General features: G+C 42.2%; 1 protein-coding gene across 3 annotated transcripts; it reads right to left on the reverse strand.

The window, feature by feature from the left end:
- Positions 1-23,416: 23,416 nt before the first annotated feature.
- NOD1 (nucleotide binding oligomerization domain containing 1) lies at positions 23,417-117,396 on the reverse strand. Of its 3 annotated transcripts, none has more exons than XM_061197872.1 (12): positions 117,135-117,396; positions 73,170-73,475; positions 71,897-72,071; positions 67,714-69,538; positions 63,650-63,733; positions 62,288-62,371; positions 61,080-61,163; positions 44,014-44,097; positions 43,025-43,108; positions 40,536-40,619; positions 36,200-36,283; positions 23,417-25,475 (listed from the first exon to the last, which is right to left on the reverse strand). In XM_061197872.1, the coding sequence occupies exons 2-12, from the start codon at positions 73,368-73,370 to the stop codon at positions 25,403-25,405; spliced, it is 2,862 nt and encodes a 953-aa protein (XP_061053855.1). In that variant the 5' UTR covers positions 73,371-73,475; positions 117,135-117,396; the 3' UTR covers positions 23,417-25,402. The 3 variants fall into 3 exon arrangements, with proteins under 3 accessions (XP_061053855.1, XP_061053856.1, XP_061053857.1); XM_061197873.1 differs by lacking the exon at positions 23,417-25,475 and adding an exon at positions 35,718-35,734; XM_061197874.1 differs by lacking the exons at positions 23,417-25,475; positions 36,200-36,283; positions 40,536-40,619; positions 43,025-43,108; positions 44,014-44,097 and adding an exon at positions 44,204-44,250.
- Between the last annotated feature and the right edge of the window lie 4,500 nt (positions 117,397-121,896).

A 121,896-nucleotide genomic window follows, 5' to 3' on the forward strand; every position in this document is an offset into this window, starting at 1 on the left:
GATCCTCTATCTCCAAAGGCAGATTGAGTGGAAACCTCAAAGCCCAATGAGGGGGAGTAGGACCTAAGTTGAAGGTCAGTTTGGAGAAGTTGTAGGGGGCTACATGGTTACAGATTTATTTAGGCACTTAATTTGTAGCTAAGGAGAATAAGGCCCTTCGTAAACCTCACCTGAGTGTGCCTAGGAGCTTTTAACTCCTCAGATTTGAAATACAGTACTTTAATACTGTAACCAAACTCTATATCTTTTCAACCACATACACTATTCTTTTCCATGTACCCTAAGCCCCAGTTAAACAAAATCATTTGCTATATCTTCAAAAGACCAAGGGAATGGATGTCTAGATTATTTTTCCCTCACATCTTTGCTTATGAACATTCTACCATTCTATAAGACCTTTCAAAATGTCCTTTCTTAGAGAAAGCTGCTTCTGATTGTGCTAACCTATTGTGAACCACACCCCATAATTAATAATTTGTAAATACTTCACACTTAGCCTAATGCCTTTCATTAGTTATTTATTTTCTTGTCTGATTCCATCTAATAGCTTTTAAGCCAGAGGATGAACTAGTTTTAAATCATGTGCACAAATTCTTTGGTGTTTCCCCAATCAAGAGGTAAAATATCAACTTCATTTCTCTTGAGTATGGACTGGCCCTCCTAATTTCTAACGAATGCAGCGGAAGTGATACTGTATGACTTCTGAGGCTTGGTTAGAAAAGGCAGTGCTTCTGTCTGGCTCTCTCAGGAAGTTTTCCCATGGGGCCAAGTTTTCATGCTCTGGGAAAGCCCAGGCCATATCAGCTGCCAGATATTTGAGTGAGGAAGTCTTCTAGATGACTCCAACCCCAGCTGCTATCAGATTACAACCATGCGAGAGACCCTGGGTAAGAACTACCTAGCTGAGTCCGTTCAACCCCCAGAATTGTGAGAGATGATGATACATGATATTTTTGTTTTATGCTACTAAATTTGGGGTGGTTTGTTACACAGCAGTCACTAGAACAGAGAACTCTGCTAGAAACACTGGAGAACATCCACTGGGATGGTCCTTCACCATCTTCATGTTTGGCTACTTCTCAAGCAGTGCCCATGGCATGTGTTTTTTCTAAATCTTCTGTTGACCAGGGCTCTTAGAAAAGCTTCTCTTTGTCTCTGCATCCTGATGCTCTTGGAATCCTTGCAGTTAAGAGAAATGTACAGACAACTTTCCAAAAATGGGCAAGCAAAGTTAAATCAATAAAGATACTACTAAGTTCAAGCAAGAAGGAAAGTAGTACAAGTTAAAGCAGTTGTTCAGGACAGTTAACCTTATTCTCTTTAAGCCCTTCCTGAATGTCAGTGGCTCATTCTAGATATTTGTTAGCCACATACATGCTGCTTAGTTAATATTCATTTTTGCTTATTGTCCTAGGAGCTGAAATGGGCTGTGTATAATTGTTTGGAGCTTAAGGTAAAGCAAAGAAAAAGGTTATTTTAGTTGATGGTTCTAATAATTAATCCTTTAGATATTTTAAAATAAAAAATTTTCAGCAAAATACTGGATATTTGTTGTAGAAATTTTCAAAAATACGAGTAAAGCACAAAGGAGAAAACATGTTTTTCCTTTCCCCATTTCCCTTAATTTTTTCCCCCCCTTAATTTGTTGGTATATATCATTCTAGACTCTTGTTCTATGCCTATATGTTCATGGGATGCCATTAAGTAATATCAGATCATGTTACTTCTCTGCTGAAAATCCTCCATGGATCCCATCTTACTCAAAGCCACAGCTGAAGTCTTTACCATGACCTAAAAGACCCTATAACATATGGAGTGTGTGCATGCATACACAGATGCATACATTCCAGTGGCTCGCTCTCTCCAAGTCGTTTCCCCCACTCTTCCTCCTGTTCCCTTGTGGCCATACTGATCATTTAATGTTCCTAAAATACAGCAGGCAAGCCCCTGCACCAGATCCTTTGCACTTGCTCTTCTCTCTGCCTGTGACCTTCCTTCAGGTCTCTACAAGCATCCTCTTCCACTTTTTTTGTTGCTTTGGTTCAGCTGTTGCCTTATCAGAGAGACTTTCCTTAACCATACAGTACAAAACAGGAATACCTTACCAGCCCATTGAGCTCCCCTCACCCTCACATCTCCTGTTTTCCTTACCCTGCCTTACTCTTTTTCTATATCACATATTTGACGAATTTGGCCCATGAGCCTTAGTTTGCTGACTCGTGTTCTAGAAGATTTAGGTGTTATATTTAGTCTGTGATCCATTTCCTTTTTTTTTTTTTTTTTTTTTTTTTTTTTACTGTGGTACAAAGTATGGGTTGAGGGACTTTTTTTTTTTTTTTTTTGCATATGAACAATTATTCTAGCACCACTTGTTTAAAAGACTGTTCTTTGATTATATTGTGTCAAAAATCAATTATCTGTACATGTGTGGGTTTGTTTCTGGATTCTCTGTTCTGCCTCTGTTTCTGCCCTTCCCCTGTACTACACTGTCTTGATTACTGTAGCTTTGTGCTTTGTAGTAAGTCTTGAAACAAGGTAGTGTGAGTCTTCCAACTTTATTCTTTTTTTTCCACCAAATATTTTAGTTTTTCTAGTTCCTCCCTCCCTCCTTCCCCTCCTCTCTCCGTTCCTTACTTCCCTTTTATTACATTGGCTAGGATCTCCAGTGTGATGTGAATGAAAATGCTAAAAGCTGAGAACCTTGCTTGTTCTGGAACTTAAAGGGAAAGCGTTCAGTCTTACTACTAAGTTTATGTTAGCTGTAGGTGTTTTGTAGATGCCATTTATAAAATTGAGGAAGTTGCCTTTTGTTCCTATTTCCTAAGACAATTTATCATGAATGGATATTGAATTTTGTCAAGTGCTTTTTCTCTCATCTATTGAGATGATTATAAGGTTTTTCTTCTTTGATCTGCTAATATGATGAATTTCACTGACTTTTGAATGTTGAACCAACCTTTTATATATTTCTCAATTCAATTTGGTAATATTAATTAGGGATCATTTAATGTTCCTTTTTTTTTTTTTTGGATCTGTGGCCAGGAAGGATGTTGGTCTATAGTTTTCTTTTCTTGCAGTATCTTTGCAGGGTAATGGAGGTCTCATTAAAAGACGTTGGGACATGTTCCTTCCTCTTTTATTATCTGAAAGAGTTTGTATAGAATGCTGTAAAATTTCCTTGGTGCTCTGCTTTAGCTGTATCCCACAAACTGTGATATGTTGGTTGAAAACAAGGTTGGTTGAAAACAAGGATGGGGGTTCGACTTTATTGGTAGTATAAATAACATTTATCACATTAGACTTGAGCCAACTGCTTGTCCCTTGAGGCAGACAGATTCCCTGAGTGAAGACAAAGAATTCTTCCAAATCAGGCTGAAGAGTCTCTGAAGAAAACAGACTGACCATTGCCACCAGGATAGCGCCAGTATCTGCTCCCGCTCCTAATGAGCTTATAATGTTTGTACAGTAATGATTTCAGCAGAAGTATTTTGTTGACTTGAGGTTAGGTTCCAATTTTTATAAGACTGAAGCATTGGGGTTAATAAATGTGAGGAAAATTCAAATATCATAAAAGACCTGCCATCCTATGCATATAAAGTAACAGCTGTCACTTTAAATTTTTGTCAATGAGGTCAGGTTGGGGATGAAAATAATCTAGCAGTCAATCAGATGTAGAGCAGTAACTGGACTGAGAAGAACACACGAGGGGTTTTGCCTTTTCTTATACCGCAGAGACAGTGGGAGAATGAAAATACAGCAGTGAGAATTGTGAAAGCATTCTGTGAAAACATAAGGTGATGGCTAGGGGGCACCAAAGTACGGTAACAAATAAGATAAGCAGTAAAGAAGAAAATCTGAGATATCAGGAAATTAATCTTATTCTGCCATGTTGTGTGGAGGCTGTCTACTTTGTCATCATCTCTCTTTGATCTGAGGACCTTGGGTTGGCAGTCTTCATCTGAAGATCATCTGCTCCTAGAGGATTGTTAAGACTCAAGCTCAAGATCTCCTGGAAAGGTCTATTTCATCAAGATTCAAAGGTATTGATAATTTTTCTCTGATATTAAAACACTTTTTAAATTTTCTCTTATGATTTGTAAGTTTTTGTTCTTTTAGCCCTAGTTTTGAAAATTAAAGAGAGCTCTCAAAATACTTTTAAGTTAGTTAAAGTTCAAATTACCAAACAAATTCAGTTATTTCTACTTTTCTTTTATAATGTGAAGAAGCAAATCACAAGTTACCTTGTAACCATTACAGGATACCCAAAAAACACTGAGTTGTAAAAGACACATTGGAAGTTTTAGTATTCTCAAATTGGGAAAGGCAAAAATAAAGAAGATGGACAAGGAGACAAGATAGAAACATAGTAAGAGGTATCTAACTGCAGTTTTTACAAGTTGACAATGTAAGAACAGCAGCAATAAGTGACGATTATAAGAAACTTTAACACAAAGTTCCTTCTTTTTGAAAAAATTATTTAAGAGTATGCCAAAAACATAGATTTCACAATATTTTTATCTTTAAGAAGAAACTACTATCTGGGCACAAAATAAGTTGGGTCATTTTACAGAAAGAAAACCCTAATTTTAATTTGATTCTTGTGTTATATCACCCAAGTAATGATTCACAGTGAAGGCTCTGTCTGCCTTTCATTAATGCAACTTTCTAAAGCCTTCCTAAATATTTGTTAAGACATATGTAAACATGTAATTTAAAGTTTTAGTTCTGCTTTAAAACAGGATTACCTATTATATTGAATTTACCATCTTAGTAAAATGAACAGTTTCAATAATAAATGGTTAAACCATATTCATTATCTGATGTGTATGAGATCTATTATTTTGTTACTATAATATAGTCTCAACCATTTTATTAGTTACTGCCTTAACCAAAATAACTCATTTTATTTCCTCCAAACACAGAACTAGAATACATAAAACCAAAAAGTGTTTAAATTTTTTTCTCCATGCATGGCTGCACATTTTGTATCTTTTATAGATTTTAAGATTTTGCAAAAATAAATATTTTCCAAGGCATCTGCACTTACTCTTTAGTCATTCTATAATTTTAAAAATAGGAAACAAGCATAAATTAAAACCATGTTACGTGACCAGCATTTTGTATCTTTTTCTTAGAAATTGTCAAGGTATCCAAAGATTGTTTATTAATTTAGCTCAATTTAATATTAACCTAAGTTATTAACAAAGTTAACTGTGGATTGGGAAACTGCAATTTAAGTGTACACATTAAGCCTTTATGGTTTGTAGCATAATAAGAATTACACATGACTAAATCAACTTGACCTAAAATGCAAGCGATTTAGAAAAGTTCAAATCATAAAAACGTTAAATCCAAGTCTTGTACAAACCAGTACGTTGCACCAAGATGATTTGTATGTGATGGTACATCAGTGAGAAGACCGAGAGCTGTTTTTAAAATAAAGTCATTCCAATTTGTCCAAAGGGATATGATCAGGAATATTACGTGAACTCTTTTCTAGTATAACTCTTTTTATTTCTGATATACGATGAACCTCCATCCATAAACCCAAAATTTATATTATGTGAAAAGTTTTAACTTTCCAGCTTTTTGAATCTGATAGCCTAGCATCTAATGCCATTACTCAAACTAACAATTAACTTTTTCTCCTGTATTAGTTTTAGCAAGAAAAAATTGAAAAGGCAGTATGTGTAAAGCTTGAGACTTTAAAAAATTTTACTCGAATTTTATCTGGACTAGATGAATATGTGAGTAACAACAGATAACTTTTTGATTAATTTTTAAAAAATAATTCCTAGGGAAAAGAGGTGGGGGAGGAGGGAGCCAGCTATAGGCAGATGAGATGGGAAAAGTTAACCTACTACCTGGTAATTATATAATTCTGAAAAGTATAATTTTATATTTATAGAAAGAGTTGTAGGATTTATAGTACAACCTGTGTCCATTTGAAAGGTTTGTTTCTATCCTTCCGTCAGAGATAATCATCTTTTTGGGCTAAGGGAATCATTGGAATTTGGATGCTACAGTTTCCCTTGGGTCTCCTTTATGATTGCCTAGAGGCTTCTAGTTCTTCCTCTTTTTGGCTAGAATGGGAGAATTTTCCAGTGGTTTACAGTGTCAAGTTTTTGCATGTCCTGGACGCATTGGTGGAAAGAAGTGCTTGAATGAGGTCAAGAAAGTTTGGAGTATATGGGCCAGGACAGGACTTGGGAAGTCCTTAATGATGGCACAATGATCTGAATATAACCAGGATTAGAAGTTGACATATTAGGGACTTCTTCATACAGAGGTTGCAATTTTAAGGGACTTTGAATTATTATGGATCATTCCAAAGATGGAAAAGGAGAAAAGAGAAAGGCAAGATAACAAACTGGAAAGTGCAGAACAGGGTTTAGGTGAATCCACAAGTGAGGCAGATTTTTAAGTTTTTACATTTTATTGGTCTAGGGAAAGAGTCTTTTAGGGAAATTTAAAAATCTGGACTGCATTTAGAAGCCTCTCCTGCCAATTTTTAGCTGTATTTTAAAGTAACTTTATACTCACAAAGAATTGCAAAAAATAGGACTGAGAATTCCTGTGTATCTTCACCCAGAATTCCCCAGATGGCCCAGTGGTAAGACCTTATATAACCATAGTTCCTTATCAAAAACAAGAAGTTGACAGTGGTACAGTGCTTTTAACTAACTACAGATTTATTCAAATTTTACCAAGTTTTACACGCTTTTTTTTTTAATTCATAGTTCTATGACATTTTATCACATATATAGATTCCTATACCTACCACAACAATCAGGATACACAACTTTCCCATCGCCACAAATAAATTCTCTCATGCTAACGTTTTTATAATCATACCTTCTCCATAGCTGTAACCACTGGCAACCACTGATTTGTTCTTTCTCACTATAATTTTGTCATTTCAAAATGGAAATTTATAATTTCTATAAATGGAATCATACAGTGTATAACCTTTTGAAATTGGCTTTTTTTACTCAGGATAATAGCCTTGAGATCCTTTCAATGTATTGCAGGTATCAATAGTTCCTTCCTTTTTATTGATGAGTAGTAGTCCTTTTTATTGATGAGTAGTATTCCATTGTATGGATGTACCACAGTTGATCCATTCACTTTTTGTAGGACATTTTGATTGTTTCCAGAGTTCAACTATTATGTATAAAGCTGCTATAAAATTCATGTACAGATTTTTGTGTGGACAGATTTTTGTGTTTTCATTTCTCTAGGATAAATACCCCGGAGTATGATTGCTGATTCTTATGGTAAGTCTATGTTTAACTTAATAAGAAACTGCGAAACTTTTTTCCAAAGTAGATGTATCATTTCATATTCCCACCAGCAATGTATGAGAGATCCAGTTGCTCTGTATCCTCACCAGCAGTTGGTATTGTGGATTTTTTCATGCCATTCTAGTAGGTTTCTAACTGAATTTTTTGTTTTCTACTCTTGTATTTAGAGAATTCCTTATATATTCTGAAAATAGGTCTCACGTGAGAACTGTGAATTGCAAATGTATCTCCTAGTTCATATCTTGTATTTTCATCCTCTTAACAGGGTCTTTTCTCATAGCAAAAGGATTTGGTATTGATAAAATTCAATTTGTTGGTATTTTTCTTTTATGATCATGATTTTGGTGTTATGGCTAAGAACTCTCCTTAACCCTTAAGATTCTTTCCTATGTTGTCTTTTAAAAGATTCATGATTTCACTTTTCACATTTATATCTATGATCCATCTTGAGTTAATTTTTGTGTCAGATGTGAGGTTTATGTTGAAGCCCAGAAATGTACAGTTATTCTAACACCATTTATTGAAAAGCCATTTTTTTCTCCTTTGACTTGCTTTTTCCCTTTTGTCAAAATCTGTACTTGATGGGTTATTTCTGGCGCTCTTTTCTGTCCTGTCCCTCTACCAATACTACATTGTCTTTTTTATATATATATAAATTTTAAAAATATTTATTTATTTAGTTGCACCGGGTCTTAGTTGCAGCACGTGGGCTCCTTAGTTGTGGCATGCAAACTCTTAGTTGCGGCATGCATGTGGGATCTAGTTCCCTGGCCAGGGATTGAACCCGGGCCCCCTGCATTGGGAGCGTGGAGTCTTAACCACTGCGCCACCAGGGAAGTCCCCGTCTTTCTGAAATTTTTTGTTTTGTTTTGTTTGTTTTGTTTTTATATTTCCATATAAATTTAGAAAGCTTCTCTATGTCTACAAAAAATCCTTTTGAGATTTTGATAAAAATTGCATTAAGCCTGTAGATCAATTGGGGAAGACTTGACATCTTTAATGTGTTAAGTCATTTTTCAATCCATAAACACAGTAGATTTCTCTCTTTATTTAGGTCTTTAAAAATATATTCATCAGACTCTTGTAATTTTCTTCATACTAATCCTGTGCATCTTTTGTTGGATTTAGACTGTAGCATTTCTGGTTTTTTTTGTGGAGCAATTATAAGTGGTTTTGTGTTTTTAATTTCATTTTTGATATGTTTGTTGCTAGTGTATAGAAATTCAATTGATTTTTGTATGTGAATCTTGTATCTTGCAAACCTGTAAAACTCAATTTTAAGTGCTTTCCTCTCTTCTGTTTCCTGGAAGAAATGGTGTAAAATTGCTGTTATTTATTCTTCCAGTGTTTGATACAATTAAGCAATGAAACCATCTGGCCCAGAGATTTCTTTATCAAAAGGTTTTATACTGTGGATTGAATTTCTTTAGTATTTACAAAACTATTCAGGTTATCTATTTCATTTGCGGTGAGTTTGGAGAGTTGTAGCTTTTGAGGAATTTGTTGATTTTATCCAAGTTGTCGAATTTATGGGCATGGAGTTGTTTTCCCTTATTATCTTTTTAATGTCTTCTGAGTCTGTAGTGATATTTCTTCTTTCATTCATGATGTTGGTAATTTGTCTCATCTCTTTCTTGTAGATAGAAAAATACTGTTTTATCTATTGGGTCAGTTTCTTTTAAATCATATGTATAGACTACTTACATTTAATGTAATTTTGGTATGTTACGATTTAAGTCTGCTAGTTTGTATTCTCTTTGTTCTTTCTGTTTTTCATTGATCTTTCCTACCTTCTTATGAGTTACTTGAACATTTTTTTAGTATTCCATTTAAATTTATTTACAGTGTTAATAAGTGTATCTCTATATAATTTTTAGGTGGTTATTGTACATTTGCATAAATAACTTATATGTAGCAGTCTACCAGTATCTGCATTATGCCACTTCAAATGGAATGTAGAAACAGACCATTGGATAGTTGGGATTTTGTTTCCTTTTTGTGCTAAAGTGCCTGTCAGATGAACAACATTGCTCATGTCAGATTTCTCTGAAGTGACCATTGCAATACCTAATTGTCCTTGATGAAATTATGCAACTTGGAAAGACGTGTACATGATTTAACAATGTAACAGGTATCATGAAGGAAAAGGTATTTGGCCTGAATGCAAACTTAGACTAAAAAGTTCTCATGAGGATTATTGCATTGATTATGTGCTTGTGTAACTGCATGTCTCCAGAATCTGGTCAAGGACCAGATTGCCAACTGAGGGCTGGTTTTAAAAAAAGAAAAAGAAAAAAGCAGATCTAGGAAGACACAACTATAGAAAGTAAGTCTTAAAATATCTTGAAAGGTGACTGTTGTGCGTTGAATTGTCTGCCAAAAACTTATGTTGAAGTCTAAACCCCAAGGTACCTGTGAATGTGAGATTATTTGGAAATAGGGTGAAGTTAAGACGGTCATACTGGGTTAGGATGGGCCCGAAATCCAATGGCTGGTGTCTTTGTAAGGAAAGGGAGATTTGGAGACACATGAAGAGGGAAGTAGGCCATGTAATGACAGAGGCAGAGATTGGAGGGCTGCAGCTATAAGCTAAGGAAGACCAAAGATTGCAGCAACCACCAGAAGCTAGGAAGGATTCAAGTAATACAGTGACCCAAGGCAGAATTTTTTCTAAGGATGCAGGGCTGATGAGATGAAATGTTCTGAACTTAGCAGCCATCAGAACCAGCCTCACTGACAAATTATCTGGTCTGTGTCCCTCACTATAGGCTTTTCTCTTATAGAGGAGTAATTGTCAAGAAAGTGGGGACACAGTTTTTGAAGCACTAGCCTGCTGTGTTCCCCCCTTTGCCTGGCAAAGAATAAAGCCACCCTTTCTTTATCCTCCAAAAAAAAAAAAAGAAAGTGGACAACTTGGCAGATAATAGGAATGCTGAGTTAAATGCTTAGCAGCCAAATTTTACCAAGGAGCAGTACAAGATGATCAGAATTCAAAAGTCCCAAGAACCAAATATAAGGCTAACATTGAAGGGCTCAACAAATTATTTGGAGCTCACATTCAGCTGCAGTTGTCTTGGCAAGGACGGCCTTGAGACTGTGGAGATTCAAGGAGTTTGAGATTTCCACACTATTTCTAAGTCAAGCATGGTTTGTGTCAGGGAAGGGTCTAAGCCAGATCTCAGGAAGCTCCACTGTTCTCAAAGCTCACCAGCCAGAGACCACCATGAACAGAACTGAGGTCAAAGTGAGGTTTCTTTAGCTAGGTGAGGACCTGAGGGGCATCCTTGTAAGAGGTTTTCGACTTGTGATTCAAAGAAGGGTTAACAAAAGTGGAGGCTGGTAGTGATTTGGGTGCTGTCAGGAGCTTGGGGCTATTCAGTGATTGTGTACCTTGGTAATTTTATCTAGGAGGCAGTACATTTAAAGCAGAGTTAGAGTTACTCTTGGCCAAAAAAAAAAAAGTCATGTCAGAAGCAGGAGGTATATAATTACTTTTGTGGCTGCACAGTGTCTTTGTCTGTCTCTTGTTTGAGACATGCTCACTGAGTGGTTGTGCCCTGTCTCAGTCCACTGTGTTCACAGAGCTGCCTTTTCTGATCGTTGTTGACATATTGTGACCATTGTTTATATTTAGATGGGACTGTGCAGCCTTTCTATTAGTAGCCAAGGCTCTTTTTCCTTTTCTAGGGGCCTGGCCTGGAGACAACATTTATCACTTCTGCCTACATTCCGTTGGTTAGGACACAGTCATGTGGCTACACCTAGGAGGCTGGGAAGTAGATTTTAGCTATGTGCCAGAAGGAAGTGTGACTTAAGTTTAGTAATTACATAACACTCTCTTTTTGTAGTTGTTGTTCTTTTAAAACAATATTTTCTCTCTTTATCCCCATTCCCACTCCCATAAGACATACACCTTATTATTTAGTATGTGTCCTTCAGATCTACCTTCTATATATTTAGATTCTATAGATTTTTATGAATCTTTGAAAGATGCACAGGATTGCTTTGAGTGCGTTCTTAAAATGTAAATAAATGTTCATTGTATATCATTCAATGATTATTATTGAAAATTAATGATTATTAATTTTTTACTGTGTGTTTTTGAGATCTATGCTACTACATTAAAAATCTAATTCATATCTCCTGATTGCTTCAAAATATAGCATTTTATTCATATTCATTTGACATTTTACTTATCGTTTCACCAAGTACAAAAAGTCAAAAGCTTTGCTAACTTAATCTGTCATATTTATTCTTCCAGTTATAAAGCACCCCTTGGTGGCTTAAGATAATGGCAGTCATTTTATTCACAGATCTGCACTTTGGACTAGGATTGTCAGAGACAGCTCGTCTCTGCTCCGTGCAGCATCAGCTAGTGCTGGCAGTTTCTCAGCTGGCTGGGGCTGGAGTCAACTGAATACTCAGTCACATCCGGTGGTTGATGTTGGCTGTTTGCTGGGGCTGTTTGCCGGAGCACCTACACACAGCATGTCCATGTAGCTGCTTGGCTTCCTCACAGTGTGGTGGCTTGGTTCCAAGGGCAGTTGTCCCAAGAGAGCAAGGCAGAAGTGCATGAGTTTCTTGTGACCTTGTCTCAAAGTCACATAGAGTCACTTCCACTGTATGTTCTTGGTCGAGGAGGACACAGAGGTCTTCCTAGGTTCACAGGGAGAAGACGTAGACCCCACCACCCAATAGAAGAAACGTCAATGTTACACAGTCAAAAAAAAAAAAAGGCACGTGGAATGGGATATATTGTAGTATCCATCTTTGGGAAAGACAATCTGCCACATTTGTGAAAATTAGGAATCTGATTTGGATATAAAACATGATTTTGAGACTAATTAGCAAAGATTTTAACTGTAAAAATACAACTGTTTAATAGTCCAAATACACTCTTCCCTTTTGGACCAGGTACTAGATTGTGGCCAACAAACTCTTGCTCCCTGTATCCCTAGACTTTTTCTCTAAAGTTATCAATATCTTTCCCCCTGGTCCTTATTTTTTATGTGATCAATTTAACAGATGAGATCAGCCACTTCCTAGAACATGATTACAAAACCTATGCACACCTTGGGTGTCATAAAGAGAAAGTGATTTTTTTTTTCCTTCAGAAAATACATATTATGAGAAAGAAATAGTAACTAGTTCTCAGGCTCTTTCTCCTTTTGTTTTGTGCTGCTGACCAGAGGATCTTTTATGTACTGGATATTCTGATTTGATTCGATGCCCTCAATACACAATGTGACTATTCTGAAAGCTTATTGTTTCCATCACTAGACAGTAGATCCATAATTTTTGTGGTTCTCATGCTTTTTTCTCCAACCTGTTCTCTCCTGAGACTCCATTAAACATGACGGTGCTTGAGGAAAGCACTGCCAACATAGCTCTCTGCCTTTCTTACGGTGATAGGATGTGAGGAGAATGGGGAAGTGTTCTAGCAATCAGTAGGTCTAGGAGAGGTTGTAGTTGAGTTCACCTAGGCCTATCAAGTCTTGATTTCTATACATCATTTTAGCCATATCCCTCAAAATCCAGAAAGACTGTAGCCAGATAGATGATAATGCATAGCATAGCAGTGTTTCCCTTTTAGATAAAGTTTTCACCAAAGCAGAAAATCACAGGTAAAACAGTAAGGTGGGCCAGTCAAGTCCATCCCTCTTTCGTCTTGAATCTCTAGGCTAAGATGAGATCGGTCTTGGGCTTTTGTTTTCCCTCATTTGTTTGTTTAGTGGAAATTTTCAAATGTATACAAAGGTAATGAGAACAGAATAGTGAACTCCCATGTACCCATCCCCTAACTTCAGCAATTATCAGCTCAAGGCCAATCCTGCAGTGTGTGTTCTCCACGTTCCTTCCCCAAATGTATTTTAAATGCATTATTTTAAAGCAAAACCTTGATACAGTTTCATCTGTAAGTACTCAATATGTATGTGTAAAAGATAGAGACTCTTTATAACCACAATAACATTATCACACATTTAAAAATAAGCACTTCCGGAGGCTGTTGAAACACGCAAAAGGTGTATTTGTAATTGAAGGCATGAAGCAAAGTTACATAACATGAAAAAGGAAGTTTTAATCTCCAAAGTCCTGGAAGAGGTTCCAGTTCAGCAGGTCTGTCTGATGTTGAGAGCTACACCCTGTCTTTCTGTCCTTCTAATAAATCCCCTCCTTTTGTGATAAGACTGATTTGTTAGACTTTCATGATTTACACATGGAACTGTCACGACAATCCTCCTGCTATGTAGGTACCTTAATGTTACTCTTTATTTCTCTCCATACTCTTTGATTTCTCACACTACTCAATTTAGTTATAATAATAATGCCATCAGCTCCCATTTATTGAATGCCTATCACATGCCAGACACTCTACCAAGTACTTGACATTTAAACCTCACAACAACCCACTGAGGACGGTAATTTCCCTATTTTGTAGAGGAAGAAATAAAAATTTACATGGATTAGGTCATTTGCTCAGGTTACACAGTTAATAAGTATGGAACCAAAATCCTACCCAGGTCTTCCTAATCCTCAGTCTGTTTTCCCACTCTGCCATGCTGTACCTGACAGGCATGATTTTTATTTCCTAAAAAGCCAGTACAGTTCTGTAGCATCAAGCTGTGAGTTGTTCATCAAACCGTTTCCTCCTATTGCTAGGCACATGACTAGACTCCTTCACTGCAGTTAGGCTTGGCCACATGGTTGAGTTCTACCTATGAAAGGTGAACAGAAGAGTTATGCCCTATTTCTTGGCCAGGCCCAATAAAACTTCCCATTTGCTGTCCTCTATGCTCTGCTTCTGCTATTTAGTTTATGGTGCCTAAAGTGACCTTGGAAACCACATGTTGACGATGGCAAAAGCCGACAGCCTGGGTCCCTGACAGAGGCCCCCTGCCACCAATCTCAAACCTCCTTGAACTATTTATATGAGCAGGAGATAAACTTCTGTTGTATTTAAGCCATTATGTATTTAGGGGTCTATTTATTACAGTAGTTAGCCTTCCTTAATTTTTACGTACTATTTCAATTATGCTTTCCTGGGTAACAAACCACCTCAAAATTTTAGTGGCTTAAAACCACAGTCTTAACTCACGATTCTGTGAATCAGAAACTTAGGCTCTTGCCTATACTTGTTCGTGCAGCTACAATCAGCAGGTGGGCCAGCTGGGGACTGACTGGTCTAGCATTGCCGGACTCACACGCCTGGAGATAAAAGTGGCTGCTGGCTGGAGCACGTGTCTCCAGCAGGTTTGCCTGGGGTTATTCACGTGGTAGTGGAAGTGTTCTCTGCAGCAAGAGTGGGCAAGCCCCCATCTGCAAGTACTTTTCAGGCTTCTGCTTGCGTGTGTTTGCCAGTGTACCATTATCCAATGCAAGTCACAGAGGTAGAGGGAAATGTAATTTATTAGGGAGCATTTACTGCAGCACTCTCCCATATATACTAACAGTACTAATGCACAAATTAGGCAAATCGTTCACATATGTACAACACCTCAGTCACATATTTGATAATAGAGTGCAGCTTTTTTTTTTTTTTTTTAATCTATTTATTTTTGGCTGTGTTGGGTCTTCGTTACTGTGCGCGGGCTTTCTCTAGTTGCGACGAGTGGGGGCTACTCTTCGTTGCGGTGCACGGGCTTCTCATTGCTGTGGCTTCTCGTTGCGGAGCACGGGCTCTAGGCATGCGGGCTTCAGTAGTTGTGGCACGTGGGCTCAGTAGTTGTGGCTTGTGGGCTCTAGAGCTCAGGCTCAGTAGTTGTGGCGCACGGGCTTAGTTGCTCCGCGGCATGTGAGATCTTCCCGGGCCAGGGCTCGAACCCGTGTCCCCTGCATTGGCAGGCGGATTCTTAACCACTGTGCCACCAGGGGAGCCCTAGAGTGCAGCTTTAAGGCTGTTTTCATAACCCCTGAATCAAGTTGTAATATCGGGGTTGGTTTTAATAAAAATTATATAGATTTTGTTTTAAAATTACATTTCAGGTTTATATATAAAAAGTGAAATATTTACCAATACATGATAAATTCATAGCATTGGCACTATAACAGTGATGCTGTAGCTTATGGCCTAAATTTACCTGAGGTTTAATGAATCCAATTTATCAAGATTTGTAGCCAAATCCATACTTTAAAACAATCTTTAAAGGGCTAAACTTAGATTCACCCTTATTTAGAGTAACTTGTAAGAAAATGATTAAGTTCTAAGTTCAGTACTTCTTCACTTTCCTTAACTTTTCCTTTATTAGGCCACACTGAACCACCTGTAAGGGCAGAATGCTTTTCTCCACTGCTCAGGGCAAAGTACTCTGCAGTGCCTTACCTCCACAATGCTATTGATATGGTGGTTAAAGGCCTGAGTTCTGGAGCCAGAATGCCCAGGTTCACATCCTGTCATTTCTGCTTGTTGTGTGACCCTGGGCAATTTAACTACTCGGTGCCTCAGTTTCTTCACCTATAAAATGGGAATAATTACCACAACCTAACTCATAGGGCTGTTACGAGGATTAAATGAGATAAAGTATCTAAAAAAATCCCTTAGTTCAGAGCCTAATAACCCAGGTTATAAGAGGTCATACTGATTTTCTTTTCTTTTTAAATTTCAGCTTTCTTGAGGTATAATTGACAATTTTATTTTTAATTACTCTTCAGACCTATATATGAGAATGAAATATTTACAAATACATTATAAATTTAGGTTTGTAGGAGATTGCCTATTTTCTTAGGAGATGCATGCTAAAATATTGAGATAAAGTCTCATTTGAAAGTTGTATAGCAACTTTCAAATGCTATACAAAAAGAAAAAATATGTGGAAAATATAGAACGATAAATATGCCATGTTAATACTTGTTAATATATGTAGGATATGAATGTTCATTGTATTATGTCAAGTTTTCTGTAGGTTTGAAATCTTTCGTAATAAAACTTGGAGGGAGGATGGAAATACTTTCCCCAGTTCTCTTAGTGGCTCATTTTTCTTTTCATTTCTTCTTTCTCCCTCTCTGTTATCTCCCCCAAATTGTCTCTCACATCTCTCCCACGCGGGGCCCCTTGTCTCTCCTCATCTACAGGTTATCTCTTTATTATGTACTTGTTAATAGCTGCAGCTTAGCATAAGTGGTTAAAGATACAAACTCTGGAGCCAGACTGTCTCTGTTGGAATATCTGCCATCTCACTTATTGTGTGACCTTGGGCAAGTTACTTTAAACTCTCTGTAGCTCAGTTTCCTCCTACGGTTATGGTTGTGGTTATGGTAAGGAGTAAAGAAACAATGAGTTATCTGTAAACGATTAGAAGAGGGTCTGGTATATTGTCAGCCTCTGTAGGAATTTGCCATAATGATAATAATAATCTCTTGGTGTCCCTCACGTCTTTCCTTCTGTTCAGTGGTGATAGGCCCTGGAGCCTTCCTCCTGAGGAGAGGGAGTTGGGAGAAGACTGCAAATGCTTCTTACTTAATACCTTTTTATTTTTCCCTGAACACAAAAGGAATTGAAGTGGGCAAAAATCCTCCTGAAAAAGGTTTCCACATTTAGAATAAATATGTTCTACTCTGTTTTTGCTTTCTGATTTCCCCCTGAAGAGATAATTATTTAACAGTAAAATCTTGCATTAACCCTGGATGTTGGTAGTGGCATCAACACCTTACCCCTAACCTCACAGGCCCATCTAGTCTGCACTGTCTTCTCCTTTCTTACTCTTGAAATGGCACAGCCCTTCTTCCTGTACGAAGGTCAGTCTCTCACCTGTGCTGGAGATCCCAGCCTCCTCACCTTCTGAGGAACCTTGCATTCTCATTTACTCCTTCTCTCTTCTGTACTCACCTCTCCCTCCCAATTACGTCTTTTCCATGAACATTTAACTCCTTCTCTTCTTAAGTTGGACGAGGGAACCCTCCCTAGATTCCATATCCCCGTTGAGCTACTGTCTTATCTTTTCTGCGTCACATGATATTTCTTGAAAGAGATTCTCATTTTCCAGTTACTTCTCAGCCCACTCCAGTGGCTTCCCTGCTGTCAGTTTAACAAAACAGCTGTTACTAAGGTGACCCATAAACTGTATGTCACTAAATCCTCGGGCATTTTTCAGGACTAACCTTATTACCTTGACTTACAAAAACATTCACCAGTGTTGACTGTAATCTCCTTATTGAAACCTCTTTATTCACCATTGGCTATTTGTTGTCCTGCGAATAATAAAGTACTGTGTCTCTGACCCAGGAGATGCTAGATCTCATGCTAGCATCCATGAAACAGTGTCTGACTTATTAAATAACTTGTGAGTGGGCTAAAATACAATCCCAGACATGACACTAACCATCGTATTCCTAGCAGCCCCACAGTGCCTGGCATGAAGTAGGTGTTGAGTATTTATTTGTGAGATGGCTGGATGGACGGATGGACTTTCTCAGCTCTGCCAAGACATTGCAGGGATAAGACCTTTCAGAAGAGCCAACCAGGTTCTGGAATTGTTCTGGGATTGTGAGGTAGACAGCTGAGAGAACGTGAACATTAATTTGATCTGAGGTTTCTCTGGGTTTATGTGTCTAATTGGAGAGTATTTTGATCAGCCAGCTTCTCTTCTGAAATGTAAACCATCTGACAGAAGTAATCCTGTTAGTTCCATTTTATTCTGAATTAGTTGAGTTGGTGTAATGTTCTAATATATAGCTGAGTGTAGCGGTGGTGCGTGGGGAGGGCTGATGTGGGAGGTCGGCAGCCTGCGGTGGGCAGAGGCCTGGGTTCTCTTTCGAAGGGGGAATTCTGGATATTCCTGGGTTTCTTAGAGAAGGGTGTGCAGGTGGGGCAACCAGGAAGTGAGAGAGAGAAGTGGGGTAACAGCAAAGGCACACTTGGTAAGCCTCAAGATCTGCCCAAAGCCTGCTGGCGGTCGCTGTGGACACACCATAGGAATTCATCTCTGAAGCTGCTGGTGCCAGAGTGCTTCAGACTATAACTGTCCCTGTAAGGATGGACTGTTCCCCTTTTACAAACAGCATTTTTTAAAGTAACCTAAGCAAAGTTTTACATAGAATAAAATTGTTTTCAGGACAGATAAAAGAGTGAAAAGAATGCATGAGAATATTAAATGTACAACTATTAAGATTTCTTGAATTAGCTGAATAATTGTAATAATAGAAAGGCAAACAGCCTTCAGGGTGACAGAGGGGTTCTCTTGGAGTTGACAAGGGTGACAAGAATTATCTAGGGTTTGACTCTCAACAGGAGGGATATCACCCCAAGGGGCTAAAAATTGGTTCTTGGGGGACAAAAAAGAGCTTAGTGATTCAATGGCCTGCATGGCCAGGGTACCTAAACAGAAATACAGTATATTTGTGGTATTAGAATTTCATGGTGGGAAAAGGCATTAGGTAAAAATGTCTTAAAAGTCTCCTTACAGGGCGATAACAAAAAAAGTTGAGAAACACTGGACCTGTTGATTCAAATGGAAGGATTTTGTTGACCACCAGTGGGTCCCCCTGGGAAGACGAATTGGAAATGTGTGTTGACTCAGCAGAAGGAACAAGATCTCACATGTTGTCTAGTGAGTATCCACTGGGAGATCTAAAAGCAGCGGTGGGCAGCTGGGCCATCCCCCAGAGCTGCTCAGTAGGTGATGAGCTTCTAGCTCCATACAGATTCAGTGCCCGGGATGCCAGGCTGATGGCCCCAGACACACGCAGCCAGTTCCTGGACACGGCAATACGAGGGTATGAATTGGGTGGGAGTTCAGATTCCAGTAGTTAAACCACCCACCTTCCACCCTCCCGATTTGTTTTGTTGTGTTCTGTTCTTAGCTACCTCCCTCCCTACTGTTCTCTCCTGCTAGCTCTCAAGACTCCCATTATTCATTTCTGCTGCAGGCAGGGGGATCAGTAGCAATGTTGAATGAAAAGAATGCTAGAAACAGAGAACCACATGCTGACATCAAAGAAAGAAATGACCTTCAGCCATGTGATTTTAGTGTGGAAAGCCAGATAATACACTCTAACATCTGTGAAATCAGATTAAAATGCAAATAGACTTTTAGCTTTCCTAATCCCTGCTTCTGAATAGGACCTGGACATACAGGTCCTTAACAAAATAAAAATGAAGACAACCTCAGGTATAGGAAATGGTTAGTTCTTACCCCACAGGTATTTGGCCTTGGAAATGGCTTCTGGTCTCTCAGCTTGCTTATAAGTCTAGACTTTGCTATCAGTTCGAAAATGGCAGTGTTGTTTCAGAGGGGCTCTTAAGTGTGGGAAGGATGGCCTAGCACAGTCTCCCCTTTTGCCCTATCCCTGATGCTCATTAAGGTCGTGCTAGAAGGGAGAGGTCTGATTAGATAACCAACGTTGCTACTTCTGGAGCTCTACTACATGTCAGGCACTGTTTTAAGTGCTTTACATATATTAATTACTTCTCATAACCAAACAACCCTGCAAAGGGAGCACTACTATTACAGATGGGAAGCTCAGGCACAGAAAAGCTAAGTCACTTGTCCAAGGTCACACAACTTCTGGTAGCACTGGAATTTGAACCCAGATCCTCAATATCCACAGAACTTGCTGTAACTCTGCTGTTTATATGCCTTGGGGCCAACTCTCCCTAACTCAACACTGTCTTTGAAGTCATGGATGAATGGGCTTACAACGAAGTTGCTCTTAACACCATGTACTTTGGATTTTTATGTAAGTGTAACATTGGGTCAGTCATCAGGCCCCCTGCACAGTTGAATCCTTTAGGCCACTTACATAATGGACTAATTGCTGGATACGTGCTGCCCTCTTGTGATGAAAATAATCCCAATATGACCTTCTCGAGCTCTCCAGAATGCACCTACTTCCTTTAGTCCAGTCCCATGGTTGGGGGGTAGAAGATGTGTGGGCTCTGAAAAGTCAGACTCTGTGTCACCTGACATTCTCCAGGGTGTTCCTAGCCTTGTGACTCTCAGTCAGTGAGGCTTGTAAACGTGACTCCAGAGTCCTGTAACTTTTAGCACCATTAATATAGGAGAAAAGACCAGGCTTCCCAAAGGGACACTAAAGAGACCCCACCTGTGTCCTTGGGGGAAGAGTTCATTTTGTTCAACTTGCCCTAGTGGATTGGGATCAGGTTTAAGAGGCTTGGCAGAAAAAAGGTCAGTTGGAGAATGAACTGAAGGTCACAAACTATCAGAACAGAGGGAAAATAAAGCCAGCAGAAGGCCTGTGTTCTGGTTCTTGCCGTAGTGATAATACAGCGTGTGGCCTTGGGCAAGTCGCTTTTGCTCTCTGACGCCGGTGTCTGCACTGGCAGAGTAAGAAGGTTGAACTAAGTGAGCTCAAAATCTTAGATATTACCAGGTCCAACCTTCTGCATTTGCCAAAATCCCTTTCCTAAAGGGTGTTGCTCCACCACCACCCCCCCATTTTTATAGGCATCCTCATTAGTAAAACAAGACACATATCCATACTCACTAGTTCTCAGTTTCCTCACTCGGGACATAATCCCTACTGGACAGGGTTGTTGGGAAGAACCAGTTTCCATTTGACCCAGTGCTAATGGGTTCAGTCAGACTGGGTTTGTTTAGGCAAAGACACACGCACTCATACAAATGTTTAAAATCAAGGAAGACTGATTTTGAAGATACACCTACCCAGTTATAAGTGACTATCTTCACAGTGCCACTTGAAAACATGCTGATTTATGGGTTACTCATTGTTCCCTGCAGCTGTAGTTACTACCAGTGCCTGTCTGTGGCTGTAACACATCTATGTGTGTGGGCAGTACCCGGGTACCGTCTAGGGTGAAGGGTCCAGGGCAGAGAGTCTCATTCCTATTCAAAGAAGACATTACATTGTTCTGTAACTTCCACCTGCTTCCAAACCATTTATTAGACTCCTATACTTGATGGGTTCACGTAGATTGAAAAAAAAAATAAAAATTCATGGCAAGAATCTTTGACTTGCTAATCCCGCTCCAAAGAAATAATCCTAAAGAACTTTTTACTTCTATAGAAATGCCTGTAAGAATCACCACGACCACCACAGCCAGTCTGGAAACCTGAATGTCTATCTAACACTTGTGACATAATTGAGCAAATTATCAAACCAATTGAATACAAATGATAATTATAAAGATTAACAATGTGGGAAAATGATTGAAAGAAATTTTAAATGTACACTATGATTGTAACTATGTAAAAAGATGTCAAAATAGTCGACCTTAAAAAAGAAATTCTGACATGGATGAACTTTGAGGACATCATGCTAAGTGAAATAAGCCAGTCATAAGAAGACAAACACGGTATGGCTTCACTTATGTGAGGGACCTAGGATAGTCAAAATCATAGAGAAAGTAGAAGGGTGGTTTGCCAGGGGCTGGAGGGATGGGGAAATGGGGAAGTATTGTTTAATGAGTATAGAATTTTGGTTTTACAAGAAGAGTAATTCTGGAGATGGGCGTTGATGATGGTTACACAACATATGGATGTGTTTATACCACTGAAATGTACACTTAAAAATGATTAACATGGTAAATTGTATATTATGTGTATTTTACCACAACAAAAAAGTCTCTGAGTAGGCAAAATATGGAAAAATAGCATGCAAAAATAAGTAGCTGTGTTAGCATTGTGTTATTATAAGCATTATTTGAATTTTTTCCTTTAATATTGTGATACTGCTTTTGTAACACAAATGTGACAGAAAAAGTCAAGGAAAAAAATTCGAGTTATTTCGATATTTGTTATTTGCCCAAAAAAGCACCTAAGTAGTCTTGGGGAAAATCAGAAACTTATTTAACATCCTTGAACTTATTTTATAATTTACTATTGTTTAAAATCTTTTTTTTTTTTTTTTTTTTTCATTACAGATCATCGGGGGCCTGTAATCTTTTCAGTGCTTAGTGCTTCTAAAAGTTTTAAGCTGGTCTTGGGTGCAGTTAATTCAGTTTTAAGTGAGAATCACGCTGGGATGACCCCTGGGCCCTGCAGCTCTGCTGCCAGCCCATCTGTGTGGTCACATGAGCTTTGTCCTCCTTACCAGCTAATTCCACTTTCATTAAAATTCCTCTCTATGGACCTGGGATAATGGTCATGGTTCTGCCTTTCAGCTCCAGAGCAAGGATTTTTTTTTTTCCTGTAAGTGAGCAATTAGTTACTGGAAATAGATGTGTGTAACACCTGGAAGTGGACGAAAACAACAATGAGCCAAATGCTCCTTCCCAGTTGGGCAGCTGAAAGGGACACCTGGCAAAGGCTGGAGGGCCTGGCTTTGTGCAGTGGTGCCGGCTCCCACTCTGCTCTTACTGTGCAGTGAAGACCTGGATGTGCCTCCCTCTGTTCAGTGAGTGACACTTAAATGGTAGGGCTCTTTGGTAAGAATGATGACAACTAACAGCTATGCTTTTCACTGACGGAGCCAGGATATTGCAGGAAGCTCGGTGTTGAATATTTTTAGACTTGACTTGGAGAACTTCCAGTCCCATATTTGACCTTGTTGGGAAGTTCCCTAAGCCTAAGAGTGTAAAGAGGACACCTGGGGGTGCCATTGTGAGCAGAAATGAGAAACGTTGGTTTTATAATATTGTATATCGAGCACTGACCCTTCACTGGGCATTGTGCTGCTTTCCATGCTTCAGCTCATTTAATCCTCACAACAACCCCGGGAGTCAGTACTCTGGGATTCCCATTTTTCAAGGAGGAAATTGAGATTCTGACAGTCTTAAGATGTGGCCCAAAGCCCCACAGTGATTTGACATGGCTTATTTTATAAGATCCAAATCAGCAAGGACAAGCCATAAACGTAGTTCTGAAATACAGGAGCTATAGTTTCTCTCCCTAAATCAACTCACAGTTCCTGTGGAAAGAAACAGTCATATCCTAAGTTTGTGGAATTCCTTTTTTCCCCAAATTTTCTGTTATCTTTTTCTTAATTAGGAAAAGTCTCCACTTCTCTGCACAGAAGCTCACCTGTGGGTAATGGAGAACTTTAGTGAATTAGGAGCCAGATTTTAGTTTTATAAGAAAAATAGAAAATCTGTCATTCACCATCTAAAAGACTAAAGTATTTCCAAGTTAGAATTTAAGCCAACAACACACAAATTCAATTTCCCTTAGAGGCGCAGTTTTAATTTTGATAGTCTCTAAAAGCAGTCATATTTGGTAGTTTCTTGATACATTTTAGACTCTCAAAAGTTTAGTTTTAGCAGTTTAATCAAGTAGGAATTTGTCAGCTGAGAAGTGTGGTTCTCTCACTCATCAAGCCTGAAGTCTGTTTGAAGCACCCTTGACCAGTGCTCATTCCTTTGTGCTTTCTGGGCACATCTGCTGCCCAGAATCTCTGGTAGAGTTGCTGCCTCAGGGGCTATTAGGCAAATACCCAAATCTGGGGGTGCGGGCAGAGTGGGTAGGAACCGCCAAAGCAGTGCCTTAGGGGAATGGCCCCCATGTGGCTGAGTGACTGTACAGGATTCTCCCCCTAACTTTCAGGACCAACTTCCTGAATTGTACCCTTCCTAACAGGGGCAGCTGTATAAAGTCAGGCTGGACTTCTGAGAACTCCAAGGTACTGTTGGAGGGCCCCCTCACCCCTGCCCCTCTCATGCTTGGCCCCTGTCAGCTCGGTGCCTCTTGCCACAGTGGGTCCAGGCCCACCTCTGTCCTCCCCTCGGCAGTGAACAGCCGAGGAAGGTAGTGGACGTCAAACCCGGCCTGCCAGGGCCCATCATGGCACCGTGCTGAGGGATGTGAGGTTCGGCCGTGCCAGCGTACCCTGGCCCCAGCCATTGGGGACTCAAGTTATTCCCTCTGAGAAACCACCTGTGTGGATCGGGTGGTCAAATGGAGAGGCCTCAGATGCTTCCTCTGCTTTTTTCGGTCCCTTGGTGGGTGGAGAGGCCTGCGAAGGATCACACTGAGGATGCCTCTTGCCTTCCCTCGTCAGGCTCTCCTCACAGCACGTCACCCCAGGGCCCCACCCCATGCAGTAAGTGCCTCTGAAGGGGTCACAGTGTGCTTGCCAGGCCGAGTCCCTTTTTAAAATCCCAGACTCAGGCAGTTAGAAAAAATGAGTGTTTTCAGTATTTTACTAACAAATGAATTGGCAAAAGAACAAGTTCTCTGGTGATACCTCCCCCTTTCCCCCATTTAGCATCCACCAGGTGCCCGCCACGGTGGCAGGGGTCTGACGTGCTCGCTGGGTTCTCAGCGGCTTGCCTTGCCTCCAACTCAGTCACTCGCACAACTGCTCGGGGGCAGGAAGAGACTTCCCTTCCTCAAAAGGGCAAGAGAGAGAGAGAGAAGCTCCTGTTTGGATGCCAGGGCCACATGGGCAAGCCAGGCCTTATTCCTTTTGGAGGACGGCGCTGATTCTTCTTCCTGGGACAGAGCACCTCTGCCCACAGCATCAGTCTTCCGAAGGTCAGCCCCGACCCACGAAAGCCCTGAGTGGAGCCTCAGCATTACGAAGGCATCGTCCTGTCCCTCAGACTGGCTAAGAGGAGGGCATCCTGCGATCTTTGTCAGCAGACGGTGAGACTCCAGGACTAAGACGTAAGCCCGTGGCGGGTCCTTCCTTTGGCACTAAGTCCCTACAGAACCTTGGATGAGTCAAATCCCCACACTGTACCCCCCTCACTATCGACAGCTGTGAAGTGGGAATAATATCAACACATGGGGAAGTACTGAGGAGGAAGAGAACATTGCAGGTAAAACACTTTTGTTCGTTGAGCACCTTTTCCCCAAGAAACATGGCACCAACTTTGCACCATGTCCCCAACTCTTCATTGAATGCGGCAGTGACCGACTCACTCTCCCTGGTCTTTGGGCAGGCATTTCTATGAGCTCAAAGTCTCATTCCTCTAATTTCAGATTAAAATAATCATGGCTATGCATTAACATCTCTTCAGAGTATGTTCACAGTCACTAAAACGCCTCATACTTGTCCTGCAGAATTGTAACAGCTACTCAGGGACTCTGCCAATCAGAGTGCCTGCACAGAGCTCGTTTTGCACCACGAAGGCAGGAATCCTGGAAGTTCCACCTCGGCAGACACTGGATGTTTCAGACATCCAAGACAGGCAACTGCACAGAGTCACCCCCAGGGCCAAGACCCACCCACAGGAAAACATCCCCTCAGAAACAGACAATCCGCTTCTCGCCTTCAAAGACTTTGGCCTCCTCTGGCTTTATCAAGTTTCCATTTAAGCTGTTGGAGAAAAACAAAGAACACAAGTAAGTGAGAGACTACTGTATGCTCCTTCCCATTATGTGTTCCTAACACACTCTTGTGCTTCACACAACCCTGAAATTAAGGAACAGAATCTGTCCAACACTTGTTTTTTCTTTTTTCTTTTTTAAAATTGAAGTATAGTTGATTTATAGTATTGTGTTAATTTCAGGTGTATAGCATGGTGATTATTTCTGCAGATAATATTCTGTTCTAGGTTATTACAAGATAACAGGTATAATTCCCTGTGCTATACAGGATATTCTTCTTGTTTGTCTATTTTATTTTATTTTTTTTAGAGAGGGACTCTTTTTTTTAACAGATTATTTTTAAAATTTATTTATTTATTTATTTTTGGCTGTGTTGGGTCTTCGTTTCTGTGCGAGGGCTTTCTCTAGTTGTGGCAAGCGGGGGCCACTCTTCATCGCGGTGCGCGGGCCTCTCACTGTCGCGGCCTCTCCTGTTGCGGAGCACAGGCTCCAGACGCGCAGGCTCAGTAATCGTGGCTCACGGGCCCAGTTGCTCTGCGGCATGTGGGATCTTCCCAGACCAGGGCTCGAACCCGTGTCCCCTGCATTGGCAGGCAGATTCTCAACCACTGCGCCACCAGGGAAGCCCTGTCTATTTTATATATAGTAATTTGTATCTGTTAATCCCATACCCCTGATTTGTCCCTCTCCCCTTTGGTAACTACAAGTTTATTTTCTATATCTGTGAGTCTGTTTCTGTTTTGCATATACAAGCATTTGTATTATTTTTAGATTCCACATATAACTGATATATAGTATTTGTCTTTCTTCCTCTGACTTATTTCACTTAGCATAATTTTCTCTAGATCCATCCACGTTGCTGTAAATTGCAGTATTTCATTTTTTTATGGCTGAGTAATATTCCATTGTGTGTGTGTGTGTGTGTGTATCACATATTAATCCAATCATCTGTTGATGGGCACTTGGGTTGCTTCCGTGTCTTGGCTATTGTAAATAGTGCTGCTTTGAACACTGAGGTGCATGTATCTTTTCAAATTGGTGTTGTAGTTTTTTGTGGATATATACCCAGGAGTGGAATTGCTAGATCATATGGTAGTTCTATTGTTAGTTTTTTAAGGAACCTCCATACTGTTTTCCATAGTGGCTGCACCAATTTACATTCCCACCAACAGTGTACAAGGGTTCCCTTTTTTCTACATCCTCTACAGCATTATTTGTAGACTTTTTGATGATAGCTATTCTGACAGGTGTGAAGTGATACCTCATTGTGGTTTTGATTTGCATTTTCTAATAATTAGCAATGTTGAGCACCTTTTCATGTGCCTGTTGGCCATCTGTAAGTTTTCTCTGGAAAAATGTCTATTCAGATCTTCTACCCATTTTTTAATTGGGCTTTTTTTTTTTTTTGATGTTAAATTGTATGAGCTGTTTGTATATTCTGGACATAAACCCCTTGTTGATTGCATCATTTGCAAATATTTTCTCCCATTATGTAGGTTGTCTTTTCCTTTTTTCGATGGTTTCCTTTATGGTGTAAAGGCTTTTAAGTTTAATTAGGTCCCATTTGTTTATTTTTGTTTTTATTCCTTTTGCCTTAGGAGACTGACCCAAGAAAAAATATTGCTATGATTGATGTTAAAGAGTGTTCCCCCTATGTTCTCTTCTAGGAACTTTATGGTTTCCAGTCTTACATTTAGGTCTCTAAACCATTTTGAGTTTATTTTTGTATATGATGTGAGGGAATGTTCTCATCTCACTGTTTTACATGTAGCTGACCAGTTTTATCAGCATCCCTTGTTGAAGAGATTGTCTTTTCTCCACTGTACTGTATATTACCTCCTTTGTTGTAGATTAATTTACCATAGGTGCATGGGTTTATTTCTGGGCTCTGTATTCTGTTCCACTGATCTATGTGTCTGTTTTTGTGCTGATACCATGCTGTTTTGATTACTGTGGCTTTGTAGTATAGTCTGAAGTCCAGGAGGGTTATACCTCCAAATTTGTTCTTTTTTCTCAGGATTGCTTTGGCAATTCAGGGTCTATTGTGGTTCCATATAAATTTTAGGATTATTTGTTCTAGTTCTGTGAAAAATATCATGGGTATTTTTACAGGGATTGCGTTAAATCTGTAGATTGCTTTGGGCAGTATGGCCATTTTAATAATATTTATTCTTCCAATCCAAGAGCATGGGATATCTTTCCATTTGTTTGAATCACCTTCAATTTCCATCATCAGTGTTCTATAGAGTATAGGTCTTTCACCTCCTTGGTTAAGTTTATTCCTAGGTATTTTATTTTTCTGACATGATTTTAAATGGGATTTCTAAAACTTTCTCTTTCTAATATTTCATCATCAGTGTTACAGAAACACAACCAATTTCTATATATTAATCTTGTATACTTCCACCTTGCTGAATTCATTTATTAGTTGTAATAGTTTTTGTGGGGAGACTTTAGGGTTTTCTATATAGTATCATGTCATCTGCAAATAGTGACAATTTTACCTCTTCCCTTTCAATTTGGATACCTTTTATTTCTTGTCTGACTGATGTGGCTAGGACTTCCAATGCTATTTTAAATCAAAGTGGTAAGAGTGGACATCTTTGTCTTATTCCTGAATTTAGCATAAAGGCTTTCAGCTTTTCACCATTGAGTATTATACTGGCTGTGGGTTTGTCATAAATGACCTTTATGATGTTGAAATATGTTCCCTCTATACCCACCCACTTTGATGAGAGTTTTTATCATGAATGGATGTTGAATCTCGTCAAGTGCTTTTCCTGTGTCTATTGAGATGATCATGTGGGTTTTTTTTGTCTTTCCTTTCGTTAATGTGGTGTATCACTGATTGATTGGCGTATGTTGACCCATCCTTGTGTCCTGGAATAAATTCAGTTTATCATGGTGTATGATCCTTTTTATGTATTGTTGGATTTAGTCTGCTAATATTTTGTTGAGGATTTTTGCATTTATATCAAAAATATTGGCCTGTAGTTTTCTTTTTTGTAGTGTCGTTGTCTGGTTTTGATATCAGGGTAATAGTGACCTCCTAGAATGAATTTGGGAGTGTTCCCTCCTCTTCAATTTTTTGAAATAGTTTAAGAAGGATAGGTGTAAGTTCTTTATATGTTTGCTAGAATTCCTCTGTGAAGCTGTCTGGTCCTGGACTTTTGTTTGCTGAGAGTTTTGTTGGTTTGGTTTGTTTTTGTTTTTATTAGATTCAATTTCACTTTACTTCTAGTGATCAGTCTGTTAAAATTGCCTGTTTCTCCTTGGCTCAGTCTTGGTAGGCTATATGTTTCTAGAAATTTGTCCATTTCTTCTACATTGTCCAATTTGTTAGCATACAAATGTTCATAGTATTCTCTTAGGATTTTCTGTATCTCTGTGGTATCAGTTGTTATTTCTCCTTTCATTTCTTATTTTGTTTATTTGGGTCCTCTTTTCTTCTTGGTGAGCCTGGCTAAATGTTTACCAATTTTGTTTCTCTTTTCAAAAAACCAGCTCTTGGTTTCATTGATCTTTTCTACTTTTTAATCTCTATTTTATTTCCTCTCCAATCTTTATTATTTCCTTCCTTCTGCTGACTTTGGGCTTTGTTCTTCTTTTTCTAATTCCCTTAGGTGGTATGTTAGGTTGTTTGAGATTTTTCTTATTCTCTGAGGAAGGTCTGTATCACTATGAACTTTCCTCTTAGAACTGCTTTTGCTGCATCCCAGAGATTCTGGAAAATTGTGTTTTCATTTTCAATTTGTCTTGAGGTATTTTCTGATTTCCTCTTTGAGTTCATCATTGACCCATTGGTTTTTTTAGTAGCATATTGTTTAGTCTCCACGTGTTTGTTGTTCTCCCATTTTTCTTTCTGTAGTTGATTTCTAGTTTCATACTATTGTGGTCAGGAAAAATGCTTGATATAATTACTATCCTCTTAAGTTTGCTGAGGCTTGCTTTGTGACCTAGTATGTGATCTATCCTAGAGACTGTTCCATAGGCACTTTAAAAGAATGTGTATTCTGCTTTTTTTTGGCTGTAGTGTCCTGTAGATATCAATTAAGTCCAACTGGTCTAGTGTGTCATTTAGGACCTCTACTGCCTTATTGATTTTCTATCTGCATGATCTGTCCATTGTTGTAAGTAGGGTGTTAAAGTACCCCACTATTATTGTATTATTGTCAGTTTCTCCCTTTATGTCTGTTAGTATTTGCTTTATGTATTTAGGTGCTCCTGTATTGGGTGTATATGTTAATGAATATAATATCCTCTCCTTGTATTGATTCCTTTATCATTATATAATGCCTGTCTTTGTTTTAGCCTTTGTTTTAGTCTATTTTGTCTAATATGAGTATTGCTCCCCCTGCTATCTTGTTTCCATGTGCATGAAGTCTTTTTCCATCCCCTCACTTTCACTCTGAACGTGACTTTTGCCCTGAAGTGAGTCTCTGGTAGGCAGCATATTGAAGGGTCTTGCTTTTTTATCCAATAAGCCACCCCTTATCTTTTGATGGGAGCATTTAGTCCGCTGACATTTAAGGTAATTATTGATCAGTATGTACTTATTGTCATTTTATTCCTTGTTTTCCAGTTGTTTTTGTAGTTCTTCTTTGTCCATTTCTTCTTCTTTTTGTCTCTCTCATTGTGGTTTGATGCATTTCTTTATAGTATACTTGAGTTCCTTTCTGTTTGGTTTTTGTGTATCTGTTGTAGGCTTTTGATTTGTGATTACCATGGAGTTCATATATGCTGACCCATAATTATATCTACTTGCTTTAAATTGATAATCATTTAAGTTTAAACACATTGTAAAAGATCTACATTTTTTACTCCTGATGTCATATTTTGTATCTCCCTGCTTATCCCTTTACTGTAGTTATAGTCACTTTTACAATTTTTTTGTTTTTTATTATGATGGTTTTATTAACAAGTATATAATATACTGCATACTGTACATATGAGGACTATACAGTACAAATTTATGTTCACAGTTTGACATGACAAAATGTCATTATTGAATTCCATCTTTTTTTTAATCCACATACTGGTTTAAGTGATCTTCAATCCTCAATATATATTTGTCTTTCCTATTGTTATTTTCCCCTTCCTATAGATTCTTCTCTTCCATTTAGAGAAGACTCTTCAACATTTCTTTCAGGGTAGGTTTAGTACTGCTGAATTCTTTCAGTTTTTTGCTTGTCTGAGAAAGTCTTCTCTCCTTATATAATCTTCTCTCCTTGATAATCTTGCTGGGTTGAGTATCATAGGTTGTAGGTTTTTCCCTTTCAGGACTTTGAATATATCATGCCACTCCTTCTAGCCTGCAAGGTTTCTGCAGAGAAATCAGCTGATAGCCTTATGGGGGGGTTCCCTTGTATATGACCCTGTTTTACACTTGCTGCCTTTAGAATTCTAACTTTTGCCATTTTAATTATGATATGTCTTGGTGTGGGTCTGTTTGGGTTCATCTTGTTTGGGACCCTCTGTGCTTCCTGTACCTGGATATTTGTTTCCTTCTTTAGGTTTGGGAAGTTTTCAGCCATAATTTCTTCAAATACATTTTTGATTCCCTTCTCTCTTCTCCTTCTGGAACCCCTATAATGCAGATGTTGGCACATTTTATATTATCCCATAGATCTCATATGTTGCTTTCATTTTTTTTTCATTTTCTTTGTCTGCTGTACTGATTCGATAATTTCCATTTTTTTTAATCTTCCAGATCATTTATGTGTTCTTCTGTGTTATTTAGTCTGCTATTCATTGCTTTTAGGGTGCTTTGTATCTCAAATGGAATTATTTTTGATTGGGTCTTCTTTTTATAGTTTTTGTTAAAATGATATGTGCTTAGATCAACTCTTTCTTCATTCAGTTAGCATTTTTATTACCAACTTTTTGAACTCATTGTCTGTTACCTCTGTTTCATTACTTTTTCAGGGGGGTTCTCTTGCTCTTTCAATTGGGAATAGTTCCTCTGCTTTTTCATTTTACTTAACTTTCTCTGTCTCAATGAATTTAGGTGAAACAGTTACCTATTGTGGTCTTGAAGGGGTGTTTTTATGTGGGAGTGTCCCTATGTAGACTGTGTGTGCCCAGTGTTTTTGGTGTGAGGACGGGTTTTGATGTGGATGCCAGTCATGTCTTCTTCAGGATATGCTGGCCACTATCACCTTGATGGGGGTGTGGCTAGAATTGAAAGAGCTAGAGCCTGCACAGGGTGTGATGCAGGACTTCCTCTCTGCTCAGTGGCCATCACACAGGGCAGGGGGCTGCTCCTAAGCTGCTGCAGTGAATGCCCTGAGGGTCAGGCTCAAGCTGGCTCTGTTCCCTTTAAGTGTATGATTTTCCTTCTCCCTGCACTGGGGCTTGTGCACTTACAGAGGTCCAATGGCACCGCCTGTGTAGGCAGCTGCAGCTCTGCTCAGATGCAGCCCAAGGTCATGTCTTTTCCCCATTTTGGTCATTCCAGATGTAGTGCAAGGTTGTGGTGTGGAGTGGGTGGGGCTGGAGCATTTGCTCAGCTAGCACTGGGGGTCATGGCATTATGGCTGTGGGAGTTGAAGCAGCTATGCTGCCATCAGACGTCTGGGCTGCTTCTGTAGTGCTGTTTTAGTAAGCGCTAACAGTGGCTGCTGCTGCCTTACCTGGACCACCCCCCAGGTTCCTGGGCCACATCTGCATCCCTAGATCAAGTCTTCTCCCAGGACCTGGCTGCCCTAGATGTAGTGCCAAGCTGTGGTGTGGAATGCGCGGGGCTGGGGTATTTGCTCAGCTCGGACTGGAGAGTATGGTGACACCACTATGCTAGGGCAGACCTCGCTTTGCCCTGTCTGGTGGTAAGCAAGCACCCATGCACTCCTCACAACTGGAGTCTAGGCTTCTCCAGCCTGTCTGTCTGTCCTAGCAGTTCTCCAAGCAGCCAATGGGGCTTGTCTCCTCTGTGTAGGACCCCCAGGACTGGGACACCCAGTCTGTGGCTCAACCCGCTCACTCCCCAGGGCAAGTATCCACCTGTCTGGTCTTCCTTTCCCTCTTAGTCCCCTCCCATGGGCTCTGTCCTGACCTGATGCTTTTTTTCCCCATCCTATGTGATTACACGGGAATCTTTCTTGCAGCCTTGGTTGTTATAGGAGTTCTCCTGCCAGTTTCGTTAGTTTTCCACAAGACTTGTTCCACATGTAGATGTATTTTTGATGTGTTTGTGGGGGAGGTAAGCTCCACGTCCTCTTACTCTGCCATTTTGATGACTTCTTTGATATTCACATATTAATCCTTTCCAGCTACCATCACTCTATGGACTGGGTCTCACTAAGGTCACCAATAGCCTCTATAAACCTGAATTTAAATGACAGTTTTTAGACCTTGTCTTTCCTGACCCTCACAGGCATTTGGCTGTCCTGCCTTCTCCCTCCTCCTTGAAACACCACCTTCCCTTGGTTTGATATTATGCTCTGTGGTTTCTTTCCTCATCTGGCCACTCCATCTCTGTCTGTCTCCTTTTTTATATCCTCCTCCGTGTGACCTCCAAATAATGGAGTTCCTCCAGGCTTGGGACCTGGCCCTCTTCCCCAGAAGAACCTCATCTATCGCTGGCCTCATTCATATGTCAGTGAGCTGGGCCAGACCTCTCCACTGTGGAGCCACTTACCTACTTGACACCTTCATCTGGACACCTCCCAGGTACCTCAAAGTGGGCACATCTCCCCAGGGTTCCCTAGCTCCATGAATGGTACAACTCTACATCCAGTTGTGCAAGTTAGTAACCTGGGGGTCAACCTTCATCCTCATCTTCTATCACAGAGTTCTGTTGTATTCCCTAAATACCCCTAGAATGGGCTCCCTGGAACCTCTCCATATGTTCAGCACCACCGTCCTGATCTGAGCACCCATCATCTCTTCTCTGGCTCACTGCAGTGTCCTACTGACTGTCCCTTTACATGGCCTCTGGCCTCCTCCAATCCGCTTTCCTAGAGGAGCCAGAGTGGTCTTTTTACAATGCACATCTGATCACATCCCTCTTTGCTTCAAACTGTTCAATGACTTTTCATTGCTTTTAGGATAAAGACCAAAATACTTAACATGACCCACAGATATTTTATGGTCTAGTCTCCACCTATCTCCTCTGCCTCCTGTTGCTCCCTCTTCCACACTGTCTGAACCACAGGCCCATCTGCTTCTTGCTGTTCTTCAAGGGCACCATGGTTTTTCCTGCCTTAGAGCCTTCACACGTGCTATTTCCCCACCTGGAACACTTTCAGCTGATGAACTCCTATTCATCCTTCATGGCTCAGTTTAAATGCCACTTCCTTAGCGAGACCTTCCCTGAAACCTCATCTGTATTAGGTTCCCTTCTTAGCTTTCCCCTTTCTAGCACTCATTATGATTGTGATTAAATAATTACTTGAATGATTTTTTTTCTTAACTGTGTCTTCCTCACTAGAGGGTACACCCATGAGGGCAGGTCCATTTTGTTCACCACTGGACTCTTGGTACCAGCATAGTGCCTGGCACACAAGCACTTTGTTGTTCAACAAATGAAGATGCAGTGCTTTCCCTGGGGACTCAGCAGTGACCATGACACAGGCCCTACCCTCAAGGAGCTACAGTCTAGAGGAGACAGCCTCACAGGAAGCAATTACAATGGAGTGTGGTAAATGCTATAATTTACAATACCAGGTCATTGAACACTGCTAACTTCTGTCTTTGAAGACAGAACTCACTGGACCTCAAGTTCTTTTCGGACAGGGACAAGGCAGAAATAAATGTCAGTACAGATAATGAGTCCAAAGAGATGGTCCAAGGTCATCTGTGGCCCCAGGCAGAGCTGCTCCCTCATCTCCACTCCCCTGCTGGCTCAACCCCTGGACAGGGCCAACACAGCCAGTACCCTCACAGAGCCCAGTCCCAGGGAGTCAGACACCTGGGATGAGCCAGGGACTGAAGTGAAGATACTCCTGGGCCAGCACCTGAGCCCTCCTCCTTGTCCTCCTTCCGAGTCCTCCCTGACACCGTTGCCTCTTTCAGGCTCTGCATAGCATGCCTTGAAGATCGACACCTGGTCCTACACAAATAGTTCCTTGTGTAGGAACAGCGGTTGTTTGTTGGTAGGTGACAAAGGCCCATTTCAAGCTTGACGGAATTAAAGCAGCTGCATATCCTTCAATCATCCTAACCAGCCCCTGAGAAGGGTGGAAGCCAGCTGTAGTCCACAGACTGTCCTGCAGCCTGGCCTCCCCTCCTCTCCGCCTCTGCCTGCTGTCCTCAAACAACAGAGTCAGCAGGAAACGGGCTGGTTCTAGGAAAGGATCACAGGCTGAGGGTGGTTGGAGATTAACGCAAACTAAAATCCCATTGGCTCTCCAGTGCCTTGAGGGCTGAGGAGTGGGCTTCGGCCTCGGCGCACATGCCACAGCCTCTCCATCGGTCTGCTTGGAGCTGGGCTCTCTGCTCTAGGACAGTGTTTTCAAATGTTTTTCTGACTGTGACCTCAAATGAGAACATTTTACATTGTGAACCAGCATCTATGTATACGTACACACCCACATCTGAAATGAGTATTTCATACTAGGCACAGAGGATTCTGGTATTCTGGCTCCGTTTCATTTTTTAAATAATGCTGGTTGCAACCCACCAAACCAATTTTATGATCCACTAACAAATTCTAAAGCGAAATTTAAAAAACGCTCTTCTGGGAGCCAAGGTCAGGGAGGTAGCTGTACCTTGATCTATTGTTTCTGGCTGTGATCTTCTCCCCAGTCATGAAGAAAGGACTCTAGTTAATGAGCAACTACCCCCTGAGCTGAGGGTTTGGCTCACGGTGAGGCTGCTCCGTGGATGTCAGGGCCCCCAGTGCTAGCATGAACTCCTGTGGTCTCTGTCCTCACGGGGCCCCGGCTTTGTGCCATGGTTCCCATGCAGGTCTGAGCCTCACACTCTGCTGGGCTGTCTCAGGCCAGGCCTGGGGTAGATAGCAAATTCCAGAGCACTTGGGGGTGTGGATTCAGGGACACGGGGCCCTCTGTTCTCAGCTCGGTTACATCAGTACTCTGAGGCAGTCAGGGACCTTTCTGTCCAGTTAACTGCTGTTTCCCTAGCACTTAACCCAGTGGTGTAACCATTGTCACTAATGTGACACATAGCCTCCCCCACCCCCGAATATGCTACAGGCCCAGTCCTACCTCGGGGCTGTGTGTCCCGTAGGAGGCACAAGAAATGAAATGGGGCTCAACATTGCAGCAAAGCAGACCACATGCCTTCCTTCTGCTAGCATAACAGAAACAGGAAGTTGAAAAAGAGTACAATCAGCTCAAATACAGCCTGGAAGCCCAGAGAAGGAAAAGAACATGCTTCAAACTCCAGGCCAGCACGGCCATCTCTCAGGCTCATGAGTCCCAGAGTGATTAACTTTCAGTGGGAATCCCTTTCCCAGTCTGTCTGCCCCCGTGCAACCCAGGACAGTAGGCAGGACAGGGGGGCTGGGGAGGAGAGCCCTGACTATGGAGTCGTAGTCTGGGCTGAATTCCAGCTTCTCCTCTTAGGTGTGACCTTGGTCTGGGCCTCAGTTTCTACATCTGTGAAATGGAGACAATACTACCTACATTACAGATTGTTGCAAAGATGGGAAATAAATGGACATTGCCCTGCATTGTGCATGGCACATAGTAAATGGTGCTGAGTAAATAATCGTTGTTGCTATCGTTACAACAAGTGGTAGATCGGTCTTACCAAATCTCCGTTATGCCAGTGTTCTTCTGTAGTGCATCTGCCAACTGGGCAATCCCCTTGGCTGTAATCTGGTTCTGGATAAGCCTGAAAGAAGAATATATCTTTTGTATCAAGTGATATTGGATTAAATCTGCCCACTTCATTAGGGAGTTGGAAGGATATGATGGGATAAGAGACAGGGTCAGGGGAAGAACTGAGTCCCCTTAACTTTCAATCTTGCTGAGATTGTGTCGATCAGATCCATGAGAATAAAGAACATGCTTTAAAATGTTTAATTTTTCTGATGGGCAGAAGACCTAAATAGACATTTCTCCAAAGAAGACATACAGATGGCCAATAGGCACATGAAAAGATGCTCATCATCGCTAATAATTAGAGAAATGCAAGTCAAAACTACAATGAGGTATCACCTCACACCAGTCAGAATGGCCATCATCAAAACGTCTACAAACAATAAATGCTGGAGAGGGTGTGGAGAAAAGGAAACCCTCCTACACTGTCGGTGGGAATGTAAATTGGTACAGCCACTATGGAGAACAGTATGGAGATTCCTTAAAAAACTAAAAACAGAGCTACCATATGATCCAGCAATCCCACTCCTGGGCATATATCCAGAGAAAACCATAATTCAAAAGGATACGTGCACCCCAATATTCACAGCAGCACTATTTACAATAGCCAAGACATGGAAGCAACCTAAATGTCCATCAACAGATGAATGGATAAAGAAGATGTGGTGTATATATATACAATGGATTATTAGCCATAAAAAAGAATGAAATCATGCCATTTGCAGCAACATGGATGGACCTAGACATTATCATACTAAGCAAATTAAGTCATTGAGAGACAAATACCATATGATATCACTTATATGTGAAATCTGAAATACGACACAAATGAACATATCTACGAAACAAAAACAGACTCACAAATAAAACAGACTTGTGGTTGCCAAGGGGGAGGGAAGGTTTGGGAGTTCGGGATTAGCAGATGCAAATTATTATATATAGGATAGACAACAAGGTCCTACTGTATAGCACAGGGGACTGTATTCAAAATCCTGTGATAAAACATAATGGAAAAGAATATGAAAAAGAATATATATATGTATAACTGAGTTACTTTCCTGTACAGCAGAAATTAAATACAACACTGTAAATCAACTATACTTCAGTAAAATGTTTTTAAATGTTTAACTTTTCTGTGTATTTTTATAGTGAGCATAATATATCTGTATATTCATATGTAGGTAATTTAATACATGAACATATATGTATGCATGTGTGCTTGATATTTTTCACTGCAGGGGTGCCCAATCAAAAATGTTTGGAGACTACCAGTCTGAACAACAAATTCTAAGGAACACATCTGGGAAACAGGCAGTCTGATGTCTCCTTCCAGATGGCTAGAGAAAGGCAAGGCAGTTTTTAAAGTTAAGTATTTTTTAAAGAGCTGGCCATTCTCTTCTTTGGGGGAAACAAAGGCTTCCAAGATGGTACCATGTCCTCTCCAACATCTGAGAGGGAGGGAGGAAGAACAGTTCTGCTGCTATTCATGGGTCCCAGTGGAAAAGCATCAACAATGGGACCTCTAAGAGTATACCCCATTATGTTGGGTAGCATTGATTCTAATGAAACAAAGATTTCAGATACAGCTGGGAAGCCTGGGCAATTCCCAAATTGCTCCCCTGGGAAGCCATGCTTCTAACCCACCCAGGAAAGAGCAGCATAAGTCAGTGATGTGTCTATGCTTCATCACAGGTTCACTCCTCACCCCCCAGCTATTTGTAGCATAAGGCTACTACTGAACTTGACCTTTAGAAATTCTGGGCACTGATCCAAGAAGGTAGCTGTGTACCAGGAAGATAATGACCTATATATTACTGTGACTAATGAGATTATAGAAATTAAGCCAGTCCCTTAAGGAGGCAGTATAGCATGTGGTTAAAAGCTCTCCTCATATACATACACCCACTCCCCACTTCTCAGCTGCAGATCCTTGAAAAAATAAACTTAAGCTTTCTATTCCTCGGCTGCCTGATCTATAAAATGGGAATAACTATAAGAGAACCCCGCTACCCTGGGTGTGTGAGGTTTCAATAGGAGGATGTGTATGAAGTAGTTCTTATCATTTCTACCATGGCGCCCAGGGGAAGGGAGCTCTTGTCACCATTCCTGCCCAAGCACACAGGACTCGGTGGCTGTGCTGCAGCCAGGACCCAGTGATCCCCGCCACATCTCTCAAAGACTGGGGCCCCTGGGCTGAGTGGCAGAGGTGAGACCTTCTGGTAAGCACAACCACAGTGTGACTTGGACATTTTTGCAAAAGGAGCAAAAATAGAACCTGGAAGTGGGCATTGAGTTCTGCATTCAGTTAAATTCTGCTATTTCCTAATCACCCCTTCCACAGTTGCGACCACTGGCACCACCTACACCTTGCTTGGGGGAGGGTGAGCTGCCTGAAGCCTAGACCAGGCAAGAGGCTGGGTAGGAGGAGAAGTAAAAAGCCTGGCAGTGCTCAGGCACATATGCCCACTGGCTACCTTCACTGCAGCCAGTGTAGTCTGTGCTGGCACAAAGAGCTAAGACTCACTCTCTAGCCCTGTTCTAGCTCTGTTCTCGTGGAGGGGCTGGCCTGACACCTAGGGAAGGGCATAAAAGAAAGTCTACAGGTCAGAAAGAAAAGGAATAAAACAAAACAAAACAAAAAAAAACAGATGTAAAAGTAGCACACTCTGGGTTTTTTTGGGTTTTTTTGTTTTTACAGAAATTGACATGGTGATCTAAAATTCACATGGAAATGCAAGGGACCCAGAATAGTCAAAACAATATTGAGAAAGAAGAACAAAGTTGGAAGACTCACATTTCCTGGTTTCAAAACTTATTACGAAGTTACAATAATCAGGACAGTGTGGTCCTGGCATGATGGTAAACATATGGCTCGATGAACTAGAATAGAAGGTCCAGAAATAAACTCACACATTTATGGTCAACTGATTTTTGACAAAAGTGTCAGGGCCATTCAAAATGGAAAGAAACTTTTCAACACGTGGTGCTAGGACAACTGGATATCTACATGCAATAAAATGAAGCTGGACCCCTAACACCTCATACCATACACAGTAATGAACTCCAAATGGATCAAAGACCTGAATGTAAGAGCAAAACTATAACACTTCAAGGAAATCTTTGTGACCTTGGATTAGCCAATGATTTCTTAGTAAGATACCTAAAGCACAAGCAACTAAACAAAAAATAGATAAATTGGACTTTATCAAAATTAAATACTTTGGTGCTTCAAAGGTCACTCTCAAGAAAGTGAAAAACCTCACAGAAAGAGGAAATATTTGCAAATCGTGTATATAGTAAATGTCTAGCACCCAGAATATATAAAGAACTCTAACAACACAGCAATAAAAAGGCATATAACCCAATTTACAAACGGACAAAGGATGTGGAGACAGTTCTCTAAAGATATACACAAATGACCAATATGCACATGAAAAGACACCCAACACCGTTAGCAGTCAGGGAAATGCAAATCAAAACCATGATGAGATACCACTTCACACCCAGCAGGATGGCATTACCCAAAAAGACGATAGCAAGTGCTGGTGAGGATGTGGAGAAATGGAGACCTTCATACATGACTGGTGGAAATGTAAATAGCACAACCACTTTGAAAGACAGTTTGGCATTTAACACAGAGTGACCATATGACCCAGCAATTCTATTCCTAAGTATACACCCAAGAGAAATGAAAACATATGTTCACAAACAAGTGCGCGAATGTCCACAGTAGCATTATTCATAATAGTCATAAAGTATAAACAACCCAAATGTCCACCAACTGAAGAATGGACAAACAAAACATGGACTGTCCATACAATGGAATATCATTCAGCCATAAAAAGCAATGGAGTACTGATATATGCTACAATGTAGATGAACCTTGAAAACTTACGCTAGTGAAAGAACATAGAAACAAAAGGTCATATATTGTATGACTGCATTTCTATGAAATGCCCAGAATAGGCAAATCCATAGAGACTGGAAGTAGATTAGCAGGTGCCAGGGATTAAGGGAGGAGAAGGATGGGGAGTGATCACATAACGCGTACAGGTTTCTGGCGAGTAGGGGAGGTATGTAGTTTTGTAAAATGTTCTAGAATTAGATAGTGGTGATGGTTGCACAACCTTATAAATATGCTAAAAACCACTGAACTGTACAGTTCAAAAGCGTGACTTTATGATATGTGAATCTCAAAAAATATTTCAAAAGATATATCTCAAAAATATTTTTTTTAAAAAGCACAGTGTTGAAATCTGAATTACCATAAATGTTTCAACGTCTGGTTGACTTTCAACATCTCTGCCAAGCTCTCTGCCACTTCGTCATCAAGTTCATTTTTGGTGAGCCTGGAAAAGAAAGGAAGTGTCGACTCAGGGCAGCCCTACCTGGCACCCACTCTCCACTGAGTTCACAGAAGCGGGATCCCAGCCCAGGCGTCTCCAGCTTATGCTGCGAATCACTTGCTGAGAACCCAGCAAACAGCCAGGCTCCAAGCCAGCCTCTGAGCCCCGCAGACAATAAACGGAGGTTCATTTCTAGTGCAAACCCTTCACCCAAGCTCCTACTTCTTAGCTCGGCTGCTGCGGAGGGAGCCCATACTCCCTCCCCATCCTTGCTGAGCCCTCAGATCTCTCAGAAGACGGGCCCACAGAAAGCGAGGGGCCAATGCCTGCTTCTTGGGTCTCCTCCAGCCGTTAAGATCCCTTGAACAACACGGACAGTGTGTTACTAAACTCAGTCAGATGAAGACCTAGAAAAGCCTGCCGACTGCGCATTAAAATGTGTTCATCACTTTGCTCCGAGGCCAGTTATGAAGGACCCGAGTTCTGTGACTGAAAGTTCAGGAAGTCTCTCAGTTGTTCGTAAAAGCAGGAAGTGGTCTGGATAAAGCACAGAGGGCTAGAAGCTCCTGGTTGTAAAGAGGATTAAACCCTGCTGTGCCAGTGGATGAAAGAATAAATGAGAAAGGAATATAAAGAACATTTAAAAAATCATTCCTTGAAGGGCAATTTGGTAGTGTCTATCCACATTTTAAAAGTGTTTCACTTAGGGCCAACAATTCAACGTCTAGAAATCCACCTTATGGTGTGCAAAGACATTACACACAGGTTTTATACATGCAGTATTGGTTGCAGTCTTTTCAGTCATAATGTAAGATGTGAACAAATTTCAGTATCAGTAGAGGCAGCCAGCAAAATACATTGTGAGTGTACATTCAAGGGACACTGTGCAACCTTTAGAGAGAATGAGGTAGGATGAAGAAAGAGGCAGAAGAGCATGGGGCTCAAGATGCTCTGAGCCAGACATGCCGGCTGGGAAAGGCTTACTAGCAGGGCGACCACAGCACGTGGTTGAACTTCTCTGGGCCTGAGTTTTCTCACCAGCAAATGTGAACAGTAATGGTACAGCCCTCATAACACAGTTGTGAGAATGAGTTAATACATGGAAAAGGCTGAGAACAATGTGTGATGTATGGTGAGTCCTCAAGAGATGCTGGGGATTGACATTATTATTATCCACCTAGACCTGTGGTTCTCAACTGGGGTGACTTCCCCTCCAGGGGACACTTGCCAATGTCTGGAGACAATTTCGATTGTCACAATTAGGGGTCACTACTGCTATCTAATGGGTAGAGGCCAGGGATTCTGCTAAACATCTTACAATGCACAGGACAGCCTCTCAACAAAAAAGAATTATTTGGACCAAAATGTCAACAGTGTTGAGATTGAGAAACCCTGACATAAAAGGACATGTCAAATATGTACAATATATGGTTGAGATATTTTTTATTTTTTAGTCACTTGCTAAATGCTATTCAGTTTCATAAGAAAAGTGATATTTATTTGAATATACATTCAAATGCTAGAAATAAAAGATTATATTTAGAAAGCATGAGGGAGGAGGTTCTTTCACTTCCTACTTTCCCGACTTCAGTGTCTTATATTTTTTTCAAAAAAGCATGTATTACTTTTCAAAATCTTTTAAAAGATTTTTTGAGGGGAAAAGGAAAATGCACTTACTGGCCAGCAGGTCTAGTATCCGAATTCTCATAATGATGACATTTTCATTAACTAATTTAGCCAATATCTCATGAAGAGGATACAGAGACATGTAATATAACTTCCTTTCCCGGAAGCAATTTATGATACAGGCAAGTAAATAAATAAAAATACAGTAAATGACCAAAAAAAGGACCAACCAAAAGAAAGAAAAAAAGCATCACTTTCAGAAGGTAACATACAGTTAACTAGTGGCCCTGGAGTGCAGAGAGGGAGCAAGGGCTGTGGGCTTCCCGTGACAGGTGAGCTGGAGCATGAAGGCCAAGTCCTGATGTGACTACCTGGGGACGGAGGAGGCTACACAGGGGGTAGGCAGTTTAAGAGGAAGAAGGGAGAAAGTTTTGAGACAAGTGCATGAAAGTTGGACTCCTCAAGGCATATCTGAGGGTGTTCAGAGGATATCCTGACAGAATAGCTAGCCTTCTGGTTTTCCTGAGGCCTAGGGTGGCCAAAGAAGGCTAAGGTCTCAAACTCATGTTCCTGGGACCCATTCCACCCATTCTGTACTTGTTTGTGCTTCTGGGAATGGCTATTTTCTTCTCTAGGAGGAAATGAAATTATAAACCTTCCTTTGAGGAAAGGCCTACAGCCTTTACAATGGAGAGGCAGTCTTTCAGTTAAGATTCCAGGCTGTGCACAGTCTTTGGAAAAATCCCTGAGACCCAACCGTTCAAAATGACTCTGGTTATTACCAGAATATTCTCAGAGATGCATTCTGCTGCAGGGCGCACGCGAGGCTCCTTCCTCCTTCTGTAGAAATGCCATTGAATGCAAGACTAGGAAGGAAAAACATTTGGGGTAGGTTATTAAAAACACGTCTACATTTGGCTTTGGTTTCAGCAACTAAAACAGCTGGCAAGACTCCACCTGGAGGTGGTTCCTGCCTGGGCTGACTTGAAGCAGGAAGCGTAAGTGCCGGCCTCGCCAGCAGCCACTCAGGCTTTGCTACTCCAGAGCCCAGGACGAGGACAATCACGAGACTGCTCGAGGAGAGGCCAGACAGGAAACGGGACATGGCAAGACCTGGTCACACGGGCTGAGGAGGCCTGGCGAGCTCTGCTTCAGCGGCTGACACCTTACAGGCGCCTGTCAGTGAGGCCTGGAGAAGTTTCCTCTGTTCTTGTAAGGAAGGAACTCTGCTACTGCCCCCACTGTATTAAACCCTTTGTCAGTGACAGGAAGGACATGGGCAACCAGGAGACCCCCGAGTCTCAGAGATTTGGCCAGAGGCCTAAAGGAGGGCCAGGGAGGACCAAGTCTGTTTACAGAGGTGAAGGGTCACTTCTTGTCCCAGCACCATCCTGAGAAATGAGGAAGGGGCAGGAATCTGTGGCCCACTGTCTCTTTCAGTTTTGTCTGGACTGAAGAATTCCTCCCCAACCCCCAAGGGGCGCGGGAAGACTGCAGAGGGGCTGGCAATGTCTAGTCTTGATCTGACTGGTGTGTGCACATGTCACATCACGGAGCTGAAAACTTGAGCATAACATACTGAACAGTATGCCTCTTCTATGTCGATAAAAACGTTCTTAAACAGAAAAAGAAAAACCACACACACAAATACCTTCCCTGTTAGGAATGCCAGCCACCCTCTTTCCCTTGGCTCCTCCTCTGGTAAAACAAGAGGAACACGGAGTGACCAGGTTGGCCCTGAAGACAGCAGGTCTCAGAAGGCAGCAGTTACCTCAAGTTAGTCAAGCTGGGGTGGTTCCTCAGAGCCTCTGCGAAGGCCCTTGCTCCTTCATCACCGAGTTGATTGCCCCACATCCTGAGGGCAGAGGCAAGACAGTGAAAGTTACCTCATGCTCATCCCTTATTTTCTGCTCATGGCCATGGCGTGTATACTCAGCAGGCAGAGGTTTCTGCTCCATCCCTGGAGCTGTGGCCTGGAGATGAATCCCTCTACCAGCCCCTTAGTGAGCTGCTCAGGAGGAAAAAAAGCAGTAGAAGGCTTGCGAACAGAAGTCAAATCAGACAGCTGCACAATTAGAAACCAAGTCTCACCCCTGAGCTTTTGGAGAGCTGTCAGTCAGAGCCTGAGCTCACAACTATCCCTGAAATGTCACCTGAAGGATATACAGCTTGGCGGCAGCTTGAAAGGAAGGCCTGTAGCGGTGCCAGACTCCCAATATCCATTTGACCCTGTGCAGGGGTGCCGGACATTCTTGAAGACATAGTCGGTCTTGCATGAAGCAAAGATCAGAAAGCACACTGAGAAAACTTATCAGCAATTTCCCTGGTATGTAAAGAGGAGGTGACCAAACCATGCTGTTGAGATTGTTGCAGTTTTGCTGGGGAGGTGCAATGACAAGCCGTATTCTCTCCCCCACAGTAGAAAGCCTTAGAGCATCTGGCTAAATCACGGGTCTGCATGGTAAGACGTTGGGCTCCCATCCTGGCCCTGCCCCCCACCACCTGTGCGTGCTTGGGTAATGCGTAGTCTCTGAGGTCTTAGATCTGTAAAGCAGGAATAAGAAGAGCATTTCCTCATAGAGTTGTTGTGAGGATTAAGTGAGTTAATATATGCGAAGCACTCCAAACAGTGCTGAGCCTGTAATAAGAGTCAGCTATTCCTAAAAGGCTGAGGGTCACTGTCTACAGAAAGCAAGTCTGCCAGGCCCACCACAGAACTGGGGCTGCCTCAGCTACACGCTCTCACCAGGCAAGCGGCCTGCTGACGTCCCTGCCGGTATGGCTTCTAAAACCCCAGAATGAGAGTTTTCAGCATTTTGCATAAAAAGTGTGTGTACTAGATACAACTGCATGGTATCAAACTTTTAATAAAGTGGAAAACTACTCATGACATGAGATTAAGTGAAAAAAGGTAGAATAAAATTCTGTACAGATAGTTTGACGTCTACCATATTTAAAAAAATAGTATAGAGAGAACATACACTGCATGAGAGAGAGCAAGAAAGCTTAGCTGACCTCAAGTGTTGACAATAATTATTTCTGAGAAGATGATCTCCATTATACTGTTCATATTTTCCATAGTTTACAAATAAAATTATCTATGTTTCTTTTAGAATCAGAGAAAAAATTATAACTATATGAAAAGCTGTAGTCTCCTGAATCAAAACCATAATGAAATATCACCTCACACGCATATGGATGGTTACTATCAAAACACCAGAAAATAACAAGTTGTTGGTAAGGATGTGGAGAAATTGGAACCCCTGTGCACTGTTAGTAGGAATGTAAAATGGTATAGCTGCTGTAGAAAACAATATGGTGGTTCCTCAAAAAATTAAAAGTAGAATTACCATGTGATCCAGCAACTCCACTTCTGGGTATATACCCAAAAGGATTTAAAGCAGGGTCTCAAAGAGATATATGTACACCCATGTACACAGCAGCATTATTCACAAGAGCTAAAAGGTGGAAACAATCCAAGTGTCCATTGACAGATGAATGGATAAACAACTGTGGTATATATATAGAATGTTCTATTACACTGCCTTAAAAAGGAAGGAAAGTCTGACACATGCTACAACATGGATAAACCTTGAGGACATCATGCTGAGTAAAATAAGCCAGTCACAAAAGAAGACAAATACTGTATGACTCCACTTACATGACTCCCTACAGTAGTCAAATTCACAGGAACGGAGGGTACTATAGAAAGGTGGTTGCCAGGGCTGAGGGGAGGGGAGAATGAGTTTCTGTTTTGCAAGATAAAGAGAGTTCTGGAGATGGATACTGGTGATGGTTGCACAACTATATGAATGTGGCTGCACAACTACATGAATGTACTTAATGCCACTGAACTGTACACTTAAAAAGTTAAGATGGTAACTTTTATGTTATGTGTATTTTCAATAAAAAATTGAATTAAAAAAGCCTTCAGAGACAAGGTGGCAGAGTAGAAGGATGTGAGCTCACCTATTTTTACAAAAACACCAAAATTACAACTAAATGATGAACAACCAATGACAAAAAAATACTGGAACCTACCAAACAAAACGTCCTACATCCAAAGACAAAGAAGAACCCACAATGAGACAGTTTGAGGGGTGCAATCGTGATAAAATCAAATCCCATACCCACCAAGTGGGCAACCCACAAACTGGAAAACTATAACAGAAGTTCTCCCACAGGAGTGAAAGTTCTGAGCTTCACGTCAGGCTCCCCAGCCTGGGGGTCTGGCAATGGGAGGAGGAAGAGCCCCAGAGAATCTGCCTTTGAAGGCCAGCGGGATTTGATCACAGGAATTCCACAGGACTGGGGGAAACAGAAACTCCACTCTTGGAGGGCGCACACAAGGTCTTGTGCACACCAGGACCCAGGGAAAAAAGCAGTGACCTCACCTAAGAGCCTAGGCCAGACCTATCTGCTGGTGTTGGAGGGTTTCCTGTGAAGACGGGGCGGCTGTAGCTCACTGTGGGGACAAAGACACTGGTGGCGGTAGTTCTCGGGAGTACTCATTGGTGTGAGCCCTCCTGGAGGCTGCCATATTTTCACCAAGACCTGGCCCCACCCAATAGCTTGTAAGCTCCAGTACTGGGTCACCTCAGGCCAACCAAGTGGGAACACAGCCCCACCCATCAGCAGACAGGCTGCTTAAAGTCTTCCTGACCACACAACTGCCCGCTAAACACACCACCTGACACACCACTGCACATCAGAGGGACAAGACCCAGCTCCATCCACCAGTGGGCAGGAACCAGTCCCTCCCACCAGGAAGCCTGCACAAGCCTCTTAGACCAGCCTCATCCACCAGGGGGCAGACAGCAGAAGCAACAAGAACTACAACCCTGCAGACTGTGGAATGGAAACTGCGATCACAGAAAGTTAGACAAAATGAGACAGCAGAGGAATATTTCGCAGATGAAGGAAAAAGATAAAACCTCAGAAGAACAACTAAGTGAAGTGGAGATAGGCAATCTACCCAGGAAAGAATTCAGAGTAATGATAAGAAAGATGATCCAAGATCTCGGAAAAAGAATGGAGGCACAGATTGAGAAGATACAAGAAATGTTTCACAAAGACCTAGAAGAACTAAAGAACAAACAAACAGACAAAAAATAAAATAAATGAAATAAAAAATACAGTAGGGGAGAGAGAGAAGATGGTGGAAGAGTAAGACGCGGAGATCACCTTCCTCCGCACAGATACATCAGAAATACATCTACACGTGGAACTGCTCCTATAGAACACCCACTGAACGCTGGCAGAAGACCTCAGACCTCCCAAAAGGCAAGAAACTCCCCACGTACCTGGGTAGGGCAAAAGAAAAAACAGAGACAAAAGAATAGGGACAGGACCTGCACCAGTGGGAGGGAGCTGTGAAGGAGGAAAGGTTTCCACACACTACGAAGCCCTTCGCGGGGGGGAGACTGCGGGTGGTGGAGGGGGGAAGCTTCGGAGCCACGGAGGAGAGTGCAGCGACAGGTGCGGAGGGCAAAGCGGAGAGATTCCCGCACAGAGAATCAGTGCCGACCAGCACTCACCAGCACGAGAGGCTTGTCTGCTCACCCACCAGGGCAGGCGGGGGCTGGGAGCGGAGGCTCGGGCTTCAGTCGGATCCCAGGGAGACGACTGGGGTTGGCGGCGTGAACACAGCCTGAAGGGGTTAGTGCACCACAGCTAGCCGGGAGGGACTCCGGGAAAAGGTCTGGAGCTGCTGAAGAGGCAAGAGACTTTTTCTTGCCTCTTTGTTTCCTGGTGCACGAGGAGAGGGGATTAAGAGCGCTGCTTAAAGGAGCTCCGGAGACAAGCCACGGCTGTCAGCGCGGACCCCAGAGATGGGCATGAGACGCTAAGGCTGCTGCTGCCGCCACCAAGAAGCCTGTGTGCGAGCACAGGTCACTATCCACACCTCCCCTCCTGGGAACCTGTGCAGCCCGCCATTGCCAGGGGCCCGGGATCCAGGGACAACTTCCCCAGGAGAACGCACGGAGCGCCTCGGGCTGCTTCAACGTGACACCGGCCTCTGCTGCTGCAGGCTCGCCCCGCATCCGTACCCCTCCCTCCCCCTGGCCTGAGTGAGCCAGAGCCCCCAAATCAGCTGCTCCTTTAACCCCATCCTGTCTGAGCGAAGGACAGATGCCCTCAGGCGACCTACACGCAGAAGCGGGGCCAAATCCAAAGCTGAACCCCGGGAGCTGTGCGGACAGAGAAGAGAAAGGGAAATCTCTCCCAGTAGCCTCAGAAGCAGCGGATTAAAGCTCCACGATCAACTTGATGTACCCTGCATCTGTGGAATACCTGAATAGAATAGACAATGAATCATCCCAAATTGAGGAGGTGGACTTTGGGAGCAAGATATATTATTTTTTCCCCTTTTCCTCTTTTTGTGAGTGTGTATGTGTATGCTTCTGGGTGAGATTTTGTCTGTATAGCTTTGCTTTCACATTTGTCCTAGGGTTTTGTCCGTCCGTTTTTTGTTTTGTTTTGTTTTTACTTTAAAAATATTTTTTTCTTAATAAGTATTCTTTCTTTTTTATTTTAATAACTTTATTTTATCTTACTTTATTTTATTTTATTTTATTTTATCCTCTTTCTTTCTTTCTTTCTTTCTTTCTATATTTTCTCCCTTTTATTCTGAGCCGTGTGGATGAAAGGCTCTTGGGGCTCCAGCCAGGCATCAGGGCTGTGCCTCTGAGGTGGGAGAGCCAACTTCAGGACACTGGTCCACAAGAGACCTCCCAGCTCCACGTAATACCAAACGGCAAAAAACTCCCAGAGATCTCCATCTCAACACCAAGACCCAGCTTCACTCAACGACCAGCAAGCTACAGTGCTGGACACCCTATGCCAAACAACTACCAAGACAGGAACACAGCCCCATCCATTAGCAGAGAGGCTGCCTAAAATCATAATAAGGCCACAGACACCCCAAAACACACCACCAGACCTGGACCTGCCCACCAGAAAGACAACATCCAGCCTCATCCACCAGAACACAGGCACTAGTCCCCTCCACCAGGAAGCCTACACAACCCACTGAACCAACCTTAGCCACTGGAGACAGACACCAATAACAACAGGTACTACGAACCTGCAGCCTGCGAAAAGGAGACCCCAAACACAGTAAGATAAGCAAAATGAGAAGACAGAAAAACACACAGCAGATGAAGGAGCAAGGTAAAAACACACCAGACCTAACGAATGAAGAAGAAATAGGCAGTCTACCTGAAAAAGAATTCAGAACAATGATAGTAAAGATGATCCAAAATCTTGGAAATAGAATAGACAAAATGCAAGAAACAGTTAACAAGGACCTAGAAGAACTAAAGAGGAACCAAGCAATGATGAAAAACACAATAAATGAAATTAAAAATACTCTAGAAGGGATCAATAGCAGAATAACTGAGGCAGAAGAACGGATAAGTGACCTGGAAGATAAAATAGTGGAAATAACTACTGCAGAGCAGAATAAAGAAAAAAGAATGAAAAGAACTGAGGACAGTCTCAGAGACCTCTGGGACAACATTAAACGCACCAACATTCGAATTATAGGGGTCCCAGAAGAAGAAGAGAAAAAGAAAGGGACTGAGAAAATATTTGAAGAGATTATAGTTGAAAACTTCCCTAATATGGGAAAGGAAATAGTTAATCAAGTCCTGGAAGCACAGAGAGTCCCATACAGGATAAATCCAAGGAGAAACACGCCAAGACACATATTAATCAAACTATCAAAAATTAAATATAAAGAAAACATATTAAAAGCAGCAAGGGAAAAACAACAAATAACACACAAGGGCATCCCCATAAGGTTAACAGCTGATCTTTCAGCAGAAACTCTGCAAGCCAGAAGGGAGTGGCAGGACATATTTAAAGTGATGAAGGAGAAAAATCTACAACCAAGGTTACTCTACCCAGCAAGGATCTCATTCAGATTTGATGGAGACATTAAAACCTTTACAGACAAGCAAAAGCTGAGAGAGTTCAGCACCACCAAACCAGCTTTACAACAAATGCTAAAGGAACTTCTCTAGGCAAGAAACACAAGAGAAGGAAAACACATACAATAACAAACCCAAAACATTCAAGAAAATGGGAATAGGAACATACATGTCGATAATTACCTTAAATGGAATGGATTAAATGCTCCCACCAAAAGACACAGACTGGCTGAATGGATACAAAAACAAGACCCATATATATGCTGTCTACAAGAGACCCACTTCAGACCTAGGGACACATACAGACTGAAAGTGAGGGGATGGAAAAAGATACTCCCTGCAAATGGAAATCAAAAGAAAGCTGGAGTAGCAATTCTCATATCAGACAAAATAGACTTTAAAATAAAGACTATTACCAGAGACAAAGAAGGACACTACATAATGATCAAGGGATTGATCCAAGAAGAAGATATAACAATTGTAAATACTTATGCACCCAACATAGGAGCACCTCAATACATAAGGCAAATACTAACAGCTATAAAAGGGGAAATCGACAGTAACACAATCATAGTAGGGGACTTTCACACCCCACTTTCACCAATGGACGGATCATCCAAAATGAAAATAAATAAGGAAACACAAGCTTTAAATGATACATTAAACAAGATGGACTTGATTGATATTTATAGGACATTCCACCCCAAAACAACAGAATACACATTTTTCTCAAGTGCTCATGGAACATTCTCCAGGATAGATCATATCTTGGGTCACAAATCAAGCCTTGGTAAATTTAAGAAAATTGAAATCGTATCAAGTATCTTTTCCAACCACAACGCTATGAGACTAGATATCAATTACAGGAAAAGATCTCTAAAAAATACAAACACGTGGAGGCTAAACAATACACTACTTAATAACAAAGTGATCACTGAAGAAATCAAAGGGGAAATCAAAAAATATCTAGAAACAAATGACAATGGAGACACGACGACCCAAAACCTATGGGATGCAGCAAAAGCAGTTCTAAGAGGGAAGTTTATAGCCATAAAATCCTACCTTAAGAAACAGGAAACATCTCAAATAAACAACCTAACCTTGCACCTAAAGCAATTAGAGAAAGAAGAACAAAAAACCCCCAAAGTTAGCAGAAGGAAAGAAATCATAAAGATCAGATCAGAAATAAATGAAAAAGAAATGAAGGAAACGATAGCAAAGATCAATAAAACTAAAAGCTGGTTCTTTGAGAAGATAAACAAAATTGATAAACCATTAGCCAGACTCATCAAGAAAAAAAGGGAGAAGACTCAAATCAATAGAATGAGAAATGAAAAAGGAGAAGTAACAACTGACACTGCAGAAATACAAAGGATCATGAGAGATTACTACAAGCAACTCTACGCCAATAAAATGGACAACCTGGAAGAAATGGACAAATTCTTAGAAAAACACAACCTTCCGAGACTGAACCAGGAAGAAATAGAAAATATGAACAGACCAATCACAAGCACTGAAACTGAAACTGTGATTAAAAATCTTCCAACAAACAAAAGCCCAGGACCAGATGGCTTCACAGGAGAATTCTATCAAACATTTAGAGAAGAGCTAACACCTATCCTTCTCAAACTCTTCCAAAATATTGCAGAGGGAGGAACACTCCCCAACTCATTCTACGAGGCCACCATCACCCTGATACCAAAATCACACAAAGATGTCACAAAGAAAGAAAACTACAGGCCAATATCACTGATGAACATAGATGCAAAAATCCTCAACAAAATACTAGCAAACAGAATCCAACAGCACATTAAAAGGATCATACACCATGATCAAGTGGGGTTTATTCCAGGAATGCAAGGATTCCTCAATATATGCAAATCAATCAACGTGATACACTATATTAACAAATTGAAGGAGAAAAACCATATGATCATCTCAATAGATGCAGAGAAAGCTTTCGACAAAATTCAACACCCATTTATGATAAAAGCCCTGCAGAAAGTAGGCATAGAGGGAACTTTCCTCAACATAATAAAGGCCATATATGACAAACCCAAGCCAACATCGTCCTCAATGGTGAAAAACTGACACCATTTCCACTAAGATCAGGAACAAGACAACGTTGCCCACTGTCACCACTATTATTCAACATAGTTTTGGAAGTTTTAGCCACAGCAATCAGAGAAGAAAAAGAAATAAAAGGAATCCAAATCGGAAAAGAAGAAGTAAAGCTGTCACTGTTTGCAGATGACATGATACTATACATAGAGAATCCTGAAGATGCTACCAGAAAACTACTAGAGCTAATCAATGAATTTGGTAAAGGTGCAGGATACAAAATTAATGCACAGAAATCTCTTGCATTCCTATACATTAATGATGAAAAATCTGAAAGTGAAATTAAGAAAACACTCCCATTTACCATTGCAACAAAAAGAATAAAATATCTAGGAATAAACCTACCTAAGGAGACAAAAGACCTGTACGCAGAAAATTATAAGACACTGATGAAAGAAATTAAAGATGACACAAATAGATGGAGAGATATACCATGTTCTTGGATTGGAAGAATCAACATTGTGAAAATGACTCTACTACCCAAAGCAATCTACAGATTCAATGCAATCCCTATCAAACTACCACTGGCATTTTTCACAGAACTAGAACAAAAAATTTCACAATTTGTATGGAAACACAAAAGACCCCGAATAGCCAAAGCAATCTTGTGAACGAAAAATGGAGCTGGAGGAATCAGGCTCCCTGACTTCAGACTATACTACAAAGCTACAGTAATCAAGACAGTATGGTACTGGCACAAAAACAGAAATATAGATCAATGGAACAGAATAGAAAGCCCAGAGATAAACCCACGCACCTATGGTCACCTTATCTTTGATAAAGGAGGCAAGCATATACAGTGGAGAAAAGACAGCCTCTTCAATAAGTGGTGCTGGGAAAACTAGACAGCTACATGTAAAAGTATGAAATTAGAACACTCCCTAACACCATACACAAAAATAAACTCAAAATGGATTAAAGACCTAAATGTAAGGCCAGACACTATCAAACTCTTAGAGGAAAACATAGGCAGAACACTCTATGACATAAATCACAGCAAGATCCTTTTTGACCCAGCTCCTAGAGAAATGGAAATAAAAACAAAAATAAACAAATGGGACCTAATGAAACTTAAAAGCTTTTGCACAGCAAAGGAAACCATAAACAAGACCAAAAGACAACCCTCAGAATGGGAGAAAATATTTGCAAATGAAGCAACTGACAAAGGATTAATCTCCAAAATTTACAAGCAGCTCATGCAGCTCAATGACAAGAAAACAAACAACCCAATCCAAAAATGGGCAGAAGACCTAAATAGACATTTCTCCAAAGAAGATATACAGATTGCCAACAAACATATGAAAGAATGCTCAACATCATTAATCATTAGAGAAATGCAAATCAAAACTACAATGAGGTATCATCTCACACCGGTCAGAATGGCCATCATCAAAAAATCTAGAAACAATAAATGCTGGAGAGGGTGTGGAGAAAAGGGAACACTCTTGCACTGTTGGTGGGAATGTAAATTGATACAGCCACTATGGAGAACAGTATGGAGGTTCCTTAAAAAACTAAAAATAGAACTACCATATGACCCAGCAATCCCACTACTGGGCATATACCCTGAGAAAACCATAATTCAGAAAGAGTCATGTACCAAAATATTCATTGCAGCTCTGTTTACAATAGCCAGGACATGGAAGCAACCTAGGTGTCCATCATCGGATGAATGGATAAAGAAGATGTGGCACATATATACAATGGAATATTACTCAGCCATAAAAAGAAATGAAATGGAGGTGTTTGTAATGAGGTGGATGGAGTTAGAGTCTGTCATACAGAGTGAAGTAAGTCAGAAAGAGAAAAACAAATACAGTATGCTAACACATATATATGGAATCTAAGGGAAAAAAAAAAAAAAAAAAGAGGTCATGAAGAACCTAGTGGCAAGATGGGAATAAAGACACAGACCTACTAGAGAATGGACTTGAGGATATGGGGAGGGGGAGGGGTGAGATGTGACAGGGTGAGAGAGTGTCATGGACATATATACACTACCAAATGTAAAATAGATAACTAGTGGGAAGCAGCCGCATAGCACAGGGAGATCAGCTCGGTGCTTTGTGACCACCTAGAGGGGTGGGATAGGGAGGGTGGGAGGGAGGGAGATGCAAGAGGGAAGAGATATGGCAACATGTGTATATGTGTAACTGATTCACTTTGTTGTAAAGCAGAAGCTAGCACACCATTGTAAAGCAATTATACTTCAATAAAGATGTTTAAAAAAAAAAAAAAAAAAAAAAAAACTACAATGAGATATCATCTCACACCGGTCAGAATGGCCATCATCAAAATATCTAGAAACAATAAATACTGGAGAGGGTGTGGAGAAAAGGGAACCCTCCTGCACTGTTGGTGGGAATGTAAATTGATACAGCCACTATGGAGAACAGTATGGACGTTCCTTAAAAAACTAAAAATAGAATTACCATACGACCCAGCAATGCCACTACTGGGCATATACCCTGAGAAAACCATAATTCAAAAAGAGTCATGTACCAAAATGTTCACTGCAGCTCTATTTACAATAGCCAGGACATGGAAGCAACCTAAGTGTCCATCATTGGATGAATGGATAAAGAAGATGTGGCACATATATACAATGGAATATTACTCAGCCATAAGAAGAAACGAAATTGAGTTATTTGTAGTGAGGTGGATGGAGTTAGAGTCTGTCACACAGAGTGAAGTAAGTCAGAAAGAGAAAAACAAATACAGTATGCTAACACAGATATATGGAATCTAAGGAAAAAAAAAAAAAAAGGTCATGAAGAACCTAGTGGCAAGACGGGAATAAAGACACAGACCTACTAGAGAATGGACTTGAGGATATGGGGAGGGGGAAGGGTAAGCTGTGACAAAGTGAGACAGTGGCATGGACATATATACACTACCAAACGTAAAACAGATAGCTAGTGGGAAGCAACCGCATAGCACAGGGAGATCAGCTCGGTGCTTTGTGACCACCTAGAGGGGTGGGATGGGGGGGTGGGAGGGAGGGTGATGCAAGAGGGAAGAGATATGGGAACATATGTATATGTATAACTGATTCACTTCGCTATAAAGCAGAAACTAACACACCATTGTAAAGCAATTATACTCCAATAAAGATGTTAAAAAAAAAATACAGTAGAAGGAATCAATAGTGGGAAAAGTGAGGCAGAAGAACAGATAAGTGAGCTGGAAGCCAGAATGGTGGAAATCACTGCCACAGAACAGAATAAAGAAAAAAGAATGAAAAGAAATGAAAACAGTCTTAAAAGACCTCTGGGACGACAGTAAATGCACCAACATTCGCATTATAGGGCTCCCAGAAGGAGAAGAGAGAGAGAGAAAGGACCTGAGAAAATATGTGAAGAGATAATAGCTGAAAACGTCCCTAATGTGGGAAAGGAAACAGTCACCCAAGTCCAGGAGGCACAGAGAGTCCCAGACAGGATAAACCCAAGGAGGAACACACCAAGACACATAGTAATCAAATTGACAAAAATTAAAGAAAAAGAAAAAATATTAAAAGCAACAAGGGAAAAATGACAACATACAAGGGAACTCCCATAAGGGTATCAGCTGATTTCTCAGCAGAAACTCTGCAGGCCAGAAGGGAGTGGCATGATATATTTAAAGTGATGAAAGGGAAGAACCTACAACAAAGATTACTCTACCTGGCAAGGATCTCATTCAGATTAGACAGAGAAATCAAAAGCTTTACAGACAAGTAAAAGCTAAGAGAATTCAGCACCACCAGACCAGCTTTGCAACAAATGCGAAAGGAACTCCTCCAGGTGGGAAAGAAGCCAGCAACTTAAAATAACCTTGTACATATATAGACTGCCATATCAAAACCTCATAGGAGGTAGAAATAGAGACACAGATGTAGAGAACAAACGTATGGACACCAAGGCGGAAAGCGGTGGGGGTGGGGGGGTGGTGCTGGTGTGATGAATTGGGCAATTGGGATTGACATGTATACACTGATGTGTATAAAATTGATGACTAATAAGAACCTGCTAAAAAAAAAAAAAAAAAAGAACCTGCTGTATAAAAAAATAAATAAAATTTAAAAATTAAACAAAAACAAAAACAAAAAAACCTCATGGGAACAGCAAACCCAAAAACTACAATAGATACACACACAAAAAGAAAAAGCAACCCAAACACAACTCTAAAGATGGTCATCAAACCACAAGAGAAGAGAACAAAAGAGGAAGGGAAGAAAAAAGACCTACAAAGACAAACCCAAAATGATTAAGAAAATGGCAATAGGAACATACATATTGATAATTACCTTGAATGTAAATGGATTAAATGCTCCAACCAAAAGACACAGACTGGCTGAATGGATACAAAAACAAGACCCATATATATGCTGTCTACAACAGGCCCACTTCAGACCTAGGGACACACACAGACTGAAACTGAGGGGGTGGAAGAAGGTATTCTATGCAAATGCAAATCAAAAGAAAGCTGGAGTAGCAATACTCATATCAGACAAAATAGACTTTAAAATAAAGACTATTACAAGAGACAAAGAAGGACACTACATAATTATCACAGGATCAATCCAAGAAGATATAACAACTGTAAATATATATGCATCCAACATAGGAGCACCTCAATACAAAAGGCAAATACTAACAGCCATAAAGGGAGAAATCAACAGTAACACAGTAATGGTGGAGGACTTTAACACCCCACCACTTTCATCAATGGACAGATCATCCAGACAGAAAATAGGTAAAGAAACACAGGCCTTAAATGACACATTAGACTGATTGGACTTAATTGATATGTATAGAGCATTCCATCCAAAAGCAGCAGAATACACATTCTTCAAGTGCAAATGGAACATTCTCTAGGACTGACCACATGCTGGGCCACAAAGCGAGCCTTGGTAAATTTAAGAAAAGTGAAATCATATCAAGCATCTTTTCCGACCACAATGCTATGAGATTAGAAATCAACTACAAGAAAAAAACTGTAAAAAACACAAACACATGGAGGTTAAACAATATGCTACTAAACAACCAATGGATCACTGAAGAAATCAAAGAGGAAATCAAAAAATACCTAGAGACAAATGAAAATGAAAAGCACAACAATCCAAAACCTATGGAATGCAGCAAAAGCAGTTATAAGAGGGAAGTTTATAGCTATACAATCTTACCTCAGGAAACAAGAAAAATCTCAAATAAACAACCTAACCTTACACCTAAAGCACTAGAGACAGAAGAACAAACAAAACCTAAAGTTAGTAGCAGAAAAGAAATCATAAATATCGGCACAGAAACAAATGAAATAGAAACAAAACAGTAGCAAAGATCAATGAAACTAAAAGCTGGTTCTTTGAAAAGATAAACAAAATTGATAAACCTTTAAGCCAGACTCATCAAGAAAAAAGGGCGAGGACTCAAATCAATGAAATTAGGAATGAAAAAGGAGAAGTTACAACAAACACCACAGAAATACAAAGGATCATAAGAGACTACTACAAGCAACTATATGCAAATAAAATGGAAAACCTGGAAGAAATGGACAAATTCTTAGAAAAAGGTACAATCTCCCAAGACCAAACCAGGAAGAAATAGAAAATATGAACAGACCAATCGCAAGCACTGAAATTGAACTGTGATATTTAAAACTCCCAACAAACAAAAGGCCAGGACCTGGTGGCTTCACAGGAGAATTCTACCAAACATTTAGAGAAGAGCTAACACCTATCCTTCTCAAACTCTTCCAAAAAATTGCAGAGGGAGGAAAACTCCCAAACTCATTCTATGAGACCACCATCACCCTGATACCAAAACCAGACAAAATTACCACAAAAAAAAGAAAATTACAGTCCAATATCACTGACGAACATAGATGCAAAAATCCTCAACAAAATACTAGCAATACATTAAAAGGATCATACACCATGATCAAGTGGGATTTATCCCAGGGATGCAAGGCTTTTTCAATATCCGCAAATCAATCAGTGTGATACACCACATCAACAAACTGAAGAATAAAAACCATATGATCATCTCAATAGATGCAGGAACAGCTTTTGACAAAATTCAACACCAATTTATGATAAAAACTCTCCAGACAGTGGGCATAGAGGGAACATACCTCAACATAATAAAGGCCATATATGACAAACCTAGAGCTAACATCATGGTCAACAGTGAAAAGCTGAAAGCATTTCCTCTAAGATCAGGAACAAGACAAGGATGTCCACTCTCACCACTTTTATTCAACATAGTTTTGGAAGTCCTAGCTATGGCAATCAGAGAAGAAAAAAATAGATAAAAGGAATCCAAATTGGAAAAGAAGAAGTTAAACTATCACTGTTTGCAGATGATATGATACTATACATAGAAAATCCTAAGGACACTACCAGAAAACTACTAGAGCTCATCAATGAATTTGGTAAAGTTTCAGGCTACAAAATTAATACACAGGAATCTGTTGTATTTCTGTACACTAACAATGAAAGATCAGAAAGAGAAATTCAAGAAACAATCCCATTTGCCGTCACATCAAAAAGAATAAAATACCAAGGAATAAACCTACCTATGAAGACAAAAGACCTGTACTCTGAAAACTATAAGATGCTGATGAAAGAAATCGAAGATGACACAAACAGATGGAAAGATATACCATGTTCTTGGATTGGAAGAATCAATAATGTCAAAACGACTTGGGTAGCCAAGTCAATCTAGAGATTCAGTGCAATCCTTATCAAATTACCAATGTCATTTTTCACAGAACTAGAACAAAAAATCTTAAAATTTGTATGGAAACACAAAAGACCCTGAATAGCCAAAGCAATCTTAAGAAAAACGGAGCTGGGGGAATTAGGCTCCCTGACTTCAGACTATACTACAAAGCTACAGCCATCAAAACAGTATGGTACTGGCACAAAAACAGAAATATAGATCAATGGAACAGGATAGAAAGCCCAGAAATAAACCCATGCACCTATGGTCAATTAATCTACGACAAAGGAGGCATGACTATACAATGGGGGAAAGACAGTCTCTTCAATAAATGGTGCTGGGAAAACTGTACAGCTACATATTAAAGAATGAAATTAGAACATTCTTTAAACACCATACACAAAAATAAACTCAAAATGGATTAAAGGCCTAAATGTAAGACCTGGTGCTATAAAACTCTTAGAGGAAAACATAGGAAGAACACTCTTTGACATAAATCACATTAATATTTTTTTTCTACCCATCTCCTAGAGTAATGGAAATAAAAACAAAAATAAACAAATGGAACCTAATTAAACTCAAAAGCTTTTGCACAGCAAAGGAAACTATAAACAAAAAGACAACCCACAGAATGGGAGAAAATATTTACAAACGATGCAACCGACAAGAGATTAATCTCCAAAATCTACAAACAGCTCATGCAGCTCAATATCAAAAAAATAGACAACTCAATCAAAAAAGGGGAGAAGACCTAAACAGACATTTCTCCAAAGAAGACAGACACATGACCAAGAGGCACATGAAAAGATGCCCAACATCACTAATTATTAGAGAAATGCAAATCAAAACTGCAATGAGATATCACCTCACACCAGTCAGAATGGCCATCATCAAAATGTCTACAAACAATAAATGATTAAGAAGGTGTGGAGAAAAGGGAACCCTCCTACACTGTTGGTGGGAATGTAAACTGGTACAGCCGCTATGGAGAACAGTATGGAGGTTCCTTAAAAAATTAAAAATAGAGCTACCATATGATCCAGCAACCCCACTCCTGGGCATATATCCAGAGAAAACCATAATTCGAAAGGATACACGCACCCCAATGTTCACTGCAGCACTATTTACAATAGCCAAGACATGGAAGCAACCTAAATGTCCAAAGACAGAAGAATGGATAAAGAAGATGTGGTACATATATACAATGGAATATTACTCAGCCGTTAAAAAGGATGAAATAATGCCATTTGCAGCAACATGGATGGACCTGGAGATTATCATACTAAGTGAAGTAAATCAGAGAAAGAGAAATATCATATGATATCACATGCGGAATCTAAAAAAAACCTATACAAATGAACTTATTTACAAAATAGAAACAGACTCACAGACTTAGAAAACAAACTTACGGTTACCAAAGGAGAAAGGTGGGGGGCAGGGGAGGGATAAATTGGGAGTGTGGGATTGACAAATACTACTATGTGTAAATAGATAACTAATAAGGACCTACTGTATAGCCCAAGGAAGTCTGCTAATAAGGACCTACTGTATAGCACAAGGAAGTCTGCTCAATATGCTGTAATAATCTAAATGGGAAAAGAATTTGAAAAAGAATAGATACATGTATAACTGAATCACTTTGCTCTACACCTGAAAGTAACACGTTATTAATCAACTATACTTCAATATAAAATAAAAATTTTTAAAAAGCCTCCAGAGACTATATAATATTCTTAAAATGAAGCACACCTGCCTGAGGAAATTTACCACATAGGGCTAAAACTCCATTTGCTAGCTCCCTCCATTTGCTGGCGGTGATAAATGCCTTTTGCATGAATTAAATAAAGTCCATGCGATTGAAGTGGCAGTCCATCCTGGGACTTCCCACAACATTTCCCACGCAGGAGCCAGTGGGGCCCAGCCACCAGGGCATCTGTGATGGAGGCTCTCTGCAGCCTCTGCCCCACAGCTTGCGCCAGCAGTCCTTTGGCTAGATGGATGTACGAAAAGACCAGCAGGCGCTCCTGTACACAGAGCAGGCTGTATACGCACACCAGTGTGCATCTGTCTCTACTCACCCAACTTCAAAGATGGATTTGCTGTTCTTCACAGCCAGGGCGAGACACTTTCCTCCTTCGCTTGTTATTTTGTTTTTTCCCAGTCTGCAGAGAGAGTCATGCACACGTCAGCTCCAGCTGTGAGGGGACCCCAGCATCAGCCACCCTCATCCTTGGCACAGAGCCCCTCTGGCCCCTCCTAGGTGGGGTGGTCTTTCTCCTGGGACCCACAGCAGCCATCCCTGGGCGTCCTCTAAGGGGGGGGACCCGAAGCCCTGAGGACAGCCAGTCGGGATTCCTCTCCACGAGGTGGTCACAGTCTCTGCAGAGACTCAGGGACCCAAGTTCCCCCAGAGATTCTTTAAATGACCTCCGAGCATCACTCATTTCCATCAGCAGACCAGAAGGTTCCCACTTCAACTGCAAATGGTCAAGGGGTAGGTTACCATCACCAGGGCAGCATCACCAGGCTCCTCCAAGGCTGGTGCTCTGACACCTTTGGCAGGACATTCCTGTGACACAGCTAGGGATCAGGCTCTCATCTGCAATGTTATGGCCTGAAGGTTTGTCTCCCCCCCACCCCTACTGGAATCCATATGTTGAAATCCTAACCCCTAAGTGATGGTGCTAGGAGGTGGAACCTTTGGGAAGTGATAAAGTCACTCATCACAGCCCTCACAAATGGGATTAGTGACTTATGAGTGAGGTCCAAGAAAGCTCCCTTTCCCCTTTTTCCACCACCACATGAGGACACAGTGAGAAGGCACCATCTAAGAACAAGGAATTGGGCCCTCACCAGGCACCTAATCTGCTGGCGCCTTGATCCTAGATTCCCCAGCCTCCAGAACTGTCAGAAATAAATCTCTGGTGTTTACAAGCAACCTCGTTTATGGTATTTTGTTACAGAAGCCAGAATGGACCAAGACAATGAGGAGCTTCCTCAGGGGAAAACGATCTCCAGAAAGGGTGACAGTTGTGGCCTTTCTTCCTGTTAGGAGTTAATGAAATCAGAATGCCACACTCTCCCCCCACCCACGGTACGGGGCCCTTCCAAACACCGAGCCTCACCCACAGCTCACCCTGTACACACAGGTGTCCTGATTTGACCTGATTTGGCCCTGGGGCAGGCAGAAGGCAGCTCTAGGGTGGCATTTATTCTTTGCTTGAACAATGAAGGGTGACCAAGAGAAGCTACTGAAGAACCCGCTCGCTGTGCCCACTCCACTTACTTCAGGTGCGTGAGGCCTGGGCACTCATCCAGGATTCTGGCGACGTACCTGGCTCCGACATCGGTGATTTGGTTGTTGTATAAGCTTTGAGAGAAAGCATGGCCGTGAGAATTTAGGACCCCCTTTTTTAAAGTGAGTGGGTGCTGTCTGCTGATTTACAGTCTAGGTCAAAAGGAGAAAGGAAGGGCACGTGGAGGCCTGAGTTTGGGGCTGTGGGGTCTCAGGCTGGGTTCAAGGCCAATTCTGCCGCTTTCCCCAGCTTTATGACCTGGGGCAAGGTACCGAGCTTCTCTGTGCCTCAGTTTCTCCATGTGTAATACAGGGATAAGAATTACGGCTCCCTCACAGGGTTGTTATGAGGATTGTATGACACCATTCCAAGCCCTTGCATGTAAGTGCTCGATAAATGGCAGTTGAGGGGTATTTTCAGATTAAGATCACGATTGGCATCTTGAGGGGTAAAAGTTTCTAAGCATTAGAACCACCTCAGTGTCTACCTTTTTGTCATTTTACCACTTGACACCAATTCAACAATAAGGCAGAAAGGAGTTGAAAGTGGTAAGCAGACAGGTTTCCAGTGTTCCACAGTCATGCAGAACTCCAGAGCCAAAAGGCTACCTGGGATTCAGGGCTTCAGTGTCCTCATGTGACAGCTGAGAAAACTGAGGCCCAAGGAAGCTGACGGGCTGGCTCCAGCTCAGGGAGTCAACAGCAGCCGTGGGGCTGGCTGGGCTGGCCCACAATCTCTCCTGTCAAACTCCAAAACCCCAAAGGCTCTGAAAACCCAAACTTCTTCGTAACTATTTTGGCAACCGATGTGGAGCTGTTCATGGTCTTTATCCCAACTGGTTTGAATGTTTATAACTTTTGCTGCAGAAATGTTAAAGTATCTGAAAATGGGGTATTGCCCTAGATCCCACTGGTCATGTCACTGCTAGGTAGCATGTGCACTAATTTCTGATACGTGTCTTGCCCCAAGGGTTCTGGATGACAGATCATGGACCCGCCATAGTGAAATCTACCACATAAACAGTATTCTCACGTCAATAAAACATATCCCCAGGAATTCTGTCATTACATCTCTCAATCACCACCTGTAAAACTATTTGACTATATTAGGATCCCAATTATACAAGGGGGATGAGAAGGCTGAGGCTCAGCGAGATTTCCTGACTTGCTCAAAGAGTGGGCTGCTAGCCGAGCCAAAAGCAGGGCCCAGGACTCCTGGCTCCCAGTTCAGTGCTCTTCCTGGTACCCTGGGGCCATCAGTCTCAACCATCCAGTGAGCCATAGGAATGGCAACTTCCTGCTGCTCTGTATTCTTACTATATAGCTGTCGCAGTGTTCTTGAGAAATACATACCCTAAAAATGTCAGAATTTTGTATTTGGTCAGCTCTTCACATAGCACCTTCACCCCACTGTCGGTGATCTGGTTCACACTGAGTCTGAAAAAAACAGCAAAGAAAGTTAAAAATCGGAGTGGCTGCTCACTGTGAAAGAGCATTAATTCCACAAGGATCCAGAAGTCTATAGGTCCTGGAGTCTTCCCAGCTATAGATGTCCCCCCGAGAGAATGGCCATGGCAGCCGGTCACACGGCCCCTACAGAGCCTGGTCTTCACGGGGCTGAGAGACCCATGAGAACCGCCCATTGGCAAGGCTACAGCACAGCCCTGATTCAACACAAGGGCAACAAGGGACACCTGAAGGACACGTGTGGACAGCCACCTCTGATATCCTGCATTTGCCAGTGGCCTATGTGTCAATGTGGCTCTCACTGCACAGCGGGGGGCCATGGGATTTGGAAATGTGTAGAGCTGCATTTGGTGGTCATAAGGCTGGGGAGTGGACGCTCCACCATCTTGCAAGTGCGGCCAGAAATGTTAGGGGTCCTGCAAAAGGCAGGACAGTCCCCACAAGAACTGTCCCACCCAAAATGCCAGGAGCCTTTCCATCTGGAAATGCACGTGTGAAACCTGACTTGCCACCTGGAAAGGTCAATCGAGGGAGACAGCTCCTGAGGTGTGGTTCTGTGCAGGAAGTTCAATGGCAAGGGAGAAACAGCTGGATGAGGCAGGTCTTGGCAGCCACACTCTCCCACTCCTCTTTAATGCACATGCTGCTTCAGCAGGCCAGGCTTCAAGAGGGAGCAGGAAAAGAGGGCCTGAGGATGATGGATCTCTCCTGGACAAGGCCCAGCGTGTACTGGGATTGCTCTTCGAAAGCCCTATACTAGCAGGATATTTTGATTTGGCTAAAATGCAAAACAATTTTTTTTTACTGCCAAGTACTCTCTATAAACAAACTACCCTGATCTTCTCAATTCTCCACCCCTTTATTTAGGTGAGTCTGAGGGACAGAGTAAGGCTCAGAGATGGAGGAGCGTGAGGGATGAGGCGAGGGTCAGGGGTGGGTGAAGGAACAGACCAGAGCTCAGCAATTTTTTTCTGTAAAGGGTCAGATAACAAATTTTTAAGCTCTGCAGGCCATCTGGTCTCTGTTGCAACCACTTAGCTCTGCAGAGTGAAGCAGCCAATATATAAATAAATGTGACTGTATTCCAATAAAACTTTATCTATAAACACAAGCCATGGGCCAAACTGGGCCACTTATTACACACTGTCCTCTGTGATAAGTAAAAGGCTGAAGAGGTAAAAGCTTGATCTTTAGGCCAATCAAAATGATCACGTCAGACACTCTGAACCCCTCCACTCATGGTACCCACCCTTGGTGCTGGGGCACAGTGTGTACATACACTGCATGACTATCCCAGGGTGGCAGAGCCAACTAGTCACTCCCAATATCTATGCTTACTTAGAAACAGAATCCCTCATTTTTTAGCTGGGCACATGTGCTTAGGTTCTGCCCAGTGAGATCTAAGCAGAAGTCTCATTAGCAATAGCTGAGAAGTCTTCTTAAAAGAATGGGGTGTGTCCTAAACTATAACTCAAAAGGATATATGTGCCCCTATGTTCACAGCAGCACTGGTCACCATAGTCAAGATATGGAAACAACATAAATGTCCATCAACAGATGAACAGATAAAGATGTGGTACATATAAACAATGGAATACTACTCAGCCATAAAAAAATGAAATAATGCCATTTGCAGCAACATGGATGAACCTACAGATTATCGTACTAAGTGAAGTAAGTCAGAAAGAGAAAGACAAATATCCTATGATATCACTTCCATGCAGAATCTAAAAAAAACATACAAATGAACTTATTTACAAAAGAGAAACAGACTCACAGACTTCAAAAACGAACTTACAGTTACCAAAGGGGAAAGGTGCGGGGGAGGGATGAATTGGGAGTTTGGGACTGACATATACACACTACCATATTTAAAACAGATAACCAACAAGGACCTACTGTATAGCACAAGGAACTCTGCTCAATATGCTGTAATAACCTAAATGGGAAAAGAATTTGAAAAAAATAGACACATGTATATGTATAACTGAATCACTTTGCTGTACACCTGAAACTAACAACATTGTTAACTATACTCCAATATAAACAAAAAATGTGGTACATATATACAATGGAATACTACTCAGCCATAGGAAAGAATGAAATAATGCCATTTGCAGCAATGTGGATGGACCTAGAGATTATCATACTAAGTGAAGTAAGAAAGAGAAACTCAAATACCATGTAACATCACTTATACGTGGAATCTAAAATATGACAGAAACGAACTTATCTATGAAACAGAAACAGACTCACAGACATAGAGAACAGACTTGTGGCTGCCAAGGGTGGGGAAGGTAGGGATGGACTGGGAGTTTGGGATTAGCAGATGCAAACTATTATATATAGAATGGATAAACAACAAGGTCCTACTGTATAGCACAGGGAACTATATTCAATATCCTGTGATAAACCATAATGGAAAAGAATATGAAAAAGAATATATATGTATGTATAACTGAATCACTTTGCTGCACAGCAGAAATTAACACAACACTGTAAATCAACTGTACCGCAATAAAATTAATTTAAAAAAAAAGAATGGGGTGTGTCCTTTGCCCTTCCTTCTTCCTGGTGACTAGAATGTCAACTGAATGGCTGGACCATGAGCAGCCATTTTAGGCCAAGATATAGTAGTCAGGTACTGAGGACAGCAGAGCAGTAAGCAGAAGGGAGCCTGGGCTCTTGATGGTCATTGAGACCTTACAGCAGCCTGGAACTGCCCTCCTTTAGATTTTTGCATGAGACACAAATAAGTCTGTAACTTATCTAAGCCACCAGTATTGTGAGTTTTCTCTAACAGCCAAAACTAATCCTCACTGATGCCCTCAGGGAGCTCAAAATGCTTCCTTAGGGTTGCCCATTTCTTCCTGCCTTCTCTTTTGCTGGTTTGGAGGCAAACCTGGGGACCACCATACTGGTGCAGAGCTTCCATCTTATGAAATGGTCACAGGGAGGCACTGAGTGTGAGGTTGCCTGAGGCTACAAACCGAGAGTCGCTGGCTGAGAGCTCAGAGAATAGATTCTAGGCTTTCCAATGCCCAAGGCCAGGGCAGGTTTGGGCTCCCTACATCCCACCCATCCCCCCACAACGTATGCTCTGGCGCTTGTGTAACAGGTACCTGGAATCAGTTCCAAATCCCTTCTGCTCTTCAGAAATGCATGAGCCAAGTAGTGGAGAATTGAACCCCCCCCCCCCCGTAGAGATTTACAAGGTGTATTTAATACAGAAAATGCTAATAGAAGAAGGGAGACTGGCTTTTCTTTCCTCTAAACCATCAAACAGGAAACTAATCAAGAGTCAGCATTCTTTACTGAGATCCCCTGGCAGCTCAGGGCTGCCCACTTTTTTCGTGGAAGTTAACTAACGCTAATAAGCACAAAGTCTGCTTTTTCTGCCATCATAAAGCTTTCACGTGCCAGAAACATTTCACGGTCTATCTCTGAGCCTCACATGAATCTCAAAAGGTTCTTTAGATTCTGGCTCCACCATGGCCCACCTGTGTGACCTTGAGCCACTTAACTTCTCTGTGCCTCTGCTTCCTCGTTTGCCAAAATGGAGATGGTAACAGTACCTACCTGATAGCGTTGTTAAAAGGATTAAACCAGGTAATGGTTTTAATGCACTTCACCCATTCTCAATAAATGCTGATTGTTATTAGTGTAATTGTTAGGATATGAGAATCTCCTTTTTCCAGATGAGGACGCTGAAGCTCAAAGAGGTCAAGCAACTTGCTCAACGACACCCAGCTGGGGCCCATCCAGGTCCACCTGACTTCGAAGCTTTGCTCGTTACCCTCTGCCACCCTGAGACAGAGAAGCTCCGGATGTTCCCAGACACCCCGGTCATGAGTTCCAGGATAATCCAGGAGATCCTGCTCCACAGTGCTAGTCCTGGCGTCCCCTGAGCCCTGGCCCCGCCGGCTGCTCCCGGAACCTGGAGGTCTCACCTGATGACGGTGAGGCGGCTGAAGCAGGGCTGCAGTTCCCGCACACCATAGTCGTTGACATTGTTGTTGTCCAGGTCGAGCGCAAGCCGCTTGGGGAAGTGGTGCAGGACGAAGGAGAGGGCGCTGCAGTCGGCCGAACAGGCGTTGCAAAAGGTCAGCTTGAGGTAGTTGGCGCAGATGCCCCTGGCCGCCAGCTGCCCCACCTTCTCGCTCTGCGTCTCGTAGATGCAGCGCAGCATCCAGAGGAAGGTGGGCATGGCCTGCACCTGGCTGAAGCCTCCAGACTGAACTCGGGGCAGGTTCTTCAGGTGGGAGCGCAGGCTGGCGAACAGGTAAGCCCACAGGGCCCTGCGCTTTCTCCGCAGGGCGGCGGCAGGCACCAGGTGCCGCAGGAGTTTCTGTTTGCCTTTGGACAACAGCCCGCACAGGAAGAGGTTGGTGAAATGAAAGTGATCCTTGTTCTTAAAGGGGTCTTCCCCGGCCAGGCCGCGGCCCCCAAGGCACTGGATGGGTAGGAAGCGGGGATAGCAGGACGCAGCTGCTGCCTCCCCGTGAGGAGCCCACTCCTGGAAGAACCGGAGCAGCTCCCGAGTGCCCACCTTGTCATCCACCACCAGAAAAAAGGCAGCAAAGAAGGCCTGGAGGGTGAGGTGGAAAAACTCGTAGGACTGCTGGTCCCCTCCGAGGCCCAGCTCCGGCACGGCCCGCAAGAAACCCAGCTTTAGGTCCCCCTCCTGCACCTCGGACGCCTGCACCTCCTCCTGGCTGAAGACGAAGAAGCTCTTCTCCATGCCCCAGTGAGCCACCTGGCCCAGCGAGCGCAGGGTGCCCCGGCCGGCGCGGAAGGTCTCCGTCTGGCTCCGCGTGTTCCGCTGCACCAGGCTGGTGGGCTGCGTCCTGTTCAGGTGGACCTCGGTGACCAGCAGGAAGACGTCGGTCAGCGTCACCGTGCGGTCGGGCAGCTGCGGGGAGCCGTCGAAGGCGTCGTAGAAGTGCTGGAAGCACCGGAAGATGATCCAGCAGAAGAGGGGCACGGCGCACAGGCTGAAGAGGTTGGCGTTGGCTTCCAGCTGATCCAGCAGGCGCTGGCGCACGGCGCGCTCAGGGAACATCCTCCCAGCGTAGGCGCGCAGGTGGCTGGGGGAGAAGCCGCGCAGGAACACCTTCTTCCAGAGGAGATGCCGCGGGATCTCGACGCCCGTGCGGGCCGTGAGCAGCTTGCGCGCCCCCTTGAGCAGCTTCCCGCTGAGCAGGTTGGCCAGCAGGACCAGGGGGTGGGCGGGCTCCCAGGGGGAGGAGGTGTCGGGCTCGCGGCTCAGGTCGAAGTCCGAGTGGAGCTCGTCCAGGCCGTCGAAGGTGAAGAGGGCCGTGTGCGGGAAGCGCAGCAGGAAGGCGAACACCTCCTCGGGGTCCTGCTCCGGGTAGCAGTAGTGCTTGAAGAGCAGGTCCCGCAGGCACAGCGAGGCGCTCTCCTTGAAGCAGCTGAAGGTGCGGCAGCGGAAGTGGAAGAAGAACCTGAGCTCAGCGTCCAGCTGGCCCGCGGCCCAGAGGCTCTGCAGCCGCTGCAGCAGCATGGACTTGCCCACGCCCGCGTCACCGAAGACGAAGATGGTCTCGCCGTGCTCATTGAGGACGCCCGTGGAGGGGTCCAGGAGGCAGGCCAGGCTGCCCAGGCTGCCCAGGCTCTCGTTGGCGAAGTCGACCAGCTCCACGATGGTGTCCGTGTACATCTCCTCCAGCAGCAGCTCCTCCTTCTGGGCGTAGCACAGGATGAACTTGGAGTCACGGCCCAGTTGCTGTCGCAGCTTCTGGCTGTATCTGCTCACTGCAGGGAGAGTGGTGCCAGGTGAGAGGTGGAAGCAGATGGGGAGAGAGAGAAAGGGTGGAAAGGGCACCAAACAGGGAGGTCTCGGGCGGAGGAGCAAGCACACAGGAAACAAGCCCGCAGCCTGGACGCTCAAGCTAAGTGCGAGGACTACTCAGATACAAAGAGCCAGCGCTCCAGAATCTGCGGGCCCTTGGGCCTCCACCCCTCTGTCTGACCTCAGATTTGGCCAGCCAGTGGACAAAGAATTCAACTGGGATCAGTGTCAGAGACAGGCTCCCTACTCCTCTGCGCAAGCTGTCAACTGAACTCCAGCTAAAAACTGAAGCCCCCCTCAAATCTGACGGCCAGGCCGCATGGCCCTGCTGCCCCAGCCCAACCCCAGGGTCCTGCTCAAACAGCACAAGCCACTCTCCACTGACACTTGTATCGTTGAGGAAGAAATTGTCCTAACCTTTCTTGTACTTATGACACTGCTCGTAAAACAACAAGTAGTCTCATAAAACCTAATGCCGAGACTTCTTGCGATAAGATACAACAGTTGACGTTAATACGGACTACAAAGGGGCTGTGCCTCACCATAACTGAGTAAGTAAACTAAAGTGAAAACCAGCCTTCTTAACACTACACAGGGCACAGCGGCCCTGGTTCCAAAGCTGAGGCCTGGGGATCACTGATGCTCAGCACGTGCCCCAGGGGGAGCGCTGGGCTGGCCCACAGGGGAAGTACATGGGTTAATATGCTGACATGGGGTAACATGCTGACCTAAGTGCCATGCTCTCAGCAGAAACGAGCTACAAAATGAGCTTACTCCAGACAAAAAAAGGGTGTTCCAAAATTCCTTTAAATAGTTTTTGGGTCTTAATGATAATTCAATTAACAAAAATCGGACACACTTGCACATTTCCAGATTCATCTACAACCCTTTCCCATCAACTTAGTCCCACTTGGTTGTCTGCTTAAAATTTGTGAAGTGAGTTCAATTTTTTACCGTTTTAGTAAGGCAAAATTTACAGACTATAAATTCACCTATTTTACGACAGGTATTGTTGTCAATGATTTTTAGTAAATTTACAGAGTTAACGCAAACATCACTAAAATCCAGGGGTACAATCTCCATTATAAGTGCATCATAAGTGCATTTGCAGACAATCTCTGCCCCACCCCTGGCCCTAGGAAACTGCTGATCTGCTTTCTGTTTCTATAAATTTGTCTTTTCTGGACATTCATATGAATGGATTCATACAATATGTAGTCTTTCACATCTGGCTTCTTGTAGAGTGAATTATACTTTCAAAGCCGTTACAGTAGCTGGGTAAAGCAGCCAATGGAGAAGCCTTCTGCAAGAACTCTTCATCACAGGAATATTTTCCTTTTTTCTTGGGGAAGGTAACAAAGTGAGGTGGGCAGGAGCAGTAACAGTAAGAAGCTAGCAGTGGCCGGCTGGTAACTGCAGAAGCAAGAGCTTGTCCGTGACACTCTGTCTCTTGGTCTGGTTTCCCCTAAATACACACCTGACACTCTGGGACATTGTCCTTTGTTTCTGTTTTCAAGGTCAAACTGGATTCTTTAAAACTCAGAGTTTGGAAGTTCAGTGCTGGTATGTCGCCAACAACTGTCTGGAAGTGGAGAGACCACAGGCACGGAAAGATGATTCCCTGGTCCCCAGACCAGACTGTGGTCCCAATTTTGTGCTCTCTCAGCACCTTGAACTGCTGTTGTCCTTATCACCATTTGCAATTACACATTTGTGTCATTATTTACTGCCAGTTTCCTGCATTAACCTCTGAGGGCAGGAACCATAGCTGGGTCTGCTCCCTATTGCACCCCCGGCATCCAGCACACCCAGCCCTGGCACATGCTGAGTACATCATAAATACCTGTTGAACTAATCATTTAACTAAAGGGGGCCCATGGTGCTTTGGAAATGAGGACTGGCAGTCAGGGGTGATCGAAGAATTCTTTGCCTGGAATCAAATTTGGAAAGATCTTCAAGAAGGAAAAAAATGCAAACTTGAATTTGTACAACCACTAAAATGTCTAGATATGTCAGAAAAGGAAGTCAGAAAGAGGTCAGAACAGAGGTCATTCCTACACTTCCATGGCTCCCTACATAAATCAGATCAGCTATCTGTGGTCAGTTCAATCACAGTTCCCTGGGCTGCACCAGGGTGACAGGGACCAGCTCTCCTTTCTAAAAGGAACACAGCAGCCGAGCCTGCTGCCTGAGGTGGAAGGCAGGGCTGGTCGAGGCGGACCCCCGCCTTTATCCCCTGTTGGACCCACACAGATAGCATTTCCAAGCCCCGGGGGCCTTGCTTGCTTGGTGGCTGCGGTCTCCCCGGGGCTGACTCATACCTGGATCGGTGTTGACAACAGCTTTGCTCTGAATGAGCTGGGAAGGGGAGAAGCTGATCTCCGACAGCCAAGGCCTGAGGTCCACGTAAGCGTCTGTGAGTCGCTGTAGCACACAGAGGAAGAACTCGGACACCTCCTCGCCCTTGCTCTGCACCAGGTCCAGAATTTTGCGGACCTAGTGCGGCACAAGCAGTAAGGTGTGAGCCGGCACTAGGGGTGTCTGCCCCCTGGAGAGGCTCCCATGCAGGGCTCTGAGCTCTTACTACAGCCTCGAGCTTGACCGTCCACCCAGCTGGTATGAGATGCTACACGCTGATAGCCCAGGATCTGTAAAAAATGGACCGCCTGAGCAAGAAACAAACTGCACAGCTCTAGGAAACCAGAGGCTTCCAGGAGCCTAAAAATAAAAAGGTCAGACTCACAACTAGAGCCGAGCCCCCCCCCCCCCCCGGAATTTCCCTTTCCCTCCTTTTCTCCTTTTCCCTCTTAAGCTAACACTATTGCTCTCTGGGAATGAGTGCTGAGGGGGAGAAAGTCACCCGTTAGGCATAATGAGATGGGCGCTGGGCCACACAGTGAGGGGACAGCAGACCCCCGTGTAAGATGTACCTTACAAAAGCTTTTTGTCTTATTAAAAATTCAGGGGAAAAAACCACAGCAGTGTTCTACTGTGCTTTTCCCAGAAACCCTTCTGGTCTTTTCTGAGCCCAACAGGATCATGTTACAAACGAGTTCTGTCACTCCTCTCCCCAAGAAGGAGGTTTTCGTCTCGCCATTCTATTTTTCAGAAGATGACACAAAGCTAAAGTGAAACTAAGGGCTGTGAAAACTTCCCACAGTGGAGTGTGGGAGATTCTCTACCGCGGACCCAGGCTGGGATGCAGCCATTCCTCAACCAGAGGAATTCTCAGAGCCGTTCCCAGCAGTGAGCAGCTCTCCAGAGTTTAAGGGCACAGAATGGGCAGCACTGCTAGTGTTTCATGCTCGTTTTCTTTTTAAAGAATTCACTCATTTAAAGTGAACTGGAAAACAAGTTGTTTGAGAACCAATATGCACAGCAAGGAGAATGGAGAGGTCAGAAGAGTTTGCTGTGCTTCAGGAACACAGAAGTGAAATACGTAACTGTGGAATAAGCTAACTCAAGCATTTCTGTGCGGTAGATAACCCCGACAGGAGATTCCACCCAATGCACTGAACTCCCAAAGCTCTTCACCCAGGTCAGTGGGGAGAAGCCCCTTCCGGCCACCAAGGCTGGCATCCCTGTCACCGGCACCTTGTCGGGCTGCGTGGGGCAGGCACACACGATCTCCACGTCTTCGGTGGAGAAGTAGTCATTCTGCAACAAGTTGTCCAGCAGACACTGAGTGTTGCGGACGTGAGTGACCAGATGCTCCCGGTTGACTTTCAACAATTTGATGTAGGACTGAGACTCTGACGGGATTATTTCCATCTCACTGCGGCCCTGCTTTTCCATGGTTAAAGGAGCAAGTGGTTGCTTTTCCCAAATTCATTTTTGGCTGCATGTGCCTTCCTGGCAGAAGGGCAATCAGGATCCAAGGCCAGCCTCTCAGTGCAAACCCTGAAGAGACAAAGGAAGTCACCAACAAAAACAAAGCCATGGGAAAGATCCCTCCCCCTTTCTTCGGTCCTGGAATTTCTCTATTTAGAACAGGAAGGAGTCATGCTTAAGATATTGATCTGAGACGTAATAAAGTAAAAATCATAATTTAATTGCTCCTGCGTGTGGGTTACACCATTAGGATAGATGACCAGAGGTAGACAACACTATTGTTTAGCAAAACTTCTTAATTATTATTATTTTTTTTTTTTAGTGTGCCTCAGTCCTAGATTGGGATAGGGGTGCAAAGGTATGTTTTCCAAATTAGGTAACTGGAACTGGAAGTTTCCACGTGCCCTGTGAGGGGACAGCACCCAGAATTGGGGGCAGAGGAACTATGAGGTTGGTGGGAGAGAGGGTCTGAGCACAAAACGGCCTGAGGAGAGAGCGAGCCGGCATGAAGTCTCCTGTGGTAGCCAGAGCCCAGGAACCCGGGAACAGTGATGTGTCAGTCATTACTGCCTGCGCTGGGTTGTGCTGTAGCCCTCCCCACACCCCCGCCCCAGCTCTCCTTATATCTCCAGCCAAGTTGGCTACATACAAGCACCTTAGGGAATGAAGGAGCAGCAATGGCCATTATGGAGTGAAGCAGGACAGAAGGAAGGTGAGAGGGAGAGGTGACAATTCCAAGGAATGGATGACCAGCAGACAACATCTCCCTGGAAATCCTTGAAAACCTCATGCATGTGCTGAACTTCCAGTCTCGGTAGGGACAGGGGCCCAAGCTCTTTTATTTGGGTATTAAAAAAATATCTTGAGTTTATCTGCACTACCCCAGAATTGCACTGATTTCTTTCTTTTAGAGTAAGATCTCTCAGCCACTTAATTCTCCAGTCATCCTGTGGATATAAATGGATCACATGCTTGGAAGTAGAAAGGCCTTGAACTGGCCACTTAGTCCTTTGTCTAAAATGCACACACTCTAGAGAGAGAGTTTTAAATGTTTTTTGTAGAACTCAAAAAAAAAAAATTCATAGACCTCTAAACATGTATGTTTCATGAGCCCACATATGTTAACATTCAGGTCTAGTGGTTCTCACATTTTTTCCACCCAGTCACGTACTAGTCTCCTGCTCTTTGACACACTTGCATTTTTTCTTCTTTTACCTATCAAGTTGCCAAATGCAAGCCTTATAGAGATTCTCAGTGGGACCCCACACAGTAACCTTTCTTTCATAACCTGACTGACTGAGCAAAAGACAGTACATTCTAACATTCTAAACAACAGAAAGGGACTTCCCTGGTGGCGCAGTGGTTAAGAATCTGCCTGCCAACGCAGGGGACATGGGTTCGAGCCCTGGTCCGGGAAGATCCCACATGCCGCGGAGCAACTAAGCCCGTACACCACAACTACTGAGCCTGCGCTCTAGGGCCCGCGAGCCACAACTACTGAGCCCATGCACCACAACTACTAAAGCCTGCGTGTTCCAGGGTCCATGTGCTGCAACTACTGAGCCTGTGTGCCACAACTACTGAAGCCCGAACGCCTAGAACCCGTGCTCCACAAGAGAAACCACCGTAACGAGAAGCCTGCGCGCCACAACGAAGAGTAGCCCCCGCTCGCCACAACTAGAGAAAAGCCTGCGTGCAGCAACGAAGACCCAACGCAGCCAAAAATAAATAAATAAATAAAAATAAACAACAGAAAGGCAAGAGATTTTTACCAAATGGAATTTAAAGGGATGAGTGATTAGCTACTACTGCACTAAAAGTATGCTGATTGATTTGACTCTAATTCAGCTTTTTCTGTTGTCATCAATTCTATGACCCACTTAAGGATCCATAGCTTTAGAAAATTAGTTCCCTTAAGGGATACCAGTTGATAATGTTAAATGTATATTTAAATTACTGGTTAATAATACCTTTTTAAGTTTCTGTCATGTGTTCTTTGAAGAAAGTGAGAATATTTTAAAACAACATTCTCTCCTTAAATCTTCAATTTCCAATTTCTTTCTGGAATCTGCAAAGTCAAAAAGAAAAAAAAGAGAGAAAGGTTTCTTTGAAAACACTCTTGGGGCTTCCCTGGTGGCGCAGTGGTTAAGAATCCGCCTGCCAATGCAGGGGACACGGGTTCGAGCCCTGGTCCGGGAAGATCCCACATGCCGCGGAGCAACTAAGCCTGTACGCCACAACTACTGAGCCTGCGAGCCACAACTACTGAAGCCTGCGTGCTTAGAGCCCATGCTCCACAACAAGAGAAGCCAACGCGATGAGAAGCCCGCGCACCGCAACAAAGAGTAGCCCCCGCTCGCCGCAACTAGAGAAAGCCTGCACGCAGCAACAAAGACCCAACGCAGCCAAAAATAAACAAATAAATACGTTTATATTAAAAAAAAACCACTTGTGCTGAACGGTGAACAAATAAATGAATGAATGAATGAATGAACTTGGAGAAAGAATAATTTTTAAATCTGGAACTGTAGGATCTCAGAGTACTCTCTTTACCTTCTTCCTTTGGGACAGTGTTTTCCAAATCTCAGTCATTCAGGCACCATAGTCACTTTTTTTGGCCATAATTGAGTCCCATAAGCAAAGTTACTTGCTTAACTTTTTGCTTTAAATTGACTTGACTTTACAACTCAGACTAATTTTAAAGGAAAATTTATATTACCATTGTAAACAAAAAAATCATTTGCAATAAATAGAAAGTAATACAAAAATAATTCACTAGAAATAAAACCATGCTATTGTATTCCAGCTCAACAGTGTTGCCTAGAAAGGTTCTTGGTCTGAGGCCTGTTTTCTCTTAGAAGCATTTGAGAGGTATTAAAGACACAGTAGCACAAGACTGAGACTTTCTCTTTGAGATCATGGTAAATCTGAGAGAGCTGGAAAGGGAATTGCCTTCCCCCTTGGTGATTCAGGGTTTTTTCATCCTATGGCTCCATTCTTACCAAGGCTTGGAATGGGTGTTAGACAATGGCCTTCACTCCTCCGCTCCCAATCCTCATCCATCCTCACTGTGGGTCCCATTTCACTCCTGGCTTCTGCCTCTTCCAAGCCTGTGATTCCCACAAAACCAGTGACGTGTCTTCCCAGCCCTTCCCCGTAGTATCACCCACAGACGTCACTACCTCTTACCATCAAAGGCAGAAACTTAAGGAAAATCCCCTGATTTATGGCCACCTAAGCAAAGCAATGAATTACATGTCAGCCAGCTGGCAAGGAGGCTGTTGTTTTGTAACGTCCAGAGCTCTGGTTTGAGATTTAATCAGATTTCCAGAGTTTGCTCAATTCAGCAGGAACTTAACAAGGCATGGATGATGGGAAAGGAAACAAAGAAAGCTGATCCTGCCCTGGTAAACAGAGTCCAAGGGTAGACCAAATCAACATCATGGAACACTGCAGAGAAATTCAGTTCATGGGCATCTGGTTACCAGAAATACTGATGCCAGAAATGACTCTGAATTGGCTTTTCAGATTAGTTTCTCAGAAAGTCAGTGAGATGGGGGTTAAAGAAGTAATAATTCTGATAATTCTATGAACTCAGGGAGAAAATAAGTATAGGACCTAGTGGTTTAGAATGAAGGGAAATTCCTTTCAGTGATTAGATTCAATTTTGCATGCTTGAAAATATCAGAAAATACGATACAAAAATGCTATTGATCGCATGGTGAGACAGGAACTTTCATAACAGGAATGTAAACTGATGGAAACCTTCCAGAAAGCCATTTGATGTACGAATCAAGAGGCTGTGAAAAGTTTCAATTTAGTAACTTCTCATTCTAGAACTCTGCCTTCTGAAAAGGTTCAGAGGTTCGGACAATTTTGTGGGTTTTTTTTTTTTAAACAAGGGGCTTCCACTGCCAGCTCTGATAAGGTAGCTTGTTGTTCCCACAGAGGGCAACTACAGGTGGGTGGATCAGCAGATCGGGGTGCATTCATACAGTAGAGTGCTATTCAAAAGCAAATATGAGGGACTTCCTGGTGGCACAGTGGTTAAGAATCCACCTGCCAATGCAGGGGACATAGGTTCGAGCCCTGATCCGGGAAGATCCCACATATCGCAGAGCAACTAAGGCCATGCGCCACAACTACTGAGCCTGCGCTCTAGAGCCTGCGAGCCACAATTACTGAGCCCACGTGCCACAACTACTGAAGCCCGCGTGCCTAGAGCCCATGCTCCGCAACAAGAGAAGCCACCACAATGAGAAGCCCGCTCACTGCAAGGAAGAGTAGCCCCCGCTCGCCGCAACTAGAGAAAGCCCGCACGCAGCAACGAAGACCCAACGCAGCCAAAAATAATTTAAAATAAATTAAAAAATAAATATGAATGAAATACTAATATGACATGAATGAGTATCAAAGATGTTATGCTGAGAGAAACAAGACTCAAAAAAGCATGTAGTATATGATTCCATTCATATGATTCTAGAAATCTGATCTAGATCAGAGCAGTGGTTTCCTGGGTAGGGGGATAGGAGTAAAGGAGAAATTGACTGCATAGAGGAATAAGAGAAATTGCTGGGGTGATAGAATGTTCTTTATCTTGCAGTGTCATATATATATATATATATATGTATATATATTATACATATATATGTATATATATTATACATACATATATGTCACATGTGAATATATGTATCACTATGCATAAATGTGTATATATGCATATCACATGTGTATGTGTGGTATATGCATATATAACATGTGTATGTATGTAATTATGCATACATACACATACACATATATATACATATGATTTGTCAAAAGTCATCAACTTGTACACATAAAATCTCTGAATGTTACTGTATGGAAAAAAAAAAACTTCACTGAAGTATTATGTAAAGGCAGAATACATTTCCAGGTAAACAAAAACTGAGAGACATTGTGGCCAGCATAGCTGCACTAAAATAAGTACTGAAGAGTTTTTTAGGTAGAAGAAAAATGATCCCAAACTAAAACAAAATGAGAGCAACAGAAAGTTTTAATATGTGGGTAAATATAAATGTATATTGACTGAACGAAACATTATTATCTTGTGGGGTCTAAAATATATGTAGAATTAACATTTAAACAAGGGAGACTGTGCAAGATGACAGACTAGAAAGACCCTGAGCTCACCTCCTCCTATGGTACACCAAAATCACAACTATTTGCAGAACAACCATTGATGAAAACGACTGGAACCTGCCAGAAAATTTCTTATACAACTAAAGATATAAAGAAGGAAGCACAGAGAGGCAGGTAGGAGGGGCAGAGCTGCCATATAGTCAAGTCCCATATCCCTGGCTGGGCAATCCACAAACAGGAGAATAATTATGATCACACAGGTTCTCCCAAGGGAGTGAGAGGTCCGAGCCGCGTGTCAGGCTCCCAGCCCAGGGGTCCTGCACCAGGAAGATGAGCCCCCAGAACATCTGGCTTTGAAGTTCAGTGGGGCTTACTTCTGAGAGTCCCAGAGGGCTGGGGGAAATAGAGACTTCACTCTGAAAGGACAGATACAAAATCTCACATCCTCTGGAACCCAGGGCAGAAGCAGTAATTTGACCGGAGGCTGGGTCAAACCTACCTGCTACTCCTAGCGAGTCTCCTGGAGAGGCAGGAGGCAACTGCAGCTCACCCTGGGGACACAGACACTGGCAAAAGCCATTCTGGGGAGCTCTTTCTACCATGTGGACACTGGTGCTGGCAAAGCACCATTTTGGAATCCTCCCTCTAGCTTATTAGCCCCAGGCCCCAGCCCCACTTGGGGCACCAGTGCTGGGACACCTCAGGCCAAGCAACTAACAGGGCATGGACACATCCCTACCCACCAACAGAGAGGCTGCTTTAAGACCCTTTGATCCACAGCTGCCTCTGGACACAGCCCTGCCCACCAGAGGACCCAGGACCCGGCTCCACGCACCAGTACACAGGCACTAGAACCAAGACCACCAGGACCCTCCAGCCAGAGACCCTGGGACCCAGCTCCACCCAGCAGTGGTCAGGAACCAGCACCAGAATCCCCAAGGCACCAGCCCCACCCACCAGTGAGCCTACTCTAGCCTCCCGTCCAGCTCCACCCACCAGGGGGCAGACAGCAGTTGCAAGAAAACCACAGTCCTGCACTCTGCAGACCTCCCCACTCACTAGCTGCCCAGACCCTGCCCTCGGACCAGTTGCGCCCAGGACCCGCCCACTAGCAGGCCAACACAAGCTTCCAGACACCCCAGGTCCTGCAGCCAATTGTGTCAGGAACTGGCCCCACCCACCAGTGGTCCGACACATGCTCTGGGACCCTTGGGCTCTGCAACCAGACCCCAGGACCCAGCTCTGCCTACCAGTAGGCCAGTACTAGCCCCAGGACCTGGCTTCACCCACCAGTGGGTGAGCAACAGCCCCCAGGGTCTCCTGGACCCTGACTCAACCCACCAGTAACCAGCACTAGTATAGTCCCCTAGAGTTCTGCAGTCAGCCACCTCATGACCCAGTCCCACGAACCAGCAGCCAACAGCCTCTGCACAAGGCAGGAACTGGCAACCAAAAAGACCAAGGGCCAACCAAGCTTACCAGACTGTCCACATAGTCAGCCCACCACAACAGAAAGATCCACGCAGCCCTCATGAGGGAAGCCCTAGAGCATATAGCTCTGGTGATGAAAGGGAAGTGTTCTGTGACACACAGATTTTCTACAAAAGGCTTATTCTTCAAGGCTGGGAAATGTAACCAACCTACCAGACACATAAAAAAAAACCCAGCAACTTAGGCAAAATGAGGCAGCAGAATAACATGTTCCAAATGAAGAATCAAGATAAAACCCCAGAAAAAGAACTAAGTGAAGTGGACATAGGCAATCTACCTGAGAATGAGTTCAAGGTAGTGATCAGAAAGATGATCAAAGAACTCGGAAGAATGGATGCACAGAATGAGAAGTTAGAAGCTTTTAACAAAGAGTTAGAAAATCTAAAGAACAGCCAAACAGACATGAAGAATACAATAACAAATAAAAAATACACTAGAAGAACCAACAATAGACTAAATGATACAGAGGAATGGATCAGCAAGCTGGAAGACAGTAGAGGAAATCACTGATGCTGGACAGAAAAAAGAAAAAAGCATGAAAAAAAATGAGGACAGTTTAAGAGACCTCTGGGAAAATATCAAACACACCATATTTGCATTATAGGGGTCCCAGAAGGAGACGGGAGAGAGAAAGGGGCTGAGAACATAATTGAAGGCATACTAATTGAAAACTTCCCTAACCTAGGAAAGGAAACAGACATCCACGTCCAGGAAGTACAGAGAGTCCCAAATAGGATCAACCCAAAGGGGAATACACCAACATGCACTGTAATTAAAATGGCAAAAATTAAAGATAAGGAGAGAATATTAAAAGCAGCAATGGAAAAGCAACATGTTATGTACAAGGGAACCCCCATAAGGCTATAAGCTGACTTTTCAGCAGAAACTCTGCAGGGCAGAAGAGAGTTGCACAATATAAAGTGATGAAAGGGAAAAACCTACAACCAAGAATACTCTACCCAGAAAGACTCTCATTCAGATTTCATGGGGAGATCAAAAGCTTTACAGACAAGCAAAAGCTTTTAAAAGAGTTCAGCACCTCCAATCCAGCTTTACAAGAAATGTTAAAGGAACTGCCCTGAGCAAAAATGAAAAGGACACAATTAGCAACATGAAAATCATGAAAGGAAAAAAAATCTCATCAGTAAAGACCAACATATACATGAAAAGATGCTCAACATCACTAATTATTAGAGAAATGCAAATCAAAACTACAATGCCATATCACCTCACACCAGTCAGAATGACCATTATCGAAAAATCTAGAAACAATAAATGCTGGAAAGGGTGTGGTGAAAAGGGAACCCTCCTGCACTGTTGGTGGGAATGTAAATTGATACAGCCACTATGGAGAACAGTATGGAGGTTCCTTAAAAAACTAAAAATAGAACTACTGTATGAACTAGCAATCCCATTACTGGGCATATACCCTGAGAAAACCATAATTCAAAAAGAGACATGTACCACAATGTTCATTGCAGCACTATGTACAGGAGCCAGGACATGGAACCAACCTAAATGTCCATCGACAGATGAATGGATAAAGAAGATCTGGCACATGTATACAATGGAATATCACTCAGCCATAAAAAGAAATGAAATTGAGTTATTTGTAGTGAGGTGGATGGACCTAGAGTCTGTCATACAGAGTGAAGTAAGTCAGAAAGAGAAACAAATACCATATGCTAACGCATATATGTGGAATCTAAAAAAAATGGTACTGATGAACCTAGTTGCAGGGCAGGAATAAAGAGGTAGATATAGAGAATGGACTTGAGGATATGAGGTGGAAGGGCGAAGCTGGGGCAAAGTGAGAGTAGCATTGACAATATATACACTACTGAATGTAAAATAGTTGGCTGGTGGGAAGCAGCAGCATAGCAGAGGGAGATTGGCTCGGTGCTTTGCGATGACCTAGAGGGGTGGGATAGGGAAGATGGGAGGGAGGCTCAACAGGGAGGGGATACGGCTGATTCGCTTTGTTGTGCAACAGAAACTAACACAGTACTGTGAAGCTATTATACTCCAATAAAGATCTATTAAAGAAAAAAACAAGACAAACATATAGTAAAGGTAGGAAATCATCCACACACAAAACTAGTAGGAGGGTTAAAAGACAAAAGTAGTAAAATTACTTATATCAACCATAAGCAGTTAAGGGATACACAAAACAATTAAATGTAAAACATGATATCAAAAACAGTAATCATGAGGGGAGGAGAGTACAAACACAGGGTTGTTAAAACACATTTGTTAAGAGATCAGCAACTTAAAACAATCACGTATATATACAGATTGCTATATATAAACCTCACAGTAACCACAAAACAAAAATTTAAATTAGATACACACACAAAAAAGAAAAAGGAATCCAAACATAATACTAGTCTTCAAATCACAAGAGAACAAAAGAAGAAATGAACAAAATGACCTAAAATACAATCCCCAAACAATTAATAAAGTGGCAATAAGAACACAATATCAATAATTACTTTAAATGTAAACTGAACAAATGCTCCAATCAAGACACAGAGTGGCTGAATGGAAACAAAAAAAAGACCCCTATATATGTTGCCTACAAGAGACTCACTTCAGATCTAGAGACACACACAGGATGAAAGTGAGGGGACGGAAAAAGGTATTCCATACAAATGGAAAGCAAAAGAAAGCCAAGGTAGCAATACTTATATCAGACAAAATAGACTTTAAAATAAAGACTATTATAAGAGACAAAGAAGGACATTACCTAATGATCAAGGAATCAATCCAAGAAAATATAACAATTGTAAATATATATACACCCAACATAGGAGCACATAAACACATAAAGCAAATATTAAAAGACATAAAGGGAGAAATTGAGAGTAGCACAATAATAGCAGGGGACTTTTAACACCCCACTTACATCAATGGACAGGTCATCCAGACAGAAAACCAATAAAAAAACACTGGCATTAAATGGCATATTAAACCAGGTGGACTTAATAGATATATATAGGGCATTCCATCCAAAAGCAGGAGAATACATACTTTTCAAGTACACATGGAACATTCTCCAGGACAGATCACATGTGAGGCCACAAAACAAACTTCAGTAAATTTAAGAAGACTGAAATCATATCAAGCATCTTTTCCCACCACAATGCTATGAGACTAGAAATCAACTACAAGAAAAAAACTGCAAAAAACACAAACACTTGGAGGCTAAACAATATGCTACTACACAACCAATGGATCACCAAAGAAATCAAAGAGGAAATCCAAAAATACTTGGAGACAAATGAAAACAAAAACACAATGATCCAAAATCTATGAGACACAGCAAAAACAGTACTAAGAGAGAAGTTTATAGTGATACAAGCTTACCTCAGGAAACAAGAAAAATCTCAAATAAACAACCTAACCTTATACCTCAGGGAGCTAAAAAAAGAACAAAATCTGAAGTTAGTAGAAGGAAAGAAATCATAAACGTTAGTGCAGAAATAAATGAAATAGAGACTAAAAGAACAACAGAAAAGATCAATGAAACTTAGAGCTGGCTCTTTGAAAAGATAAACAAAACTAATAAACCTTTAGCCAGACTCATCAAAAAAGACAGAGAGAGAGAGGCCAAATCAATACATTCAGAAATGAAAAAGAAATTACAACCAACACAACAGAGATACAAAGGATCATAAGGGAATACTGAGAACTATATGCCAATAAAATGGATAATCTAGAAAAAATGGACAAATTCCTAGAAATGTACCATCTCCCAAGACTGAACCAGGAATAGAAAATATGAACAGACCAATTGCCAATAATGAAATTGAATCAGTAATTAAAAAAAAAAAACTCCCAACAAACAAAAGTCCAGGACCAGATGGCTTCACAGGTGAATTGTACCAAGTATTTAAAGAAAAGTTAACACCTATACTCAAACTATTGCAAAATATTACAAAGGAAGGAATGCTTCTGAACTCATTCTACAAGGCCACCATCACCCTGATAGCAAAACCAGACAAAGATATCACAGAAAAGAAAGTTACAGGCCAATATCACCAATTAACATAGACACAAAAATCCTCAACAAAATATTAACAAACCAAATCCAACAACTCTTAAAAAAAAATCATACACCGTGATCAAGTGGGATTTATCCCAGGGATGCAAAGATTTTTCAATAGCTGCAAATAATCAATGTGCTATACCATATTAACAAATTGAAGAATAAAAACCATATGATCATCTCAACAGATTCAGAAAAAGCTTTTGACAAAATTCAATATCGTTTACAATAAAAACTCTCCAGAAAGAGGGCATAGAGGGAACATACTTCAACATAATAAAGGCCATATATGACAAGTCCACAGCTAACATCATACTCAATGGTGAAAATCTGAAAGCATTTACACTAAGATCAGGAAGAAGACAAGTATACCAACTCCTGCCACTTTTAACCAACATAGTATTGAAGTCCTAGCCACAGCAATTAGACAAGAAAAAGAAATAAAAGGTATCCAAATTGGGAAAGAAGAAGTAAAACTGTCACTGCTTGCAGATGACATGACTATACATAGAACATCCTAAAGATGCCACCAAAAAACTACTAGAGCTCATCAATGAACTCAGTAAAGTTGCAGCATACAAAATTAAAATATAGAGATCTGTTGCATTTCTATACACTAACAACAAACTACCAGAAAGAGAAGTTAAGGAAACAATCCCATTTAGCACTGCATGAAAAAGAATAAAATACCTAGGAATAAACCTACCTAAGGAGGTAAAAGACCTGTACTCGGAAAATCATAGGACACTGATTTAAAAGACTGAAGATGATACAAACATACAGATATACCATGGTTGGGGCTTCCCTGGTGGCACAGTGGTTAAGAATCTGCCTGCCAATGCAGGGAACACGGGTTCGAGCCCTGGTCTGGGAAGATCCCACATGCCACAGAGCAACTAAGCCCGTGTGCCACAACTACCGAGCCCATGTGCCATAACTACTAAAGCCCGCACGCCTAGAGCCTGTGCTCTGCAACGAGAAGCCATCGCAATGAGAAGCCCGTGCACTGAGACGAAGAGTAGCCCCCACTTACCACAACTAGAGAAAGCGCACACGCAGCAACAAAGACCCAACGCAGCCAAAAATAAATAAACAAATAAATAAATTTTTTTAAAAAGTGAATGTCTTTAAAAAAAAATGGTATTCCATGGTCATGGATTGGAAGAATTATTATTGTTAAAAACGACCATACTACCCAAGGCAATCTACAGTTTCAATGCAATCCCTATCAAAATACCAATGGCAGAGCATGGGATCAAGATGGCAGAGTAGTAGGATATGAAGCTCACCTTCTCCCACAAATACTTCAAAAATACATCTACCTGTGGAACAATTCTCACAGAATGTCTACTGAATGCTGGCAGAATACCTCAGACTGCTGAAAGGGCAAGAAAATCTCCATGTAACCAGGTAGGAAATAGAAAAAATAGAAAGCGAGAAAGGTCTCACGACAGCACCTGTGCTCCTGGGAGGGAGCTGTGAAAGAGGAAAGGTCCCTGCACCCTTGGAAGCCCCCTCACCAGTGGGGAGATCTGCTGGGACAGAAAGGGAGCTTCAGAGCCTCGTAGGAGAGTGCTGCTGGTTTGCAGCAGCCAGAGCAGAGGGAGAACTGCACAGATGGTCAGTGCTGCCGCCCTGCACTGCCCTGCACTCCCCAGCCTGAGACATGCATCCGCCAGTACAGGCGGGGGCTGGGTGCTGGAACTTGGGCTTCGGAGATCGGAACCAGGGAGAGGACTGGGGTTGGCCATGTGGAGATGGCCTGGGGGCGCTGGAATCCAGTGCAACCATGGCTGGGGGTGTACGTGGAGGAAGTTTGGGCCAACTTAGAGACCAGTCACCACTGTTTGGGGAGTGCATGAGGGGAGGGGTGGGACCCAGATTGTAGCCTTTTACCCTGTGCACGCGCTCACAGAGGGCATGACACTGCCTGCCCAGGCTGCAGGAGCAGTCGTGAGCCACCACCACCACCCTTGCAGACTCCAGGAGTGGTTGGGAGCCACTGCCGGTCTCCCTCCTAGACTCCAGGAGTGGTCATGAGCCACCACCTCTGTCCCCATCATGTGCTCTGGGGGTGCACCTTAGCTGCCACCACTGCCAAGAACCCCAGGGCCAGGCACCAGCCACCACACCTGCACACCCCTTATCAAGGGGAGAACAACCAACACACACTGAGGAAAGAGGCGACAGGCATCCATACTAAAAACAGCCCTGGCACCAAATATATTAAACCCACACAAGTTACACAGGGACACGCCCACATATAAATAGCCTTCCAAGACCACACCAGATAATTGTTTCTCCTAAACTCACAGAGTAAGAGAAATAGAAGTAAAATGAAGAAGCTGAGGAACCACTCCCAGGTAAAAGACCAACAGCATTCCCCTGAAAGAACAAGCAGTGAAGCAGACCTCTCCAGACTAGTAGACACTGATTTCAAAAAGAAGATAATGAAAATACTGAAGGAATTAAGAAACACTAGCAACAGAAATGCAGAGTACTGTAAAAAGGAACTAGAAACTATAAAGAGGAACCAAAAAATATAAAACTCATTTGCAGGGAATTCCCTGGCAGTCCAGTGGTTAGGGCTTGGCGCTTTCACTGCTGAGGGCTGGTTCAATCCCTGTGGGAACTGGGATCCCACAAGCCGCACAGCATGGCCAAAAAGAAAAAAAGAAAAAGAAAATTCATTTGCAGAGACAAAAGCTGAGCTAAAGGCATAGAAGAGCAGAATCGAATAGAATAGCAGAATGAATAATGCAGAAAAACAAATAAGTGACCTGGAAGACAGGATAATGGAAATCACCCAATCAGGATATCAGACAGAAAGCCAAATAAAAAAATAAAAATGAAAGCAATATAAGAGACCTATGGGATAATATAAAACATACACATAATAGGGATTCCAGAAGGAGAAGAAAGAGAAAAGGGGATCGAAAATGTATTTGAAGAATTATGGCTGAAAACTTCCCAAACATAAAGAAGGAAACATATCCAGGTACAGGAAGCACAGAGGGTCCCAACAAGATAAACCCAAACAGACTTACACCAAGACATAATAAAAATGGCAAAAGTTAAAGAGGAGCTTCAAGATGGCGGAAGAGTAAGACGCGGAGATCACCTTCCTCCTCACAGATGCATCAGAAATACATCTACACGTGGAACTGCTCCTATAGAACACCCACTGAATGCTGGCAGAAGACCTCAGACCTCCCAAAAGAGGGGATTAAGAGCGCTGCTTAAAGGAGCTCCAGAGACGGGCGTGAGCCGCTATCAGCGCAGACCCCAGAGACAGGCATGAGACGCTAAGGTTGCTGCTACAGCCACCAAGAAGCCTGTGTGCAAGCACAGCTCACTCTCCACACCTCCCCCTCCCGGGAGCCTGTGCAGCCCGCCACTGCCAGGGTCCCGTGATCCAGGGACAACTTCCCCGAGAGAACACACGGTGCGCATCACGCTGGTGCAACGTCATGCTGGCCTCTGCCGCCGCAGGCTTGCCCCGCATCCGTACCTCTCCCTCCCTCCGGCCTGAGTGAGCCACAGCCCCCGAAGCAGCTGCTCCTTTAACCCCATCCTGTCTGAGCGAAGAACAGATGCCCTCAGGTGACCTACACGCAGAGGCGGGTCCAAATCCAAAGCTGCACCCCGGGAGCTGTGCAAACAAAGAAGAGAAAGGAAATTTCTCCCAGCAGCCTCAGAAGCAGCGGATTAAAGCTCCACAAACAACTTGACGTACCTGCATCTGTGGAATACCTGAATAGACAATGAATCATCCCAAATTGAGGAGGTGGACTTTGGGAGCAAGATATATTATTTTTTCCCCTTTTCCTCTTTTTGTGAGTGTGTATGTGTATGCTTCTGGGTGAGATTTTGTCTGTATAGCTTTGCTTTCACCATTTGCCCTAGAGTTCTGTCCTTCTGTTTTTTTTTGTTTTTGTTTTTGTTTTACTTAAAAAAATTTTTTTCTTAATAACTATTTTTTATTTTAATAACTTTATTTTATCTTACTTTATTTGATTTTATTTTATCCTCTTTATTTCTTTCTATTTTTTCTCATGGATGAAAGGCTCTTGGTGCTCCAGCCAGGCATCAGGACTGTGTCTCTGAGGTGGGAGAGCCAACATCAGGACACTGGTCCACAAGAGACCTCCCAGGTCCACGTAATACCAAACGGCGAAACTCTCCCAGAGATCTCCATCTCAACACCAAGACCCAGCTTCACTCAATGACCAGCCAGCTACAGTGCTGGACACCCTATGCCAAACAACTACCAAGCCAGGAACACAGCCCCATCATTTAGGAGAGAGGCTGCCTAAAATCATAATAAGGCCACAGACACCCCAAAACACACCACCAGACCTGGACCTGCCCAAGAGAAAGACAACATCCAGCCTCATCCACCAGAACACAGGCACTAGTCCCCTCCACCAGGAAGCCTACACAACCCACTGAACCAACCTTAGCCACTGGGGACAGACACCAAAAACAACGGGAACTACGAACCTGCAGCCTGCGAAAAGGAGACCCCAAACACAGTAAGATAAGCAAAATGAGAAGACAGAAAAACACACAGCAGATGAAGGAGCAAGGTAAAAACACACCAGACCTAACAAATGAAGAAGAAATAGGCAGTCTACCTGAAAAAGAATTCAGAACAATGATAGTAAAGATGATCCAAAATCTTGGAAATAAAATAGACAAAATGCAAGAAACAGTTAACAAGGACGTAGAAGAACTAAAGAGGAACCAAGCAACGATGAAAAACACAATAAATGAAATTAAAAATACTCTAGAAGGGATCAATAGCAGAATAACTGAGGCAGAAGAACGGATAAGTGACCTGGAAGATAAAATAGTGGAAATAACTACTGCAGAGCAGAATAAAGAAAAAAGAATGAAAAGAACTGAGGACAGTCTCAGGGACCTCTGGGACAACATTAAATGCACCAACATTCGAATTATAGGGGTCCCAGAAGAAGAAGAGAAAAAGAAAGGGACTGAGAAAATATTTGAAGAGATTATAGTTGAAAACTTCCCTAATATGGGAAAGGAAATAGTTAATCAAGTCCTGGAAGCACAGAGAGTCCCATACAGGATAAATCCAAGGAGAAACACGCCAAGACACATATTAATCAAACTATCAAAAATTAAATGTAAAGAAAACATATTAAAAGCAGCAAGGGAAAAACAACAAATAACACACAAGGGAATCCCCATAAGGTTAACAGCTGATCTTTCAGCAGAAACTCTGCAAGCCAGAAGGGAGTGGCAGGACATATTTAAAGTGATGAAGGAGAAAAACCTACAACCAAGATTACTCTACCCAGCAAGGATCTCATTCAGATTTGATGGAGACATTAAAACCTTTACAGACATGCAAAAGCTGAGAGAGTTCAGCACCACCAAACCAGCTTTACAACAAATGCTAAAGGAACTTCTCTAGGCAAGAAACACAAGAGAAGGAAAACACATACAATAACAAACCCAAAACATTCAAGAAAATGGGAATAGGAATATACATATCGATAATTACCTTAAATGGAAATGGATTAAATGCTCCCACCAAAAGACACAGACTGGCTGAATGGATACAAAAACAAGACCCGTATATATGCTGTCTACAAGAGACCCACTTCAGACCTAGGGACACATACAGACTGAAAGTGAGGGGATGGAAAAAGATATTCCATGCAATTGGAAATCAAAAGAAAGCTGGAGTAGCAATTCTCATATCAGACAAAATAGACTTTAAAATAAAGACTATTACAAGAGACAAAGAAGGACACTACATAATGATCAAGGGATCAATCCAAGAAGAAGATATAACAATTGTAAATACTTATGCACCCAACATAGGAGCACCTCAATACATAAGGCAAATACTAACAGCCATAAAAGGGGAAATTGACAGTAACACAATCATAGTAGGGGACTTTAACACCCCACTTTCACCAATGGACAGATCATCCAAAATGAAAATAAGGAATCAAGCTTTAAATGATACATTAAACAAGATGGACTTAATTGATATTTATAGGACATTCCATCCAAAAACAACAGAATACACATTCTTCTCAAGTGCTCATGGAACATTCTCCAGGATAGATCATATCTTGGGTCACAAATCAAGCCTTGGTAAATTCAAGAAAATTGAAATCGTATCAAGTATCTTTTCCGACCACAATGCTATGAGACTAGATATCAATTACAGGAAAAATTCTGTAAAAAATACAAGCACGTGGAGGCTAAACAATACACTACTTAATAACGAAGTGATCACTGAAGAAATCAAAGGGGAAATCAAAAAATACCTAGAAACAAATGACAATGGAAACACGACGACCCAAAACCTATGGGATGCAGCAAAAGCAGTTCTAAGAGGGAAGTTTATAGCAATACAATCCTACCTTAAGAAACAGGAAACATCTCAAATAAACAACCTAACCTTGCACCTAAAGCAATTAGAGAAAGAAGAACAAAAAAAAAACCCCAAAGTTAGCAGAAGGAAAGAAATCATAAAGATCAGATCAGAAATAAATGAAAAAGAAATGAAGGAAACAATAGCAAAGGTGAACAGAACTAAAAGCTGGTTCTTTGAGAAGATAAACAAAATTGATAAACCATTAGCCAGGCTCATCAAGAAAAAAAGGGAGAAGACTCAAATCAATAGAATTAGAAATGAAAACGGAGAAGTAACAACTGACACTGCAGAAATACAAACGATCATGAGAGATTACTACAAGCAACTCTACGCCAATAAAATGGACAACCTGGAAGAAATGGACAAATTCTTAGAAATGCACAACCTGCCGAGACTGAACCAGGAAGAAATAGAAAATATGAACAGACCAATCACAAGCACTGAAATTGAAACTGTGATTAAAAATCTTCCAACAAACCAAAGCCCAGGACCAGATGGCTTCACAGGAGAATTCTATCAAACATTTAGAGAAGAGCTAACACCTATCCTTCTCAAACTCTTCCAAAATATTGCAGAGGGAGGAACACTCCCCAACTCATTCTACAAGGCCACCATCACCCTGATACCAAAACCACACAAAGATGTCACAAAGAAAGAAAACTACAGGCCAATATCACTGATGAACATAGATGCAAAAATCCTCAACAAAATACTAGCAAACAGAATCCAACAGCACATTAAAAGGATCATACACCATGATCAAGTGGGGTTTATCCCAGGAATGCAAGGATTCTTCAATATACGCAAATCAATCAACGTGATATACCATATTAACAAATTGAAGGAGAAAAACCATATGATCATCTCAATAGATGCAGAGAAAGTTTTTGACAAAATTCAACACCCACTTATGATAAAAGCCCTGCAGAAAGTAGGCATACAGGGAGCTTTCCTCAACATAATAAAGGCCATATATGACAAACCCACAGCCAACACAGTCCTCAATGGTGAAAAACTGACACCATTTCCACTAAGATCAGGAACAAGACAACGTTGCCCACTCTCACCACTCTTATTCAACGTAGTTTTGGAAGTTTTAGCCACAGCAATCAGAGAAGAAAAAGAAATAAAAGGAATCCAAATTGGAAAAGAAGAAGTAAAGCTGTCACTGTTTGCAGATGACATGATACTATACATAGAGAATCCTGAAGATGCTACCAGAAAACTACTAGAGCTAATCAATGAATTTGGTAAAGGTGCAGGATACAAAATTAATGCTCACAAATCTCTTGCATTCCTATACACTAATGATGAAAAATCTGAAAGTGAAATTAAGAAAACACTCCCATTTACCATTGCAACAAAAAGAATAAAATATCTAGGAATAAACCTACCAAAGGAGACAAAAGACCTGTACGCAGAAAATTATAAGACACTGATGAAAGAAATTAAAGATGATACAAATAGATGGAGAGATATACCATGTTCTTGGATTGGAAGAATCAACATTGTGAAAATGACTCTACTACCCAAAGCAATCTACAGATTCAATGCAATCCCTATCAAACTACCACTGGCATTTTTCACAGAACTAGAACAAAAAATTTCACAATTCATATGGAAACACAAAAGACCCCGAATAGTCAAAGCAATCTTGAGAACGAAAAATGGAGCTGGTGGAATCAGGCTCCCTGACTTCAGACTATACTACAAAGCTACAGTAATCAAGACAGTATGGTGCTGGCACAAAAACAGAAATATAGATCAATGGAACAGGATAGAAAGCCCAGAGATAAACCCACGCACATATGGTCACCTTATCTTTGATAAAGGAGGCAAGCATATACAGTGGAGAAAAGACAGCCTCTTCAATAAGTGGTGCTGGGAAAATTGGACAGCTACATGTAAAAGTATGAAATTAGAACACTCCCTAACACCATACACAAAAATAAACTCAAAATGGATTAAAGACCTAAATGTAAGGCCAGACACTATCAAACTCTTAGAGGAAAACATAGGCAGAACACTCTATGACATAAATCACAGCAAGATCCTTTTTGACCCAGCTCCTAGAGAAATGGAAATAAAAACAATAATAAACAAATGGGACCTAATGAAACTTAAAAGCTTTTGCACAGCAAAGGAAACCATAAACAAGACCAAAAGACAACCCTCAGAATGGGAGAAAATATTTGCAAATGAAGCAACTGACAGAGGATTAATCTCCAAAATTTACAAGCAGCTCATGCAGTTCAGTAACAAAAAAACAAATAACCCAATCCAAAAATGGGCAGAAGACCTAAACAGACATTTCTCCAAAGAAGATATAGATTGCCAACAGACACATGAAAGAATGCTCAACATCATTAATCATTAGAGAAATGCAAATCAAAACTACAATGAGATATCATCTTACACCGGTCAGAATGGCCATCATCAAAAAATCTAGAAACAATAAATGTTGGAGAGGGTGTGGAGAAAAGGGAACACTCTTGCACTGTTAGTTGGAATGTAAATTGATACAGCCACTATGGAGAACAGTATGGAGGTTCCTTAAAAAACTAAAAATAGAACTACCATACAACCCAGCAATCCCACTACTGGGCATATACCCTGAGAAAACCATAATTCAAAAAGAGTCATGGGGCTTCCCTGGTGGCGCAGTGGTTGGGAGTCTGCCTGCCAATGCAGGGGACACGGGTTCGAGCCCTGGTCTGGGGGGATCCCACATGCCACGGAGCGACTAGGCCCGTGAGCCACAATTACTGAGCCTGCGCGCCTGGAGCCTGTGCTCTGCAACAAGAGAGGCCGCGATAGTGGGAGGCCCGCGCACCGCGATGAAGAGTGGCCCCCGCTTGCCACAACTGGAGAAAGCCCTTGCACAGAAACAAAGACCCAACACAGCCATAAAAATAAATTAAAATAAATAAATTTTAAAAAAAAGAGTCATGTACCAAAATGTTCACTGCAGCTCTATTTACAATAGCCAGGACATGGAAGCAACCTAAATGTCCATCATCTGATGAATGGATAAAGAAGATGTGGCACATATATGCAATGAAATATTACTCAGCCATAAAAAGAAATGAAATGGAGTTATTTGTAGTGAGGCGGATGGAGTTAGAGTCTGTCATACAGAGTGAAGTAAGTCAGAAAGAGAAAAACAAATACAGTATGCTAACACATATATATGGAATCTAAGGGGAAAAAAAAAAAAAAGGTCATGAAGGACCTAGTGGCAAGACGGGAATAAAGACACAGACCTACTAGAGAATGGACTTGAGGATATGGGGAGGGGGAAGGGTAAGCTGTGACAAAGTGAGAGAGTGGCATGGACATATATACACTACCAAACATAAAATAGATAGCTAGTGGGAAGCAGCCGCATAGCACAGGGAGACCAGCTTGGTGCTTTGTGACCACCTAGAGGGGTGGGATAGGGAGGGTGGGAGGGAGGGAGATGCAAGGGGGAAGAGATATGGGAACATACGTATATGTATAACTGATTCACTTTGTTATAAAGCAGAAACTAACACACCACTGTAAAGCAATTATACTCCAATAACGATGTTAAAAAAAAAAAAGTTAAAGATAAAGAGAGGATTCTAAAGGCAGCAAGAGAAAACAAAGAGTTAATTACAAGGTAATGCCCATAAGGCTATCAGCTGATTTCTCTACAGAAACACTGCAGGCCAGAAGGGAGTGGCAAAATATATTCAAAATACTAAAAGGGAAAAATCTGCCACCTAGGATACTCTACCCAGCAATATTATCATTTAGAATAGAAGGAGAGATAAAGAATTTCTCAGACAAGCAAAAACTGACAGAATACAGCAATACTAAACCTATTCTAAAGGATATATTGAAAGGTCTTCTCTAAATAGAAAAAAAGTAAGAACCTATAGGAAAGAAAAAAATCACAATTGGAAAATAAATCACTTAAATAAGCCAGTACACAGATTCAAAAAGTTTCTGTGAAAGTGATGATAACAACAATGAACAGCAAAAGGATGAGAATGAAGATGTAAAAGAGGACATCAAAACCATAAAATGTGGGGGAGGGGAGTAAGAAAATGTAGATTTTTTTCCCTAGAATGTGTTTGAGCCTATATGACTACCAGTCTAAGGCAAGTAGATATAGGAATAGGTTAACATACTTGAAAAACAAGGTAACCATACATCAAAAACATACAACAGATTCACAAAAGCCAAAAAGAAGAGAACATAAGTATAATACAAAAAAAAAGTCATCAAACCCCAAAAAGAAAAACAAAAAGAAAGGGACAAAGATAATATATATAATCAATGGGAAAACAAGGTTTAAAAATGGCAATAAATACATATCTATCAATAATTACCTCAAATGTCAATGGACTAAATGCTCCAATCAAAAGACACAGAGTGGTAGTTTGGATAAAAACATAAGAGCCTAAAATATGCTGCCTACAAGAGACACACTTCAGGGCAAAGAACACACATAGATTGAAAGTGAGGAGGTGGAAAAAGATATATCATGAAAAGGTGGGGATCACAATACTCATATGAGACTAAATAGACTTTAAAACAAAGGGTATAAAGAAAGATAAAGAAGGACACTATATAATGATAAAAGGATCAATACAAGAAGAGGATTTTACACTTGTCAACATATATGCACCTAATATAGGAGCACCCAAATGCATAAAACAAATACTAACAGACATAATGGGAGAAATTGACAGGAATACAATAATAGTAGGAGACTTTAACACCCCACTCACATCAATGGACAGGTCTTCCAGACAGAGAATCAATAAGGCAACAGAGATCCTAAATGATACAATAGAACAGTTAGACTTAATTGATATTTTCAGGACATTACCTCCAAAAAAACCAGAATACACATTCTTTTCAAGTGCACATGGAACATTCTCTAGGGCTGACCACATACTAGGGCTCGAAACAAGCCTCAACAAATTTAAGAGTATAGAAATTATCTCAAGCATCTTTTCTGACCACAATGGCATGAAACTAGAAATTAACCACAGAAAAAGAAATGAGAAAAAATAAATGATTACATGGAGACTAAACAACATGGCACTAAAAAACCAATGGGTCAACAATGAAATCAAAGAGGAAATTTTAAAATACCTTGAGACAAATGACAATGAAAATACATCCATACAAAATCTATGGGATGCAGCAAAAGCAGTTCTTAGAGGGAAGTTCATAGTGATACAGGCCTTTCTCAAAAAACAAGAAAAATCTAAAATAAACAACCTAACCTACCACTTAAAAGAATTAGGAAAACAAGAGCAAACAAAACCTAAAGTCAGCAGAAGGAAGGAAATAATAAAGATCAGAGAGGAAATAAAATAGAGATTAAAAAAACAATAAAACCAAGAGCTGGTTCTTTGAAAGGATAAACAAGATTGACAAACCTCTGGCCAGGCTCACCAAGAAGAAAAGATAGAGAACCCAAATAAACAAAATAAGAAAAAGAGACATAACAACTGATACCAAAGAAATACAAAAAACCATAAGGAAATACTATGAACAGTTACATGCCAACAAATTCAACAACCCAGAAGAAATGAACAAGTTTCTAGAAACATACAGCCCACCAAAATTTAATCAAGAAGAAACAGATAATTTGAAGAGACCAATCACTAGAAGTAAACACAATCTGTAATTTTAAAACTCCCTATAAACAAAAGTCCAGGACCAGATGGCTTCACAGGTGAATTCTAGCAAAACATACAAAGAACTTATACCAATCCTTCTCAAACTCTTCCAAAAAACTGAAGAGGAGGGAACACTCCCAAGGATATTCTATGAAGCCCACCATCACCCTGGGATACCAAAACCAGACAAAGATACCAGCAAAACAGAAAATTACAGGTCAATATCTTTGAAGAATATAGATGCAAAAATTCTCAACAAAATATTAGCAAACCGAATCCAACCACACATAAAAAAGATCAAATACCACGACCAAGTGGGATTCATCCCAAGTTCACAAGGATGGTTCAACATATGCAAATCAATCAATATGATACACCACATAAACAAAAGAAAAGGCAAAAACCACATGCTCATCTCAATAGATGCAGAAAAAGCATTTGACAAAATCCAACATCCACTCAGGATAAAAACTCTTACCAAAGTGGGTATAAAGGGAACATATCTCAAGATAGTAAAAGCTATTCATGACAAATCCACAGCCAGTATAAATGGTGAAAAGCTGAAAGCCTTCCCACCAAAATCTGGAAGAAGACAAGGATGCCCACTGTCACCTCTTCTACTCAACATAGTATTGGAAGTCCTAGCTACATCAATCATACAGGAAAAAGAAATAAAAGGTATCCAAATTGGAAGGGAAGAGGTAAAACTGTCATTATATGTAGATGATATGATACCATATATACAAAACCCTAAAGACTCCACACAAAAACTACTAGGACTGATAAACGAATTCAGCAAGGTAGCAGGATACAAGATTAACATATGGAAATCGGTTGCATTTCTTTACACCAATAATGAAATATCAGAAACGGAATATAAAAAAGCAGTATCTTTTAAAATTGCAACTCCAAAAATAAATTATTTAGGAATAAACCTCACCAAGGAGGAAGACATATGCTGAGAACTATAAAACATTAATAAAGGAAATTCAAGATGATTCAAAGAAATGAAAAAGATATTCCATGCTCCTGGATTGGAAGAATATTGTTAAAATGGCCATACTACCCAAAGCAATCTACAGATTTAATGCAGTCCGTATCAAATTACCCATGACATTTTTCACAGAACTAGAACAAATAATCCTAAAATTCATATGGAACCATAGAAGACCCAGAATTCCTAAAGCAATCCTGAAGCAAAAGAACAAAGCAGAAGGCATAACCATCCCAGACTTCAGACAATACTACAGAGCTACAGTAACCAAAAAAAGCATGGTATTGGCACAAAAACAGACATATGGATCAATGGAACAGAATAGAGTCCAGAAATAAACCCAAGCACCTATGGTCAATTAACCTTCGACAAAGGAGGCAAGAATATACAATGGGAAAAAGATGGTCTCTCTTCAGCAAGTGGTGTTGGGAAAGTTGGACAGCCGCACGTAAATCAAGGAATTTAGAACACAACCTCTCACCATACACAAAAATAAACTCAAAATGGCTTAAAGACTTAAACATAAGACATGACACCATAAAACTCTTAGCAGAAAACATAGGCAAAACATTCTCTGACATAGATCGTACCAATGTTTTCTTAGGTCAGTGTCCCAAGGCAATAGAAATAAAAACAAAAATAAATAAATGGGACCTAATCAAACTTACAAGCTTTTGCACAGCAAAGGAAACCATAAACCAAATGAAAAGACAGGGCTTCCCTGGTGGCGCAGTGGTTGAGAATCTGCCTGTCAATGCAGGGGACACGGGTTTTGAGCCCTGGTCCGGGAAGATCCCACATGCTGCAGAGCAACTATGCCCGTGCACCACAACTACTGAGCCTGCACTCTAGAGCCCGTGAGCCACAACTACTGAGCCCATGCGCCTAGAGCCCGTGCTCCGCAACAAGAGAAGCCACCTCAATGAGAAGCCCACGCACCGCAATGAAGAGTAGCCCCTGCTCGCCACAACTAGAGAAAAGCCCACGTGCAGCAACAAAGACCCAACACAGCCAAAAATAAAATAAAATAAATTTACTAAAAAAACAAAAAAATGAAAAGACAACCTACAGAATGGGAGAAAATATTTGCAGACGATGCGACAGACAAGAGCTTAGTTTCCAAAACATATAAAGAGCTCATACAACAACAAAAACAAACAACCCAATCGAAAAATGGGCAGAAGACATAAAGAGACATTTCTCCGAAGAAGAAATACAGGTGACCAATAGGCACATGATAAGATGCTCAACATTGCTAATTATTAGAGAAATGCAAATCAAAACCACAATGAGCTACCACCCCACACTGGTCAGAATGGCCATCATCAAAAGTCTACTGCTGAAGCAGGTGTGGAGAAAAGGGAACCCTCCTACACTGTTGGTGGGAATGTAAGTTGGTGCAGCCACTGTGGAAAACAGTATGGAGGTTCCTCAGAAAACTAAAAATAGAACTACCATATGATCCAGCAATCCCACTTCTGGACATATATCCAGACAAAACTATAATTCAAAAAGATACATGCACCCCTATGTTCATAGCAGCACTATTCACAATAGCCAAGACAGGGAAACAACCTAAATGTCCACTGACAGATGAATGGATAAAGAAGATGTGGTACATATATGCAATGGAATACTACTCAGCCATAAAAAAGAATGAAATAATGCCATTTGCGGCAACATGCATGCAACTAGAGATTATCAAACTAAGTGAAGTAAATGAGAAAGAGAAAGGCAAATACCATATGAATTCACTTATATGTGGAATCTAAAATATGACACAAATGAACCTATCTATGAAACAGAAACAGAATCAATGACATAGAGAACAGACTGGTAGTTGCCAAGTGGGGGGATAGGGATGGATTGGGAATTTGGGATTAGCAGATGTAAGCTTTTATATATAGAATGGATAAACAACAAGGTCCTACTATATAGCACAGAGAACTATATTTGATATCCTATGATAAAACATAATGGAAAAGAATATTAAGAATGTATATATACGTATAACTGAATCACTTTGCTGTAAAGCAGTAATTAACACAACACTGTAAATCACCTATACTTCAATTAAAAAAAGAAAAAAAATCGATGCCATTTTTCATGGAACTAGAACACATAATTCTAAAATTTGTTTGGAAAAACAAAAGATCTTGAATAGCCAAAACAATCTGGAAAAAGAACAGAAGGAATCATGTTTCCTGACTTCAGACTATACAACAAAGTTACAGTAATCAAAAGAGTATGGTACTGGCACAAAACGGCACATAGGTCAATGGAACAGAATAGAGAGCCTAGAAATAAACCCACACACTTATGGTCAATTATTTTATGACACAGGAGGCAAGAATATACAATGGAGAAAAGACAGTCTCTTCAATAAGTAGTGCTGGGAAAACTGGACAGCTACACGTAAAAGAATAAAATTAGAACATTCTCTAACACCATATACAAATATAAACTCAAAATGGATTAAAGACCTAAATGTAAGACCAGAAACCATAAAAACTCCTAGGAGAAAACATAGATGGAATACTCTTTGACATAAATCGTAGCAATATTTTTTTGGATCTGTCTCCTAAAGCAAAGGAAATAAAAGCATAAATAAACAAATGGGACATAATTAAACTTAAAAGCTTTTGCACAGCAAAAGAAACCATCAACAAAAACACACCTTACTGAATTGGAGAAAACATTTACAAATGATATAACAGATGAGGTGTTAATATTCAAAATACATAAACAGCTTATACAACTCAACATCAAAAACCAAACAACCTAGACCTCCCTGGCGTCCCCTGGTTAAGACCCCACGCTTCCACTGTAGAAGGTACGGGTTTGATCCCTGGTCAGGGAACTAAGATCCCACAAGCCACACAGTGCAGCCAAAAAAAGAAAACAAAAACAAAACACTCCAAACAACCCAGTTAAAAAATGAGCAGAAGACGTGAAAAGACATTTTTCCAATGAAGACATACAGATGGCCAACAGGCATGTGAAAAGATGCTCAACGTCATTAATCATCAGAGAAATGCAAATTAAAACCTCAAAGAGATATCACCTCACACGTGTGAGAATGGCTATCATCACAAAGAACACAAATAACAAATGTTGGCAAGGATGTGCTGAAACGGAACCCTTGTACACTGTTGGTGGGAGTGTAAACTGGTGCAGCCACTATGAAAAACAGTATGGAGGTTTCTCAGAAAACTAAAAATAGAACTACCATATGACCCAGCAATTCCACTCCTGGGTATTTATTCGGAAAAAAACCCATGAAAACAATAATTCAAAAAGATACATGCACCCCAATGTGCACAGCAGCATTGTTTACAATTGGCAAGATATGAAGCAACATAAGTATCCATCAACAGATGAATGGATAAAGAAGATGTGAGATACACACACACACACACACACACGCGCGCGCACACACACAATGGAATACTACTCAGCCATAAAAAAGAATGAAATTTTGCCATTTGCAGCAACACAGATGGACTTGCAGGGTACTGTGCCAAGTGAAATAAGTCAGAGAAAGACAATGTATAATACAACTTATATGTGGAATCTAAAAATAGAACAAATTAGTAAATTTAACAAAAAAGAAACAGACTCACAGATATAGAGAACAAACTATTGGTTATCAGCAGGGAGAGGAAAAGGAGAGGGGCAAGATAGGGGTAGGGGATTAAAAGGTACAAACTATTATGTATAAAATAAATAAGCTACAAGTATATATAGTGTAACACAGGGAATACAGCCAATATTTTATAATAATATAAATGGAATATAACCTTTAAAAATCATGAATCACTATGTTGTACACATGAAACATAACGTTGTACATCAACTATACCTCAACTTAAAAAAAAAAACATTTAAACAGTAATAACACAAAAAGGTGGAAGGGAGTAAATGGAGTTAAAGTGTTCTAAGTTCAAAGCATTTTCTGGTAATAGGCAAAAGTATTACTTTATATTAGACAGTAATAATTCAAGGATCCAGGTCTTAATCTCTAAAATTGCTATTACTAAAAATAGCAAGAGAATACAAGACAATAGAAGGAGGTAATGTAATAATAAATATGCTTAACTCTAAGAGAAGGCAGGGAGAGGGGAAAAAAGAATGCAAAAGTGGTGAGACTAATAAAAACTAAACAACATATATCAATCCAAATATATTAGTAATTCAATTAAATACAAATGGACTAAATATACCAATTATACAACATAGGTTGGCAGACTTGAGAAAAAAACTATATGCTGCTTTAAAAGATATACTTTAAATAAAATGACAGGGTTTAATTAATTCATTCATTTACTCATTCCCCCAAGTGGGAAATGATATACTAGGTATAAACTAACCAAAAGAGAGCTGGTAGAGCTATATTAAAATTAAAGTGGAATTTAAGGAAAGAAATGTTATTAGAGGTAAAGGAACATTTCATAATGATAAAATAATTACTTTTTTAAAATTTATTTATTTATTTATTTATTTATTTATGGCTGTGTTGGGTCTTCGTTTCTGTGCGAGAGCTTTCTCTAGTTGCGGCAAGCGGGGGCCACTCTTCATCACGGTGCGCGGGCCTTTCACCGTCACGGCCTCTCCTGTTGCCGGGCACAGGCTCCAGACACGCAGGCTCAGTAGTTGTGGCTCACGGGCCTAGTTGCTCCGCGCATGTGGGATCTTCCCAGACCAGGGCTCGAACCCGTGGTCCCCTGCATTGGCAGGCGGACCCTCAACCACCACGCCACCAGGGAAGCCCCCAAAATAATTACTTTTAAAGGTTGTTATAGAAATGTTAGTTTGTATGCACGTAGTAAATTATTTTCAAAATATATAAAGCAAAACTTGACAAACATAATAAGGAGGAATATACAAACCCACAATCAGTGAGGATTTTCAAACAGTGAGCAACTTTAATACATTTCTCAGAATAACTGAAAGAATAGACCAAAAAAATCAAAGAATATGGAGAATATGAACAAAATGTCTAGACTCACGTCTATAGAACACTGCAGCCAACAGCAACAGAATGCCCAGCATTTAGAGTGCATGTGGAGTGTCTGTAAACTTGACCAATATACTGGGCCACAAAGCAAGTTCTTAACAAATTTTAAAGAACTGAAATCACTCAGAAAATGTTCTCTGACCACAGTGGAATAAAGCTAGAAATAAAAAACAAAAAATACCTAGAAAAATCCCCAAACCATAGGTCAAAGAAGAAATAAAAATGGAAATTAGAAAATATTTTGAATTGCAAAATAATGAAATTACAACATATAAAATTTGTGGGATACAATTTAAAAAGTCACAGAAATATATAGCCTTACATGCATATATTAGAAAAGGAAAACAAAAACTTAAGTCATATTATTTATATTGTGCTTTTCCACCTGCTCACTGTGGAAAATTTGGAAATGCAAAAAAAAAAAAAAAAAAAGTTTAGAGAAACAAAACTCACCCATCACCCACTGTTAACATTTTGGAGTATTTTCCCTTTCTGCTTTTCTCTATGTGCAGTTATACCTATACTGATCTTTTTTGCATGTTTGGCATCACACTATATGTATTTGGTGTACCTCTAACCATTATCTCATGTTTCTTTGTAACTGCCAAGGCCCTCTTTTGAGCTGCAGAAGCTGGTTTCTGACAGATGCTTTGCTTTCCCTGGTTTTTATTTTATAGTGTAAGAACCACCTGCCACTCTTTGCTGCTTTAAAGCCTCGTACCTGAGAAATTCCATGCGCCAAACAGAGGATCAAAATTGATGCCAAATGGTAGCCCCTTTCTTGGCTTGGCCCTGCCTGCCTGAACTGCCAGGGCAAATCTGGACACCATGCTCTGCAGCCTCCGCCAGCTGCCAGGCACACAACGGCATGCTATCCATCACGGACAGGCCTGAGGAAGGGCTTCAGTGGGTAGGCAGGGGTCAGGATGCTGGGCAGACTCGGGATGCCACAGCTTCAGGCATCCTTCCCTGGAAACCCAGTATCAAGCCTGTGCTGCTCGGGGCCCCAGCAGAGCCCTGACAGTCATTGCTAAAACTGAGTGAGGACTTCACTAGGGGCCCAGTGTTGACCTAACACTTTCCACTCACTGCAGGAGGCCGGATAACATAAGGATTCAAAGTGGTCTCTGGAGCCAGTGGGCTGAGTTCAGACGTGACTCCACTGCTCATCAGCAAGTCAGCTATCCTCTCTGTGCCTCACTTGCCTCCAAGTCTCTGATAGTCCCTACCTCCAAGTGTTGCTGTAGGGTTGAGTTCATGGTCACGAACTGCCTAGACCAGGGCTGGCATACAGTGAATACTCAGTAATTATCACCTTGCTTAATCTTCTCTGTTCTCTGGCAGAGGTCATTGTTACCACCCATTTACAATGAGGAAACTGAGGCACACGGAGGGTAAGCAGCTCCCAACATCCACAGAGGTTACAACGCAGCCGGGCGGATGGACACAGAACAAGGGACCACAAGAGTGACTGAGAAATGACCACAGAGAGCCACGGCTGTCTGTAGCTCTCCCAAAGGCTTCCTTGGCCCCGCTGGAGCCCTCTGTAGTGAAAGGTGACAGAGAGAAGCGGCGAGAGCCTCTATCTCTTAAAGAGTTTGGATCCGAGACACCCAGAGAGATGCCGAGCCCTGATAACTCGCAGCACACAAGCTAGGGGCTAAAGACTGCCCACTGCTCAGGGTCATGGTCTCCACAGCCACCCAGGTGTGCCATCCCATCCCATGCATCATTAGAATAAACCCCAAACAGAAATCACCTCAATGTTCCCTGAAGTTACTGGCAAACACATCCATTCAGCAGCAGCTTTGTTCTGTGCAAAATCATCCAGCAGAGCCCAAGTGCAGAGGTTGCAGAGGTCACCCTGCTCACAGTGTGGATATGAACGTTGACTCCCAGGCTGAGCAGACAATTTGGCCTCCATCCCAACTGAAGGGGGTGTGGAGGCTAGATGGAGAACAGAAACCTCAAGAAAATCATTTCCCAACATCCACACTGGCCTTGTGATTTCATTCTTTTCTTACACACCCAATTGTTGGGAGTCATCATTCACTCTTTTATATATATACACACACATATATATATATTTCAAAATAAACGACACAGCTTTCTGCAAATTGGTATTGCAATACCAGCAGATAAGATTCCTAAGAGAGCTCAGCCTTAGTCCTTAAAACATTCTTTAACAGTGTGGAAGATGCTAACGTAGAGTGACAACCCAGAGTTCTTTAAACAACGAGCTCCATGTAGTCAGGCCGTTCTACAAGCATTTCTGCTGCTGACTTTTTCTTCGTACAGGCTGGAAACAAATACAAACATAAGCAAAATCAAGGCCGGCCTTGCTGGTGTCCAGGTGCTATGGAATCTGGCTCAGGGCCACCAGCCCCTGCTCCCTTCCTGACTGTTCCCTCCCCCAGCTCTGGTCATTTCTGAAAATGTGATCCCCATACAGGATGCTGTTCTCTGGAACCTTGGAGGCCACAGGAAAAGGTTGATGATCTTATATATACAGCAAGGATTAGCTTCTGGGCTATGACTTTACTGACCACAGGACAGTTTTCACAGACTTTCCTAACCCTTTCTTGGCAAACAACACTGTGAGAGAAAAGCATGCTGCTCATCACATAGTTTGGATTCTCCTCCCAGGTACCAGGTAGGATTACATGCTACTGAAGTCACCTGCTTCGACTCATGACATGTAGCAACAGTAGAACAAGTTACTCAGCATTGGTGCATCACTTGTCAGCGTGCGACTCTCCTTTTCCTCTGGCACTAGGACCAGCAACATTCTAGCTGGTAGCTGCTCCATCCACCTGGCCCACAGGTAACGACAGTAAGGAGAGCCCCTTGCTAACTTGTGATGGGCATAGAGTGTGAGCAAGAAACAAACCTTTGTTGTTTGAGCTGCTGAGATTTTGAAATGATCTGTTACTGCAGCACAACCTAGCCTAGCCTGACGGATACTATAACACTGGACAAGAAAAGCATTTAGCACGTTAAGAAACTGAGACCCAGAGGGGTGAAATGAGCTGCCAAAGGCCAGACAGCTGGTGGAAGGCAGAGCAGGAGGGCTGCAATGCTCGCCACAGCCCTCTCACTGCCTTCACACGACAGCAGTTTCTACAGGACAGAGACCCACGACACGAAAGGACTACTCACTGTAAAGATAAAGCCACTACAATCTTTTTTTTTCAGATACTGTAAAACCGACTTTAGAATTAAGAGTTAAGTTAAAATGAAGCCTCACTTCCTACCTACCTCAGACTTAGAAGTAATCTATACAAGAAAATGCTAATTTATTTAAAGGGGGAAAAAAAAGGCACAAGGGTAAGCCACACATTCTCATCATTGGTACTGAGGGGGCCGAGTCTGCTTGTCGTGGTCTCAGATCCCCGTCACCTCACTCCACCCAGATTCTTGTCCCACATCAGAACCTCAGCCACCTCAGCCCAGTCCTCCACCACCACCACTTCTGTCAGAATCATCCAGTAGGAACCATACAAGCTAAAGAGACATGATCAGCGATGAAAAAGAATGTGGTGGAGCTCCATGTACCGATAGAAAGATCTTCAAGACATATTGTCATTTGAAAAATGCACGTTTTGGAAAGAGTATAACAACACATATAATTTGCCCATATTGTCTGCCCTACAGACACGCAAAACAGTATACATTTTCTACAAGTATACATCTATGAACATAGATGCAAAGAAAAATATCTGGAAGAAGACATACTTTATGAGAAGAGAGATTACTTCCAGACAGGGAAGGAAGGGCACCAGGATTGGTATAGTACTTTTATTCATAATGTTTTAATTTTTTATAAGAAGAATATATACTCAAAGTTACTTAAACTTTAAATAAGCCTTTTTATTCATCAGGGCATCTTAGGAAACCTTGAGGCAGCTCAATGTAACATTCTCAGCAGTCACCATCTGTTAGGGAACTTTGAGTTTCAGCTCACCCTCCTAGCAAAAAACGCTCAGTCCCCATTAAACTAAACGACAATCTGTTAAAACAAACTCTGATGGAATGGTATGACTCTTTCTGTGCGCCTGTCAATAAATGGAACACTCCTCCTGATTTGGTGAAATATCATAGTCAAGCTGATGGGTGTGTGGGTGGGAACAGTTTTATTTTGTCTTCAATTTAGTAGGAGTCTGTCAACTCATGGCATTGCCACTAAACCTGGTTTGAAATAAGGAATGTAAGGTGAAAAATCAAGCCCTACAAAAACAGAACGGAGCAAAAAGAGTCAACAGAACTGACCTTCAAGTAGACTCTTTTTAAACCTTAGGAGCTCAGGCAATACCACATTGAAAAAATGCTCCATAATTACCAAAGGTCTCATTTCCATTGTCTTGTATTTCCTTTCATGTAACGCAAGCCTCTGAACACTTTAAAATAATATGGGCTCAACTGCCTTCTGTGTAACATTCTGACCCCGAGTGATGTTTCCACTTTGATGGATGATGCCAAAGGTACCTCACAGTTTCCACCCAATATCTCCTCCCCACCTAAGTGGCTACCGTTACCAAGGAAACCATTTTAGATTCTTCCTTCCCTTCTGCTAAAACCACATCCTATGGCTAAAGTCCATCCAGCAAATACCATCTCTGGCAGAGCCACATCTGCCACGCACGATATGGACTTCTAAAACATTCTGTCTACCGCAGTCCTGGACGATAGGAATTGATCATTGCTATTTACTTACTGAATTCAGATTTAAGATAATGTAAAATAAAGCCATCCCTCCCTGCCTACCTCAAATAGGTACCTGCCTACCTCAGGGATGACATTCCTCAGATTGCAAAATGCCAACAAAAATAGGCTCTGCCAACCTGACCATAAACCCCTGCGTAACCTCAACACGCACATCGTCGAACACATCTGGATGCTCCTCGAGGAAATGACTTCTCTCTGGAATAAGGTTCATTTTGGTGAAGAGGACTCACAGCCTCCTCAGCCCAGTCTTACAGTGAGGAAGACAATTATACCGTGTTTGCTGACATTGATCATGTGGTCAGGAAGGCTCCACCCTACTTCAAGCTGCCCAACAATGAGGTGGGTGGACCAACACCTCCCATCAGCAATTGAACAGGAAGCTAAGACCAAGCACGTTTTTATACAATATTGATAGAACTGCACAGAGATCACACACAGTGGGTCAACTCAAACAGGGTCCTACTTTCCCTGCTGCGTAAGCCACAAAACATCAGCTCTATTTTGCTTCCAGGCTTCAGAAACTAGACAAACTCAATTTGCCATTCTTTAATGGGTCTTCATGGAACCCTCTCTCTTCTCAGGTTTTGGGGTTTGGGAGGGGGGTGGTTATTCATTTTTCTTGTTTTGGTTTCAATTTCTTAACCTGGAAAACAAGCCCAGTCCTGTATGCCTCTGCCATACCAGAAAACTACTAACAGCCCCCTCTGGAAAAAATTTAGCAGACGGATGAGGCTACAGTCATTTGAAGCTTTTAAGTTCCATTAACATTCATTTACTTTAAGTATCTGAAAGCACATAATCCCTCAGAATTTCAAAGCAGATCGAAAAGGCAGTCTGTCCTCTCAATATCTCCTCTCTCTCCCTCTCTCCCTCCATCTCTCCATCTCCTTTTTTTCTCTTGCGAAAGTACCACACAGTTTGAACTCCAGATACAGACTCTGCCACCCTGCCTACTACAAGCACAGGAATGCAGACAGAGGATGTGAGCACTCGGGGGTGGAGGCTGATGGAACGCAGATATCCTTTCAGGCCTTCTGGGAACTCAAATGTCTGACTCCACATCCTCAGAGCCAAGTACCTCCTCTGGTCAAGAAACCCCGTTCAGAGTGTGTGCAGAGCCAGCCCCTCCCTTCTCTGCTGGAACCGCGGACTTCTGGAGTGGAACAGAGTACGGTCCAACACCCCCATTTTAGAGATGAGGAAACTGAGGCCCTAGGCAAGGCCAAGACTTGTCTGGATCAACCAGAGCTAGGTCCCAGGTCTCTTGGCACTGAGGCAAATGCTCTTTTATTTACTTCTGGTTAGGGTAGCCCCCTCAGCAGCCGAGAGTCTCACCCCATCCCCCCAGCAGGGACTGGCGTCTGTCAGATGGGCAGGGGCCCCACCTCACCATGTTCCTCCCCTCAGTCCCTCTCTCCCCACTGGGAATCCCCATGGTACTTTATCCCCACCGCTCTCACAGGATGTGGTAGTTCACTTTTTTCTTCTCCTGAACTCTTTCTCCACATCAACAGACAGTGGCAGGGAAGGGCCAAGACTCTAAAACCAGGCTACCTGGTTCCAATCACTAGCTGTGTGATTTGGAGAAATACACCACCCTTCTGTGCTTCAGTGTTCTTATCTATAACATGCAGATAACAACAGCACCTACCTCCTAGGATCGGTGTGAGGATTCAATGAGTTAATACTTAGATGACACTTAGCACAACACTGGTCACACTGCAAGCATTTATCATGACCAAGGAGAGGGTGGTGTAGGCTGGAGCTTCTGTCTGGTTCAACTTGGAGGCCCAGCATTTGCCTATGAGGGATGGTGTCCATCTGGTTAGTCCCTGTATCCCCAGCACAGAGAGGATGCTAGATTAAAAAATGTTGAATGAATGAATCTAGCACAGCACACTGCTTATAACGGGAGCTTCATTAATGCTCATTGAACGAATATGTGGATTTCCAGAATTCACGGGCTCACATAGGGAGTGTCACTGGCCAAGTTCACTAGTAGATAAATTCAGATTTGCAGGCACCAATATTTTCTATTGTTCTAAGACTTTTCTGTTAGCAGCTGCCTTGAAAAGTTTAACCAAAGCCCAGCTCTCAATTTCCAGAGCATAGTCTATACATTCTCTTGGTACATAATCACCTATTGCTTTGTGACAATGTCCTCCATTGTGCCTTATGGGGCTGATATACAATTGTTGTTTGACATTTTCCTGGTGTTACCCAGGCTTTGAAAAACAAAGTTCCAAAGACACCCTGCTCGGTATTCATCTCTGAGGGCCCAGTGAATAAAAATACCTTAATAAAAAAAGCCAACAGAAGACAACAGAGCCTTGAATCAGAAACCCTGATCTGGAACTCTATTTAAGAGTTTAAGTGCTTACGCAGAAAAAAGTTCTACAGAAGGGGCAGGTTCGGAAGCCAGAGGATGTCTGGAGATGGCATTGAGGACGGACACAGAAAGTATCTGGAGCTTCGCAAATGAAAGGCAATTTACAAGAACAAAATACTTTAGTCACCTCAGAAGCTTGAATTGAAACCTGGCCTTGAACAAATAAACACTTGGCTGATCGCTGGCCAAAATGCTTAGCAGGAGACTTTTATTGTCTGGGACACAAATCTACCTGGAGCTCGGCCAGATGGTACCTGGGATGTGTAGGAGGGGACTCCCGAGGGCCATCGAGAGATTGAGAAGATGCCAAGTTCTTCCCAGAGGCGGCACGCCCTGGGGCCCCACCCAGCGAGGGCCTATCTTAGGGAGCAGGCCCTCCCTGCCAGCCAAGATACACCTGACCTGCCAGGTCTCTCACTCTGTGACCTCACGACAGCTTCACAGGAGTGAGGAGAAAGGGGGTAATGCAGACGTCCCACAGCAAGAGGCTTCTTCTGTGATCCAAAAGCTCCCAACAAAGAATTTTTTTTTCTAAACACCCTGGTTTTTTAAGTGTATGCAAATTCCCTGGTAGATGAACAAAGTAGGGAAAGCACCTCTTTCAGGGCTTTGGGGCTAAAGCCAGAGAAAAACAGACAAGCATGAAAAACTGTCCAAAGCCCCTTCCCTTGGCCAGGGAGTTCCCAGAATTTTTATCCGCAGACTCTGACACCCACGCTGCCAGCCTGCCTCTGCTCTTTGGGCCCTTTTGTTCCTGCTTCCAAGGAGCCAGGAAGGACTGGACTCCACCCATGTGCATCCACTGAGGCTCCTGCTGAAGGATGCTGGCGCCTGGCTGGCCCGCACGCACTTACACACATCCACTCCCAAAAACCACGGAGCTGGTGTGGTGGGCAAGGCAGTCCAGGCTCTGCGTCCTGGTTCTGCCATCTTTTCTCTGCTCTGAGCTTCAGTTCCTTCATTAGAAATTGAAAACCATAATTTCCGCCTCCATAATTGTCTCACATTAAGTCAAGGTTTATAAAGCTTAATAAGTAGGGATTGTTAATTATCTTTTTCTTGCAGATAACATTGAGAAAAGGCAGCGGTGGGAACTCCTCAAAGCCTCCCACTGTCCTTTACAATAAATTTCCAAATCCTTCCCAGCCCAGGAGGCTCTGCTTGGCCTTCCTCACTGTAACTTCCTCCATACACCCTGTTCTTTCCACCTCTGAGCCTTCAAACATGCTGTTCCCTGCATCTGGCATGCTCTAACCCCTCCTCATCCCCAAGAACTAGTTGCAAAGGCTCATTCTTGGAGGAGCAGATCCCAGACGCCCCTAATCCTAGTACAGCTCTGATAATCTGTCTCATGACGTACTGTTATTTTCACTCACAGCACTTAACCCATTTATAACTATGTATTTGTGTGTACCACCCCTTCCTCTTCCAGTAGCCAGCAAATTCCATTTGGCCAGGTGCTGAGCCCCTGGATTCATTCTTTGCTGTATCCCCAAAACTTGGGAGATTCCTGGCACCAGCAAGGTCTTCTGATAATATTTGTTGAATGAGTGTGTTGAAGAATTGAAGCCCCAAAGAGCCAGGAGGAACCAGAAGCTACAAATAGCTCTCTAACAGCTTTCAACACCAGGCTGGGGAGCAAGCAAAGCACTTCATACCCATGGGAAAGCCAGAAAAACAATTGCCAGCTCATTATCAGAAATGCTAAAGCATCCACAATTCACTCAATGGAGAATTCCCTTTTCTGGACTCTGAGTTCCACTGGCCCAGGCCTCTTGGAAGATTGCCAGAGCCCCAAAAGACATAAAACCTACTGGGGTGTAAAGAAGAAGGGATGAGTATGGATTTTCTTAAAAAGGTAGTGTACGTGGAACAGGCCACTGCATTTTCAATGGGGTGTATTTAAAATACTATCATGTCTACCTGAGTCCCATCCTGGGAAACTCCAGGCCTGGTTTCTGTTTTCTCAAATACCCAGCACACCTGTCTGCGTGAATGCTTTAGAATATGTTTAGAAACACAGAATGTCTGCCTGTGTTTTATTACACCCAAGCTAACAATCTCAGTGCACTGAGATGACATTTACCCAAAAATAAACATCATAATCCACTCTAATAATGTCGGTCAATACCAGTATCACCATCCCCCACCACGAGTGGATATTAGGTCATCCAGTGTAAGCAATGGTTGAGGTTTAAAAGTTATAAATCGGTGTGGTGCAGGTGTTCCCATGTTCATTCCATAAGCAGGCAGAGGCAGACAGTTCTTTGGAAGGGCCTTGTATCCAGAAGGGCAGCTCTACAAAGAGCACAAGCACATCTGTGGGTCAATTCCAGGAGGCAAGCATAGGGGTGGGGAGGTGGGCAGACAGGGAGGGACACTCACTGAGTCCCGTTCAGTGGTTAGAACCTGGATTTCTGCTTCAAATCCTGGGTGCAGCACTAACAATCTGTTGACTTTGGGCTGGTTATTTAATCTCATTGAGCCTCAACTGTCTCATCTGTAAAATAGGAGAAACGATAACTACAGTATAGGGTTGGTGGGAAGATTAAGTGAGCTAAAAAGCCAAAACAAAACAAAAACCTAAAGCCCTTTGACCAGTGTTGTACATTGTAAATCTATGAAAGTGTTTGCTATCAGACGCATCTTTATTTCATTTCATCAAAGCCTCAAGCCAAACCTTCCACATTGATAGTTATTCCCTTTTTACAGATAGAAAAACTGAGGCTCATGAGGGTTAAGTAGCTTATTCAAAGCCACACAACTAGTAGATGGCAAGACCAGCACTTGAACCCAATCATCATAATTACCATTTCCCGAAAGCCAGGTGGTATGCTGAGCACTTCACAGCAACAATTTCATCATATACTCAAAACCACTCTGTAAGGAAAGAATTACTATAACTATTTCATACAGAGGAGGACACAGGGTTGGAGAAGTTAACTATCTTGGCTGAGGTCACACAGTTAGTTAAGGAACAAAGCAGGGGCTTGATCCCAGTTCTGACACCAAAGCCCATGGTCTCTTCCATTTAAGTCCTGCCTAATATTTGTTATAGATCTAGTAACCCCACTTGAAATCATCAACATGCCTGAATTCATATTAAATGTAAAACACTAGCCTTGTTAAGTGGAGTCCAGGAATGGCCCTCTCCATGAAGGGGCCTGCTGTCCTGAATCACAAGGAGTTAGGATATCTCCAAAGAAAAGGCTAGCTTTCCACCCAGTTCCTTCTAGAAGGTTTGGTTTGGGGTCATAGATAGCAACTGGGGAATGTATTAAAACGAAGCACGGGAAGTTCTTAGTCATTAGACTTTCATCTTTTGGGAATTAGAACAACACAAATATTTTCTCACATAAATCATCATCTGGTCCCAGCTCTGCTACCATGGGGGGGTTTTCCTTAGCAATATGTGACTGCCCTACCCAGCTAAGTGTGACTCTGAAAATATCTACCAAGTCATTCCATCCTCCCAACTCTTTTCTCTCCCTAACCTGTATCATGGGGATGACACAGAGAACGGCCAATATCAACATCCTAATACAAAGATATAGTAGTGGTGACTTCTCATGGTTTTTTGCTTTTTTTTTTTTTTTGCTGTGTTGGGTCTTCGTTGCTGCACACGGACTTTCTCTAGTTGCGAGGAGCAGGGGCTACTCTTCGTTGTGGTGCGCGGGCTTCTCATTGTGCTGGCTTCTCTTGTTGCGGAGCATGGGCTCTAGGTGCGCAGGCTTCAGTAGTTGTGGCTCGCGGGCTCTAGAGCGCAGGCTCAGTAGTTGTGGCGCACGGGCTTAGTTGCTCCACGGCATGTGGGATCTTCCCAGACCAGGGCTTGAACCCGTGTCCCCTGCATTGGCAGGCGGATTCTTAACCACTGCTCCACCAGGAAGGCCCAGGTTAATATTTTAGTAAAACATGAGGGGCTTCCCTGGTGGTGCAGTGGTTAAGAATCTGCCTGCCAATGCAGGGGACACAGGTTCGAGCCCTGGCCCGGGAAGATCCCACATGCCGTGGAGCAACTAAGCCCGTGCGCCACAACTACTGAGCCTGTGCTCTAGAGCCCGCGAGCCACAACTACTGAACCTGAGGGCCACAACTACTGAAGCCCATGCGCCTAAGCCCGTGCTCCACAACAGGAGAAGCCACCGCAATGAGAAGCCCACGCACCACAACGAAGAGTAACCCCTGCTCCTCGCAGCTAGAGAAAGCCCGCGTGCAGCAACAAAGACCCAACACGGCCAAAAGTAAAAATTAATTAATTAATTAAAATATTAACCTACCAAAACCTGGTGTTGATCTGGTGCTTTGCAAATTACCTGGACCCTCATGTTGACCTATTCATTATTTCCATAGAAAACTATAGTTTTCTTTAAAGGAAAATGACTACTCAGCAAAAAAATACCAAAGTGACAGCTTACTAGAGAGTACTCTAAATGATTTTAATGAAGTATAATATAACACAAAATTGCCTTACAAAATTGCCTTGCTGGTTCTGAAACGGAGCAGGACCCTATGGTACTTCCCTACCACGTCCTCCGCCTGTCTTTTGTCCGTGGAAAAACTTCAGCTAAAGAATTAGTTTAATCAGAGAAGTGAGAAAATGCAGAAACAAAGGAAAACAGTCCAACAAGACTAAATAGTAATAGTTTAGTCATTAAGCATGGTTAAGGACCTTTAGTTCCTCCTCAAGGGCTGTAGATAATATTCTGAGCCATCTCCTGTGAGCTGTCTTGTAGATACTGAAACGCCCACCTGGTGAAAGAAGTTAACTACACGGTGACCTTACTGTAGCCATGACATAAGCTGCCACAAGTCTGTGAATTGGCCTCAAAGAAATGAAAACAAACCGACCCTGCAACTGAAGACTAACTGTACCTAAAACAACCAAGATGACACTGGTCAGACCACCACGTGACCAATTTCAAGATGCCTGTCAGAGCTGACTGCACAGTTTCTGCATGTAGCCCCCTACCTCCGTCTATAAAAGCTCTTGCCCACTGATTGTCAGTGGGGGGAGTCGGCCTTTGGACAGGCGTCCACCCTCTCCCCCGGTTGCCGACATCCAAAATAAAGCAAACTTTCCTTTCCACCAACCTGGCCTCTTTAATGGCTTTTGAATGGCAAGCAGTCGAACCCCACTTTCGGTTACAGTTCTATAGAGGCAGATCCCTTGTTAGGGAACTGTGCCCCTTCTGAGGGTCAAGGTAAGATCCCCTCAGAGTAACAGCATCCCAGGCCTCACTGGCTCAGCTCCAGAGGGTGGGAGGATGGTGAAGGGGAGGAGGGATGGTAGTGAGCTTGCCTTGGCCAACTCTGCACCAAAATCTCTGCCCACAGTTTGGTCTGTGGCAGTTTCTAGATAAAATACAAAAAGAAGAATTCAAGCCAGAATGTCTTGCTTTGACAAACTTTCTAGCACTGAGTAAAAACCATCAATTAATTGAAATGGCAATGATTAGTTGCCTCTTACTACAAGAGTCAAGTTTGGAAAAAACACTTGCTGTCACTGAGTGTTTGATGCACCAAAGAGTTTCCCTCAAAACAACTTTGGACCCTACAGATGGATGAAAGGAAGCCCTTTGTATGAAACTCAACTGACTTTGCCCAGAAGATAAAAGGAAACAGGACTTCCAGAAACCTGCAAAATACCTACAGCTTCTGCATGACAAAACTTCAGCACAAGTATAAACTTTATCTTTTTAAATTTCACCTTGCCTCAAACCCCCCAAAAAGAAGAATCGTAGAAGGAACTGGTAATATAAACCTCAAATCCTAGGTTTATGTCTTAAATATCGAGTAAACATTGAACTCTTTTCTTTGGATAAAAAGAGACAAGAATTTGATATTCTCATTAGGCAAGTTAGTGATAACACTGTAAAAATACACTTGATCTTTATACCTACATTACATCACTGTTTACAGTATTTCTAATGTCTAATCTAAAATAAACAGTGCTGCTGTTACTATCAAAGTGATCATCAATGACAAACAGAGCGGACGAATGTGAAAGGTTCAGCTGGGATACCCCCTGACAATTGTAGGATGTGGGTCCTCCCTTCTCCAAATTCCTGACTTCTTGATCATCTAGGAAGGATTCACTTTCCCTAGGCCAAGAGTCAGTAGCGAAACAGGTACAACCGGGGCACGGCCTGAGGATGCTGCCAAAAGGAAGGTCATCTGTGTGTGCCCATGTCAATTCTGAGACTCTGTAAACAGCCCAGCTTTGGGGGAGCCCATTTTTTGATATATGGGGCAGTGGGGTGGAGGAAGTCTCAAGATTAAGGACCACTTTCTTTTGCCAAGAAATTCATTCCTATCGCATGGAGTAAAACTGTATTCCAGAGCCATTAATAAGCCCTGTTGAGGGAGAGGGTGGTGGCCTGAAATTCCAGACTGCAAAGTACACAGTGCCCGAGGGGGAAGGAGCTACAGAGCCCTCCCCTGAGCAGGGCAGGAGAAGAACAGGAGAATGGAGCAACTACTGGCCACGTTCCCTCACCGTGGCTGTACTAAATAAACAATTGTTGAACACAAATCACCACTGCAGTGGCTAATAACTGCCACTGATGGAGCAGCTACCATGTGCACCCGCCGTGCCAGGCGCTTGATACACCCTATCTCATTTAACCTCAGGACAGAGCTACTATTTTTATCCCCATTTTACGAGAAAGAAAACAGGGGTTCAGAGAGATCACATATAACATGCCCATGGTCATGCATCACAGAAGTGACAGAATCTGAATTGGGGCCCAGGTTTGATGGGCTCCAAAGCTTGAACTTAAATTTCTTCATTACACAAAAACATAATCTACTCTTCTTAGACCCTTTGGAAGCCCTCTCTTCTCCTAGGCTGTCGTTTGTTTTAAATCCACCTTTCTTATCTGCAGTAAAAGTCTGTGTCTCGTCCAGTGGCCCCACTTGCTGAGATTAGAGCTATCTGTCCCCAGGGTGAGAACAGGATAAATCCTGTGCACTCCTAATATCCAAGGTAGAGTTACTATTCCCTGGATGCGGGAAATCTCAGATAGGGGGCTTTTAGGAGGGACAAACCCGACCCTGTGGCAAGCACACCTGGCTTCATCCTTAAAGCAGAAAACCCAGTAGTTGTCAAGGCCATGGGTTTACTGGCTTCCCGCAACTTCATTTTAAATACCAACAATGGAGGCATTTCCCAGAAAGCAGAAATAAGGGGGCATCGTGATCTGGCAATCCTTCCGTTTTTCACAATATGCCAAAAGACTCTCTGCATATCTGAGGCTGCATATCTGTTCTGAATACACTGTTCAGGCCACCCTGCCAAGCCTTGTCTCATTTCCCTTCTTTGCGTTTCAGGAAGCTGGAGGGAGGTCCACTGCCCCCTCCCCAGGGTCACGCAAGACACTGGGAGCAGCCGATCCGTCTGCAGGCTGTACTCCATCAAGGCCCCTGCCGGCCTTTCCACCTTCTCTTGGCAGCCACACTTTGGTCATTGTTGCTCAACGCTGAATGCACAGTGGAATCAGCTGGGGATACAGAGGCCTGGGTCCCACCTCCAGGGATTCTGATAGACTCAGCCTGGGCGTCTGAATTTTACAAACGCCCCAGGTGATTCTAAGGTACAGGCAGGATTGAGAAGCTCTGCCTGGACCACCGTGGGATAAACGATTCCCCCGACGCTGAAGTTCATCCCCCTGAACTTTCGTGGCATGCCACAAACTCCCGGGTTTCTCCGCCTTGCTCCACCCGGGGCTCTTCTAGAGCAGCTTTGAATCCCATCCGCTCGCAGGATGACGCCTCCCTGCTCCTCCTCCCTCGCAGCACCCAGGACCCCAGAAAACTTGTGCCCCGCGCGACCCACCCCCGTCGCTGGGACTTACGTGGTCGCCTGGTGTGCAGACCTCGCAGCAGCAGGGAGCGAGAGCCTGATGCGCCGGGAGGGCGCGGGAGAGAACACTGAGACTGGGGAGTGCCGGGCCGGGAGCGCGCGGCGCCCGCAGCTTCACCAGGGCTAGGGAGGGAGCAGCCGCGGCACCGGCCGGGAACGGGAACTGGCCCGACCGCAGCGAAGGCCGCGCCCCTGTGGCCGCGCCCCGAGCCTCCGCGGCCTGCGCGGAGAAGCCGAGGCCGGGCCCGGGCGAGCGAGTCGGGGTCGGCGGGGCGGCAGCTCGCCCGGACCGGGCGCGGGAAGCCGGGAGAGGCGGCGCGCAGAAAGTGGCCCGGGGCAGCCGGGAGGGGCGGTCCCTGCCCCAGCAGAGCGGACAGGCCTGAGAGCTCGCCCAGGGGTGACACATTGCGAACCAGACGCCAGCTCCGTCTCGGCCTCCGCGAGCCCAGGCCCGTCCCCCTAAATGCGCCAACCGGAGGCAGCAGCACCTGAGCAAGACGGTGAAACGCCTGTTAAAACGTGAAACGTGCTCCCGGGTGAAACTCGCGTTAAAACGTGACACGTGCTCCCCGGTGAAAAGTAGCTCAAAATCATCAAACCTTTTACGACAGAGCATATACTTCGATTTATACTTTTTAAAATGTAAGCTTTTCTTCATGTCCTTAAATCTCTTCTTGGCAGTGTACATCTTATAGTCTACACATTATGCTGTGAAGACCTGTAAGGGAGTTTTTAACATGCTAATACCTTTCCCAATAAAATGTTTTTTAAACGTTTTAAATGGAGAATCTACATAAGGCATAACGATGCTATAAATAAGTTGTCACATTCACACTAAAGTACGGTCATATGAACACATATGCTCATGAATATTTAGATTACCATCAAAGGCTGCCTTCTGAGAAAAGTTTGTTCCTAACTCAAAAGTGAAACTTTGCCAACGTAAAATTGATGGGCTACCTTGTGCAAACTTGTAAGCCCCAATATAGAGATGCTAAAGATACCAATTCCTCCAGTTTATACCCTTACATGAACCTCTGGTAGAAAAATTACAAAATTTTTCTTTTCTCTAGGATTCTGGATTTTATCTTCCATATCTTTTAAACTCTCATATTTTCCATATCCTGTTTCTCTGGCTGCATTCTGAATAACTTCTTCAGTTGTCTTCCATTAATCAATTATTTTGTGGCTATTCGAACCCCGCTGTTACCCATCTGTGTTAGGCGGAATAGTCTCTACACCTGGAACCTGTGAATATGGCAAAGGAGAATTAAAGTAGCAGGTGGAATTAAGGGTGCAAATCAGCTGACCTTAAGATGGGAAGATAATCATGGACTATTGGTATGGGCCCGATGTAATCACAAGGGTCCTTATAAATGGAAGAGGGAGGCAGAAGAAGGAGAACTAAAGAGATAGCAGCCTGAGAAGGATTTGGCCTGATGTTGCTGGTTTTGAAGATGGAGGAATGGGGCTATGAGCCAAGAAATGAGGGTGGCTTCTAGAAGCTGGAAAAGGCAAGGAAATGGGTTCTCCATTAGAGCCTCCAGAAGTAATGTAGTCCTGCTAACACTTTGATTTTAGCCCAGGGAGACTCACTTTAGACTACTGACCTCCAGAACCGTAAGATAATAAATTTGTGTTGTTTTAAGCCACTAAATTTGTGGTAACCTGTTACAGCAGCAATAGGAAACCAATACACCATCCATTTAAGTTCTTAATTTCAACAATAATATATTTTCTAAGAGTGTTTTGGTTCTATTTCTAATTTTCTTGGTCATTTTTAATAGTCTCCTGTTCACTGCTGATTCCATCACTTAAAAAATTCATACATAGTTATTTTTGTTTTTAAGTAAACTTTTTATTTGGGATAATTGTAAATTCACATGCAGCTGTAAGAAATAATGCAGAGAGACCCTTATACCCTTAACCCAATTTCCCTTCATGGTAACATCTTGCAGAACCAGGCTGTAGGCATTGATACAGTCAAAATACAGAACATTTCCACCACTACAATGATCCCTCATGTTGCCCTGTTACACCACTCCCTCCTTAACCCCTGACAATCACTAATCTGTTCCCCATTTCTATAATATGTCATTTCGAGAACATTATATAGTGGCTTCCCTGGTGGCGCAGTGGTTGAGAATCTGCCTGCTAATGCAGGGGACACGGGTTCGAGCCCTGGTCCGGGAAGATCCCACATGCCGCGGAGCAACTAGGCCCGTGAGCCACAACTACTGAGCCTGCACGTCTGGAGCCTGTGCTCCGCAACAAGAGAGGCCGCGATAGTGAAGAGGCCCGCGCACCGCGATGAAGGGTGGCCCCCGCTTGCCGCAACTAGAGAAAGCCCTCGCACAGAAATGAAGACCCAATGCAGCCAAAAAATAAAAAAAAAAAAAGAACGTTATATAAATGGAAGCACACGGTATGTATTGGGATTTTGTGATCTTGTTTTGGGATTGGTTTTGTTCACTCGGCATAATTCTCTGGAGATTCGTCTAGGGCATTGCATGTATCAATAGTTCTTTCTTTTTTATTACTGAGTAGTATTTCATGGTATTACCACAGGGATACCACAGTTTAACCATCCACATGTTGAACAACATTTGGATTATTTCCCGTTTTTGGCTATTATGACTAAAGCTGCTATAGACATTAAACTACAGGTTTATATGCGAACATAAGTTTTCACTTCCCTGGGATAAATGCCCAGGAGTGCAACTGATAGGTCATATGGTGGTTGCATGTTTAGTTTAAGAAACAGCCAAACTCTTTTCCACAGTGGCTGGACCATTTACATTCCCAACAGCAATGTCTAAGTGATCCAGTTTCGCAACACCTTCATCAGCATTTGGTGCTGTCACGATGTTTTATTTTAGCCATTCTGATACGTGTGTAGTGTATCATTATAGTTTTAATTTGCTAATGATGTTGAACATCTTTTTATGTGCTTATTTGCCATCTGTGTCTCCTCTTGGGTGGAATGTCTCTTTGTCTCATTCATTTATTAATTGGATTGTTTGCTTTTTTACTGTTGAGTTTTGAAAGTTCTTTATGTATTGTAGATAATAGCCCTTTGTTAGATGTGTGATTTGCAAATATTTTGTCCCACTCCAAGCTTGTCTCTTCATTCTCTTAATAGGATCTTTCACAGAGCAAACATTTTCAATTTTGATGCTCCCTAGTTTATCAGTTTTTCCTTGTATGGATCATGCTTTTGGTATTCAGTCTAAGAACTCTTCGAAAAACCCTAGATGTCAAAGAATTTCTCCTTTTTTCCCCCAAAAGTTCAGTTTTATGTCAGACATTTGAGTTAATTTTGAGTTAACTTTGGAATGAGACTTGAGTTAAGGTTAATTTTATTATAATTGTTACTTTTGCCTGTGGATGTCCAATTGCTGCTACAGAATCACCGTTGAAAAGCTATCTTTCCTCCATTAAATTACCTCTCCACCTTTGTGTGGGTCTATTTCTGGGTTCTCCATTCTGTTCCATTGATCTGTGTGTTTATCCCTCTGCCAATACCATACAATCTTGAATTGGGTCAATGGATTCCTACCATTTTATTCTTTTTTTTCAAAGTTGCTTTACCTATTCTAATTCCTTTGCCTTTCCATATAAATTTTAGAAAAATAATCTTGCTGGGATTTTGATAGGAATTGTGTTAAACCTGTATTGGAGAGAATTGACATCTTTATTATATTGAGCCTTCCAAACCATGAACATGGTATGCCTCTCCATTTATTTAGATCTTTGATTTCTTTCATCAGTGTTTTGTAGTTTTCAGTATACAAGTCTTACACGTTTGGTTAAGTTTGCACTTAAGTATTTCCTTTTTAAAAATTGTATATGTTGTTGGTAAGAATGTAAAATTGTTCAGCCAATGCGGGAAACAGTTTGGCAGTTCCTCAAAAAGTTAAACATAGAATTACCATATGACCCAGCAATTCCACTCCTAGGTATAAACCCAAAATAAGTGACAAGAGGTACTGAAAAATATATATGTACACACATGTTCATAGCAGCATTATTCACAATAGTCAAAAGGTGAAAACAGTCCAAATGTCCATCAATGGATGGATAAACAAATCGTTGTACACATACGATAGAATATTATACAGCCACGAAAAAGAATGAAGTGTTGATACATGCTACAGTGTTGATAAGTCTCAAAGATATTATGCTAAGTGAAAGAAGTCAGACATAAAAGGTCACATATTTTATGAGTCCTTTAATATGAAGTAACCAGAATAGGTAAATTCATAGGGACAGAAAGTAGATTGATGTTTGCCAGGGAATGGGGCGGGGGGAGGGAAGAATGGATATGTGGTTCCTTTTGGGGTGATGGAAATGTTTTGGAAGTAAATAGTGATGGTGGTTGGACAACATTGTGAGTGTATTAAATGCTACTGAATTGTTCACTTCCAAATGGTTAATTTTATGTTATGTGAATTTCATCACAATTAAAAAGTTACAGTTAAAAAAAAGCAATTGTAAATGGTATTATATTTTTAATTTCAGTGTCCAAGTGTTCTAGTATATAGCAATACAATGGATTTTTGTATGTTTATCTTGTATCCTGTGACCTTGCTGAACTGACTTCTTGGTTCTAAGGGATACTTTTTTATAGATTCCTAGGGCTTTTCTACATAGATAATCATGTCATCTGTACATAGAGACTGTTTCATTTATTTCTTTCCCATCTGTATGCCTTTCATTTCCCTTTCTTGCCTCACTACACTGGTTAGAACTTC

This window comes from Eubalaena glacialis, chromosome 8 (assembly GCF_028564815.1).
Source record: "Eubalaena glacialis isolate mEubGla1 chromosome 8, mEubGla1.1.hap2.+ XY, whole genome shotgun sequence".
In the NCBI taxonomy this organism is placed as follows: Eukaryota; Metazoa; Chordata; class Mammalia; order Artiodactyla; family Balaenidae; genus Eubalaena; species Eubalaena glacialis.

Bases quoted from the DNA above. Each gene is read 5' to 3' on its own strand.
- NOD1 (XM_061197872.1), bottom strand. From the start codon at position 73,370: ATGGAAAAGCAGGGCCGCAGTGAGATGGAAATAATCCCGTCAGAGTCT. The intron at 69,539-71,896 runs GTATGAGTCAGC...CTCTCCCTGCAG, and splicing joins TGTTGTCAACACCGATCCAG to TGAGCAGATACAGCCAGAAG. The intron at 62,372-63,649 runs GTATGTATTTCT...TTTCTCTCAAAG, and splicing joins AAAATTCTGACATTTTTAGG to CTTATACAACAACCAAATCA.